Source organism: Eulemur rufifrons, chromosome 1, assembly GCF_041146395.1.
Source record: "Eulemur rufifrons isolate Redbay chromosome 1, OSU_ERuf_1, whole genome shotgun sequence".
In the NCBI taxonomy this organism is placed as follows: domain Eukaryota; kingdom Metazoa; phylum Chordata; class Mammalia; order Primates; family Lemuridae; genus Eulemur; species Eulemur rufifrons.
The window spans coordinates 82,847,201-82,991,379 of NC_090983.1; the positions used below are offsets into that span (position 1 = coordinate 82,847,201).

Consider the following 144,179-nt stretch of genomic DNA (forward strand, 5'->3'; position numbering starts at 1 on the left):
GCTAACCTAGAGTTATCCGTGGAAAAACACACTGGGAAATGTGGGTCCCAGCTTGATGGAGTTACACAGAGCAACCCATCACAGGGGTCACTAGTGAAATGAAGAAATAGAACATACCTCTTTTCTGGTTGAAAACAGCATTCACATAATTAAGACTTAACAAGCTTTGGGAGGATTCCCACTCAGTGTCAGACATTATGTTAGATTTTCTCTTTCCCTCTCTCCCCACTTTCCTACCACACATGCACCTTCTTTTGCAGCACCATACTACATGCTACCTTTTTCATCATTTGTGCAGTCCCAATAAAAGAAAGGAAAAATGAAGAGAAGTTTGGTCAGATCTGGATTGTTACTCACAAGAAGAAAACAGCAATGCAGTTGGAGACAATGCCGTGTAATGTCTAGGAGTGACAGTTCCAGGGTTTCTGGGTCCAAACCCTGGGTCCTGTCATGTGATCTTGGGCAAAATACTTGATGCTTCTATTTTTTAGCTTTGTTATTAGAAATTTCAGCTAATACCTATCTTACAAGATTGCTGTATTGGTTATACATGATAATATAGGTATGGCACCTGAGGTTAAAAAAATTGAAAGCTCAGTTTAGGAAAATAAAAAATAAGCATTAGTGAGATTCCTACTTGCATCTATAAAAATGATTTTCGAAAATATTCCATTGCCAAAGCAGAATGGTTTAAAATTATAGTTATGTATTTTTAATTTTTGTTCTTTCATTTCAAGCAAAATGTTTATATCTAGACTTGTTTAATAACATACTGATAACTGAATAAGTTAAATATATCAAACAGCCCCAGAATCAAGATATTCAATTTTTAAAATTACAATCTGAAATACAATACAACCTGAAGTAGGTACTAAATGGCGTAAATAACTCCAAATAACTGAAGAAGCAATTTGAAATAATTGAGTTAAAGATATAACTTGCATTTTAACAACTTAAAAAATAAGATAGGACACTTCATTTCCCTGTCTATTGTTAAATCTATATGCCCACATTAAATTCCTGTTAACTACAGCGTCTCAATCTAGATTTTTGCCTAAGTTAACATGAATGCATTAGGCCCTTCTCTTCATTACTTCCCAATAATCAATAATGATCTCCTGCCTTTGGCTCTTGCCTTTTAGCTATTTGTCCTAAATGGGGCAACTGTTTATTTTGCTACAGTAAGTAAGATCCTTCTGCTCTTTGACTGTGTCTCCTCTCACTTGGCATTGACTCCCAGTTGCTCACTGTTTTACCTTCCCTGCTGATATACTCTTTTCTGTAAATCAGATTATAGCATAATGTACTTCTCAGGATACTTGGAAAGATCCTGGGGAGAGAATAGGATTTGGTTAGTAAAAATTGAATTAATTCTAACTCATACTGAATATTGTTTATTGTTTGCTTTCAAGTATTCTGACCAATTCTATTATATTGGCATGTACATTTTACTTAGCATTGAGCACAAAATAATTAGAAAAAACTCTTTAAAGTTCTCTGTTCCTCCTTTATGCACATATGAAGACATAGGATTATTGACTGATTGTATAGAGCTAAGCTCATTTGAAATTAACGATTTATTTTTATCCATTCACATTACTCAGCAAAGTGTAAATTAGATTTAAGCTATTTATACTCAACCATTTCAAGGAAGGACAAGCAGGCACCCACTTGCCCATTTCATTTCACTTATAACTTGTGTGACTCCTAAGGAAGGGATTTCTTGATCTTAAAGGCAATGAGCAATCTCAGGAAGTGACATTGTCTGGGATGGCAGGTCCTGAATGTGCTAAGACATAAGGCATACATTCAGCCCCCACACAAAATTATCCTTAAAAAGCCATGACAATTCGCCTGTAGTTCACGCTTTATGAGGCAATGCCACATTTGTCCAGTAGAGAGCACTCAAGATATTCCAATAAATAGAGAAAAAAAATCTTGGTGTGGTTATTACTCTGCCAGGGAAGCGTCACACAAGTTCATTTTAGATCAGCCAAGGAAGAAAGTAGAAGCCCCTGAATGCTAAGAAATTGGGATTATTTATTATTTATTGACTAAATCGTGGTAGGAAAATTAGCCCACTTGTTTCCGAACACAACACTGTTGGAAGGTGGGAAGGAACCATACATTTGACTCAGACTAAAATAAAACCTGAAAGCAGCCCAAGAACGGTAATGCTGAGGTCCACAGGGACCAAGAAACAGAGTATGCCAATTGCATTTCACAAAAAAAAAAATGAAGGAGACTCAAAATGTCACACCCGTAGTACTCACTGATCCTGCTAAAGGGCACAGGTAAAGGTATTTCAGAATGCAACGTTTACATTACTAAGAACCAGGCTGTAAACAAAAAGAGGATCATAATTACCTAAAGCTGGTGGATAGTGTCTTGGTGTTGTTACACCTGCTAGTATGTGCAGCTGCATCTACATTTTGACAAGCGATGACTTCCTTGTTGCATAAGGAGCAACTTCGTGTTCCTTTAGAGCTAAGAAGTAGTGAAAAGAGCTGCTCATGTTGTTATTGAGCCCTTGTCCACATGTCGCAATCTCAGTTGATCTGCTACTGCAAGTATAGGTCGGTATTTAAAACAGTGATGAGTATTAAGGGCCCAGGCAGTTACAGAAAGCAGAGGTGTGAGAGGTTAGGAGATGAGAGTCATTCAGGGGCCCATCAAAGAAAACTTGGCACCTGAGCAAGGAAAGACCATGCGATGGGGGTAAAGGGGTTCAGGCTCTTACCTAAAAATTAGTTTCTAGGAGATAGGTTTTTGTTCTCTGCTCTCCACGGTCTAACTTCAAACTTTCTGCAGCTGCTGCCCCCAGTCTGCTTTCGCGGACTTTACACACTCAGAATGGCTAACCCAGTATCCTGCTCAAGAATTCTTAAATTTAGCCTCAAATTGCCTAAAACTACCTTCAACCGTTGAACTTCCTATTCATGTGAGCTATTAAATTTTCTTCTGTTGTAGTTGTTTGACTTGTCTGAGCTGTGTTTGGACACTTGCAACCAAAAGTGCCTTATTAATATAATTAACATTTGGTGGGGAGTTGGTGCAGGCATGAAGAGGTGACTGGCATTCACTCCAATTTCTTACCGTCCTAGGTCTCTGTCTTTCTTCTCCTAAAAACCCTAAGTATTGCATGCTCAGATTGAGAAATTGACATTCAGTTAGCTAAGGCAGTGTTTTATAAATGTGTTTTCCTGTTGATGTCCTTTTCATAATCGTGGTGGTACAGGCAGGCTGTAGGCTCTCCATGTAGCTACCCCACAGAGTAAGCCTCACAGAGTCAAAAGAGCCACTGACTCTGAGATCGCATCTTGATTTTCCATGACTTGGCTGTGTGACTTTGGGGACATCACTGTTCCTCTCTGGGCCTCAGTTTCTTCATCTATAAACCGAAGGGGCTAAGCAAGATGTTCCAAGTCTAACCCGCTGTGGCTCTGTTCCCTTTGCCTTCTCTCCATATGTGAAGCAACATCTGAAGCAGGTTAAATGATTGCCTCGTAATAAAAGCCATCATATTTGATGTACAAGCAGAAAGGGTAATTATTCAGTTAAATAATCACTCATCCATGGACAACACATGGGAATACACATGGAAAGATAATGACAGGTTTATAAAAATCAGTCTGATTTGGTAGAGATGCGATATTAACACTCAGGAAGAAGCTCTCTGCTGCCTTGTCAGTCTTGAATGATGTTCTCTTGACCCAGTCGCCCTCTCATCACAGGGTCTGCTGGGATCCTGCCTGCCTCTCTTCCCCTCTAGCCTCTCCCCTGAGCTGCTGACAGTTGCATCAAACACCAACACACTCCTGTTACTTCCTCCAGCATCCAAGTGAAGAGATAATGAAGCAGTAGTATTGCAGCCACTAAAGGTGGGGAAAGAAGCAGTTTCACTACAGACAAATGATGTGTTTAAGCCTGGAACAAATGATAAATGTATGCAATGGAACTTTATAAATCCCCCAGGCATGCCAAATATTTACAAAGAAAACGTCCAATTCTCTCTCCTGAGAAGGTCCTACAGAACCAAGAATGTAAATAGGTCCTAATGATATTCTGGTAAAGCCCCAGTGTGTTCCAGCTGCTCGGGCTACAATTCTGTAGTGGAAAGAAGAAAGGCAGGCAGGAAGAAAGGGACGGAGGGCAGAAGGAAGGAGAAAACAAACCCAAGTTTCTGGTAGAGCAGTAGTGCTCCAGCACAGCTATGTGTTCAAATATCCTGGGTGAAAAAATATCAATGCTCAAGCCCACTCTCAGGGATATGTAAAGTCCCCAATGATTCTATTGTCCAATCAGCATTGAGATTCAATATGATACAGCATCATATTCTAGTAAAGAGCAACTCAAGCATGTTCAATTACTCAAGAAAAGTGGTCACTCAAAAGGATTTTAGTTAAGAATTGTTACCAAAAAGCCCACCAGCTCTTCTTACGGCAGAGGTCTAAGAGGCTGGAATGCTCCCTGAGAATTCTCTCTATCCTTAGGGTTCGTGCTGCCGTGTTTTGGAATCCCGAGTCCCACTTCTCTGAGGGCTGCTGCGTAGGCTATGCCATTTCTCTTTCCTTCTCATTCTTCTAAAATGATCGCCAGATCAATGTTTCAATTGTAATATAGTCAAATCTCTTTTCCTAATAACAAGGTAGACACTGTGGCTTTTAGCCTCCACAGATCATTCCCACATCTCTTATTAGCTAGAGGTTCACGTGTTCACTACCTCAAAACTTTTATCACTGCTGGCCAGTTGAAAAACACCTGAGGCAGTGTGATAAGCTGGAAAGAGCAGTGCACCTAGGATCTCAGGGCCTTGAATCAAGTCACAGATTTGCCCATGCCTCTCTGAGTGATCTGAAAGCAAATCACATAACCTTCTGAGCCTCTGTTTCCTTAAATGTAAAGTGAAACAATTGGATAATATCTAATATCCACTGTGACTCTGAAATCTAATATCCACTGTGACTCTGAAATAGTATCCACTGCATACTATTTTCTTACCCACTTTCAGCAATGATGCTAATGAACAGTAACGGATGAGAAAGTTAAGTACAGAGGAGAAGCACAAGAAAGAGCTAATGGTCTGGATGAGCTACAAGTTGACAAATTTGCTCAGAAAGCATTGAATATATCCCTACAAGTTTCCTTTTTAAAAGACTACAATGGAATCGTGTGGCAGTAAAATTTGGAGGGTTACACATTCTGCTACAGGTCTTTGTGAAAAGACCATTCTCATTCCTCTCACACTGTGAAAAGCACCCTTGCAAAATGAGAAAGCAATGATCTGATTCTCTAGTTGTTCAGCTGACACTGAGAGAGAGAAAATGGTGATGTTTAAAAATCAATTCCTCTAATATGCCAGGAAAGTTTTAAAATATTCAAACCCCAAGTTCAGTTCACCGTCCCTTTACAATAGCTCTTGGACCCACCTCTCTCCATTCCTTTCTTTCCAACTCCCATGACCATCTCCTCATGCCACCTCCTCCTCAAGACTATCCTGCATATGACCACTGCTTGTATCTTTATGCCTCTTGATGTATGACTTGTCTACTCCAAAAAAGGTTTAAGACTCCATATTTCCTGCACATTAAGTCTAAATGGCGCTCCCAGATCTCTACACTGTGGCTGTTGACTCATCTTTCTTCTCACTTTTCCCCAACGTGTTTATTCCACCCAGTCTGGTCTGCTGCTTATTGTCCATCTCTCAGTGGTGCCCTGTGAAGGCCTCTGCTCTGCCTTTGTTCATGCAATTCCTCCATGTGCCACATACACTAGTCTTAGCTATTCTTGGGAATCTGAGCCAACTCATATTTCATCTCTTCCAAGAAGCACTCATACTGGCCTATGACGATCTTTTCTTTCTCCAACTGTACTAAGCAGCACTTATATATATTTTCCTGTATTGTCTACTGTGTTTTGTGTATTGCATGTTTTCCAGACTGCATGCTTTTGGAGGACAATGTATTAAATGCTTCTATTTATTTTCCTGCCTCTCACCCTTTTTTCCTCCTCTTCACCCCCTCCCTCTTTCTCTTCCTTCCTTCTTTCCTTCCTCCCTCCTCCCTTCCTTCCTTTCATTTTCCTGTAGTTTACGCAGCAAAATTTGGGGAAATCAGTAAGATTGGTAGTCACTTTATAAATAAACAAAGTGATACCAGTCGGGTCCTTGGTGCTTTTCTTTTACACAGGCTGGTCACTGGGACATGCTAGTTCTCAGGTGTCCCTTAGCTTTTACCTTGGGGTGTTCCTTTGTGAGAATACTTAGTGTTACAAGGGCACATATCCAAGTTTTGGTGCTACTTTGAAACTTTATGTATAAGTTTCTGAAAAGCACAGAAATGACTTAAGAAAGATGAACAAATTGAGGGGAAAAAGTATTTCAGTAATTGAACCACTCAATTTATTTCGACCATGTGTTAAGTCATGCCCTCTTCATTTAGAGAGTTAGTGATAACAAAACTGCAAACCACTAAATGGAGAAGGGATCTCACCTTCAGATTCCATCCTCAGTCTGCTGAGGCCCGGGCAGAGACACTGAGTCTAAATGAAATGCTGCCTCTTGCAAAGCAGTTTGCTTCCTTCCCCTTCCGGCTGCACCTCCTCAGAAAGGGATTCCTCTCCTTCTGCTACACCCTTCCCAGTAAAGTTCTTTTTGTTTCCAAACGGTGTCTGCAAATAAAATGCAACACTATCCAGGGACCCAAAGTTGGGCAAGACGATCAGCCGATAGAGACCCTTTCAATTTATGAAATCCTTTTATTTTTGCTTCTAGGACACAATAATTTTCTAGAAGTTGTAGAACTCTAAGCCTTGGTAAAGAGAGAAAATTTTTTTCTGAGAGGGAAGGGCAGAGAGGGTGAGTTACGGATTTAGATATGCAAATGGTGATTTCGTTTGTTTTTGAGTCCATTGCAAGGCACAGGAAGAGTCTGAAGACAAGCAGAAGTGGGACAGAGCCCGTGCATCCTTCACCACAGAACCCACAGTCAGGCTTGGCAAGGGGCTAGGAGGCCACATGGCCTTGCTTGCCTCTCTGTCTCCCTACATGGAATGGAGTTGCATTGGAGAGAAACCCACCTGCAGCTTTAGGGACAACATACTCTCAAATTCACACTAAGATTCCAGAACACTCTGGAATAACTTCCCTCCTCATCTGCATGATCTTGACACCCAGTGAGAGGAACAGTAGGACTTTGCCCTGCTCAGATCAATGCTCCTGCCTTCGAAACCTAGGACCAAGGCTGCTCTGCTTCAAATGTGGCCCTGGACCACTAAAAGACTTAGCAATCCCCGCCCCGTTCATTTCTATTTTGGGGTAAGGGTGGTAAGAAGAGGAAAAGGAAACTTTTTTGTCCTAAAATTGCAATCCAAACTGCCCTTTTTGTTGTGTTTCATTCTTTAAAGCCTAGAAATCAATTGCAATTCTACTCCCTTGCCTCCACATGTTTTTCTTCTGTAAGAGCTTTGCGTTTCTATAATAGATGTAGGAACTAGCCTTGCCTTTGCCTATTCTGTTGGAGCAGCCGCCTAGCGTCTCATCCTTGGAGAAGTGAATTTACCTCTTTGGACCTTAGGTTTCCCAACTGTTCAATAAAGGGGTTGACGGATGATGCCTAAATTTTCATCCCCCTTAAAGGTAATGCGGGTCTGCGAGCCCCATTGCCTTTGACTTTTGCACTTGAGTGTTCAGGACAAAGATAGCTAAAGGTGAAGGATCAAGGATCTTTCCAATGGAGAGTTAACACGGAGGTCGAGGCTCACGGTGCCAGGTCTGCAGACTCGCCTGGCCTCGAAAATACCCTTCTCTAAGATTTCCGGAGTGGGAGGCTGCAGAAGGGTCTCCTGTCTTTATCCCGCTTCTCTAACACCCGGGCAGAAGGTCCCCGCAGCGCAATTCCGTCGCTCTTCAGGACACCTAGCTGTCTATACCATCCCCAAACCGGAGTAAGCCGGACCTCTACACCTGGTTCCGTTTCTCACAGCCTTGCCGCTGTTCCCTCGAGATCCCCATTCCTTCTCAACCCCAGAAATCCTTCCAGCAGTACCAAGCACACTTTGCACCCCTCGCCCGCGGCTCTGCGAGCTTGGCGCCGCTGCAGAGTAGGGCGCTCTCCCGGGCGTCCTGGGCTCCAGCCACAGCTCCCCTCCCCAGCCTTTCCAGTTCGCAGCCCCCACGCCCCGCCCCAGGACCCTGCCGTAGCCTTCCCCTCTAAACTCCTCTGGGCGCCCTCCGGGCGCACTCCCTGCATCCTCCCAGGGAGAACCCTTCCTCCCCCCGCCCCGCTCCACCCCCAACCTCCCCAGTCTAAGCGAGAGCCAGTCAGTGTGCAGGGCGCCCGGCATCGCCGAGCCGCCCGGACCGGCCCTCTGCTGGGCGGGGGCAGGAAGAGGCACCCGGCCTCGCGGGACTCCGGGGCTCGGCTGGCCAGGCGTGCTCAGATCTGCCAGGCAGCCGCCCGGCGGGATCGGAACCGGAGAGCAGCCTCGCGCGGGAACCCGGCACCGAAGCGCCCGAGCCGCCGCCTCTGGCCCGCGGGCGCCCCCAGCTCTCACCCCAAGTCGCGGCCGGAGTCCGCACTGCGTGCCCGAGCGCGAGCGGCCCCGCACACTCCTTTCCGGCCCCCTCCGAGGAAGGGCGCGCGGGGGCCCGGAGCGGCACCTCCCGTCCGCCCGCCCTCCCCCTTCCCCGCCGCCCACCGGCCGGAGCGGCGCGGCGCTGCCTGCGCTCGGATTCCAGGAGGGAAGCGCCGCGCCGAGTCCCTGGCATCCTCAGTCCTGCCCCCCGAAGTGGAGATGCGCGAGAGGCAGGCGAGGGCGCGCAGCTCGTGAGAAGCCGCGCCAGCCGGCACCATGCATCTGCGGCCGCTGCCCCTCGTGGTGGTCCCCGGCTTGCTGCAGCTGGTGAGTGCCCGGCCCGCCGCGCCGCCCCACGCGCTGGGGACGCGTTTCGGCGGGAAAACCGCGCCGGCGGCCGACTTGGGAGCTGAGCCCGGGGCTGCTTGAGAAGTGGGGCTAGGGGCGCGCGGAGTGGAAGGAGTTTGGAGTTGCCTTAGAGGTTGAAGGGGAAAAATTGAGGAATGGAATAGAGGGACCTAGAGGCGGCGAAGGGCTCAGCAAGGATTGGGACGAGGGGTTGGGCAAAGTGGGCAGAAGGGAGCGGGGAAGAAGGTGCAGGAGAAGGAAGAGGTTTATTGATAAGCGGTCAATGAGAGGATGGGAGTAGATGGATATGATGAGGATAGGCTGAAACACCTTTTTGGTGGTTTTTATTTTTCACGTGGCTGTTTTGCTCAGATGCCCACAAACACTTCTTCCAAAGCAGAGCATCGTGCATCGGCGTTCGCAGGGCTAGGTAGTGGCGCCTTGCTGGGGAAAAACTTAGGCAAACGACCGATTTTAGGGACAGCTTGGCTTTCTCTTCGTTTTCCGTCTGGCGCTGGGGACTGGGATAGGGTTTTCTGCCAGTTGGAGACGCAGGATGTAACTTTCACGCCCACCTCCACGAGGAGACCCCTCCTGGGCAGCTCTGAGCAGTCTTTTCCGGGAGATCTGGACCGCTCGGGGCACGGAGGAGCTTGGAGGGTAGTCAAAGGTGGTTCAGGGTGCCCGCTGTGACTCTCTTAGCTCTCCCTGCGAGGTGCCACGCTCTCCTGCTCTCGGCGTATACCTATAAACCGTATGCATTGCTAGTGAATTATATTCAAGGGAGATCCAAAGTAAGACCTTCAAGAAGAAACTTTTAAAGTAAAATTATAGACGGCGAATGCTTTGGCTTGTCCGTCTCCGTGATGGATTTCTCCTGCTCACTTGGCACCTTTCTTGATGCGGTGCTATTAAGAGGGCTTTCTCCCGATGCCAGGGTTTCTTTGGTCCTCATACTTAAGACTTTGCCCAAGCACTTAGGTAAAAATGACAGTCTCTCTCTGTCTCTCTCTCTCTCTTCCTCTCTCTCCCCCCCCCCTTTCCTACTCTCTTCTATTTAGAGGGAAAATCAAGTAACTTATGAAAGTTTCTCTATGATATGTATGACGTTGTAGAACCTGAGGCACTCTGCAAGTTTTGAGGGTGGAAGAGACTCTAAAAGGTGAAGGAGAGAGGCCGCTGAAGGGCCGGTTGTCCATTCTCGTTACAGCAGAGATTAGCTTCACCTCCACCACGTTAACTCAGAAATTCTTCAATGGCATCAAGAAGAAAATGCAGTGATTTTCTCAAATGTCCTTGAATGAGCTAGCACATACTGGCTACAATATTGCATGTTAAATTTTACATCTTAGACATTATAAATCTAAAATATATACCACATTGATCTTTCGTATCAATTGCTTAAAAAAAAATTTTGGTCTGGATTCTAATCAAAGGTGATCAAACAAAGCGGCATTTATATGGCATGTGAAGAGCCTGGGAAACTCAGGTACTTAGGTAGGGGCTTCAGAATATGTTCATGAATCTTAGTTCATTAATTTTACGTTTAATGATCATGAACTGTGTATCTGCTCCATAAACACTGTTTTAGACTTTTACAGATGAGGAAATATATTTGACATGTGTTGGGTAAAAGTTCTCCTATAAGCTGCTATATTGGAAATGTTAGATTTTTTTCCCCCCACACTACCATAGTCTCTAGGGAATGGGGAATAGGAAATACATCTCGAAGGGATTATACACCCTCCTTAAGAGCTAGATTCTAACATTACAACATGGATTGATTGATTAGTTTTTAAGGAAGCTTATGTCAAATTCTAATCCATTTTTGGATTGTGCTTGGGTTGTAATGTTTTTTTCCTAGAGCACTTTATCATGGTAAGTGAGGTGGGAGCTGCAGCCCTGTGATAAGCTCACATTCCTTACGCTGCCATCCTTTTGGACAATAAAGGGCTGTTTACATTCTCCACATTCTTAGAGCCCTTGCCAGCCTGGTAGCACAAGGGGGGTTAGGATGTGAAAGGAAAACAGAGTGGCTGAGCAGGGTAGATCTAAATTGAAACAGTCCCCAATCCTACCACAAGGCCCCACCCCAGCAGGTATCAAAAAGGACAGATTATAATTTACTCCTTTGGATGGCTCATGGTTTTGTTCTACCTCTTTTTCAACTGATATCGTACTTCTTTGTTAAATTCTAACAGCAAATTGAGAAAATGTTTTCTAGATTTGAAGCTAGCCTTTTGCTTTCCTAGGAACTATATGTACTCAAAAGATCTGCCCTCTGCTGATATAAAGCAAAAAAAAAAAAGTCATTTTTTTTTAAATTTGTTGGGGGTGAGGAGCAGAGTTGCATTATTGTGTTGCAACTGGATTTTACTTTTCCATCGTCACTGCCAACCTGAACAATATGCTTTTTTAAAATGCTAAATATTTTAAATGAGTAGTGGATTCATTTGGGCATATTGAAAATTTAATTGTATGAAAATTGCCTGTTTCATCTGAAAGCAATCATAGGAAGTTTGGCCCAAATAAGTCACTAACCATATGATACTGTCACAATAACTAGAATTTTTTTTTTTTTACTATTTTTGTGATATTTAAACTTTTAAGAAAGTAATAAGCTGAATTGATAAATATTGCAGGTAGCCTATGAAGAACATTTATACGTTACTGGTCCTTGCCCAGTTTTCCTGCCTTGTGCCTAGTGCTTTTAACAGACAGGTTCCTGTACCTAATTAATAGGATTACTAAGCATTTGCAAAATTTAAATATCCATCTTGAAAATAGTTTTTAAAAATCCTTATTCAGCACCATATTCTTTATAAGAATATTAATAGTACATTATTTCTTTTCTGCCATTCTAATGAAGAAAAAATTAGCATTTGAAATGAATATTACAACAAAATGAGTGTTGTTTCACGACATGATACAAGGTAAAGACTTCACCAGATGTCAATTTCTTACAGATTTGCATGATAATTTGTAACTGGTAATAAGTGTGATTTTTGCCTTTAAGTAAAATGCAGATTGTAAAAAGATGAAATTTTAATTTAAATGGATGATTAGCTAGAGTTTAAGATAACATTTAGTGATGATTTAAAAAATGTTTGGGACACATTTCAACTTGTTTTTCTGTGATACGATGCTGAGTTTATAGTATAAAATATAAGCTATAAGTGATGTAAGTTAGCAAATTTTTAGAATCCTATAAAATCAGAATACTTATGATGGAAAATGGTAAAAATTTAAGTTCATCCTTGTTATATAAGATTGTCTCACACAACTTATTAGAGGTATTTATGTTTATCTTAACAAATTAATAATTTTAATGTTTGTTTAGTGTGATGTTCTTATTTGTTTACTATCCTGTATTTACAAGAAGTGATAACTCATGACTGTCTTCCATTCAAAAATCACAATTTCCCTCATACAGCTTAATCAATAAACATCAAAGCAGTGTTTCCCAGTGTAGGATCAATAGTCCTGTGTTGGCTAGATAACAATGCGGAGGAGAAAAAATACCACTATATCATGGTTATGACTTAAAGTTGGCTGAGCTTTAAAATTAACTCCTCATTATGAGCGTCATTATCTTAGACATTTTTAAAAATGAGAATTAGGATTGGACAATTAAGTCCTCTGTTCCAGCCACCCACCTTCCAGTAAAAGTTGTGTTCACTTATCCTATTCTAAGATTATGTTATCTGGTCCAGTTTTAAATGATGACACAGGAAACCGACTTCTCCTGGAAAATTATTTTATTGTTTGATAGATTTCCAAATGGAAAAGAAAAGCTTTCTTAATCTTTGTGCTATATTTTTTATTAATTTTCTTTTTTTTATTGTTTCTGATCAGTGGTCAGAATGCTAAATAAGGCAGAGGCTTTTTTGAAAAACCGTTTGGAGTTTTACATTGTCAGCTTAAAATGTGTAGTTCTTGCAAATCGAATAAATTAAGAAATGTTGATTTTTTTTAATAATACATTGCCCACCTTTTATCTATGAAAGAGCTAATCAATACATCTTGAATGATTTAGTCATTTAGTGGTAGCAATCAAACACAAATATAAACGTGTCACAGGTTCATGATTTTGTAAAAGCTCTAGGACTGTCTCTTTCTGTTTACATATTCAGTGGACTCCTTTACCTGAAGCTTTGCTGGGTAAGATTTGAGAAAAGAATTATAGCTGCACACTCAAGTGCCTACAGTTAAGGCTGTGTCAGCGTTTCTGTAAAGAATCTCATTTCTATCTTAGCCATAAGCATTATTGCCGGTTAGAAGCTGGCATTTAATATCTTGATTTGGGAGTCAATTATTTTAAAGCTGCTTTAAAAAATTTGTCCACATGATTTTGAGCACTCACCCATGTGGGGTTACTTTCTAGGTGTCCTTATAGTAGTATACAGAATGGTGATTTAACAAACTAATTTCTATATTATTGACTTGGTAACTAAACAGGCAAAACCCTATAGTTTTGACTTGTACAGTGGTTATAATTTAAGTCATAATATGTTTCAATTATTTTAGATAATATTTTCCAAATTAACCTATTTTTTTAACTGTCATAAGATTTTGTAACATTATTTCCTCATGAGTATTTTTCATTGTGCCAAATTCAGGTGGCCTAGTCAGTGTTTTTATAAGTCTTTATTTACTAACAAGCTATTTAAATTTTTTATTACTTGTGATATGACCAGTGTTGTTGACAAGGACTTCATTCTTTATTTCCTGCTCAATAAAAAAGGGATTTAAAGCAATTTACAGTATAGATTTTCATATTATAGAAAGAATTCTAAGATATTACTGACTGAAAACTTCCATATTATTTTTAATTTATGAAAATCTAGATAGAATCTCTCAAATATTTGGTTCATTATGCTGTGAGATCAGTATATAATATGGAATTATGTTTCTTTGTAGAACTGTCATTAAAAATGAAAGTTCCATTATTTAAATGCAAATGCTGTAGGAAATATTTTTCTTTTTCCTAGTCTGATAATTCAAGAAGTTCAAATAGTTGTTTTTAAAATGGCCATTCTTGGGCTTACTTTGGCAGCAAATATACTAAAATTGCTATTCTTGTCAATTTTCTCCTCTTAAATGTATGAATCTATGGTAAGAGAGGTGGTTCATTTTATAAGCTTAAATTGCAATGGTCATAATGCTGTCTTTTATTTGCATATACTTACCCATTTTCAAGTTTCTTTTACACAATTTATCACATTCTGTTCTCCCAGTAAGACTAGAAAATAGAGAAGGACATTTTAGATGTTCCCATCCATGTATTGGAAAGAACAATGAATTTGGTGTCAAAAGACTTGGGTTCTATTCCTAAAAAATTGAACATTCAACAGATACTTACTGACCATCTGTTTTGACCCCGACTTTACACTGAGGCTATAACAAGCACGTAGGAAACAGCAGTAAACAAAATAGAACTGGTCAAGCGTGTGAGTGTGAGTGTGTGTGTGTGTGTGTGTGTGTATGTGTGAGTGTATGTATCTTGGACAGGTCATTTAACAGCCTCAGACCCCTCATCTATAAAATGAAGTCATTAATGACAAATTAGATGAAAAATTATTTCTAACATCTCTTTCCTTTTTCCCATGTATTGTAACAGTGATTCTGGATTTTTTCTTTTTATGATTTTCATCTTTAGTTACTGAAAAATTTAAAATATATCTTGCATGCAAACATAATTGTTTTAAATATAAATTTTACATGTGTTTTATGCTGCTAACCATATCACAAATGATACATATACTTAGAGGTAAATTTCTATGAGACTGATTACTGTTATCTCTGCTTATGGAAAAGGAAATTTTAGTGAAACTAGGCACAGGGAATTGATGAGCACTTATTTAACACATATAATCAGCAAAATCAATAAAATTTAAATTAAAATGGTGCATTCAGGGTTTTCCCCCCCTCTGCCATTTTTAAATTGTAAACTACCAACATCTAGCCATTGCTTCAATTTAAATAGAAAACAAATTGATTCTCAGTTAAATTCTAATTATTAAAATAAGCAACATTGCAGCTTAATACTATTCTTCAACCAGAAAACTAGCAAGTGACTTTTGTATGCCCCAATAGAATACAGCCTATTTAAATTAGAAATACTTTTAACTAACTTCAAAGGTTTCAGAAATTCAATGTAAATGTTACAAAAATTTCCAGATAAAACGGACAAAAAACTGGCCTGTGAAACCTATCAAAGATGGATAAAATCACCAATAGTCTTAACCTTAGGAGAAAATCCAAGGGAAACAGACTAACTCATCCTGGGGTGCAGTCCAACCGTAAACACCATAAATGTCTCTACAAATGAAACTTGACTTTGTGACGTTGCTGTTTTTTGGTCAAATTAAGTGATTCTAAGGTCATGAAAACATTTGTGTAAATCTCTTCATGAAAGAATATGCAAGATTATGATGTTCAAGCATTATCACATATAGTGACAATCTTTATATCTCATCAATTTTACCTTAAGTTATATAGCATGTATATTTATTCACTCAAAACAGTAATTTAAGAAATGGTGTAGATTATTCAAAGGGAAAGACCACATGTATAATTTATATGGCTGTTAACTCATGTTGTCTTTCAGCATTCTATTTCTCATCTGTGCGTGTAGGTTTAACTAGGGAAAGTGGTTGACGAGTATGAGAATCTGTATGATCTTTTCAGTGGATAATGTATACAATAAACAAATAGGGACTGTAAGGAACCATTTAACATTTTATAGTAGTGATAATAATATTTATTAATAAAGTTTTGCATTTCGATAGTCTGAACAGGAGACATTTGGATTGGGTTAAGGAATATAGCAATGGAAATGGAAAGGGAGAAGTTTTCAAAGGTGTGTTTTCTGTTGTCTCAAATTCACCTATTTCTCCTGGGTTGATGACTCTCAAATTTGTGTCTCATTTCCTACCCCATTGCCCAGGCTCCAAGCCCGTGTTTCTATAATTTACAGCTTATTATGACTTGGATGTTTTGCTACCAACTCACACTCAACATGTCTAAAGCCACACACGTCTTCCCTAATTGAGTGCCTTCCAGCATTCATAGATTCAGATCTCAAAGTCACCACCTCCCTCTTTTTAATATGTGGAGTCTCTGTGCTAAGACAAGGGACTTGGTGTAAAGCACTACATGGTTTACAAAATTTTCTCACATATGTGATGTCATGGTTCCTCTTCACATCAGCTCTGAAAAGTAAGTAGAGCAATAATTATTGCATCCATTTTACAGGTGAAGCAACAAAAGCACCAAAGACAGATTGTAGATCACACAAATGGTAAAACTTGAATTGTCCACCCAGTTCAGCCCTTAATTCATAGCAGCATTCATTTGTAGAAGATTGTGGGATTGCTCATGAGTACCATCTTTCTAGATACTCATCACTGACACCCAGAATGATGCGCTGGAGGGACATTTCTAGGAAACATCCTGTTCTGCTCAGCTACCACTGACACAGAAACCTCAACTCATTCGTCTTAGACATTTTTAAAATAAGGTTTGCTATAAAGTCAAACAAGTTAAATAGAACAAACGGATTCTTGGAGTGTGTTCCTTAATCTGGAATTCTATTTAGAATTTAACCTCACAGAGTCTAGTTGCCAAGTGTCCCAGCTTTTATGCAGTTTTCAACGCTAAGTTGGTGGCTGAGGAATGTGTCTCCAGTTAGGATCAGTAGAGGTTTTGAGAGCTCTCTCTGATTTCTCAGAATCTCACCTTTATCACTCCAGATGGAAAAGATAAAAAGAAGAGAGAAAGTATGAGTTCAAGAGCTACTTAATCCTATGTTTCTAATGGATAAGTGGGAATATGAGAAGGAGCTGGCAGGCATGGTAGACTAACTAGTAGGTGCCCAGACTTGTACAAAATTTGAGAGCATTAATATATGATTTTGCTTTACTAGTAGCATATTGTCTTGCTCTCTTTCTCTTTCTTAGTGTACATTTTTGATTGTAAAGATCACATATAGTAGTGGATGTTGTTGTTGGTTCTCCACCCAGATCCCTTTTGGAGATGTGCCCTGCCAGAATGCACTCAGAGACACAGGTGTGGTTCACTTCTCCTGCAAAGCTCTTGACTAATGACTGACAGGTGTCAGAGTGGGAAAAGCCCAGCTCCCTTGCCTGCTGTCTGGACAGCTCTGAGGGGTAACAGATACTCTGGGGTGCTCCTGCAGGAACAACCTGAAGCTGCCCTTTGTGGGACTCTGTCTGCAATCACACCCTTCCATGGCTTCCTCCCACTCTCTCACCTGCTGCCCCGCTCTCTTGCCAGACTTCCCTGGAAGCACTTTTGTTATAAATCATTTGCACTCAGATATTAATACTCGTCTCAGTATCTGCTTCCGGGGAACCCAACCTAAGGTTTCTATTTAAATCTCACCTATTTTCTGCCACCTCACACTTGGCTAATCACTATTAATAGTTTAATGTATATCTTTCCAGATAGTATGGATATGTCTGCTTTTATCATAATGATATGATGCATAATATAATGTTCTATAACATGCTTTTTTAATGCAATAAAAAAGCCACTTTTCTGGCCACTTTGATATGATATACAGCAACTGTGTTTTTAAGGATTCATAGTATTTCATGGCATTGATGTGCAATAATATATTTAATCAGTCCTTAATTAATTAATATTTTGAATTCTTTAATACATTTGTAGGTATATCTTTAAAATGAATTCCTAAAATTGAAAATGCTGAGAATGTACAATTTGAATTTTGATAAATATATTTTCCTAAATGATTGCACAAATATATGGTACTACTCACAGTGTATGTACATGCTTGCATTCCTAACTAAATATTGATATTTTTTTAAAAACTTTGCCACTCTATTACAGGAAAACACTTCATTGTTTTTAAAATGTCTTGTACACTGTATTACTTTTGGGGAATGTAAAGTCTGTTTTCATATTTAATAACTATTTATATTTCTTATTTTGTGAATTGCCTTTTTAAATAGTTTCCCATTTTTCAATTGTCTTTTTTTTATAGCCTTTAAATTTTTACAGCTTTTTTATAATATTGTTCTTGCACAATTGTTCTTTAGTTTATTATTCCTGGATATTTTATATATCATGGGGTTGTTATGGATATCTTTTTTATGCCTAATGTTTTAAAATTGTTTTTTGCTAGACTATAAGGAAAGCTATTTAGTTTTGTATATTATGTTTGTATCTGTTCTATTTTTAAGCTGGATTATCAGTTTTAATAATTTTTATTTGATTCTCCTGGATTTTACGTTTAGACAATCATATCATCTTCAAATAATCTTATATCTGACTCTTTATTGAACATTTTATCTCATTAAAATTTATTTATCCTAGTAAACTGGATAGATCCTTCAAAACATTGTTGAATAAAACTGAAATTAAGCATTTTTTGTTTCTAACTTTAGCATAAACTTTATTAACTATAAAGTTTATTATTTTATTTACTACTTATTTACTATTTTCATTTATTTTACATATATCCTTTTATTATTTTATTTAAGAACACTGACTACATTCATAAGTGAAACATGGCTACAGTGAAATATGCCAGGTTTTTGCATCTGGATTATGCTAGGATCACAATTAGAAAGACTTCTAATTTTTTTTCTCTCAATCCTGGGACAAGTTAAAATACTTGACAATTGTTTTTCCCCTGACAGTTTGTTGGGAGCCATTCTAACCAATTTGAGCCTTTTTGCTTTGAGAGAGGAAGTCTTTTTATAAATTTCGTTTATGGCTTCTTACCCATTCAGATTTTTTTCTTCAATGCTTATTGAATCACTTTTATTAATTTTAAAGAAAATTATGCATTGTTGTGTATCTGTAAATTTATTGAACATAAAATTGTATGTATAATTCCATTAATTTTTAAAAACCTCCTCCATACCTGTGAACTTACACCCTATTTTTCGTCCCAAGTTTGTATTATGTTAATTGTTTTTGAAGCAGTGGTTAGCTAGGGGACTGCCTTCCTTCTCTCTGTAGGTCTAGCACTGGGAACAGAAGGCTTCCCTGGCAGATACGTTACTGAGGGATCCACACTGAAAGAAGCCTGGGGGCAAGGGGTGAGCATCCAGAACCCCAACACTTTGTGCTCAGAGGAGGACATTGCAATCTCCTGGGAGCTGCCCTGGAGCCTGCTTCACTCACAGCTCCTGCTGCAAGCCTGGTGGTGAGAAGGAGGTTCACAGGCAGGGGCATAAACCTCAGTTCCTGCTCAGGCGCTGTTCTCCTTTGCCTTCGTTTGGTTACAGACTGTTCAGCACGCTTGGCTTTTCCATCATTCTGATTCACTCTTCTTTGTATCTTCCAGAGATTCTCAGATTTTGTAGACTCTGTGCATTCATTCTTGTTTTCGCATTCCTGGTTCGTTTCATTGGGATTTTGGCAGGGAGGCAAGCACATGCATTCCCTCAGCTTTCCTTCTTGCAACTGGAAATCTTGTAGTCATTTTTGGCTCATCATTCCTCATCCCCTATAATATCCATTCAGTCACAGAATCCTATGAGATTTCCTTCCAAATCCCTCTGTAAACTGTCTCTCTCCATCTCCAGCCATTCCATCACTTCCACAGCCTCCTACTGGTATGTCTCATCCCAGCATGAGCCTTCTCAATGCATTCCCCATATGGCAGAATCATCTTTCTTAAATTCTCCTTTGATTTACTATGCCTCTCCACTATTAAGAATGAGATTGGGTTGCGATTCTCTTTTTCTTAGCACAGTGAGTCTAAATTCCTATTCCTGGCTTTCCCAGCCTTAAATCTCTCATCCAATATTTATCACATACTCCTAACTGCAGCCAGGGCCTGTATCCTTAATGCTCCATGAATACTTCAGAGTGGAGGAAAAAGCATAGGTTTTGGTGTGAGACTGCCTTGGATTCTGGTGCTCTCTCTGGCATCTTGGGTAAGCTAATAAATTTACTAAATTTCAGTTTCTTTCCTCATAAAATAATGGTAAGTATAGCTATCTCAAAGGGTTATGCTGATTACATACAAAAATGTAAAATGCCTGACAGAATTAGCTTAACAAATGCCAATTTTCCTTTCCACCTTGTATCAGCTTAGGTTCTTTGTATGCAAGCAACAGAAATGGACTCTGACTCACTTAAGCAGGGAAGAAATTCATTTTGATAGGCAAGCTCCCAGAAAACCTTAGAGAACCAGTCATGTCTAGAACAAAATCTAGGGTCTAGGTTTCAGGAGATTATTAATTAGCCCAGATGATAAATAAATGCCAATGTTTTTGTTTCGGTTTGTTTTTTGTCCCTCTCCAATACTTGCTTCGCTTCCATTTTCTTCTGTGGTCAGGTTGCACAGTGGCTCTTTGGGATGTTCCACTGAAACAATCTCAGTTTTATAAGCGCTGTAATAAATAGTTTGCTGTGTTTGAAATGGATTTATGCACACAGCACAAATGATTTACATATTGCTTCAGAAGGGAGTGTAATATAATAAATATTGATGAACTAAAATTGTAATAAGAATTTGGAAGTGAAGGGAATACAAGAGGTAAAGGTGGGCAGGCATGCTGAGTTCTTTATCTTACATAGTAAGAAGTTAATATAAGCTGTCTAATGTTAGTAAATTAAGAAATAGACATAAAATCTTGAAAGTTACCAAATATTAGAAGAATTAAAAATTATACAATCAACAAAAATCCAGTATGTAAATTTAATTATTTACTGTGTGCTCTCATTTCTTCTATAGCTTAATTAGATTAGAAAATAGATTTAAAATTAGCTCCTGGAATGGGAAAGCAGAGGCCATCTGTCTATCAGGTTGGGCTGTAGGGCAGGGTTTATCAGCCTCAGCACTGTTGTCATTTTGGGCCAAACAATTACTTGTAAGATGCTGTCCTGTGCATTTTAGGATGTTTAACAGCACATTTGGCTTCTACTCACTAGGTATGGTAAGTAGCACCTTCTCCCACTTGAATAACCCAAAATGACTCTAGACATTGCCAGTGTCCCCTGGGGAGCAAGAGAACCCCATTTAAGAATGCCTGCTGTAGGTGATTTGTGGCTCTGTGAAAGGCTGAACCAAGGACCTCTGGCCTCTCCCAATTAAATGCTTTGTCCTTGAAGTGCTGGGAAGAGGTCAGCATTTTGCATAGACCCGGTTTCTTTCTTAACACTTTTGTTTTTCCAGCTCAGGCAAATTTCCTCCAGTTCAGTTCAATTCAACCAATCTTTTTGAGTGCCAACTCTGTCAGGCACTGTGCCCAGTGCAAACATCTCTATTGGATAAGTTTTCCTTTTTAAGGGAAATAAATGATGAATGATCCCCCGAAATTCTTTGCCTGGACAAGATCTCCCTCCCTACTAGAAATTGTCACACATTTCATTTTGCCTCAGGTACAGATCTTACCAGTTGTTAGGGCTGGCTCAGAAAGTTTTAGTAAAGCCTTCTAATTTCCATATTTTAAAATGCAGTAATGAGAGAAAAATTACTCTGTAGAAGACAGCAAATAAAACTGAAAATGGCAATCATAAATATTGGTCGGTTAATAAAAATGTGTACTAAATCACACTTGACATGCAAATTTGTTACAATTAAAAGATAGTGGGATCATATTCTTCAAAGAGTTTATCACAAGCTTAGATTATATTTTGGATATCAAAACTGACAGCAGTAGTTTTGAGTGTAAAATTTGATTCAGTGTTGTTGAGATTTTTTTAGAAGTAGCTTAGAACTATCAAGTTCAACTCTTAGAAGCTAAATTGCATTTCCTTTTTATTGAAAAATTGCAGATTTTCAAGTTTGCTGAAATGTAAACTATGAAATTACTCTATTTTCATAAATTGTATGAATCACTGTCTTCTACATTGGAATGCATTTTTAATTAAGTTTTTCCTTTAAGGCAATTCTCATTTAAAAAAATATATTCATGAAAGTGTCCTATGAGAGTTGCATCTTAACCTCCAGAGATAAACATGGGTAATAGAAAAGTAGACAGAATCTCTGGTGGTGTTAAAATTTGAAGTATATTTTCATGAAATTATAATTATGCGTAATGCCCTTACTTATTGGGATAAGGTCTGAGAACCACAGTGGACAGCAGCTGGGCTGCTGCTCAAGCCCTTTGTAGACATGGAGAATGAGCCCCCACGTAGCCTCCTGTAACCTTCAGAGTGTGTGTGTCAGGGGCACCTCAGGCAGGCCAGCTCACTCCTGCACCTACCTCTATACATATGCACAGACGTGCACACAGTAACACTCTCCTACCGAACTTCCCCACCACATAAAAGGCTGTATCTTTTCATTGGCAGGAGGATGGCTTGTCCTTACCTTGAAAGTTATAGACCTAGATTACGCTACTGCCATTCTCTGTACAAATCCCTAAACAAGCCAAGACCTTATTTTCTAATCTTTTCTTAGCTTCCATAGATTAATGTAGGAAATGGCCATAGAAAAACATTCATTGGTAATTCTCGTATTCATATTTTTATGTGTTCATTCAATAGTAAACTAAGTGTCTATGGTAGGCATGGTACTTGGCTAAGCTTTTCCTTAGACTGTATTGCTAGGGACAAAAATATTTTTTCGTGATAAATCAGGTTATCTTATTTTAAAGAATGAGAGTCTCAATTTGGTGTTCTGTTTTATAATTTTCCTACTAGGAAGAGCAAAGCTAACTTATAGCTTAGTTGCAACAAGTGCCTTTACTAAACCTAATTTGCTTGAAGTTTTCTCACCTATTATATAGTTTTGGCTTTATATTCTTTTTTACAAATGGTCCACATACCTATTATATATGGATTATATCAGAAGCCTTGGAAATATTGTGTGAAAGTATTTGGGCTAAAAATTCCTTTGCTAAAAGTTTCACCATTGCTGTCCTAATGTGCCTATGACACTGATTTTCTGAAGTCATTTTGATTCTATGGATATGAGTTTCCTCTAAACTTTTCCTTCTGAAAATTGAAGTGGTTGAATTCAGTGATTCCCCAGTGCTGGTCCATGGGCCAGCTGCAAGAGCTATAGCAAGAGAACATTTTCAGAACCTTTAGGCGTGTTACATCAGTATCTCTGGGCTGGGGCCAACGCACCAGGTGATACTGGGGCCTTGCCAGGTTTGGGAACCCCTGGACCAGATTGTCTCTTAGATGTCTTTTGGCTTTATGAATTTATAATGCTTTTGGAGCCCTGGCTCCTGGTGGGTGGGATATAAACCAGCCCCTAGGGAAAGAGCTGTAGAGACACTAATTACACTGCTGGTAATCAGGAAGAGAAATGCCTTAGGTCATGATAGGGTTTTCCAGCTTTTGCAGACCTCTCTCCGAAAGGGCTGTTTCATGCTTCTCTCTGGTCTCCTGAACCTTTATGTGTACCTCCATTCTAGCATTTATCTCATAGCATTGTAATTGTGGGTGCATTTCTTTGTGTGTTCCACTTAACTCAAGTGAAATCTATGAACACAGAGAATGTAGATGTCAATCTCTGTAACACGACAGCCAACCATATATTGAGCATCAGATAAATGCTCGAATGAATGAATGAACTATTGAGAGAAATCACTCGGTAACTCCCCTGATAGGTTATGCTTCAGAGCAATAGAAACCTACCTATGATAGATTATAGAGAAAAAGTCTGGGTGGCGTATTAAATCTAAATCCTTAGTCTGCTGGTTCAATGTCACTGATCACCTTCAAAGTGTGCCTAATGCCTCTTTGTTTTTTAACTCTGAATTTACATAGGCAATATTTCCTATCCTTAATAGTGTGATCATAAGGATCCTTTGAGACAGGACTTCTACACCTAGGTTAAAGTGCTGCCCTAAAACAGGCTGTTATTTGCTCTGCCTGATTCTCTCGAGCCTAACTCTGTTTTTGTCTACAGTGACGAAGAAAGGATATTCTCAGTAGCCAAAGAACTACTCGATCTCATTGTTTGCCCTTTTGGAAGTAAATATAGAGAGCCACAAAATAAAATTTGATGTTCATTCATCAACATCCACATTACAATGCTTTATAATGTCTTCTTATCATTATTGTTGACTCACTTGTTTCTAGTAGAATATGCCTGCAGTTGCCCTTTTTAAGTATATTGATATTTATATAATTAGAGGAATAAATAAATAATATAGAAAAATATTATTTCTAAGTTTAGATTCAATCATTTGATAAAATGTCATGGAAATAAGAGTTTAGCCAGTCAATCATTTTAAATTTATTATCAAGATTTCTGATCTTATGTTTAATTCTGATAGTTTACTGTTTTCTATAATTAGTTTCCTTATTTCATTTATTTATATACTTTTTGGTGAGGTAATAGGTTTAATTTGATGGTATTTATATACTAAGGACACTTTCTTAAGTATAGCTTAATTTCCTATCTTTTAATTCTAATCACCATGTATCAGATTTTTATTTAGTGTTAATTAAAGTGATTATTTCATGATTGAGACTTTGAAAACCTTCAAAAACCAGATATGATTTTAAGTCATCACTTTATCTACTAATAAACACCGTACCTTATTTGTAACAATGGGACATCCCCAAGCTCTTATGTGTATGAATGTAGACAAAATGTAATATAATGATGCATATAAATAGGTGTGACCTGACTCCAGGAGCCAAGCATAGGTGTGTAGGGAGTAGTGCCTCTTCTCATTGTACTAAGCCAGCATGTTTCCAGTAGATAAGGAGTAGATCTACTTTCAGTTGAATAATATCATCTTCAGACAGTTATTCATTAATTGGGACACAGCCTACAACCTCCATTTGATGAAGGCATCCTCTGATCCCCTAACTTGGGCTGTCAGAGAAGTGACTTGCATGCTCATCCAGGAACAACTTTACTTCTGGATTCTGAACAAGAAAAATATTGGGGTATAATCAACTCTTCTAAGATGTTGTTCCACATTTCAGTGAGTTGACCAAAATTGACAGGGTAAAGGCATGTGACCAAGTAATAAAGCAAATTCCTTCCATAATATTTGATTTTGATTTGTTTGTTTTTCTGGGATTTATATTGAGGTGATGTGGAACCAAAGCAACTATATCCAAGATATTATTAAATGAAACGTCTGCAATGGACGAGCAGTATTTTGTTAGTGCCTGCAGTGGGCAAAAGCTGTGACCTTTGAGTACTGGTGAGAGATTTGAAGATTTATATTAAGAATTTGGGGATGTTAGAGGCATTTGAGTAAGGCGTGAACCATGGCTAGTGAAGTGCCAGTATTGATGTGATATCTGGAAATAGGACAAATGTCATAGCTTGTGGAGTCCTAAGATCTCAAGTTGACCCTTGTTGATGATACAATAGAGTGCAGTTCAGGGCTCTCGTCTCCACATATGTCAGAGATAACCTTGAAGGAGTATCATAAAAGAAGCAAAAGCTGTGACTTTTGTCCTCTCACCTCCTCCTTTCTCCTCCCTCACATACACACAGTTCTGAATCGGCTAATGTCCTTGCCAACAGAAATTCCCGCGAAGCTCTTTCTTTCTCTGAGAACCCATGTTGCCCTGCCTACTTCCCAGTTCTGTGTATCTATGATTCTCTAAGCTGGGGGAGAAATTCTGTAAGTTTCAGTTGTGCTTATCCTACTTTGGATTTTAACCAGCCTAATCCAGGGGTTCTGCCTTGACACACCAACCTACTCTCTGAAAGGTGATGGCGTTTTTGTGTGTTTAGCATTACTCCTTTGCCATCCTCTCCGAACACCTATCAGTACTTTAAATGGTTAGCTTCAGACCCCTGCCTTTTCGTTTTCTAAATCTCAGGGCTTCTAGGTTTCTCTTTAGCTAAATCTGCCAACTGTCTCTTTTATCTTCAGATAATACATGTATTTGAATGCAGAAGATGAAATATATTTTGCTTTAGATACCTACTTCAACCAGAATCTTTGAAAGTTAAATATTCTTATATCTGTAAGGGGCCGGAAAATCACTTTCCCAACTTTATTTTAGTGAACTTTGGGGGTGGAAGAAGATGTACTTGGGTACTAAAAATCCCAATCCAGGATCCTCCTTTCTCAGCTTCAAATGACACAGGAAACCCCCTTCGGATTTTCAGCATCCTCTCTCAGAATAGCACTCCTTTCTGTGCAACAGAACATGCTTCAGCTTCTTGCTTGAAACCAACAGGAGGTACAGCAGATGTATTAGTGTATCCAGGAAATTTCAAAACCATAAAGAAATGCAACCAAATGACATTGAAAAGCTCAGATGCATAAATGTGACTAGGAGTGTGTCCTGATCCCTGACCCTTGGGAACCTGGTCAAGGAACTGGGCATCAAGTTTGCCCCATTGTTAGAGCAACCAACAGCCATAGGTGATTGATAAGATCAGCTAATGTGGACCAGTGAATACATTTGGTGTAGGGGTTAGCCGTCGGCAGCCAGAGAATATTTTAGAGAAATCACTGGTGAAAGGATTCATTGAAATTAGACAGAGCCCGGGTAGGGAAGACTGCAGTAGCCTGGATATGTTCAAATGGAGGTGAGGGTTGGGGCAGATGGCAGCAGTAGGTCTGGACAAAAGCTCTAGACTTTTCCAGATCTCTGAGCATCAGGTAGAGCTAGCTCCAGCACTCTGAGAATCTGACCTGCTTAGGATAGACATTTACCTGGCAGGGTTATTAATCAGTTGGAGGATTGTATGGTGCAGAGTCTAGGTCTAGTCAAGGGGCTGTTCTTGCCTGGATATTTGGTTGGCAATGGGAGCTCAGGCGTTTGTTCTGAGCTCAGTTTCTGTTGAGAATTGAAATAATTATTCTCCCACCTGCACTTGGCTTCAGATAGAAGGTCCATGTCCAGTCTGACTGGGAACTCTGCCAGCCTGTCCGTGAGTCTGGTATATTAGTCTAAGAAAGTAGTTCTCAATGTTTAGTACACAGTGACCTGAGATGATTGCTAAAAATGCAGGTTCTTGGGCTGTTGCTTGGGAGATAGATACTGTGGGTTTAAGGTAGAACCCAGGAAAATGAATTTTAAGCAGCATCTAAGGACTTCTAATGCAGGTTTTAGGGATGATACTTTGAGAAAAACTAGCCTAAAGGGAGTTGGGTCTACTTAGTTTTAGAAAATATTCTTCTGGACACATTCTGATTTTTAATGACAGATTCTAAGAGGAGAAGAAATGTGTTTTCTCAGCAAGTGGATTGTGTGAGAATGGAAAGATGGATTTAAGGACACTGACAACATTTCCCCTCCAAAGCAGGGACTTTGTCCAGTGGATAAGATGTGGCTCCCTATAGTCTGTACTTCCCAGGATTTCACCATTGGTGAGCATGTTTCCAACATACAAGCTTTCTTTGTTCGCTTTAAAGGGTCAGAGTGAGAGATCCCAAAACTTAAGCATACATTGAGAATGAGGACAGACTCAGTATGCAACAGGAAATGAAGGAGGTAGTTTACAGATGAGTGTATGATTGCTCAGTAGTAGTTGGGGAGTGGGTACCTATTCATCTCATTGCTTCATCACCTTAGATATATGGATATTTGCCTAATGTAGAGTTGAGTTTGTTAATTTTCCCAGTTCTTTGGGACTCAACAAATTTAATGAGTTTTAACTTTTTGTTAAAAAAAAAAAAAGGTTCTGGAAGTAAGTTTTGAATTTTAAGTCTTATTCAGAATGATTCTTAAACACTTTATAGAAAAATAGTGGCATAGGAGTCTGTGACAGACACTATTGGCTGATTGTCACAATTTCTATCCATTACCTTTTTGTTTTATGTAAAATTCCAGCTCAGGATGGCTTATAAGACACGGATGTTGCCAGTGGCATTCACATGGAAATTTGCTAAGTGCTATTTAAGAAACTTTTTGCTTTTTTTTTTTTTTATTAGAATAAGGGTAAATTTGGCAGGTGTGCCTTTTGTCCTTGGCATTTTGTCCATTTTCCACCTTCCCACCTGGAGTATAGACTTGCAGCTAGGGAGTGCAGCAGCCTTCCTGTGAACATGAGGCAGCAAGCATGGACAGAGAGATACACCTTAAGGTTGGCAGAGAGGAGTGATGGGCGAAGCGTAGGACTTGTTCCTTGAATCCATGCCTCTTTAAGCCACTGTGTTAATTATGCTTTTGCTATTTGAAATCTCATACTGCCTTGATACAGGATACTAAAATATTTTGTGAAATGTGCCACCCTAGTAAAAACACCCACTATCAAAGGTAGTTGTGAACCATTGTGAAAATGACATGTTGGTTAATAAAAAACGAAGAAACAGAAAAAAAAAAAATTAATGTTCTTAAAAACCATGCACCAGAGTTGTACGGGGTTCTAAAGGAGTTACGAAGAGTGTTCAAATGTCAATCTATTCTTCCCCCAGCATTCGTGGCCATAAATTGCTTTATAACTAAGGGTGGGTGGCCACAAAATTGGCTCAGGACTTGGGATGGTAAGTTTTGTGTCTGTCAAGGTATCCAGAGGAAACACTTTCATGACAGAGTGTGTTGTGATACAGAGTGGCTTAGAACCACTTCTGAATGAACTTTTTGCTGGTGTCCTCAGCGAGGTACAACTGGTGTAAGCACAGTCTGATGATTTCAGAATTCTCCAGGCAAGGTAAACCAGTCAGGGGATTAGGTGTGCAAGGCCCCAGTCCCTAATTATGAGTCTTTCCACACTGAGAGCTAGACAGTTGCAATGCAAGCATAGAGCTTGAGAATCCAAGGACATATGATAGTTAGGGCCTGTTTCATCAGGGGTTCCCAGGCCTGGAGCAGGTGGAGACATGAGGCAAGCACAGAAACGCTGGGGATCTCTGGATCGGGGGCAGGAAATTGAACTTTAGTCTTGGTTCTTCCTGTCGATTAGCTGGGTGATTCTGAGCAAGTAAAAATGAGGAGGTAGTATATGAACTTTAAAAATTCTGTAATTCTATAGAATTTTCATAAGGGTAGAGGAATGTGATCCTTGAAGCCAGAGCAGAATTCAAGCAGAGACGTCCTAGGACCCTGGATATACCCTCGGTAATAATATTTGATAACATTATACATAGAGCCCAGGGAATGATATTTAACATCAGTGATCAGCTTTGTCAAAAGAGGTGCATTCTTATTCAATGCTGATTTTTCATTTTTCTGGAGTTTTCTATCTTAAAAGGGTTTTGGCTTCTTTTATGAGATTTAGTCTGTGGGTTTAGGAGATGGTAGAAATTTCCCTAAAACCTTGAGTCTATCTGAGAGTCTTAACAGGTTCATCTTTGGTTCATCCTTGTGCCTCACCATCTCTCATTCACACAGCCTGTTAACAACAGGTGGTTAACAATGGTGCTTCTTGGGCCACCATTCCTGTCACTCAGGAACGTGACTCTGGGAGAACGTGACTCATTGGTCTGTGTTTCAGACAGGGTTCAACCAGGTAAGAGGAACCAGTGGGAAATAGATAGATATAGATACACACACACACACACACACACAGACATATATATACACATACATACACACACATATATAAGACAGTAAGATACTTAACTGTGTGTATGCATAAAATGGGTTTATCATAGGGATTTGGCCTTACTCAATTTGAGGGTGAGTTAATCAGTCTCTGTAAAGCTGTCGTCTCCGTGTCTGGTGCTGTAGCTTGAAGTCCACAGGGCAAGCAGTCAGGAAGGGAGATCACTGGCAAGCTGGAACTGACACGCATGAGCTGGTACCCAAGGAGGGACTGAAACCTATGTAAGCACTTGCTAACTCTGACCGTGGTTACAAGGGTATCTTGCCAAAGCTAAAGCCCTTGTTTAGGGAGTTAAACACACACACCTGACGCAGGTGTCAGAGAAGGTGGAGGAGGATCCAAGGGCAGGTGGAAGAGTTGCAGGCCCAGCTGCTGCTTCATGCGAGTACAGCAGACCCACAGCACCAAGTGTGAGCTACTCAGTGACTGTGTCCTTCCTATGCCTTCCAGATCTCGCAAGAATCTCTCTGATGGCCAATAAAACCCAACACAGAAGAAAGAAAGTTCTGAGAAATGTAGTCCAGCCTAGCCAAACTGACCGATTACACAGCCATCACAGGGGGGAATATGAGGAAATAGAAAGCATATTTCTTGCCCCAGAGAACTTTATAGCTTGCTTAAATTAATGGAGATTTCTGTGTAGAGAGCTCAGTATAATTCTTACAAACTGCCAGTTCCCTTTTCTTGGTGCTCTTGAATTGTAGTAAATTTAAACCCATGTTCGGTCTTTTCTATTATAGTCACATTGCTTCAGATTCTATGGACGGTCACACTTCTACAAAATAAAAAAGAAGACTATATGTTACATGACTTTGCTTAGTGTGGGAGTTTAGTTATTAAAATGAGTGGGTCACATGCCTGCTGAGTGTTGCTTCATTTGTTAATTGGTCCAAAGTTAAGGCTATATCTTAATATAATAAATTACCTCTAAGTCTACTTAACTGGTTTGCCAGTCTAACTAGTGGCTTTTGATGTCCTCTGTCAAACATGCTTCCTAATCCTGTAGAAGGCTGAGAGTTTGAGGCCGTTAGATACTTTTCTGAGAGCTTCTGCTCCTGCCAGTAGAGTTGCTGTTATCACATCAGTTTCCTTTTGTATCTATGCCACTTTTAATTGTTACTTTGATTCTGCAATTCGGTTATTATTGTGAACTGGTAAAAATTGAGTCCAAAGAGATTTTCATTCGCAACAATTCAGTTGAATGTTTTTGAAAGACTAAAGTTTACTTTAAAAAAAATTGCTGGAAAAATATTATGGGCAAGGCAACTGAAAAAAAAAAAGGTAAAAAACTTTCTTAAAATTTTTATCGAATTCTGCACCCAGATTGCTCTGCAAATATGTTCCATTTGAAAGATACTTAAAAGAACTGGCATTGGAAATCTTAAAGAAAATGTGGTTTTTGGAAGAAATATAATACATAACTCCAGTCACCTAGCCCATTCTTAAAGAAGAGGTCTTGGCCTGTCACTGAAAGATAGGCATGTTTGCATGTTTTGATCAAAATTTAAAAAGTTTATATTGGAGTTCTAGCTACTGTAATAAGACAGGAAAAGGAAATAAATGTTGGGCATATTAGACAGGAAGAAATAAAACTGTCTTTATTCACAGATTACATTATTGTATAATTAGAAAATCTCAGCAAATCAACAACAACAAAACTCTTGAAACTAATAAGTGAGTATAGCAAGGTCTCAGGATACAAGGTGAATATACAACAGTCCATTTCTATCCTGTGTAGCAGTAAAGAACGATTGGAATTTGAAATGTATAAAAATACAATTTACAACAGCACTAAAAATAATGAAGTACTTAAGTATAAATCTAACAAAATATGCATGGGATATATATGTGGAAAGCTACAAAATGCTGATGAAAGAAAACAAAGAATATCTACATAAATGGACAGATGGTGCATGTTCATGGATTGGAAACTCAATATTGTTAAGATGTCATTTATTCCTAACTTGATCTACAGATTCAATTCAATACCAATTAAAATTCCAGCAGGCTATTTTGTAGATATTGACAAACTGGTCCTAAAGTTTTTATGTAAAAACAGAGACCTAGAATAACAAACACAATACTGAAGAAAAGAAACAAAATTAGAGGACTCACACTACCCGATTTTAAGAACTACTATTAGGCTGTAGTAGTCAAGATACTGTGGTAGACTTGCACAAATCTAGCCGCTGATCTTTGACAAAGGAGCAAAGTCAAATGAATGAAGAAAGGATAGTCTTTTCAACAAATGACTTTGGAACAATTGGTCATTCATATACAACATATATACCTAGACACAGAGCTTACACCTTTCAAAAAAAATTAACTTCAAATGGATCACAGACATAAATGTAAAATGAAGAGCTATAAAACTTTTAGAAGAAAACAAAGAGAAAATCCAGGTGACTGTGGGTTTAATGATAAATTTTTAGATACAAAACCAAAGGCATAATCTTGAATAAAAAAGTTGATAGCTTGGACTTTATTAAAATTGAAAACTCAGTGAGATCACTATTAAAAGAATAGAAAGATAAGCCATACACTAGGAGAAAAATATATCTGATAAAGGACTTTTATGCAACATATATTATATAAAGAATTCTTAAAACTCAACAATAAAAAAAATTAAAAAATGGGCAAAGGATATGAACAGACACTTCATCATGGAAGATATACAGATCACAAGTAAGCATATGAAAGATACTCAATATGATTTGTCATTAGGGAATTGCAAATTAAAACAATTAGAAGATACCACTACACACATATTAGAATGTGGAAAATCCAAAAAATCTGACAATACCACTTGCTGGTGAGATGCAGAGGAACAGGAATGCTCATTCATTGCTGAAGAGAATACAAAATTGTACAGCCACTTTGAAAGCCAGCCTTCATACAAAGCTAAATATAGTTTTATCATATGATCCAGCAGTTGAACTCCTAGGTATTTACCCAACAGATTTGAAAACTTATTTCTACACAGAAACCTGTATGCAAATGTTTATAGCAGCTTTATTTATAATCATAAAAAACTGGAAGCATATCAGCTGATCTTCAATAGGTAAACAGATAAACAAACCATGATACATCCCTACAATGAAATATTTGTCAGTGATTTAAAAAAAACTGAACTACTAACCCATGAACATATATGAATGATTCTTCAAAGCATATTGCTAAGTGAAAGAAGCCAGTCTAAAAGGCCACACTTTATTCTAATTATGTGACATTTTGGAAAAGGCAAAACTATAGAGATAGTAAAAAAGATCAGTGGTTGTCAAGGGTTCAAGGGAAAGGAGAGGGTTTGAATAGTGAATCACAGGAGATATTTTAGGGCAGTGAAACTATTTCGTATGATACTGTAATGGTGGATACATGACATAATGCCTTTGGTAAAGTCCATACTATTTTGCAGCATGAAGAGTGAATCTTTCTGTATGTAAATTTTTTAAAAAATAATTAAAGAGGTTGGGGGATTTCAGGATGGAATACAGAATATGACAAAATAATCTAACTGTTAAAAAAATACTTAAAACAATAGTCGCAGCTACTCAGGAGGCTGAGTTGGGAGGATCACTTGATTCCAGGAGTTTCAATCCAGCTTGGGCAACGTACAAGACCCGGTCTGTAAAACAAACAAACAAAAAATTGAACCACCTCACTGAAAGGTGAAGAGGAGGGGGTCAGGGGATGATTACTGACCAAAGCAATTTTGTACATGAGTGGAGTTTGTAAAACTAAAGGCAAGAAACTGTATATGAGCACCGTACTCTAGATAATAAAGTTGTTTTCCGTAGGAGTACAGTTTAACAATTCTTTTATCATTATACATGTATACTGTAATAGATCAGTTAAGTAAACATACAGTGCATAGTAGGAGCTATATTTCTCATTTTGATGTTGGAATTTACAGATATCAAGGGGAGGAGGCTAGAATGATCCATTTGGTAATGAATTAGAATTGGAGACATCAGTATGACTCATGTTTAGCTTAATATAGATGGCTGTGTATAGAAATATTTATAGATATATGTGTATATCCAAGTTAGTATACACATACATATTTTCTTGCTCTACCAGCTGAGAAGGCCTAGAAGCAACACCCTGTAGCGATGAGCAGGTTTAGAAACCAGATCTTGGTTTCTAACACCATTTTTCGATAAAAGCAAAGAATCAAGGCTTCTTGGAGAAATGACTCATTCTAGAACCTGGGCACAGAATACACAACAAGAGCCTGGAGAATCTTGTAGTGCCAGAAAGTAAGGAAGTACTTAGAAACAAAATTAAAAAATAAACAAACAAAAAACTAAAACAAACCCTCAATGATAGGATACGTCAAAAGGACACAGGATCCAACTGAAAGAGCTTCCAGGGGTCAAAGCTGGAACAATGTAGCAACAAAATCAATTAGTATTAGATTATAACCCAAAATATAAAATAAATATTCATGAGTCCTTACTGTTATAAATTATTGAATAAACAAATGAGGGAGAATAAACAAATCTCCCATGTAGAAGAATTCCAAATGATTTATATCCATTCTCCACCTTCAGAGAGAGGGAACATAACTTAAGCATGGGCTGTACACAGTGACTTCCTTCCAAAGAATACTGTATGGAAAAGGGAAAATATGAATTTACAGTGGAGAAATCTGGCAGACACTACCTCATCCAGATGATCGAGGTTAAAATTAACAGTGATGTTTTGCTGATTTTTTTTATATCTGTGATGTAATGGGATGAAAATGGCACTTTGTGCAGTATTCTTCCCCCCAAACATAATCCCAGTTTAATTATGAGAAAAACATCAGACAAATTCCACTTGAGGGACATTCTACAAAAACTTGACCAGGAGTCTTCAAAGCTGCTAAGGTCATGAAAAACAAAGACTGTCTGAGAAACCGCCGTAGCCAAGAGGGGCCTACAGAGACGTGACAACCACATGGAATGTGCATCCCAGATGGGGTTCTGGAAGGGAAGAGGGACGTTAGGGAAAAACTAAAGAAATCTGAACAAAGTATGGGCTTTAGTTAATAGTGATGTATCAGTATTGGTTTATTTATAATAACAAATACACCATACTGATGTAAGATGGTAAAAATAAGGGAAATTAGGTGTGGGGGAGACCCTCCTATCGTCACAATTTTCTGTAAAACTGTTCTAAAATAAAAAGTTTATTTATAAATGTATAAGTTGTGTGTATGTGTGTGGGGTGTGTGTGTGTGTGATGTATAATGCTGTACGTCTCAGATATAGATGTCTCTTTGGAACTGGCCACACCAGACCTAATGGCATCAGATAAGAGATGAAATCTCCATCATTAATTCTGTGCCAGGAACTCTACTAGACGCCTGACTTTTATTATCTCATCCAATCCCCACCACGACCCCACAGGGATAGTGTTTTTCTTTCAATCTATGGATAAGGAGTCTGATGCTGAGAGAAAACTGGGGATTTGTCAGAATCCTGTATCTAGTAAATAAGATTTGAGTGTAAAAGAAATCATATGTGGGCTTTTTCTTTTTAGATTTCCTTATCACATTGTTAGATATAGGAGGTCTTTAATACCATGTTGTTAGCTAGAATTAAATCATTTTTATTGCTCTATTTTCAAAATTTATTTTTCATCCCTTCGGGCCTCCATTTCATAGTTCAATGTATCTTTGAAACCAAACTCAAAAGTAATTTAAGTATCTCAGATATTCCTAGGGTTATCTCCCCACAATCTCAGTGATGTCTTTTATTCAGTTTAGTATTGAGTATTTAGTATTGAGTATTACATTTAGGATTTAGTATTACAATTTAAATCCAGTATGATTTACAACCTTTCAAATACAAATTGAAGATACCCTGGAAAGAAAAAATATAATAAAATTGATTTTTAAAAATCTAAACAGAGTTATGAGGGGATAAACAAATACTTTAACCAATAAAGTTGATACAGTTATTATAATTCATCATGAAGGCTGTCACTATTTTAACTAGTGCCACCCCCCCAAAAAAAAACAAAAAAGGAAATATGATGAAATTATATGTCTCCTTTGAGGAGGGAACTTTCCAATTTCCCAGAGAGGCAAAACTTGTCCTTGTTTCAAATTCTGAAAAAATTTATTAGGGTATTTTAAGGAGGTAAAATAAAAGAATTGTTTGCAATAGTTTCACAGCCAATTTGGAAATAAAATTTATATGGTTGTTTCTCATAAAACGTGACTAACAGATTGAAGCCATAATAATAAGAGGCAATTCAATGCACATTGTTATTTGAGATGATATTGTAATGTAGTCCATGTATACTGTAGCACATTCCAAATTTTAATGCACTTTGAGGATATGTTAGACAACTGAGAAAAGTATATAGATAGCCTGTTCCTAAAATTATCTTCTCTAAATATTATCTTTCTCATCTGGGCTTCAGTGGGTTGCTGGATCTCAGAGAGTACAAGGTGTATTCTCTAATATGTTATCTGCACTGCCCACTGATTCCTTGCACAAATATTTTTTTTCCAAGTACTTTCTATGTCCCAAGGTATCCTGGTTTATTTGACAACTGGTTACCTGCTCTCAAGACCATATATTCTAGCAAAGAAACAGAAAATAGCAATAAATCATCAGGTGACTGTTGGTCAGTAAAGGATGCTATGCAGGAAAATATACCAGTAAATGAGAAAGAAACGGGTGTGGAGTTGAGCAGGAGGGCACTGTTTCATAGAGCATGGGAAGAGAAGGCCAGAAGGAAATGAAGAAGCCAGACAGGGAGTATCTGAAGAAAGGTAATCTGTTCCCAGAAGAGAGAACAGAAAACGCAATGATACCATTTATTTCTTATTTGGGTTATTAATAGTTTGAATAACAACATTAAAATAGTAAGATATAAATTTTAAAAGAAAGATGCTAAGGCTCACCCTGGCAATAACATTATCTGGTTCAGCAAGAAGCTTTTTTTTTTGCCTCTTTAGATCATGGTTATGTTATGATAATGCAACTCTTGAAAGAAACTTAAAAAAAAAACAGGGGCCGGGCGCGGTGGCTCACGCCTGTAATCCTAGCACTCTGGGAGGCCGAGGCGGGTGGATCGCTCGAGGTCAGGAGTTCGAGACCAGCCTGAGCAAGAGTGAGACCCCGTCTCTACTAAAAATAGAAAGAAATTATATGGACAACTAAAATATATATATACAAAAAATTAGCCGGGCATGGTGGCACATGCCTGTAGTCCCAGCTACTCGGGAGGCTGAGGCAGTAGGATCGCTTAAGCCCAGGAGTTTGAGGTTGCTGTGAGCTAGACTGACGCCACGGCACTCACTCTAGCCCGGGCAACAGAGTGAGACTCTGTCTCAAAAAAACAAACAAACAAAAAAAAAAAAAACAGGAGACTGTGTCCCTGAAAGATGTAAATAGACTTACATTTTTCTTGGAATTTTTTTTTTAATAAGATGGGAAAGATTTTACTAGGAACAGGTTTGCTTTTTCTAAAAAAATTGGATTGAGAGACATAAACTTGCTGTTTATTAAAAATAAAAATAAAAACTTTCAAAGCAAGGAATAATACTGAAATGCAATATTGGAACAGCTTAGTAAATTCATGGGCCTACCATTGTAAAACAAAATTCACAGTAATTTAAAGTGACAGGGAATCGTCTCTGGAAATCATCAGAGTGAGGTGAGGAAAATAATCTGTGAACAACTAATGGTGGGGTTCAGATGTTAGCCCATAATATTTAGATATCTTTTTTTTTTTTTTGGTTGTCTTAAAGTTACTGGGGCTGTGCACATATCTCTTTTTACTTGTAATTTAATTTTTAAACTCATATGATTGTCCAGTAGATTTGTCATCTTCTACTTACCTGTAAGGCCTTCATAGGTAAGGACTGTCTGATTCACCTTTTTGTCTCTGATACCTAAGCACAGTTCCTGGCCTGTAGCAGCACTCAATAAATATTTGCTGAATGCTTTGGTAAATTAATGAATGACTAGATGAATGAATGAAACTCTGCTCTGCTGGTACACATTTATAACTCTACTTACTGACTAGATCTACAATGTTTGTAACTCTATAATTTCACTCTTTACCAGATAATTTTTTAAATTTTATGAGCTTCTTTTATTTTAATACCCCAAAGTGATAAATTATTTAATCCTTCATTTCATTGCACCACAGAGTATATTTGGACTGTATATTAATGTTTAGAATTAAATTATTAATATTTGCATATATTTTAAGTCATCTTTTAATTCCATGTAAGATAAAATCAGAACACAACTTTTTCATTTACAGAATGCTTCTTTGAGTATAGTAAATGTGAACTATAAAAAGAAGCATTTCAGTCTTCACCATGGAAAAGAATAAAATAAGATGACCTGTATTTTGGAAGCAACAAAAGATTGCATTATTATTTTCATCCTTCAGGAGCCTCATATCACCCTGAACATCACTTTGTGTGCGTTACTTGTGTATTTTCTGTTCAAGACCAAGAGGGAAAAATGTTTAAACTGAAATGCTTCCTAATCAGTAAAATGCCTATCTTCTCCAAGATTTATGGGTAATACTAATATAAGCAAGACACTCCCTGCTATTAGTTTGCTTTAGATACCAGGAAACACTTGCATTGGTCTTACATGAAGCTTGCAGAGAAATATTTGCTCATTTAAATTTGTCCCTTATGAGGAACAAAACTTAGACTGTGATGTTTTCATAAAAGAAATATTTCATGTCAGTGAAATTTATTATTTTATTGTGACACTATAAATTGTGCTCTTAACTATTTGTGATTTAAAATCATCACTTTTTTTCCCTCTGTAGTTCAAGCAATTATCCTCAAAACCTTGAATAGTCCTGCTGTTTTATTTTTAAACTAATAATTCTGCTTGGGAAGAAGACTCAGATGAAAGATAAAGTATAGGGAAAACTTTTTTCTTGAATTTGTGTTAAACTTTGTGTTTTTTAAATAAAGAATTTACTGTTTGATTATTTTGGACATTCAGGATTTAGTATTGGAAAATTTAAGAAATATATTGATAATATGAGATAAAGTATGTGAAAGTAATTTGATAAACATAAAGGAATATATAAGGTATTTTATTAATAATAACTTGACTAATCAAACCTAAAAATTTAGAACTAGATGAACTAAGTCACAAGAAATTGTGGCCTTTTGGTAAGAGAAGTAGTAAAGAAGCAAAAGGTATAAAACTACTTTTCTTTTATTCTTTTTTATTATATAATCACAGAGCATTCCTTAAGCTTGCTAACCACAATGTGTAATTTAAAAAAAGAAAATGCCGTCCTTAGTCTAACTTTGAATGCTCTGCTTTGTATATTGATTCCTCTTATTCTGCTATCTTTGATTTCTGAAAGTTAATCCAAGTCATCAAGTCAGTAATTAAAAGTTTCTTCTTTTGCTATTTAGATATGGCAATTTCTTTAGATTCTTTTTTTTTATTGCAGCATATTATGGGGTACCAATGTTTAGGTTACATATGTTGCTTTTACCCCACAAGAGTCAGAGCTTCAAGCATGTCCATCCCCCAGATAGTATGCACTGCACCCCTTAGGTGTGAATATACCCATCCCCTCTTCCCCCCTCCCACCTGCCCAACACCCGATAAATGTTATTACTATATGTGCCATAAGTATTGATTAGTTAACACCAATTTGATGGTGAGTACATGTGGAGTTTGTTTTTCCATTCTTGTGGTATTTTACTTAGTAGAATGGGTTCCAGCTCCATCCAGGATAATACAAGAAGTACTAGATCACCATTGTTTTTTGTGATTCAGTAGAACTCCATGGTATACATATACCGCATTTTTATTAATCCACTCATGTATTGATGGGCACTTGGGTTGTTTCCATGTCTTTGCAATTGTGAATTGTGCTGCTATGAACACCACAGTGCAGATTTTTTTTTTTTTAATAGAATGTCTTTTTTTCCTTTGGATATATCCCCAGTAGTAGGATTGCTGGATCAAGTGGTAGTTCTACTTTTAGCTCTTTGAGGTATCTCCATATTACTTTCCATAGATGTTGTACTAGTTTGCAGTCCCACCAGCAGGGTATGAGTGTTCCTCTCTTTCCACATTCACGTCAACATTTTTTGTTTTGGGACTTTTTAATAAAAGCCATTCTCACTGGAGTTCAGTGATATCTCATTGTGGTTTTGATTTGCATTTCCCTGATGATTAGAGATGTTGAGCATTGTTTCATATGTTTATTGGCCATTGGTCTGTCTTCTTTTGAAAAGTTTCTGTTCATGTCCTTTGCCCACTTTTTAATGGGGTTTTTTGATTTTTTCTTGTTGATTTTCCTGAGTTCTAAATAGATTCTAGTAATGAGCCCTTTATTGGATGCATAGCATGTGAATATTTTCTCCTGTTCTGTAGATCGTCTGTCTGCTCTCATGATAATTTCCTTGGCTGTGCAGAAGCTTTTTAATTTGATCAGGTCCATGTGTTTGATTTTTATTGCTGTAGTGTATACCACTATATAAATACACCACAAATTATTTGTCCATTATCTTTTTTTGCATTTTCCTATTTCTCTGATTTTTCTGTTACTGGAAAGTATTATAAAAATAACATCTTATATAAGACTTCAAATCCATAAGGAAAGAGGGCAGACAACCCAGTTCAAAAAAAAAAAAAAAAAAAAAAGTCAAAGGGCGTGCATAGGCAATGCATGAAAGTGGAAACTTCAATGGCTATTACCCAATTGATAGCATGCTTTACCTCACTAATGGTCATTAACAATAAGATTCTATTCCATATCCATGTGTGTGTTGGGAGAAGTCAGGCAAGTTGATGCTCTTATGCACTGCTGGTGAGAGTATAAATGAGTAAAACCACTTTTGAAAGCAATTTGTTAGTATCCAGTGCAAACCCTGTGACCTACCTGGTCCCGTTTCCAGGGATGGCTCTTCACTCTGCTTCTCTTTCCCAGCATAAGGCAAGAATCATTATTCATTCAGTTTCCCCAGTAAACTGGGCACCTGGCATGCCCAGCTACGGCTGCAATGAAGACAACAAGCAGGGCAGCCTGAGAGGGCTCCCTGTCAGTCTGGGGGCAGCAGGAGCAGAGCACTGGTGAGAACTGGGCTTCGTGTGTTCATCATCGCAGCAGCTGCAGCTGTTTCCTTCGCTTTGCCAACCACACGTGGAGAGCTGACAGCTGGGCACACATTTTTCACTAAAGGCTGCATGGCTAAAAGTCTTAGACTCTCCAGGAACACGTGACTCTTTCATTGTCCCATGGCATGTGGGCATAGAGATGAAAAGAGTCCCCTGGAGGCAGAGATCCCCCACCCAACCAGGGAAGAAGTGAGCCTGACTCCTAGTCCTCACATGATGGGCCTACAGCCAGGAAGAGCTCTATCCTGCCCACAGTGGGAGAAGCCAGATCTCAAGGACCAGTGCCTGAGACAGAGAGAGAGAGAGAGAGAGAGAGAGACTGGAAAACATGTTCCAGCAGGTCCAGAAAGCAAGGGAGGCTCAAAAAGAGGATGGGGGTCCGGGGCACCTGGAGGAGGGAGACCCAGGGAAGATTACACAAGGAGTAGCAGATTGAAGGCATCAGCAGCTATGGGGAACCTAGGATCAGATGGATGCCTACCCAGCGCCAAATCAAAGAAAAGATTAGTCCAAGAGGTGGCTTTGGGTACTGGTGGAACAGCCTGTTTATACAAGCCTCTAAGGAATAATGTGAAATAGACCCGAACCAAAGATAACAATAAATTACCCTTCTCCTGCACTTGTTCTCTCTGAAAAAGACTTGTCCTTTCTTTTTCACTTTTATTTCTTTTGACAGAAAAGAGATCCATTATGAAGCCAATCATAATTCACATGCTATTCATCTGTACTAGTAAGAGGAAAAATACTGTCACTTGTTTTATTTATGGAGACAAAATTCTTATAAAAGAAAAGTACATTGTAATAGACACAACAAATCCATAACCTACCTACCTGCCGAAATCATATATTTTTTATGATGGCCAAGTCACTCCATAATAATGTTCATAAAGAGAGTAGGATATTTAAAGACACAGTAAAAAAAAAATTAAAATAACAGCATACCTTCAGTCATTTTTTATATCAGTTTCATTGAGATATAATTTACAAACAATTAAAATTCACTCTTTCAAAGTGTATGATTCTTTGGGTTTTATATGTTCACAGAGTTGTGCCATCATCATTGCTGTCAAATCTTAAAACATTTTCGTCACCCCAAGAAGAAATCCCATATGCATTAGCAGTCACTCTCCATCTCTTCCCCCTCCCCCAGCCCGAGGCAACCCCTAATTTGCTTCTCTTTGGATTAGCCTCTTCTGAACATTTTATATAAGTGGAATCATACAATACATGGTTGTTTTCACTGGCTTCTTTCACTTAATCATGATGTTTTCAAGCTTCACCCGTGTTGTGACAGGTATCAGTATTTCATTCCTTTTTGTAACTTGATGTACCACATTTTATTTATCAGTTGGCCAGTTGATAGACATTAGTTTCAGCCTTTTTGCCTAAAGTAGATGCTACCCAGATGACCATGACTTCAAAGAGATACCTGGTGGTACATGTGAGTCCATTTCTCCTTGCATTAAGTAATTTTATTTAATCGGTGCAGGGTAACTGCCTTTCTCACAAGCAATCAAAAGAACTACTTTGACACTGTCATAACTCTCATAACTCTAGAAATACATTTGTGATTGCTTCCTTTTGGCCATTTTCTTGAAATTTGGGTTATAAATGTTTATCAGATGGAATAGTCCTGCACATAAGAAATGATCTCACTAAATTATACTAATACACGTGGATTTAGAAGTAAAAATGTACGATAAAAATATGGTTGCTGTTTGTGGTTGCCATATCCGAGACCAATCAATATTTGCTGTTATTTTTAACCACTACCATGTCTCTATTGTGATGTAATCCATTGTTTTCAAGGTCAGTCTCTAAGCCTCCTGAGTACCCTTGGAACCTGGGTTTCAACAACACTGTTTACTTTGCGAAACTAGAGTCAGGATTTAAATTAGGTCAATATTTCTTTTTTGAGGGGCTCATCAAATAAAGTTGACTTGATCTGGGCCCAACAGCAAAGGCAGATGCCTGCTTGCTGGGTGTGGATACAGTTTCAGCCAAGTTGGAGACTTGCCTTGCTCATCCACTTGCCCTGTGGTATCTTACACACTCTCCTGTCACATTCATACATCGTGGGACCCGCTGCTCTTACTGGACACTCTTGGTGTGTTTGAGAACCTCAGGAAGAAACTTTTAATCTCATCCTATCTGACTCTACGGTCATACTAGGGCTTTTGAAATGAATATTTGGCTGATATAGTAGTGAGAAAATACCTGTCAGAGATATATTCTGATATGTTCTTATGTTCCCATAAGACACAAATTCATCTCTCTTTTTTTTTTTTTTTTTTTTTTTTTTTATCCAAAAGCAACCTATTTTTTCCAATATGCTCTGTCAAAAAACCCTCACTTCACCCCAGGATTCCTCAGTATTTGGACTCCTAGGTTCCAGAATACAACCACACCTCCAGCAGGGCTCCAGCCCCTCCTCACAGTGAAGTGCCTTGAAGATCGAGTTGAGTGTCAGCTCAGAGGCATCTCACATCGGTGAGGCTGTCAGACCCCCGATCTGGAGCTGTTGAGGATCAATAAAACAATCTGTATTCTGAGCCCAAGACTCATCATTCCTGGGATTAAAACCTTGGTAATGAATTCGCTCAATTCGAGCCAAATTTTGTGTTGCTCTCTTTCATTTGGAATGCTGACAGTTGGCTAGAATCATGGGCTCATGATGGCATGGGATTGACTCTGCAAGCCCACTAAATAGAGAGCAATATGCTTGATTTTGTGGAAGGTGTAACCATGAATTAGTAATAGTGCATTTTACCATGCTAACATTCTCCACATTAATGCCCAGATTGAACACGAACGCAACACAGGTCTTTCTCTGCTTTGGGGGGTCCTCTAGTTCTGTCTATTCTGCATCTAATTAATTATGCAAGGGCAGGAAGGAAATAGAAGCCAATGTAGGTGATATGCAGCTATTTCTGGCAGCATCCAGAATAGGATTAGATGTAACCACTACAGAAGGTATGTAATCCACTAAGCACCTTGCCTTCACATCAATTTCTGCTACTTTTCCTGCCTTAATCTAGTTTTTTTTTTTTTTTCTAGTTAAGTTAGAACATTTGTCTCTATGTCATTTCATGTTAAGATTTACGAGTGGAACTACTTCTGCCGACAGGGAAATTAGTTAAATGACACAAAGGGCCATCCACAATTGAGAAATCTGTTTGTGTATCTCTTCCTGCAATCACTGGGATTTTTGGACCAAACAATTTCAGAACTTCATCAGTGAGAAACACAAGGGAAAAATGTGAGAAGTGATTTCTGGTTTTTTAGCATTCTCTGAAGTCATTTCAAAGAGAAGGGAAGCCACAGTAGCTCTCCAGGACTCTGGCCTCACATTCTTCCACCAGCATTTCTGAGCTCACCCTTGTCTGAGTGGCTGAATGAATGAGTGTGTGCGAGGCTGTGCAGTCTCTCTGTCTCTTGGGCAAACAATGCCCACGCTCTTCTAGCACACTCTTCGCCAGAGACGGTAACTGCCTGTGAACATCATTCAGCCATGGACTAACTCCCCTGTCTGCTCTCACATCCCATCTACAAAGCTGAAAAGTCAGCAGCCTTCGTGGAGAAGCTGCCAAGTTGTCAAACAAAGGTGTTTGCCTTGCCTTTCTCAGATCTGTTAAGTGGAATTTCTGTTCTGTTATATTTTAAAATAAGTCATTTTCACCAGGAGTTGATATAGCACCTATGACTTGCCAGGAAAATGTGGAGGGAGACGGGAAGCAAGAGGATTGTCCCAACATGGTTCTCCACTGGAAGGATCTATTTCAAGGCGTATTTTTTCCCCAACCATCCCGCACTCTCATCTCTACTGTATTGGTTGTTCAAAAGTGCAGGAAGAATCCAAGCTTGTTTCCTACACTGCTGTAGCAGACTTTACGGCATGGCTCCATGCACACTGTATTCAGATGTAATGCCTACCCCTCCCCCCGCCCCCCTCCCCCCAGCTCCATTGCAAACTAGTTCTTACTGTGATCTATAAAGCAAGAGACTTTAAACTTTATAACACAATAAGAATTAAAATTTTGGATGCTAAAAGTTATTACACATGAGTGAGTTTGTCTCTCCAAATCAATGAAATAAATTAGATTCCCTGCGTTGTAGCATATGGCATCCTCAGAATTGCCTTCATATAATTATAGCTCTGTTTATTAAAAAGAGTTATGTAACAATATGGTTGATTTATTCTGATGTGATTGGCTTAGTAACTTAATTGGACTAAGCAATATACTCAAGTTAAAATTAATTTAATTAGCTGATTTTTTTCAGGAAGACTAGACCCCCTCATCACGTTTTGATAATCTTCTGAAAAGGTGTGCAAACAAACAAGCAATGTTCAAGAACAGTTGGACACCTGGTGGCATCTTAAGAGAGGAAAGAGATAAAACAGAGCACCATTCCAGAGCACCTCCAGCCAGTAAGTTGAAAAATAATACTTTACCTCATGCTCTGAACTCTTTTTCAAAGGATAGACTAGTGAGTAGTCCCAGAGCCCTCTCTTCCTAGGTTAACTAAGACCCAATTACTAAAATCTGCCCTACCCTCATCCTTTTCTATTTCATCATCGCAGTTGCAATCTCCAGCTGGCCAGGTCCTTGGTGGTTTCAGGGCCCTAATTTTAAGACTTGGGTGTGAGCTTGAGCCCAGTATGGGCCAGTCCGCGTTCTTCTTTCTCGGGATATGGAATGTCACTGTACAAATTTGCACCATTGTGCACAGAAGATTTCAGTGAACAGAGATAGATGGATTGGGCAAAATCACCACAGCTGTCCCAGAAACAACTCCTAGTTTATATATTCAGATAAATCCAGGGTCAAGAACTATATCTTCCAACCTGCTTTCTATCTGATCTCCATGCTTCTTCTTTTTTTTTTTTTCTTTTTTTCTTCTCATTCTAATCCATTGCTTAGAATGCCACTATTTTTTTTTTGTTTGCTTATGTTTGTTTTTTTGTTCTAAATACATACATACAGATCCAACTCATTGCAGTAAGAGGACCTGTGGTAGCTTCACTACTGCTAGGTTAATCATGTGCCACCCCCTTGATCATGGTTATTTCTCTGCCTGAGAGCAGATGGCCTCCCATCAACTGAACTGCAAAGGAAAGGCACACCTCCTCAACCTGGCATCCAGGTCCCTCAGTCACCTGCTCCCGCCATCTTGCCCTGGCCTTGCCTCCCAGCCTTCCACTGTGGGTACCCATGTGGTACAGGGGTAACTTGCCTTTTCCTCCCTTGGCCATTTCCTTCCCTTTCTCCTTTTCTGTGCCTCCCATACCTTAGTTCTTCCATATTCTATTTACAGAGTAGCTCCTCCTCACTGCATTTCATTGCTGCTCTCATATGAAACCTTTCCTGACCATCCAGCCATTAATTATTTCTCCCTCTTCTGAATTTGTGTGTGTGTGTGTGTGTGTGTGTGTGTGTATGTGTATGTGTATAATTTTGGTGTCAAATACTATAGTGTTTATATAAGTCTAATGGTTTCCTTTACTCTGGGGCTGCGGCACTCTTTGTCTCCCCAGTGCCTCTCCCCAATGCCTCTCCAGTAATTTAATTTGAAATTCAGTGATTACTTTTTGGTTGAATGAAAACACACTATTATTACTATGGTGGTGGTGGTGTGGAAGGTTATTGTTGTTGTTATTTTCTTTGTATTACTGATGCAAAACTTTGTAGCTTCTGCCTTCTGGTAATAAAATATTGCCCGTGGAAGCAATAATATACAAACTTACCATCCTACATCCTTTGTGGGCTTTAACCCATTATTTTCAGAAGTTTCACCTCTTAAAAAAACAGACTCTGTTTTCCAGGAGCTTATTAATTTTTGGAGCCAATATGTCTTTCAGGGCTTATTGACTTTCATTGTACTGTCTATTGAGTCTGTGTCAGTAGCAAGCAGACGAGGTCTCTGTGGTGCTGTTATATGTCTGTCCCTCCCCAAAGAAGCTGATGCAAGACAAAGTTCCCAATCACCTGTTTCTGCGCCCTTTGATGCTGCAGCACAGGTGGCAGGCGCGATAACATTTCCACATCCAGCACTAACTGGGCAGAGCAAGGGGAGCGAATTCAGACGGTCCCTCGATTCTCAGTCTTTGTTTCAGTGTAGTTAGATCAGAGTTGCACTGCATCGCATTGAACTTGGGTGCTTTGATTTCCTTTGTTGCAGGAACAAAACTGTAAAAGAGAGAATAGAACAGAGGCACTTCTGTAATGAGCATTGAAGTGATCGAGGAAATCTATATTGGACAAAAGACCCATTTATCAGTGCCATGAAAATCCTTTGAATAACGACAATGTTTTTTTGCTTTAAAATCTTTTATCCTTGTGGGCTGATGTATTAATAGGTATATCTCTAAAGGCTAAATAAAGATTTTTGCACACAATGAGGCAAGATGAAATATGTTTTCTAAAATAAAATTAGAAATAGTAATTACCATTTGGGGTTGAGTCCACCAAGTGCCATGCATTATTCCAAGTGTTTTTCCCTTCATTGTTTTATTTATCACCAGAACAGCCTCATGACCTATGTATCATTCCCATTTTACAGATGAAGAAAATAGATTCAGTAATAAAGTTAGATTTGGAGCCCATATCCTAATCTGAACTCTACTTTCTTTTTACTATACCAGGCTGGGTGTACATATGAAAATGAAGGTGCTCTGTTTAACAAGGCAATGGAAACACTTCTTTGTGTTGACCAATGGGTTATTAATCACAAATAGACTGGCAACATCTTTCAAAGGGTAACACACCACATAGTGACTCAAAAAAGCTCTCCACCTTTTAGTTGCCTAAAAATCATGTAAGTATTTTATAGATACTGATGAGGATACCAGCAATTTCAAGAGCTGGAGGGAACATCTAGTTCTGACTAATCCAAGCACACTGCTCTTGACTTGGGAGAGAATGACCCTGAGAGGCTAAGACAGTCCAGAGACAGACTCACTTTGAAATATGTATTCAAAAGTGTGGGGATTGGAGACACGGAAAAATGAAAATTAGACACAATCACAGGATCCCAACTATAAAGCCTCCTACAAGAATCAACTCAACCTTTACCTCTTTTCATAGTCACAAAATTGTAGGAGGATAATGTCCTCATAATTCATAAAATCCAGGTTCAAGCATCCATTCTCATGGATTCGCCAGAACAGCACATGTCTATGCTTCTTACTTGATAGAACTCCCTTTCTGCTTGATCTCAGACTACTAACTTCACCACACTTTTATTCTTGGACTTCTTAGGTGGTGATATCTTCTTGATCACACCCCAGATTAAGGCTTTATAAACTGATAAGCCTTGAATCTACATCTCTGGCCTTGACCATTTTTCTCATTTATATCTCCTCATTCTACATCTTTATCAAGGTATCTGTGAGCTACTGAAAGCTCAGTTTGCCTGACACTGAATTTTCTGTCTTCTCCTCTTAACCCTGCTTACCACATTTCTTCCATCCACCATCTGAGCATCTGAACAAAAATGTTGGGGAATCATTCTAGGTTCATGCCTCCTACACCTCATCAGCCACCAGGTCCTGTTCATTATACTTCTTCCAGTTCTCCCACCACTGGTATTGACTCCCTCTGGCTTATTGCTGTCACCTTTTTAGCTGGTGTTCGCATCCCTAAGCTCACTCCTATTCCATACTACATCATTCTACAAGGATGTATTCATTTTTTAAGATTTAACTCAAGCACACCCTCCTCCCTTGTGATTTCCCTAGCTTGACTGTTTCTCCTTTTATGCCACCTATCACATTGAATAGTTACTCCCCCTCTAAATTATAACCTGGACAACAGTGATTAAGCCCTATTTATCTTTGTTTTTTTTTTTTTTTTTTTTTTTTTTTTTTTGAGACAGAGTCTCACTCTGTTGCCCGGGCTAGAGTGAGTGCCGTGGCGTCAGTCTAGCTCACAGCAACCTCAAACTCCTGGGCTCAAGCGATCCTCCTGTCTCAGCCTCCCGAGTAGCTGGGACTACAGGCATGCACCACCATGCCCGGCTAATTTTTTCTATATATATATTTTTAGCTGTCCATATAATTCTTTCTATTTTTAGTAGAGATGGGGTCTCGCTCTTGCTCAGGCTGGTCTCGAACTCCTGAGCTCAAACGATCCGCCCACCTCGGCCTCCCAGAGAGCTAGGATTACAGGCATGAGCCACCGCGCCCGGCCATCCTATTTATCTTTGTATTCCTGATGCTCAGACTGTGATAGGTAGTCAAACTTCTATTGAATTGAATATCTCCAACTTGAATTCTTCTTCTCAATGATTTCTGTGCATTCTGGACCTGCTCTTTACAACTATCCAGAACATCTCATTTTTCTTCTACTTGACATTTCTTCTGATATTAACAGAGAGCATTCATATTTTCCCCTAAGTCTTCTCCTTTTCTGACGTATACCTGCAAATCTTTCTTCCTTTTTTAACTTTATTTTCAGGACACTACAAGATGCTGGTCACCATCTTTTACAGACAGGTTATTACTCAATGTGCCTTTTAGAATCAATCCTTAGTATCGAGATATGGTCTGAGCCTTGTGGGTATAGTAGCCTCCATTTATGGTTCTGTATGATCTACACTTACTAGACAGCCAAAGTTGTGAGAGCTTTCTTAGATGTTATATCCCTTCCTAATCACATCCAGAGGACAATTAAACATTCAGATATTTTTTCACTTGAAATGACAATTTCTGAAGAATTGTTTCCAAGTGTAAGTGCAATATTTTATATTTCTCTGTTAGTTTCAACTCTTTCCTTCTTGCTTTTCAAGATATTTTGGATTCTTTGTTATGTCACCTGACATATTAACTTTTTCTCCCAGTTTCGAGTCACCTGAAGATTTGATTAATGGTTACCCTTTAGGTTTATATAGAAATAAAACATCCAGATATCCATTCAACCCTTGTGTAAAGTCAGCTGTTCTTTCTCAATATCTATAACTTCCCATTCTTTCTTTCTAAGTTATCCCCAGTTAAGAAAGTAGACTTCTGTTTATCTTGATTTCTTTAAATACACTTCTCTTTGGATGATTCATTCTAAGGAATATCAGAAATTTTTCAGTCAATGGAAAAAAACATCTTTAAGGGGATTTCTACTTCAAATCACTTCATTATAGACTATGAATATATGGGATGGGTGCACAAGAAAAATCATATAACACAGTTTACTTCAATCAATTCAATTTTTAAGTGTCCCCCCCTCCCCCAACCCCAGAAAAAATGCCATATAAGGTATTTGAGACAGCTACCTTAACAGCTTTCATGGAGCCTGAGGGCAGGCCCACACAACCAAACCCTGCCCAGCCTCACTCCCCACTGGCCTCTGCTATGATGGAGAATAAGGACCCACCTGGAAGTTCGAGGGCCCCACCTACCACCTGGAGCATTTGAGTGCTCCTCCTGAGGGGCTAGAGCTGGTCACAGGTCCCCAAAATAACACTGCACCTTGTTGCCTCCAGCAAGTACCACTTACTGACAGGGAGGTCAATTTGCACAGTGCAGTATAGCATTTACTGACTCAGTCATACAGGGTGTGCTTGATTCTTACCCACAAGCACCACCAACTGGCTCAAAGATTAAACTGGGCACACCTATATAATTCACACTGTTAAGACGACCACAGGACTGGGGAAAGAGAAAGAATTTAAAAGACCTCCATTCTCCCTCATCAAAGAGAGACAGGGCATCTTCCCTCACATATAGCTCACCACTGATATAGCCTACAAACAGCTAGCAACTGAGAGAACCACCACACCAAGGAGATCTATAACCAAGGCATCTATCCAGAAACTAAAGTACCGTTAAATCACCCACTAGCAAAGCAAAATGTTCTTACCCAATATATGTTACAGACACTCCTTTACAAGTTGGGGTGGGGGGAGCTCTATCCAAACAAAAGAAAATCCAAATTTCAGAAGTGACAGCTACCCCAGATGAGAAGATTCCAGCGAAAGAACTCTGGAAGCATGAAAAATCAGAGTGAAATGACACCCTCAGAAGGGAACACCAACTCTCTAGCAATGGATACCAACTAAAATGAAAATATTGAAATGACAAATAAAGAATTCCAAATATGGATTATAAGGAATCTCAATGAAATCCAAGAAAAAATGAAAAACTAACTCAAAGAAACCAGGAAAACAATTCAAGAAATGAATGAAAAATTCACTAAAGAGATTGACATATTAGGAAAAAAACAAATAGAATTTCTGGAAATGAAAAATTTATTTAAGGAAATATAAAACACAGTGGAAAGTCTTAAGACTAGACTGGACAAGGGAGATGAAAGAATCTCAGAGCTTGAAGACAATAACGGACAAGCTGAGAGTCAAATAAAAGACTCGATACCATTCACAATAGCCACAAAGAAAATAAAATATCTAGGAATGTACTTAACCAAGCAGGTGAAAGATCTCTACAAAGAGAACTATGAAACACTGCAGAAAGAAATCGCAGGTGACCCAAACAAATGGAAAAACATATCATGCTCATGGATCAGTAGAATCATCATTGTTAAAATGTCCATACTACCCAAAATGATGTACAGATTTAATACAATCCCATCAAAATACCAACATCATATTTCACAGATCTAGAAAAAATAATTCTACACTTCATTTGGGACCAGAAAAGAGCCCAAATAGCCAAAGCAATCTTAAGCGAAAAGGATAAACCAGGAGGCATCACATTACCAGACTTCAAACTATATCACAAGGCTGTAATAACCAAAACAGCATGGTATGGGCACAAAAAGAGAAACATAGAGCAATGGAACAGGACAGAGAATCCAGATATAAAACCATCCACATACAGCCAACAGATCTTTGACAAAGCAGACAACTGTATACACTGGGGAAAAGAATCCTTATTCAGTAAATAGTGCTTGGAGAATTGAATAGCCACATGCAGAAGAAGGAAACAGGATCCATATCTCTCACCACTCACAAAAATTAATTCAAGATGGATAAAAGACTTAAGTGTAAGTCATGAAACCATAAGAATTCTAGAAGAAAATGTTGGAAAAATTCTTCTAGATATCAACGTAGCCAAAGAAGACTTCAATGGCAATCACAACAGCAACAAAAATAAATAAATGGGACTTGATTAAATAAAAAAGCTTCTGCACAGCTAAGGAAATATTCAATAGAGCAAATAGACAACCTACAGAATACATCCTATACATCCAATAAATGGCTAATAACCAGAATTTACAAAGAACTCAAGCAAATCAGCAAGAAAAAATCAAGAAACCCCATTAAAAAGTGGGCAAAAGGCAGGAACAGAAACTTTTCAAAAAAAGAGAGACAAATGACCAATAAACATATGAAAAAATACTCAATATCACTAATCATCAGGAAATTGCAAAGTAAAATCACAATTAAATATCTGAAATATCACTTTATCCCAGTTAGAATGGCTTTTATTAAAAAGTATAAAAACAACAGATGCTGGTGTGGATGCAGAGAGAAAGGAATGCTATTCACTGTTGGTGGGACTGTAAATTCATACAATCTGTATAGAAAACAGCATGGAGATTCCTGAAAGAACTGAAAATAGACCTACCATTCAATCCAGCAATCCCACTACTGGGTATTCACCCAAAGGACAAGAATTCATTTTATCAAAAAGACACCTGCACTAGAATATTTATTGCAGCACAATTCACAATTGCAAAGTTGTGAAATCAATCCAAGTGCCCATCAATACACAGTGGATTAACAAAATGTGGTATGTGTATATCATGGAGTACTACCTAGCCATGAAGAAGGATGAATTAAGGCCTTTTGTAACAATTTGGATGGAACTGGAAACCATTTTCCTAAGTGAAGTATTGAAAGAATGGAAAAACAAACACCACATGTACTTGCTATTAAATTGGACCTAACTGATGAGCACACATGTGTACAGAGGAAAGTCAAAGTCAGTGGAAATCAAGCAGAGGTAGGGTGGAGGAGGGGATGAGCTAAAACCTACCTAACAGGTACAGTGAACACTATCTGGGTGATGGGCACATTCATAGCCCTGACTCAAGCACAACAAAAGTGATCCATGTCACCGAAAATATTTGTACCCCCATAATATTTGGAAATAATAATAAAAAAGAATTACAAAGAGCCGGTTATTAGGATTTCAGAAGAAAAGGTCAAGGCCACAGCCTAGGAATCAGAATTTTAAAAACAATTTAAAAAGATTCTGGACTCAGAATGAGAAGCTAAAAAGAAAACACAACGTGGCTTGCAAAGCCAAGGTGACACGTCAGGAGAAGAGCAGGGTGGGCTTAGCAAAGCTTGGAGGCAGGTGAATCTGAAGGCTGAGCCAGTGTGCCTGAGAGAGCCCGAGATCTTACCTCCCTCAGAAAGAAGTTCACAGCCTCCAGGCTGAAATTGACAGAATTTGAGAGGAGATCATCTCCTGAAAAGAATCCCCTCCTTCACGATTTCACACATCAGTATTTCTGCTTGTTCTCCCTACCGAATCAAGGTTATTCCTTTTAAAAGGTCCAGCTGCATATTCTACTCTTTTCCAGTGCGGTGTGTATGGCTGGTCACTAGAGGAGCTTCCTGGCATTTTCCTCTTCTCTGTGACTTTCTGTGGGCAAACATTCTCTACAGGACTCTAAAAACATTTCTGATTGCCCAAGATGATTGTTTCCCTAATCACAGAGCTCTTCCTCTGTCACCCTGGCTGTGAGATCAGCGAACTTACAAAGTAATAGAATCCATAGTTTCCTGTTTCCCATTTGACACCCTCTGGATTTAAACTGACATGTCTGGGAGCAATCAGCCAGTTTTTTAACCTACACTGCCACATTAGTCACATTTTTCTTATTTCTGTTTCCTTTTCATCCACGTATCTATTCACACTTGCCCACTCATAGAATGCTATATAGATATCATTTTCAGAATTTGGCAGAGGTTCATGCATCAAAGGTTGAGGCAATGTAGAACTTGTGAATAATGACAGAATTAGCTGGAAACAACAGTACAACTTTTGGGTCCACAAAAAAATATTTCAAAAAGAAGTAACTCTCCAGAATTGTGAAGCTGGACCTGATTAGGACTGTGCTGCTGTCGCCTGCTTGTGGTGATCTGTCTGCTGGCCCTACTGTATACAGGAATGCTGATCTTGGGTGCTGAGTCTCCAGTCCTATCCCAGGGCTCTCTGCCTGTTGACTTCCCACGTTTTTAGCAGATCTATCAAGTTTTCCAAAATCTATAATCTCTAGTGTCCATAGACTTAAGGCTCAGCCTGGTATTTACTGGAGAACTTGGAAACTCAGCCCTACCCACCCAGTGCAGACAGTAATTAGCATTTTTAACCCAATAGTTTCAGCAATTTCTTGTCTTAAATTGTCAAATCCCTGGGGAGACTATGCCAAACAGTACATTATTTGTGAGTTGCCGCAGTGGTGTCCTCTAGAAATTCTATTTATACATTTGGGTTTCCTTGGTCGTCATTGCATTGTTAGTTCCTAGATTAGAGCTGGCAAGAGCAAGAACACGATAAAAGTGTACTGCTTCAATTTGACTGAGCTTCTCCCTAAATCCTATCAGTCTGCTTTCAATGATTTTTTTTTTTTCAGCAAGAACAGAGCATTACTGAACACACAGTCATTTATTTATGGGTTATGATATTCCACAGCATCCTATTATGAGCACAGAAAGCACATCTCTGCAGGGTGAACAAAAGAGAAGTGGTTCTTGCTCTTAAAAAGCAAGCAATACAATGAAGGAGGCAGAAACTGAATAGGTAAATGAAAAGAAACAATTAAATAATGATAAATGTTTGTGGACCCTCTAAAGGAGAATAGGGGCCTATAAGACAATGAAAGGGGACACTTTACATTGGCATTCAGAAGAGGTCTCTCTAAGGAGGTGAAAAAAGACCTGAAGAATGACAACAAAGAATGTAGGAAAAACATGACAGGAAGAGAAAGGAACCTGTGTGAAGACCTCAGTATGGTGTTACAGTCAGCTATTGCTGCATAACAAACTACCCCAGACCTCGTGGCATAAAACAGCAACCAGTATGTTGTGCTTATGGGTTCTGTGGATCAGCAATTTGGACAGAACATAACAGGGGTGGCTTTTCTCAGCTCCACATTTTATGGACCATCAGCTGGGAAGATTCATAACCTCTGTGTAACTTGCAAAGCCATGGGCTGAAATCCTCTAGAGCTATTAGGACTTCACTCACATGTCTGGCTCTTGTGCTAGCATGACCTGAAGGCTAGGCTCAGCTGGGACCATCATCCCAAGAATCTACAAATGGCCTCTCCACTGGCTTGGGCCTCCTCATAGCATGGTGCCCCAGGGTAGTCATAGTTCTTACAGAGTGGCTCAGGGCTTCAAGAGTGAATGACAGATGATGCCTAGCCATTGATAGCCTCACCCAGAAGTGCTGTAGGCTGAATGGTATCCCTAAAATTCATGTGTTGAAGTCCTAACCTCCAGGACCTTAAAATGTGATTGTATTTTGAGACAGGACCTGTAAAGAGGTAATTAAGATTTTTTTTAAAAAAAGAGATCAGATGGATGGGTCCTAATCCAGTATGACTTCTTGTAAGAAGAAGAAATTAGGACATAGACAATATAGCTGAGGGATGAGCATATGAAGACCCAGCAAAAAGATGACCATCTGCAAGTCAAAGAGAAGCTTCTAAAGAAACCAAACCTGCTGACACTTTGGGCTCTGATTTCCAGCCTCCAGACTGTGAGAAAATAAATTTCTGTTGTTTAAGCCACCCCGTCTGTGGTATTTGTTATGGCAGCCAAACACACTAATACATCATGAAACATCACTTCTGATTGCTCTGTTGATCAGAGTGATCACAAACCTACCCAGACTCTAACAGGGGAGACCTAGATGCCAACTCTTCATGAGAGAAGAGTGTCAGAAGATACAGGGCCACTTTTTAAAACTGTAACATGTTGGAGGGAGCTTGGCAATTTGAGGAACTAAAAGGCCAGTGTAGCTCAGACACGGTGTGCTGCCATGGGAAGTGTGTTATTATGGAAGAAATAATGTCACAAGGCAGGCGAGGATCAACTATTTGAGAACAGTTTAGGCCACAGTAAAAAAAAAAAAAAAAACTCAGCTTGTGTTTAAGTGCAGCAGGAAGATTTTAGAAGGTTAAACCGGAGAGTGACAGTTTGATTTCTGTTTTCCAAAAGGCACTAAAGCTGTTGAGGGGAAGGGGACAGTAGGAAGCAGAATGGCTGCCTACAAGGATAACTGAGTGATTCAAGTGCACCAAGCTGTCGGCTCTGATGAAGGTAGTGGCAGTGAAGTCAGAGAGCCACAGATGGGCACAAAATAAGGTCTGAAGGCAGAATTGACAGCACTTGAAGAACTGAATGTGAGTGTGCGTGGAATTGAAGGTAGGAGGTACCACTGCCAGGTCTCCGACTTGAGAAATTATTGGTGTTATTTACCGGGACAGGAAAACCTTGAGGAAATACAGATGGGGCAGGAAGAGGAATGCAGGTCTAAAGATTTATTTTGGATAGGTAAAAATCTTTTGAACTTTCCTCAAATGAAGTTTAGCACATCTCCCCTAAAAAAATAATCCAAAGGTAGAAAAGGCCACATTATTATTAGTCACAGTTCTCCCATTTAGCACAAGGGGAGTAGAAATAAATTATCTGGAGCTATCAACAACAAATGCCAAGAAACTTACCTCCAACACTTCCAGGCCCTCTACTTCCTCTCCTTACTTTAACTTTAAAGGTGTAGTCTTGGTATGCAAGTGTGTACTGACAACTGTGCTTTTAAATGTGAAGAAAGACCTCTTTGATTATCAATCTCATTTTATAAAAGAAGAAATATCACTTCTTTTAAGGAACAAGTAAATTCAATTTGTGTAAAAAAATACTCGGAAAGATATTAGAACTCTATACATCTAGGAAAGGATAGAACTAAAAGAAAAATTCAATAGCAATCTCATTTTTAATAGAGTAAATAACACATTTTACTTTTAAGAACAATGAGAATAACTTGTTCTCTAATGGAATAATTTGCAAAACATAAAGGGAGTTCTGACTAGTTTGGGAGAAGAATGGAGCCATACATAGTAATTTGTGGCTTTCTCCAGAAGATAATCTTGCCTAATAATTGGGGCAATATGTATCAAAAGAAATAGAAGCAAAGTCATAATATTTTTAATCCTAGAAAATTAATTAGATTCATAGGAGACCTTAAGTAAGGTATAAGGAAGTAGTATACCAGCGAGCAGTGTTAAGACATTAGCGAAACTTTGACTATGTCTGTATATTCCCAATATTTAGAGGAAAAGATGAAAACAGAAGTTATTAAAATATTTTGTAAAGCCACATCTGGGTTTTTCACTGTTTTAATTTATAATTAAATTGGTGTCTAGATAATGGCAGATATTTCTATCAGAGAATAAATGTATCTACATTGTTGTTCTGGCAGTATTTTTATATAGGAATTTTTAAATTTATACTCTACATTTATAAGCATTATTTATGCCTTAAGGAAGAATGTGTTTCAGGTAAAAGCCTTCAGTTTGACTGCCAGTAGATTAAGCACCCTCTTATTAAGAAAATAATAGCTAACATTTATTGAGATATTTCTATATGTCAGGTACTATGCCAAGTCCATTTAAATGCCATTCTTTTTAATCCAAATAGTCCTCATCAGATATGTGCTATATTTATACCCAGAAGATGGAAAACCAGTTTTAGAGATGATATTTGTCTTCCAGAGCTGCCATAAAAAATACTACAGACTAAGTGACTTAAGCAACAAAAATTTATTTTCTCAAAGTTCTGGTTGCTGGAAGTCCAAAGTCAAGGTGCCAGCAGGGTTGATTTCTGATGAGGCCTATTTATTTGGCTTGTAAATGGCTGTCTTCCCTGTGTCTCCACATGGTCTTTCCTCTATGTGCTTAAGGGGTGAGCGGGGAGAGCTCTCTGATGTCTCTGCCTTTTCTTATAAGGACACTAGTCCTATTGGATCAGGGCTCTACTCTTAAGACCTCATTTAACCTTAGTTACCTCCGCAGGGACCCTATCTCCAAATACAGCCACATTGGGGATTAGGGCTTCACTATATGAATCTGGGGGAACACAGTGCAGTCCATAGCAGGTATATTATAAAACTTACCCAAGATCACATAGCTAGGAAATATGGGAGCTAGGATTAGAATCTGGGCTGCCTGACATTATTATAACCTTGAGCCTACAACCACTTTATATTTTCATTCACTTGACCTCATACAGTAACATCTGCCTCTGTCTTCTGGACACCTTGGCAAGAGACACAAAAAATAGGAGTAAATAGGGTGGGCAGAAGTTTCTTTAGGTTAAATAATATGAAAAAATGTATCATTAAGCTGGACTTCATTAAAATTAAAAACTTCTGCTCTGCAAAAGGCACTGTCAAGAGAATAAGACAAGCCACAGACTGGGAGAAAATATTTGTAAAAGACCCATATGATAAAGGACTATTATTCAAAGTATACAAAAAATTCATAAAATTCAACAGTAAGAAAACAAACAATTGGATTTAAAAATGGACCAAAGACTTTAACAGACACCTTGCCAAAGAATATACACAGATGACAAAGAAGTATATGAAAAGATGCTCCACACCATATGTCATTGAAAATTGCAAAAATTAAAAAAAAAAAATGAGATACCACTACACACCTATTAGAATGGCCAAAATCCAAAATACTGATACAAAAAGCTTGCAAGGATGTTGAATAACAGGAATTTTTATTTATTGCTGGTAGAAATACAAGATGGTACAGCCACTTTGAAGACAGTTTGGCAATCATGCTTCTTGATATTTTTTCCAAATGAGTTGAAAATGTATGTTCATACACAAACCTCCACATGGATGCAGCTTTATCCATAACTGCCCAAACTTAGAAGCAACCAAAATCTCCTTCAGTAGATGACAGGATAAACAGTGGCACATTTAAACAATGAAATATTATTCAGAGCTAAAAATAAATGAGCTATCAAGTTATGAAAAGACATGGAAGAGGCTCTACTGCATATTACTAAGTGGAAGAGCCAATCTGAAAAGGCTACATACTATATGATTCCAACTATATGACATCTGGAAAAGGCAAGTAAAAAGATCAGTGGTTGTCAGGGATTGGGGGTGAGGCAGGGATGAATAGGTAGAGCACAGAGAATTTTTTTAGAGCAGTGAAACTATTCTGTATGATATTACAATGGTGGTATATGTCATACATTTGTGAAAACCCATAGAACGTACAATACCATACAATACCAAAAGCAAACCCTAATGTTCACTCTAATGAATCCTACAGACTTCAGGTGGTAATGATGTGTCAGTATAGGTTCATTGACTATAACAAATGTACCACTGCAGTGTGTGATGTTGACAATGGGGGAGGCCATGCATTTGTGGGAGAAATCTCTTTATTTGCTGCTTATTTTTGCTATGAACTCAAAATTGCTTTAAAAAATAAAGCTTATTTAAAAAACATCTCATTGACTCAACCAATAAAATTTGATCTTTGGTGTTATGTTAGAAGGGTGTGTGTGTGTGTGTGTGTGTGTGTCTTTGTTTTTCCAAAAAGATACAAATTAAGCAATTTAGTTCACTACAGATTGAATATTTTTAATCTCTAGAAATCCTAAGGAAAATATAGCAGTATAGTAATAGTCCAATTTAGTAACACAATTTCTACATCTTGGTTAATAATCTAAGAGGAAATAAATCAACATTATATCAATTAAACTCTTAAATTGGCCGTACTTTGGGAGGTGTTATGAATGCTGCTAACAAGAAGAAGTCAATATGCAAAAACCTGGAATATCAAGATATAGTCAGGAAATTGCAGCACAGAGACAAATTCATACATCTTGAAACAAGAATATAAATGGAGATAATGTGAATGACAATAAATAGCAGGAGCAAGCATACTGGAACAATGATAATACTTCTTACCTGGGCGTTTGAAAATTCTTTATACACAGTAAATGGGTTTTTTATGGAGGAAAATAAAAAAGCACAGAGAGGCTGTCAAGAAAGCCACTGATCATTGAAGCTGGAAAACAATTCATTGTCTGAGATTATTTTGAAATACAAAGAACAACTATATACATAGTTTGGTAGGACAAATATTAGGTAAACCCAAGAATAAAAAGCAGTGTATCTACAATGCCAAATATTATGCGGCGTAGCCTGTAACATCCTTTTAGCCCAATCTTAAATTAAAACTGTAAGGAGAATGTTTTTGTTCATGAACTTTTCCTAAAACAAAAAGGCAAGATTTTAGTTTCTATTAATTAATTGCCTTCAAGTCAACAACTGTTTACCGACTCAGACACCTGCATCATATGAGAAGTCGGAATTTTGTGGATTCATCTCCTTTCTCCATCCTCCCCCAAGAAGCTCACATCTATCCCAGATGGGGATGGATATGAGTAAAATGCAGCATTAGGGAGGAACTGGGTTCTCTAGATAAATATGTGAGTTGTCTTATGTGTTTTGATATGCTGGCTGTGTGTCCAATTCAACACAAAGCATCAGATGAAACATTTAAACATCAGCCACTTTGTAAATATTTGTAGTGCATTACCTCCAGAACTGCACGTTTTAAAACTTGTGGAGGTTTAAAATCATAGGACAACGTATTCCAGTAATTAAATGATCTTCTAACTCTTTTGCTGTGAAGTAGACACAATCTATGTTTATAATTCAGACTACATTTTTAAAGTAAATATAAATTACGTTTTAATCATACTATGGCTTGGCTTTTCTTTCTCACTGCTCCCGTTTGTTAATGGAGGAAACAGTGAGTTGTCCATAACTGTGGAGCGGCAGACCCAGGGACAGGTCAGTACACAGCAGTCACAGCGCACCGCATATGCTGCTGCTGGTGCAGCCTCTTCCATTCACAGCTTGGTTTTCAACTGTGTGTAACACTATTTATCACGTACAGGTGCCTAGTTTCAAAGAGACATAGCATAATGTATGTGGAACAAGAAGCACTCCATTGCTGTTTGTTTAGTTAAGTCACTAATTAATAACAACATTTCTCTTCCTGAGCTACTAACAGACTACTTTGGACAAGAAAATACACATACACACACACACAGAATTATGAGTAGTGGAGTTGTGCCATTTCACCAACTCTCTCTCTCACATCGAAGCAGGCATAGATTATGAACTACACAGTTTCCCACAACTCTGTGAGGCTGTACTTTTCTTTCCTTTTTATTCTTTCCTTTCTCTTTTCTGAGACAGAGTCTCACTCTGTGTCCCTGGGTAGAGTGCAGTGGCATCATCGTAGCTCTCTACAGTCTCAAACTCTGGTGCTCAAGTGATCCTCCTGCCTCAGCCTCCTGAGTAACTGGGATCACAAGCATGTGCCACCACACCCGGCTAATTCTTCTATTTTCAGTAGAGATGGGCTCTCACTCTTGCTCAGGCTTGCTCTCAAACTCCTGACCTCAAGCAATCCCTACCCTGCCCCAGAGTGCTCGGATTACAGGCGTGAGCCACCTCCTCTGGCCATACCTTTCTTAAAGGTAGAAATAACAATAAATAATTCAAGGGGAAAAATAAAAAGAACAGATACCCAACAGTAAGCAATGATCCGCTAAGCTCTGCCCCAGAAGGCTGCAGGCAGGCCGTATGCAAGTCTGTGAGCGCACACGCATGCGCACCATCACCCCCGTCGCCAGCAGTGGTTTGGTGACGTCAGATCTCACCTGAGTTCGTTACTTTCCGTAGCCTCCTCTCATACTGCAAACTCTGAAGACGTGGCAATGATCGCGGAAACTAGAGTCATGCAAAGTGGATGCAACACTCCCTAAAGTTGATTAAATGTTCCTGATAAAAGAATTAATAAACCATGACATGAATGGTTTGGGAGTAATGGTGAAATAATCCGGGGGGTGAGAGAGTGTAAAATACCGGTCAGTGAAGGAGCACGTGCTGGAGGAAGGCGAGCTGAGGCCGGGGAGGAGAGGCCAGGGCTTCCTCTCAGCTCAGCCACACCCCAGTTGCGCGAGGTGACACCCTGGTGCTGGGGCTAGGGCCCAGCTTCTCCTAGTCCCCAGCACCACCTCCGAGAAGTGGAAGTAATTATAACTAGAGTGGTACTGTGAGAATTAAACTGAGTACCAACGACCTCAGGAGGCGGAAGCCCAATACTCCTCAGTTTCCCTTTTTGGTTTAAAACCTGAGGGCCTGTGTCAATGCCTGACCCTAGGAAAGGGCAAGGACTAACGTTCCATGTGGAGATATAGCTTGGAAAAGTACCATACTCAGAAAAACCAAGGCTGTTCCCCTAACAGTTGGCATAACATGAAAACCCCACTCAGAGAAGAGAGGCCTCATGGCATAATCATTGAAAACTAGATTTTAGGGATGAGTTTGAGCCAAATGGGTTGGGTTTTTTTTTTTTTTTCCCCCTCTCAAATGCCAAGTATTCTGCTAAGTACACTTAACAATGATTCTTCCATCCATTTTCCAGTATTTATAATCTTCAATGAGTTTCTTCTTTTCATTGCTTTCTTCTGAAACTAAATCCTCTGCCAGTGCTGCTTGTTGCTTTTCAAGGCTTCATTAAAGGGACTTGGACGAAGGCTTTGAGCCTTGAGAAGCAGTTAGTTTGCCTGCTTGCTTGTTTATGTCTGTGTTGCTTAGTTTTGCTTTCATGTGAAACCCTACAGTGAATCTCCTCATTCTTCCTTTAGGAAAGAAAAGATCTTGTCTCAAGCAGTTTTTGCCTCTGCTTGCCCTGGTGACAGATATAAAATAATGGGGTGCTTAACCTTTTTGTTTTTGTTCACCCAGAAAAGCAGTAGTCAAGGACACAGGGGGCAGCAGATAATAGTTGAAAAATCACCTGGTGCTACTCTTGGCTATGTTCTGCATACGCTGAGCAGCTGCAGAGGCTACAGAACCTCGAAGGAGGGTGAGGAGGGGCTAATGTTTTCAAGCAATTGTAGGCACTTTATTTACTTTATTTTATTTTGATAAGACTGGCAAAATCCCTGGAGCTAAAGATCACACCTTGGCCATCCATCAGCAGATTCTATCAGCATGACCTTCTAAGTATATCCAGAATAAAACTACTCCACTACATTTCCACCTTCCAGCCTAGACTAGGCCTTCACCGTGTTCAACTGGATCATTGCAGTGTCTCCTAACTACTGGAATGATCTCTTCTCCTGATGCCCCCTAAAGTCTGCTCTCAACACCGCAGCCCTAGTGATGCTCAAGCAGGTCAGATGCTGCTCAGGACAGCTTCCCATCCCTCTAGTCAGAGGAGATGCTGGCCCGAATGCCTACCCATGGTTGCTGGGTGAGTCTCCACGCTGCCTGCACATTCCACTGTGGTCCAGCCTGCACTGCCTCCTGGCACTCACCTCCAACACTTTTCCCGCCCTGCTTCCACTAGGACCACGTTTCCTTGATGTTCCTTCCCCAAAGCCCAGCTTTCTTCTGCCTCAAGACCTTTGCACTAGCTGTTTTCTAGGCCTACAATTCTCTTTTTCCCAAGTATCCTGAAAACTTACTTCCTCACTTTCTGCAAGCAGGTGCTCAAATATGATCTTCTCAAGGGTGCATTCCTTGACCACCTTATAGAAAAAACAGTTCTCAGTTACTCTCTATCTTCTTGCTGCTCACCTGCTGCTTTGCTACAGGTATCATTCTTTCACATGTATTTGTTTAGTGATGTCCTGTCTACTTCCACTATTATGTGAATTTTGTGAAAGAGGCATTAACAGATGAGATTGACTTTCTGAGAGAAATTAATTGACTTACCTATGGTATAAGCAGAGCAGCTAGAATTCAACCCCCAGCCTGGCTGTCTGCAGCCTGTGCTCTTTCTGCTACATCAAGCAGCTGACTTTGAAGCAAAAATAGCCATGCTCCATCCATTGCTATTGTAGGTCTGCAAATTCAATAGAGACAGAATACTCAAAGCACACTGCACTTTCATATCTACCTGCTGCATCTAAATCCTGCAAACTTACAGGCATTATCCCCTGGCTGACAAGGTTACTCGGTCTGGGGAAGTTTCCGCCTTCATCAGTCTTAGGTTTTCTAGGTAGAGAAGAAAGGTAAGAGAGCAAGGCTGAGCCTAACAAGGGAGATTCCTTAACTCCCATAGTTTGTGTCACCTCTGAAGCTATTAAACATACCCTTTTTTAATTAGTTTTTTTTTCTATGCACTTCATATCTCTCCCACTGTGACTTGAAAAAATAAAATAAAATGCTCCTCCTGCCTGCAGTATGACTGCGCAGCCCTACCTCCAAATTCCTCCAGTGCATCCTCTATATTGTTGCCAGGAGGGTCTTTATAAAGCATAGATCTTATTTTTAGTCTCCATTTTAACTGCTGTAATATAAAATGATGATTCCTTGACCTAGCATGCAGGCCCTTTCTAATTGAATTCCTGTGCTCCTCTCAGCCTTCTGCTCAGCCTTCCCCACTCTGGCAACTTTGAATTTCATAATACAAAAGTATTTACTAATGCCCAACATACGTCCTTCAATTTCACATGTAAACACTTCCTTCTACTCCAGACACTCTTAAATACTACCTTCTCTGCCCTGTTTCTGTCTGTTGTACATTTCTGATTGTCATTAACATCTAGCATCTCCTGAGAGCCTCCAATGTGTCGGGCATTGTCTGAGGTGCTTTATGTATGATTTAATGCTCACAACAGCTCTACCCATAAGCATTTTTATCTGTATTTTACAGATAAAGGAGTTGAAGCTCAGAGAGCCCGGGATCTCATAACTAGAAAATGGAACAGCAGGGATATGAACAGCACTTTCTTGCCACAGCGTCAGCGAGTGGCATCTGCCCACTGAGTTGTGCCCACTTAGCTGCCCCTAGTATGACAGCTCCTCCTGAGAGCTGCCAGCTCCTTTTCCTTCTCTTTGTAGCTGCAGAGCCTCCATGACCTGGGCCGTCCATTCTGCAGTTACGTAAATAGTCTTCACGCCACCAGTCCCAGGCCAGTCGGCCCTCACCCTTGACCACGTGGCCCTGCCCCTCACCACCCTTCAGAGCTGCCTAAGAAACACCTGTGCTTCACCGAAGTTCATTTCTTCAGGTTATGAAAGCCCTCGTCACTGAACACAGCCATCCACGGACACACGTGTTTTGTGTGGTCTGCCTGTGAGGACCTTGCAAGCATACTTGTTTTCTCTTCCTGAGCACTGTATGTATGAGATGGGATTCTCTCACGCTCACGGCTCGTGTTCTTCATGCCATTAGCAGGAGACCTGCTTCGCGCTGCCCTTCCAGTGGTGGGAACCGACCTCTGCTCTTCCATCTGTACAGACTCTTTTAGTTTTTCATTTTTATTATTACAGTAACAATGCATGTTTCATCTAATCCCCCCAAATTTTGATAGGTTTATTTTTTGTACTAGACTAAATGATTTGAAAGTTCACATAGAAAATTAAATGCAAGAATTCCCAAGAATATATGTGGGAGAAAGAATAATGAGGTGGCACATGTAATACCAGATATTGGAATTTACTTTAAAGCCAATGTAATAAAAAAATGGTATTTGCACAAGAAAAAACAAATAGAGCAGTGGAATAGAATCAAACCAAGAAACGTATATAAGTACATGTGAGAAGTTACTATATAATGATGAGAGTGTTGGCATTCCATGGGAAATAGTTTATTTAATAAATAACACTGGCATTATTTGTCTATCAAAACAAAAAAGTAAAGTTCTGATTTTAATAATATATTTAAACATTCAAAGTTTTAAATGAAGAAAGCAAACACTATACATCCAAATACTTTTTGTACTTGTTATAACACATTACCTTTGTAATTTAAAAAGGATAGAATTTTCACATGGACATACAGTGGAATATTAGACATTGGAGACTCTGAAGGGTGAGAGGGTGGGAGAGTGGGAGGGGGTGAGGGATGAAAAATTGCTGAATGTGTACAATGTACACTATTCAGGTGACTTCACAACCATGCAGTATCTCCAGGTAACAAAACTGCACTTGTACCCCCTACATTTATATTTTTTTTTAGAAAATATAGAAATTATTTTAAAAGCAATATTTTCATATTGCACATTATATTTACATATTACAAACATTTAAAAATTCAGAAATTTTAGAAGTAAATTCTGAATGACTCCTTCCTTCCCCGCTGCCCTCAGTCTGTAGTTTCGCCTCCTTGGTATTTTTATGTGCGTTTACATATATATCCGCACACAGATATAATGAAGAATTTCTTTTATCTTAATGAGGATGATACTACAGTACGTTGCAAATTCCATTTTTTTACAGTATATTTATAATTGTGGGCAACCTTCCACAAAATCATATAGAAATATATCTCATTTTTTCAAAGGGCTACACAATATTCTATTATGTGATTCTACTTCAGTATATTTAAGTAATCCTTTATTGATAAGAGAGGTCTTTCAACAGATTTTTTTAAAGTCAAATCATATGAAAGATCAAAAATGAAAAGTATAGCTGGGCAACTAAAAATAGAAAAAAAAATAGCTGAGAGTGGTGGCACACACCTGTAGTCCCAGCTGCTTGGGATGCTGAGGCAGGAGGATCGCTTGAGCCCAGGAGTTTGAGGTTGCTGTGAGCTAGACTGATGCTACAGCACTCTAGCCCAGGCAACAGAGTGAGACTCTGCCTCAAAAATAAATAAATAAGTAAAGCTGTTTTTCTTACTATGTATCCAATTTTTTTCACAGGAATAAATACAAAAATGTTTTTGTGTTGTAGTTCTTCTGGGGTTACCATTACAACCTAAATTACATTTTCCTCTTTTTTTCCCCACCAACTTTAGGGATTAGCTATTGACTTCCTGATTTGGAAACTATACAATCTAATGACACTGTCTCCCATCTCCTCTCCTTCCTTTTATCTGGGCTCTGTGACTAGCATTATGTATTCTACATTTAGTCTATAGGTTCATTCAAAGCTTTTGAACCAGCTTTAAAAGGCCTTAACAGGATTATTCTCTTATAAATATTTACTATAAAACCAAGTTATGTTGTTGGATTTATGGAGAAATAAATACAATGTTAAGACACTAATCTCTAGCCACGCAAAGGACAATGCTCCAAGCACAAAGGCCCATTGGTTTCTCTTTTCATTTCCTCTGAGTTTTCTTTTTTTTTGTAAGTCATATTCAACTGCTGCTGTTGTGACTCATATACTCTTTTTATATGTCTTTTTTGTTTGTGCTGCTGGAGAGCCCGGCTGAGTAATGTTTTTGGAGAGCTTGTGAGGGCGATAAACTTTCTGAGAAACTTGTATGATTGAAAATGTTACATAAAATAATAGTTTCAATATGGAATTCTAAATTCATAGTCGTTATCTCAGGAAGTTTTTTTTTTTTTTTTAATAATCTTTGCTTCTCTGAGTATTAGTGTCCACTGTTTCTAAAGGGAAATATGCTGTTTATCTAAGTTCCTTTCCTTTAGAGGTGACCGCATTTTTTTTTTCTCTCTCTCTCTGGAAATTTTTTAACTTGTCTTTTTAGAAATTTCAACAGAACATGTTCAAAAATCTGTCTTTTTTCCATCAACCCCACTTAGTCTTGATGAGGCCTTCAATATGAATGATCTTATTTTCTTCAGTCTAGGATATTTTTATTCCATCATTTTTTTATTATTGTCCCTCTCCCCTTTCTATTTCCTATCTGCTCACATTTCTTGGGACTTTTTTCAGTCAACTATTGAACCTCTTGAATCCATTCTCCGTTGTTTTAAACTTTCTCTTTAATTTCTTGTATCTTTTTTTCTGTTTGTTTGGTTTTGGTTGTTGGAAATTTCTTTGCTTGAGCTTCCAAATCAATGAGTTGGTTTTAACTCTATTATAATATATGATGGTTCATTGACTTTTATTTCAGCAATCGTATTTTAAGCTCCAGAAACTTTCTTCACATTTTTGGAGGTACAGCAGCCTTCCTAAGTTTTCTAAGGATAATATTCAGAAGTTTTAGGGTTATTTTCGGTCCATTTGTTTCCTCATATTTCTGTTGATTGTCTGTTATCTGTTCATATTTGTGAATCTTATAGGTTGCCGTTATGATCCGAATGTTTGTGCCCCCCCCTCCAAAATTCATATGTTGAAATCCTAATCCCCAAACTTAAGAATTTATCTTGTAGGTATAACTGCACATGTGTGAAATGACAGATGGATAGCCTTAGAGGAAAGAATTCCTTGGCCTGCGATTGAAATGACTCAAGTGCTTCAAAGCACTAAGAAAATAGTTAAATAATACTGATCCATCATACAATGAAATGCTATGACACTCCTCTGATGGTACTCAGAGGAGAGGACTTTGGGAAGTGATTAGGACCCTCACAAAAAAGGTTCAGTGCCCTTATAAAAGAGGCCCAAAAGAGACTCTTTCACCCTTTCCACCACGTGAGGAGATAGCAAGAAGGTGCCATTTATGAACCAGGAAGCGAGTCTTCGCCAGACACCAAATCCACCGGCATCTTGATCGTGGACTTCCCAGCCTCCAGAACTGTGGAAAGTGAATGTCTGCCGTCTAAAAGCTACCCAGTTTATGGTATTTTGTGGTAGCAGCCTTAACAGACTAAGACAGTTGCCTTGAAGTGCCATGCCATCGATATGGTTAAAAGCTCTTCAGATGATTCTTATGTGGGCTAAAGACCTAGGAGTGTCACTGCTGGGTCACGGGAGGTGTATGATTATATACATTCTTCTTCACCTTGTCTTTTTCCATCTGATAGTATGTCCTGAAGATTTTTCCTTATCAGTACATAAAAAGCTCCCTCCTTTTTTGCAGTGTCATAGCATTTCATTGTATGACGGATCAGTCTTATTTAACTATTTTCCTAGTGCTTTGAAACACTTGAGTCATTTCAATCGCAGGCCAAGGAATTCTTTCCTCTAAGGCTTATCCATCTGTCATTTCACACATGTGCAGTTATACCTGCAAGATAAATTCTTGAGAGAGGGATTGCTGGCTCGAAAGTTAAGTGTGTTACTAATTTCGATAAATATTAACAAGTTGCCCTTCAATTTTAAACATGAGGAAGCAGCCCCAGAAAGATGAGCTGACTTGGTCATAGTTTCATAACAAGTGTATTTTAGGGTGAGGACTGGAACCATTGCCTCGGCCTCGACACTTTCAGTCTGGTCTTCCTTCCGCTATGTCACAGTGCTTTTCACTGTGCTCTATGAGCAGGAACTAGAGCTGTGTCGGTTAATTTGTTGGAACTGGTCATAAGGGGCTATTCAGGGTAACATGAGTCGGAGTCTAGGGAAGGCCTGCATGCTTGCTGTCTTAGTCATCTCCGGCTGATATAACAAGAATACCACAGCCTGGGTGGCTTAAACAAAAGACACTTAACTTCTCACAGTTCGAGATCAGGGTGCCAGCAGATTTAGTGTCCTGTGAGGGCATTCTTCCTGCTCTGCAGATGGCCATCTTTTTGATGAATCCTCACATGGCAGAGAGTGGGGGCTCTAGTCTTGCTCTTCTTGTAAGGGCACTCATTTCATCATTAGGCTCTACCCTCATGGCCCCATCTAAACCTAATTACCTCCCAATGGCCCCAACTCCTAAAACTGTCCCATTTAGGGGTAGGGTTTAACATAATGAATTTTAGAGGGACACAACCATACAGACCATAACAACACCTACCTCCCATCCCTCATGGTCTCACTGAAATAATAAAAAAGATATATCCATACAAAGACAATGCAACAATAATATTGCTATTTTAAAAAATGGAGTCAACAGTGGGGCCAGAAAGTTTAAGGAAACTTTGGAGAGAGAAACAGGATAGGAAAACTAAAGCCAGAAACATGGGAGATCATAATAGTTTTCTCTCAGTATAGCTTCCAAAGCAACTCCAAAGTCAATAAGGAAAAAGGCAAAAGCAGATCATCAGGAAAACACCAAGATAGTTAAGAACCAACATTAGAACAGCCAGTCGAGCTACTTCCCCAGCCCTCACCCCACCCCATTGTGCAGAGGCTACTGCATAGCTGGTATGGAAAGTTTCTGCCCTGTATAAAGTTCACGACCTGCTCTCTGGTCAATGGGTGGCTGATGAGATTGGAGAGGGGTCCTAGTAACTATACTGGACCTGGGAGAGAAAAGATATGGAGATTTAGGTGACTCTAGACCTCTAGAGGGAGAATATAAAAGAAGCAGCTCAGTCCAGAAGTGGAGACAGGAAAGCCCTCTACCACCAGGATAAGACCATTGTGAGAATTCCCAGCCCGGTCTGCTCCCTCCTTGTAAACCTGTCCATCAACACACTTGACCTCTGACACTGATGCATTCTGCCCTCCAATTCAGCAGAGAATGCATCTGGTAAATAAACCTGCACCGGGGTGTGTTCACTTTATTATAATTCATTCCACTCTTGCAATATGATTCTTGTATTTTATTTAAGAAACTTTTTAAAAATACTGATGTATGGACCCACATCATGACCAACTAAATCTGTAGAGAAAGAGCTTAAGCATTGATAACTTATAAAAATTCCCTAAGTTCATCCTGTTAAGTTGAGCTTTGTTACTTTGTTTCTTTCTTGAGCCATTGTGGTATCTGGCCTTTGACCTTTAGCTTTTGGATGATTTTACATTGGTGAGTGTTTATTGTGCTGATCTGTGTGTAACACTATTTTGAGTACTTCCTGGAGGGCAGGTCTTGTCTTGATGAATTCCCTCAGTCTATGCTTGTCTCAAAAGGTCTTTATTTCTCCTTCGTATAAGAAACTTAGTTTTGCAGGGTACAAAATTCTAGGCTGGGCATTATTCTGTTAGTAATAACATTCACTGGGTGTCGGGCAGATGAGAGTGGGAAGGAGGGGATGGGTATATTCACACCTAATGGGTGCGGTGTGCACCATCTGGGGGATGGACATGCTTGAAGCTCTGATTCAGGTGGGGCAAAGACAATGTATATAACCTAAACATTTGTACCCCCCATAATATGCTGAAATAAAAAAAATTCCTTGCAGTCAGGGTTGAGAAACCTTGCTCTAAACAACTATACATAAATAAATAGTTGTGTATGTCTAGGACAAAATAGCCTCTGCTTTTTAAATGTGGAGTTGAAAGTGAAAAATAAAATTTTAAATCCACTTAATAGATAACAAATTATGTGCCAAAAGAGCAATTAGCTTATAATCAATTATAATAAATATACAGGTACTCAAGCAAAAAAAAAAAAAAAAGCACAACTGTAGTGGATCTACAGTGGAACATAATTCTTTTCAGCGTGTCGGGATGAGTGTATTTAGAGTTGATGGAATAGCAATGTCTCCATCACTGATAAATAACCCATATTTTACTTTAAATTTCACTTTCATATTTTCTCTCCTTTCTCTCTATTCTCTCCTGAGATTCTATTAGACATATGTTAGAACTTTTCATTCACTTTTCATTCACTTCATATTTTTAAACTTTTCTTTCATATTTTTCAACTTTCCTTTCATATTTTTCATCTCCTTGTCTCTTTATGCTGATGGTGTTTTCTTTAGATTTTTCTTTCTGTTCACTAATTCTCTCTTTAGCTATATCCAAATGTGCTTTTGTCTTTTTTTCCAAATGTACTTTTTATTTCTAGAGTTTCTGTTTCATTTTCTTATACATCTACATGGTCATTCCTAATAATTCCTTGTTTCTTGCTTGTCTTTTTGATCTTTTTGATCTTTCTATTGTCTCATTTATCTTTATTATTTCTTCAAATTGGTCACCCATAACTAGGCTGCAATATGTATCCAACAATTCCAGTCTTTACAGTCCTTGAGGATCTAAATCTATCCCTTGTCATTTCCTCTGACTGTCATTGATGAAGCTTGCTTCTTCTTGTGCTGGGTGATTTTTGATTGTGAGCTTTGTGTTTTTCATCTTTGGGGATCCTGAGGTGATGCTTTCCTGAAGAGATTATTCCTGTCTGCTTCTGCTATGAATCAAGGATCTCTACCCACTTGGGACCATTTGGCCCCTTTGAGAGTCACAATTCAACATGGGATTTTCAGGCTCAGCTTGTCTATGCTGTTGTTGACCCATGGCTCAATATCTAATTTCTTGTGCCACTGTAGGCATAAGACATCAGGGCAACCCTCTCCCCTCCCCTGTGTCATTTGCCAACCATTCCCAGTTCTGGACAGCTTATGGTTTGGGTTTTTGTGATTATCAAAAAGCATGCTCTAGGCCTGGCACAGTGGCTCACACCTGTAATCCTAGCACTCTGGGAGGCCAAGGTGGGTGGATCACTCGAGGTCAGGAGTTCCAGACCAGCCTGAGCAAGAGCGAGACCCTGTCTCTACTAAAAAATAGAAAGAAATTACCAGGCCAACTAAAAATATATAGAAAAAATTAGCCAGGCATGGTGGCACATGGCTGTAGTCCTAGCTACTTGGGAGGCTGAGGCAGAAGGATTGCTTGAGCCCAGGAGTTTGAGGTTGCTGTGAGCGAGGCTGACGCTATGGCACTCTAGCCCGGGCAACAGAGTAAGACTCTGTCTCAACAAAAACAACAACAACAACAACAAAAAAAGCATGCTCTAACTAGGATCTTTTCTACAGCAGGTGAGTCCCTCAGAACAACACCTGGTTCACCGTATTGCTGGAAGCAGTTTATCTTTATGAAATATTTTTTAGCAATGTTTTAGGAAGCCATGTATAATTGTATCAAAAATACAAAAACTTGTTTGGTAAATTATGATAAACTGGAATCAGCTAGTTATCATGTTAATATATTGAAAGTAACTCTTTCCTTCCGGTCTCTTTTGTGTTAGTCCAATATCTCTTTACTAGCATCTGAAATTAATTTCTAAATTCATTTTTTGACCACAATGTTTTATAGATTTTCATTAAAAAGTGTGAGAAAAATGTGCTAATAAGCATTTTAACTAACTTTGTAAGTATTAATGAGGTTACTGGATCTATTGCACATATGTAATGCTTTCTCCAATTTTCTGTTTCTCTAGATAAAGAAATCACAGAGTTGATGCTAATTAACGTCAACAATTTTGGGGAAAATGGATTCGTATATATTATATGTATATACCTTTAGATGTTACAACATTTGGCATGAATGCAGGTTGTTTTAGCACCTGGTCTCATTTTTTTTAGGTGCTGAATTTGTTCTTGTGTTCTTTTGCATAAGTTTATTGAAACAAATTAGATAATTTGGTGAGAGGATATAGTGGAAGCAAAGTAATTCAATTGAATTAACACCATTATCCCAGAAGGTGAACTTAGATCTTTAGTACCTCACCTCTTGTTTTCTGATCAGGCCAGTTGCAGAAATGTGCATTATTTTTAATTTATGGGCAAATGAACACAGACTGCTTCCTGCCCCTGTTAGAAGAGTCCAATATTCTCTCCTTGCATATCATCTTCAAAAAAACCTCCTAAAATGATAGAAGTAGGGAATTCCTCTATTTATATGAGAAGCATTGCCCCGTTTCTAGGAATTCAAAGATATTGAGGATATAAGTTCAGCTAAAAGAAGATAATATATCCCAACATCAAGTGGAGTATATGGCAGGCACTTAGTAAGTATTTATTGAATGAATGAAAAATTAATGAATAAATGATTTTTAAAATAAGGACCCAATAATACAAAAATCATACTGTAGTGATCTGATGCTGAGATTTTATCTGCTGTTTTACTTAGTATGCCTTCTGCCCCAGTGTACACACACACACGCACACACACACACAGCAACAGAGAAAAGCAGAGATACAAACTAACTTAATTTATTCCAGTATGAATTTTGAGACCCAAAATAAGCAATAATTATAGTACAAATGAGTGATTTATTGCCTTAGGACATATATTTATGCTCCTACACTTTTATAACAACAAGAAAAAAGAAAGATGTTCTTTTGGCTAATACCTCTGGCCTGTTTTATTCCATCAACTGTAGTGGGGGTTTTTGTCTTTTTTGCTAGTTTTTTTTTTTTTTTTTTTACATAATTTGAGAGTGGTGCACTGAATAAGAATGTGCCAGCAGAAACTAATATTTATCTTGTGAGGAGATAAAAATCAGTATCTGGAGGATTGTTCAGTAATTTACACGGAACACAGAAAGGTTTGATAAGAAACACGTTGGATTCCCCAGGCGGGCACATTGTGACTCGGTGTGAAACAAAAGGCTGGGCAGGCTCCCCTGTGTCCACTGTCCTGCCCCAGTCCTGTCGTCTGGGCCCACAGCGTCATCGCAGAGCACACGTCGTGATGGCAGTCTCTTGGGATCCCGGGCGAATGGAGATTTTGTACACTAATTTTGCAATTTTTAAAAAAGGTTTCTATAATTGATTTTAAGTGCTGTTAAAGCCAGTCTTTGGAAAGGGTTTGATATTTCTCATGTCCTCCTTCCCTATGCCTTCCATGTCCCTCACTGAAATCAGGAGATGAACACTGAGCGTGCAAGATAACCCAGCACCACGCGGCACAGCAGTGAGCGAAGTCACTCGGCTTTTGTTTTGTCTCCTGTTCTCTGGAATGGCCCTCCCAGTGTAGAAGGGCCCCTCTTCAGACCATTTGGGTCAACAAATCCTCCCAGAAAACTCAGCATGCTGTCCTGTGACTGCTGAGGCCTGCTGCTTGAATCAAGGGAGGTCAGACCCAAATATAAAGGGCGGCAGTCAAAGCCCGGTCAGAGCTCCAAGTGAGCAAAGCCACCAGGCAGGGTGGAAGCAGGTCTCCAGTGGCCTCTCGGTCTAGTTTTCTCCCAGAAGGAAGCCCCTTTGGACTTAGCAAGGACTGTTTCTCTACAATTAACTATTTAAGACCTGGGAGCACTGGATAATTAATTTAACTTATTTTTTCATTCAGAATGTTTTCTTGAAAACAACCAACATTTAAAATTATCTCAAGGCAATGACCAATGGTAGACATACCTGAGAGGAGGAAGGACTAGAGGGAATTTATCACAGAGCATTTACTAGTACGGCCTTTGTGTGCTGCTTTTCTCAACAGTCCTGGCTGAGCACCTGCTGCGTGCCAGGCCATGCAGGCTACAGACAGTCATATGAGGTATTGGCCTAGTCTTCGTGGAGTTCTCCATTCACACGTGGAAATGAGAGCCTGGCCCAACCATTTATCATGCAGCAGAGTTTGTGGTCAGTGGCACAGAGCAGCCAGTACGTGGGGGAGCAGTAAAGCATCTCCAAGAACATTGGGTGTGGGGGCAGGGAGCATTGTCTTCTGAGAGGGGAACAAAGAAGGTGCACTTAAACATATGTACAGTGGTTGAACCTGGGGTGAACCAAAGGCACAGTGCTGCTGCAGAATTTGGGCAACACAAAACTCCACTCAAAGGCTCCTCAGTGTTTCAAGGTGGAAGGTAAAGTCGGGGTGATTGGTATTGATGGCCATTCTGAGTAAAACTGTCGATCAGCAGAAGTTGTTCAGCTCAGGGAGGAAGGAACTCCAAAGTCCAGAAGCAGTAAGTGATCTTTGGCCTCAGGTTATGAGCAGTTCAGCCCCTGTGACAGAGAAATCCCCATTTTGGCTCACTGAGCCAGCAGCTTGTTTTGATTCTGCACTCACTAAATATTCTTATTATAAATTGGCTTTTTGTTTAAGTCTACCCACTGGGGAGAGACTCTTCTACTCATGTGACATACATACTTCTCTCCTTGTAGGTTATAGCTGTCATTGTAAATTAATTAATTCAGTGGCATTCTGCAATGTGTGTGTGCACACATGCACACACAGACACACATACATCAGTTGCGTAAGCTGATGTAATGCGAATGTATTCCTGCGAGACAATTTTGCCCAGAAAGTACTGTTCAAAGTCAGGTTCTCTAGCCTACTGAACTGAGGATCATATCCTGGCCTTGGTGAATGCCCCAAGGTGCACTGATATGAGACCATTTAGCAGCCAGCCATCTGCCCTCTTCTAGTGATGCCCCAAACTCCCTGGACACTTTTCTGATCAAGCTAAATGTAAGCCAAATGGTGCAAACTGTGCAGGACCAGCAGAGGATATACATTTCACTTCTAGCTAGAGTGATTATAGAAATGCTGTCTTTAAACAAAAGGCGGAAGTTATTAGGCAAAGGACTGCAGTGAATGAGAACCACAAAGGCCAAGTCATGAGCCAGATGCAAAGGGATATGCCCAGCATGGGCAGACAGGAGCCGGAGGGGAGATGTCTGTAAGGAGTTAGTGGGAGATCCCATGGGAAAGGTGGGTTCAGCCATTGTGAGAGGCAGGAACTGCTTGAATCAGGTTTTTGAATCCTATTGAGTAGGAGCTAAAGAACAATTGATAGGTTTGAGTAAAAGAATCTGCACTGAAAAAGGTACACTATGATTGCAGCCAACAAGATGGATTTTTCCATTTTGACTGAAGTACAATTTAGAGGCAAAGACACAAGTTGGGAAGCTGTTGTCATGAGACAGCTATGGCAGCACATAATCAAGTAGGATGGAGGCAGATAGATGAATGAAAGGAAGGTATAAGTGCTTGGAAAAAAGGAAGGAAATCTCCCTTAAAATCTCCATTAATTAGTCCACCTTCTTTCTCTAGCTAAGATTTCTAAATAGAATTGTGCAGCGATAAGACAGCATTTGGAACATCAGAGTCCAAAGGAGCATCTCACCTCCTTTTCATAATAGGGGAGCCGGCTCTAGGAAGATGGCAGCAAGATAAATATTAACTAAAAAGCAGGGAAGATATCATCAAGAAATGCTGAGTGGCCCACGTAAGGTCAGGCAAAGGCTGAGGAAGTGGGTGGGTGCGGATGCCGACTTGGATAAGTGTTAGGCCTGGTGGCTTGGGGAGTTAGGGAGTCAGAGATGAATTGGGCTGCTTCAGCAGAGTGGGAAACAGAGGATGAGTGGATCAAGGTTATGTTAGTAGGTGAGTTAATGAGGCCCCAGCATAGAAACAGAAGTCTTAAGTGAGGGAAATTCCAGTGGAGAGCTGTAGGTCTGAGGGTGGTAAATTATAATAGCTTATGGTACAATTTATCGTATAGAGTCTGGGGTAGAGTAAAAATGCCAACTAATCAATAGGCCAGGTAACTTCAGTGCAACCCTCGGTTGAGCTAACCACTCTGCTGGAACCTCAAGAGAAGCTGCAAATTGGACCCCTTGTGTGTTGTTGGTGGGAATGTAAAATAGTGCAGTTGCTGCGGAAAAGTTTGGTGGTTTCTCTATAAGCTAAACATAGAATTACCATATGACCCAACAATTCCCCTTCTGAATATATACCCAAAAGAACTGAAAACAGGAACTCAAACAGATACTTGTACACCAATCTTTATTGCAGCATTATTCACAGTTGCCAAAGGTGGGAACAATCCAAACGTCCATCAGCAGATGAATGGATGAACAAAACATGGTGCATGCAGACCATTGGATGTTATTTAGGCATAAAAAAGAATGAAGTTCTGATACATCTACAGCATGGATAAAACCTGAAAGCAGCGTGCTAAGTGACATAAGCCAGGCCAAAAGGACAAATATAGTATGATTTCACTTGTGTGAAATACCAATAATAAGCAAATTCATAGAGACAAAAAGTAGGCTACCCAGGACCAGGGGGAACAAAGTTTGTATGTAGAATGATGGAAAAGTTTGGGAAATAGATAGTGGTGATGGTTACACAACATTGTAAATGCGATTAATGCTGCCGAATTGCATAGTAAAAACGGTTAAAGTTTGTAAACAACCAAGTTGTCCTTCAGCAAATGACTGGACAAATAGACTGCAGTACATCCCAGACGATGGAATATTAGAAATGAGCTATCAAGCCATGGAAAGACATGGAGGAACTTTAAAGGCATATGACCAAGAGAAAGAAGCTAATCTGGAAAGGCTATATACTGTATGATTCCAGCGAGATGACATTCTGGAAAAGGCAAAACTAGGAAGACAGTAAAAGGATCAGTGGTTGTCAGGGGTTAGAGGGTCTGCAGGGATGAACAGGCAGGGCACAGAGGATTTTTAGGGCAGTGAAGCTATTCTGTATGATACTATAGTGGTAGATACATGTCATACATTTGTCAAAACCATAGAATGTACAACTGTAAGAGTGAACCCTAATGGACTTCGGGGGATAATGACGTGTCATTGTAGCCTCCTCGATTGTAACCAGTGTACCACACTGGTGGTGATAATGAGGGGAGACCACCTGTGCGGTGGTGGGGCGCAGTATATGGGAAATCTCTGTGCTTGCTGCTTAATGTTGCCATGAACTCAAAACTGCTCTAAAAAGTAAACTCTATTAAAAATGGTTTAAATGACAAATTTTATGGCATCTATTTTACCACAATAAAAGAAATTTTTAAAAACGTAAACTGCAAAGGCTGCTTGGAAGGTTAAGGGTGAGAGAGAAAATGCAGTCTGAGCCTTCCCGTTGCTGCCTCGGTGTCCTCCTCAAGCAGCTGCCTCTGTTCCCTGAGAGCATGGAAGGGGCTGCTGTCCCGTCACAAGTGGAGCTGCACTGCGAGGTGGCACCCCAGCATCCCCCCAGGGGCTCTTGGCGTCAGTTCTCTGGGACCTAAATAGCTTCCTCGTTGATTGGAATTAGCTCTGCTGCCAGTCCCTGCTGCTAGCGTACATGTGTGGACCAGGGGAATTTTTGAAGCGCTGGTTTCTGAAGCTTTTTGTTTGGTAGAATGCCAGAGAACACAGCTTTTGCTGTCATAATTGGTCTAAATTTAAATGCTCACTTGTTTTTGTTTTAAATTGGTTTGTGTGTGCATGGACACAGCTTCAGTTTGTGGGCATAGAGTATATTTTGTCAACACGGAGAGAGTGAATCAGAGTTTTTTGTTGTCTTAAACAGCCCTTGTTTTCAGTCTTGATGTCCTTATGCTTTGATAAATGTCCTCCAGCCTTTGAGTCAAGGAGAGGTTGGAATCCAACTACTTAATTGGAGGTTTTCCAGTTCACAGTAGTTAACTTTTCTGCAACTTGTCTCCTTAATTTAGAACAACATTCAAAGAATAATAAGCACTATACCTCACATCAGCTTTGGCCTATTTCTAGACTGCTATGTAGAATATTCAGAGCTAAAAGACATTTATTGTCTTTCAAGCGTTTTCAGTAAGATTGTAGAGGAAGAAGAAAAGTTGTCTAGAAATTTATTAGCAATTTTCAGTCAAATTGCTAATAGGCTGGCTTAATATTTTTCAGTGAATGCAGCATTAATTTGCATGTTAAATCACATTACATCTGCTTCCATTAATGAAATTATTTTTAGATTCAGGCAATCAATACAGTCTTTTGCAATATTCAAATCCTGACGTAAGAAAGAGTGCTGATTCAATTGTATGTTCAGATACTTTCCAAAATATCTTAATTCATCTTAGCTCATTCTTTCAAGTTTGAGTTCATGGCTTTGGTGAGAGTTGTGAAGTGGTTGATGTATATGATGGGTGGGGAAGCAATAGCTGTTTTGTTGTTGTTTTCCAGATAGGCCTTCCTCATTGTCCTATGCCAGAAAAACAATGAAAATTCTCTGATTTAAATGTATTTATTACATGCCCTATGTGATAGGCAAAGTGCACTTGTGCATAGGACAGGCACAGTGCTACACGTGAGACTCTTCGAGAGAAGACAGCTCTGGCATCTTGGGACAGTCAGACTTGTGACTGCCATCACAAATTATTACAGTAAGAGAGAAATGGAGCAAGTATCTACAGTAATCAGCTTGACTGTCCAGGGAGTCTTCTGACAAGGTCGGATTTTAAAAGGGCAGACACAAGTCTTACTTATTAAATTAGCTAATGACATGAGGCTCAGAGACAAGAGGGACTATGTTGGCTGACAAGGATTCAAAAGGATCTCAGCAGGCTAGAATGATGGACCAAATCCACAAAGAAGAAAGTTACGAGGGATAATTTTAAGGCCTGGCACTCGGATACAAAAAGAACACCACCACCAGAGGATAAAGGATATATGGTTAGCAAGTATAGAAAAGTTTTAGTTGAAAATAAACTAAAGTTATGAGTCATCAATATGGCGCAAGCTTTCCAAATGTGCATAAGCTTCCCAGAATGCTTATGCAACCCTAGACTATATTAATAGACTGTGGTATTTAGTAAGAGGAAAGTGATAGCATAAAGCATTTGGAGGCAGTACACACAGATGTCAAGCAGATGCTCTTCGGGGTCAGACAACCCTGTTTTAGATCCCGACTCCACCTCTTAGTGTAGTAGCTTTCATCCCCCCAGATCAGGACCATGAGTGATTCATAAAAATATCCAATGTACATGAAACGTTTTAACTTAAACTCTGAAAGTTCATTTCGTCACTAATCTTTTGATGATGGATCAGCCATTTCCTTTGAAGGTGGACCCAGTACACATTGGTATGGCTGGATCTGTGGTTCCTGTCTGGCCTTTGTTCTCCTTTGTTTGGTGTGTGTTCTGATTGGTTACAACAATGTGTGGAATCTCATCCCTCTGAATATGGGTCCCCTAACTAGAGTTTTTTGTTTTTTCATTTAAATAAACCCCATCTTTAATGAATCATCAAAGATTTCTAGCTGTGGCTGCTGCTGCTTCCTTTTTATGATGGAGAAAGTACCTAAAGGCATTTAAATCAGTCCATCTAAATCTTTCTAGATTTTTTGCATTTTTTTCCTTTTTTCCTTTTACAGTTTTCTTGCCCTCACTTATTTCAACAGTGCTTGCTTAAGACTCATCTGCAACAAGTTTTCTCCAAGCATTCCAATTAATATTCATAAAAATGATAACTTCTTTTCTCAGTCATACTGTATCAGCTTGCATAATATTTTATTAAATTACATAATTAAAATGAAAAATATAACTGGCATAAACAGGAGGGGGACAAATAGTTGTCTCACATAAAAACCAAGAGAGGTGGTTGGATTTTAGTGAAGATTCTGGGTACTGTGGCTTCAGCCAGGTCCAGTGGAGAGCATTGGTTAATCTGGTCAGTTGATTAGCAGGTTTAAACAACTTCTTAACTTTTCTACAGCATGTTAATGTAGACTAATGGTCTCCAACATTTTGGCACCAGGTTTCATGGAAGATAACTTTTCCATGGGAGGGGGCTGGGAGAGGGGATGATTCAAGCACATTACATTTACTGTGCAAACCTCTCTGCTAAGGATAATCTATATTTGCAGCCACTCCCCAGCACTAGCATCACTGCCTCAGCTCCACCTCAGATCACCAGGCATTAGAGTCTCATAAAGAGCCTGAAACCTAGATCCCTTGCATGCACGGTTTACAGTAGGGTTCATGCTCCTATGAGAATCTAATGCCACTGCTGATCTGACAGGAGGTGGAGCTCAGGCGGTGATGGAGTGATGGGGAGCGGCTGTAAATACAGATGAAACTTTGCTTGGTCACCCATTGCTCACCTCCCACTGTGTGGCGTGGTTCCTAACTGGCCACAGACCAGTACCAGTCCATAGCTTGGGGATTGAGGACTGCAGATGTAGACTACAGTAGCTCTGCTAGTTTCTAGCCCACACTACCTACTTAGTCCCTTAAGCCTCAATCCCCTCATCTGTAAAATAAAGATAATAGAATAATCATACGTACCTTACAGGGTGGTCGTGAGGTCCAAATGAGGTCACAGGGTCTGTGACATGGAGAAAATTTTCTGTAAATGTGTGTTATTATTATATTAATAGACACAATGTGTTCTGTGATTGTTAAACAGGAGTAGATTGTTTTCCCGTAAACACTCTGATACATAAGCTGTATCCTATAGAGCAGAACTCCTGGTTTTCAACTCTCCATCCTTGCCACACTGCAAGCTTTTAGTAAATGTTCCTGGAATGAATCAATGACATTACTTTTTATGGGGAATATAAAGAAACAGGATCACAATTAGAGTGAAGTCACCAGGACGGTTATTGGAATTGAGGGATGGTTTATGACTGAAGGAAGTAGAGACATTTGGTCTTAAGAGGGGCTGACCCAATAATAAAAATATTTGCAGCTATATAAAGGTTGATTAAGTGGAAGAATCACTGAGCTTGTTCCTTAATACTCCAGAAAGAGAGACAAAGAACACTAGGACCACAGAATAAAGTTATAGGCAGACAGATTTTAGCTCAGTAGAAGTATGAATTTTAATAGAGAATTTAGAGATGAAACAGGCTCCCTTGTGAGGTAGTTAGCTCCCTGCCACAACATGTTCAAAGACAGGCAAGATGACCAACCTGGCAGTGATGGTGTAGAACAAATTCAAGATATTGTGGGGAATTCAATTATCTAATTGAAACTTTTCTCAAATCGTAATGGCAGCACAAGGAAATCAGTTATTGAGGAAACTCTACTAAGACGGAGATAGTCCTTGAGCCTTTAGACTGCCAAAGTAAGGGCAGTGCTAAATGTCATTGGTTTATCTTAACTCTAAGAAAGCAAATTTTTTCTTAAAAATGATTGTTAGAAATATTACTTAAAATGTACATATATATTTAGTATGAGAATTTCACATCTCAAATCAAGAAGAAAGAGACAAAGATCATATTAATATTAGCATTAATACTATAATTTTCTAGAATAGGATTATTTTGCATCTCTACTATATGGAGGTTTGTTACATGAATTTCAAATGATTTACAAATCTAGAAAGAGATATATAAGGTTGATAATGCTTAATAGTGCTTGCCCTGAAAAATATCAAAACTATGTTGATGGGTTGGTCCTCAATTGTTGAATAAAATCACCTTGCTATAGTTGTAGTTCTCAGAGTATAGAAATCTGATAGTGTAGACATCCTTTATTTTCATATGAAGAGACAAGACACAATAACTGCTCACAGTAGTCTTTCACTCTAGATGGCTGTCACCTTTGGAGAGATACAATTTGAGCCCCAGTATATCTTTAATCCTTTCCAGGATAGAGCTACACTCTACTCCATGACCATTGTGTTCACATTTGCACCTCTCCAAATGAGCTCAGACGTCTTCAGTGAGCGAGTCATACTGCTGGGATGCTCTGACAGGCAAGGTGGCCTTCGGCTGATACTGGGATGTGGTAATGATTGATTACCCTGCCTCTGTTCTGATTGGTGGGTGCTGGCCAGCTTGCGTTCTGGTTGGTTAGCACCTGTGCTGAACCAGCTGTTAGATCGACTCAGTGTCACCACATTAGAATCTCCTAAAGGAGCTAAATACCCTGCAGGCTCCCCGTTGTCTCCTGATTTAATTGGTCTGAGGTGGTATCGACTTTCTTGGACAATGTTTTTCAAACCATCTGTGTAAATGGCCAGTTGTTGTTTGTTTGTTTGTTTTAAGTTCCAGACTGGTGCTTTTGTAAAATTCAAAATGACATGATTGGATAGCGTCACAATGTCAAGTTACTATAAAAGTTTCTAAACACAGAAGTATTTCTCTTGGACTGCTGACAGTCTGTAGGTTGTACTTTAAAAAGCACTGATTCTAACACAAGGCCAGAGTGACGAACCATAGGCTTAGAGACTTTTATCAAATATCCTGTAACCCAGGCATTGTCTAAGGGTCCCAGGGATAAAAGGTGACTCAGATCCAGGTTTTGTCCTCAATGGGCTCACATTCAGGCATAGACAAGGGTACTGCAACTAACATGCATTCAAACCATTATGGTGCAATTTAGTAAGTGCCGTGATAAAGTCATGTCCAGGGTGGGGGTGTAGGAAAGCCCTGTGAGTCCCAGGGTTTCCGTAAGTTTGGAATGAGGCTTAACCATTTGTATTTTCAAAAAGGTCCCCCTTAACCCACCTTGTTAAAGGATAAATAGGGTAGATGAGTAGACACATAATGTATTCTCAGTAAGTGCGTGTTTCGCGACTAGGAGGCTGTTTACCATACTTTTTTATAATAGCCATACCACCATGCTAGCATATGTTCACATGTACGTAAAGAATCACTGCCATTATGTTCCATTATATTGGCCCAGTTCACATTTAGTCACATCATGTCTCAAACATTGTAACTAAAGCAGGATCCTTGAGACTCCCTTAAAACAGAGAGGTAAGAGTCAAAGCTCTTCTTCCTTAAAGCTTGGTGTGGGCAGAAGCCCTGCTAGGTTTTAGTAACATACCAGCCACTCAGACACCGACTGGGTTGCTGGATAAGGACCCTCAGGATCCATCTTTCACTTGTACTCAAGTGGCTGGAAATAGTTTACTGTGGCACCTCTGCCTTTAAAAGGCACTGGGGACTTATTATTTTAATCCTTGTACAGCCTGATTTATCCCTTCAAACATCTGTCAGCTGTGCTTTGTCTTGAAATTGGTACTGATGCTGCTGCTGATTTTTCAACAGCAGCTGGGAGACGTTCATTAGACTCTCAGAGGGTGTGTATGGCTGTAATATTTTCTTTTACTAATGATCTCTGAAGCATTAAATATTATGCATCCCATGTCTACAGAAAATCTTGAATTTTTATTTCCCTGCTTCAACACTCAAAGCATTAGGTTTTACTCAATTAGCTAAATTATTAACAGTTCAGTCACTGGGTCCTGGAGATATAAAAGAAAAATGGACTTTAAGTTCCTGGGTTAAATACTTGTTATTTAACACAGGGGAGAGAACATGGCCCATTCTTTCCAGCAGATATAAATAAAAGCCAAAGCACCATTTTTCTTAAGTGACATCCAAATTAATTTGTCAATAGAACATCCCTTGATTGAGCTCTCACTCATTAAGCTTGATTTAGCTCTCACTTGCTTTCTACTCCCACTCGTTTCTACACCTCTTTCTCCACTCAGAATAGAGGAGAGGTTCTTTTACACTTTCTCCTTCCTTAACTTCTCTGTCTTCCCTTTACCTTGGCAATTGTTACAGCTCTTATTAGTTTGCTCAAAGATTTAAAGGTCTTTCCCCTTGATTTTTCTTTGTAGCGTGTGGCAATTTACTTCTCCTAGACGGTGTAGACAAAGGCAACAGCATTTTAGACTGTATATGAAGCATTGAATATTCTCTGTCAAAAAATCGTCTGTCCCTCTGGCCTCATTTGTTGCTATGCTTCTATCATTAATTTTTTTTTCCTTCGGGTTAATTTATTCAGGCTATTTTGCGAGGGAGGGGCGGTTGAGGGTACGATGGTAACTCAAGAAAAAATTCTGAATTTTCTGTAGTTATTCTTGGTAGTGGATGGGTAGGGCTGGGAGCCATGAGGTGATAAGATACTATGGGCCAATTTTAAAATTTTATGTCAGCCAGGACCTGAGTACGGAATCTATTAAAAGATAAAGAAACAATCTAAAAAATGATAAAGTGGCTTTTATGTTGCAGAGACTTCTCCCAGTATTCTTCCACGCTTGCTTTGCCTTCAACCAGAGTACCCGGCTGCTCCTGTGACAGGCAGCCAGCAGGGCCTGCCCCCTCTGAAAGCGGGTGCTGGGGGCGCAACAGGCAGGTAGAAGTGAAACGTTATCTAGTGCATCTCCCCACCTGCCATAAGGCAGGTTCTGTAAGCCGGCCAGACCCTCAGTCGGATGAGATGAGTTTCTATAGCATACAGATGACACAGCTTTATGATTTGTATGCCAGACCTTGAGCTCTTTGAAGGATTTGTGTCGTATTCATCTCTGTATCTTTCTGAAATATGGAAAAGCAGCGTCATGTAATGGAAAAGAGGTAGTGTATGTAATTAGATAACCAGGGTCTCAAACCCAGAACTGGATCCCTCCAAGCCTCAGTTTCTTCATCTGTACCATGCAAATAATGCCACCTCACCCAAAGACCCAAATCATCATGCAGTAAATGGCCCTCGTCTGGAATCTCCCTCCTACAGTACATTGTATGCAGCTGGTGCTCAAAAAATATGGCTGCTCCTCCTCTGGAGGCGGTTTCTTTCCCCTTGCTGTGTTCTTTGTTCCTATTCATCTTTTTATTCCCACTCCCCTTTTTTACCCTTTCTATTTTCCTTTGTTTGCCTTTTTTTTTTTTTCTTTTTGATTTCTCACATATTTACACCTTAAATCTGAGAATTGGACTCAGTTCTTGCAACCAGTGGGCATTCCCTAGGCTGGCTCATGCCACTCCAGGCTAATGATATCATTGACCTTTATCATAAAACAAGGAATAAGCCGCCCCACCCCACTGCCCACCCACTTGGGCCAGCAGATTGCACATTTTCCTGGAATTAGATTAGCTATTGCACAGTTAAAATCCTCCCAACCTGACAGCAGGACTGTTACCTGCATGCCTCCTATTTGATTGCTTTTGCTTTTTTCCCCCAGAAGGTATTATCATGAATAGTTTTACAATGGAGTCTATTTACCATATTTACAATTCTCCCTGCCTGCCTTTGTTGCTTTTCTTAAAACACAGTTCTCTACATCTCTTTCAAACAGCCTCCTTTCCAGCACCACGTCTTGCTTGAGGCTCCAGGGGATGAGAACAGATGTGAAATTCTCCTGCAGTTAGAAGATATCAGCGCCACTGTGGTTCAACCACCGATATGAACCAGCAGATAATTACAGTTTAAAATTAGTATTTTAATGAACCAGTCTTAGCAAATGTAAAGTGAAATCTCCCAGGCATCCAAGAAACAAGCAGGAGGGAAGACATTAACTAAGAAGTCCAACAGACGGATGGTCAGCAGGTGCTAGTCTGATAGAGTTGGATGTTCCCGTTTTTATGTCTTGCGCGAGGGGGAGGGAAGCCCTTATTTAAAGGTGAGCAGAAAGGCCTAAAGAGCCATGTCAAAAATTCTAATCAATCATAGACGAGAGGCCTCAGTCCAAGAACCTCAAATTAATTATCAGTGCAAAATATGGGGAAATAAATTCCTTATCCATTTAAACCTAATGTCAAAGTTCTCTTTTTTCCTTTCAGAAATTAATGGTGGTATTAAATATTTATGTGGCCTGATATCCAGCAGTAATTGTTAACAATACCGTAAAGTGTTTCAGAAAAATAGAAATTTGAGAAACCAGATGTTGGTGAAAGGATTGTTGAACTGTTAAGGTTTATTTTTTAAATGTTTATAGTGCTAAATATGTATTTTACTAAAGGCTTGGTTATTATACAGCTTATACAATTAAAGGAAAACCCACAGGCAGTATTTAAAATGGTTTGAATGCTGGATTAAAATGGACTATTAGATACATCCCTTGTATGGGTAATAAAGGGAGTTTGACTCTGTTTATTTTCCAGGGTTCACTTGCTTAGGGAACCTGGATTAGTTGCTTAAACTCTCTGTGCCCTGATCTCTCAGCTGCAAAATGAGGTTATTACTGTTTGCCTTACATGGCTTACTAGGAAGTAGGGAAACACAATTCGGTGATGCCCACAAACTGCACAGGCCAGCACAAGGGCACATGAACGGAACAACATTATATTACTACATTGAGCGTGCATTGAGGAAGCCCTAACACATAATAACACACAAACCTCCGTTTATATCCTATTATATTTTGGCCTCCTGCAGCATTTTCAATTAAAGATTGCCATTAACAAGAAAATATGCATGAACATGTTTCCACAGCTGGTGCTTTTCTGTGGAGCCTGGCTGGGATCAGGTAAGAAAGTTACTCACCCCAAGCTCTGCCTCAGTTTAACTCTTGCAGAAAACACCATCGTGCTAGCAACTCGGAGGCCTGGCCCAGTAAGGGCTGCCTCCCTCCCACCCCTGAGTCAGGTAGGTCCATTAACCTATTTCTTTACCCCTATTCATCTGGTCTCACTGCTGCTCCCAGGTCACCTCCGCCATCCCCTGCACTGGATGCTGCTTTAACTGGGAGTAGCTTCTAGAAAATGCACAAAGCCAAGAGAGAAATGCCTTGCCTTCTCTTCCCCGGCTCTATTAAGGGTGATTCTTAATGAATTATTCACAAGGCATCAACTGGTAACTCAGGTTGTATCGTTTCTTTACTTTCTCTTTTTTCACAGCGCCTCCCTGGGGCCAGCCATGATTGGATAAGGGGGAAAAAACCCTTTGCTCTTTTCTCCCAGGGCTACAGGACAGCATTTCATTTCAGTAGACATTTGTATTCTTTCTGCCCACGGAAGATTAAGATTTGCACTTTGCTGACAACTGCAAAATGGGTTTGCATTCATTCCAATTTTCTCTACCTGTATTGTTGAAACTTTGTTACATATTGTTGATCAATTAGGGAGATTGCTTTATATCGTGTGTGTATATATTTATGTACATATGCACATTTATTTAATATATACATTTACAGGGATTTTTTTTTTCCATTTATGTTCATTGTAATGAGCATTTACCGATAATCATTTTGCAGATATCGTGCTAGGCATCAGATATACAAATCTAAATTTGTTACCTTCCTAATTGTTTATGTCTTAGACATGGAAGTAGTTTGAGTCCCAAAATTTACCCTTTTCAATTTCACCAGAAACTAGAAGACTAAATTATATCCTACCTTAGATAGCTAGTTACCTGAGTTTGGGCATATTTTAGTTTTAAAATCTTATTTGGGAGAAGTTATTAAATTTATACCTGCTTATTGTTGACTATTTTCAAAATATAGAAATATATTAAAAATAAGGGGACTATTAAAACTTATCAGGGACCTTTCTGCCAAGTTATAACCTATAAGTATTTTAGGATCTTCACTCTAACTTTTCTCCATTCATTTGAATATACAGTTGAAATAATACTTTATATACAATTGAATATACAGTTGAAATAATACTTTATATACAATTTTGTAACTATTTTAACCTAATATTATAAAAATAAGCATTCCCTATGTTATTAAAACTCATATCATCTAAAACTACTGCATAATAAACTTTTAAGTAAATGTATCAAAATCATTTAAGAATTTTCTTCAATTTTTAGAGATTTTGGTTGTTTGTAGTTTATCATAGTATAAATAACATTGTAGTGAACATAATTGTGCATATGTCACAGTTAATATTGTGGAAAATTTCCTAAGGACACTTCAGAAGTGCAATTATTACATCAAAAGGAATGAGGAAGTTTAGGCTTTTGTGCATATTATAAATTGCTTTCTAGAAATGCTTTACTAATTTATACTGCTATAACAAAGTGAGAGAAATAACCTTTCAAGTAGTAAATATTCTCATATAATTCTGAAAAAATATTTGTTGTTTTTGTACATTACATATTTGCTAATTTGTTAGTCACAAAAGCATCTGTTGTTTATGTACTTATTTGATTAGTAGTGAAGTTGAACTTTTTATTAAATGTTAACATTATCCATTTATATTTCTTCTAAAGAGAATTATTTATCTATTAGTTTATTATTTTTGTTTTGTTTTTCTCAAATAGCTTGCATTGTTTATTTTTTCAAATGAAAGAAAATAGTGTAGGTTTAGTGTAGAAAATGAAGCATAGAGATAAGTACAAAGAAGAAATTAGGAAATATCAAGAATCCATTATACTAAGACAACCAGTTAATGCTTTGGTGTATGCCCTGCCAATAATTTTTAGTGTGTATATAAACTATTTTTTTACAAAAGTATATCACTTTTCCCCACTTAACAATATTTTATTTTTCATATTAAATGGTCTTTATTTACATAATTTAATGGATCACTATACAAATTATATTTAATGTTTCCATTAAATGTATATACTGTACATTTTTATCATTATGAATAATGCTATAATTAATATGCTTATACATAAATTGTGGGCATCTTTTCTTTTAAACTTTTAATAAACTTTTAGGAGGTATAATTTATATATAATAGAATTAAACTATTTTAAGAATTAGTTCCCAGAGTTTTGACATATGTATGCAGATGTGTAACCACCACCTGAATCAAAGTTTTTAAAACTTTTCCGTCTTCTCAAAAAATTCTCTTAGTCCCTTTGTAGTCAATACCACCTCCCCCACCCCCCAACCCCCGCTGGAAGGCAGCCACTGAGTTGCCTATAGATGAGTTTTGCCTGTTCTGGAGTTCCATATAAGTGGAATCATACAGTATATACTCTTTTATTTTGTGAGGTCCTTTTGGTATTCATTCATGTCTTTGCATTTTGTCAGTAGTTTGTCCTTTTTTATGCTGAGTACTAGTCAACTGTATGAAATTATCTGTTTATATTTTCTCTATAATTACTTTTTATCTAATAGTTTTATTGTTTTTATTTTTAATTTAATTATCTATTAGTTTCCATTTGATTATTCATTATTTAATAATCTATAGTTGATAGCCCATTATTTGGATTTTTAGATTGTTTTCAGTTTGGGACTATTACGAATAAAACTGCTATAAAATATTTGTGTAAAAGTCTTGGTTTAGACATATATACTCATTTCTCTTGGATAAGTACCAAGGAGTAAAATTGCTTGGTCTTAAGGGAAGTATAGCTTTAACTTTATATGAAACTGCCAGGTTGTTTTCCAAAGTTGCTTTTTGCTTTTACTTTTCCAGCAGCAGTCTACAAGAGTTTTAGTTAATCCACACCTTCCCTACCATTGGATACTGCCAGTCTTTTTAATTTTAGTCAGTATAGTGGGTATGCAGTGCTATCTCGTGTGGTTTTAATTTTTATTTCCTTGATGACTAATGAAGTGGAGCATTTTGTAATGAGCATATTGACCATTTGTATATCTTTAGTGAACCATATCTTCTTTTGTGCAACTGTTTTTTTCCATTTTTTGAAATTAGATTATCATATTATTGAATTGAGTTCTTTATTATATTCTAGATACAAGATAAATGTATTGTGAATAAGTTTTCCCAGTCTTTGACTTGTCTTTCATTTTCTTAACTGCATTTTTTAAAGAGCAGACATCGTAAATTTTGTCAAGTTTTTTTTCTTTCTGGTTTGTTCTTGGTATCCCATGTAAGAAATTTTTGCTTATCCTGAAATCTTGATTATTACTTCTTATTTTTTCTTCTAGAAGTCTTACAGTCTCCACTTTTACATTTGGGTCTATGATCCATTCATCATTGTGTCTGGTATAAGAAGTTCATTTTATTCAATGTGGATATCCAGATGCTTCAACACCATTTGTTAAAACATTACTCTTTGCCCTTTTAATTACTTTGGCAGTTTTATCAAAATTATATTGAAATATGTGGGTCTATTTCTGGGTTCTGTATTCTGTTCCATTAGTCTATGTGTCTTTCCATATGTCAATACATTTGGACATCATTTTTGCCGTAGAGTAAATTCCTAGACATGTAATATTGTGTTCAAGGGTATCATGTTTTTTAAGGTTACTGATTCATATACCTAAATTTCTCTCTGGAAAGACTTTATCTGTTTATTCTTCCGGTCACTTTCCCAACTTTCAGCATTGGTTGTTTCACTTAAAAAAAATCTATGTCAACTTAATTTTTGGAAAATATTGTGTCATTATTTTTAAATGAATACTTATCTGCTTACCACAGTATTCGTTGACTATTTGTGTGTCTTTTCTTGTTAATTGTGTGTTTTATCTTTTGACTGTGTTTCCATTTGGACTTTTGCTTCTTTTCTTAATGATATGTAAAATCTCTTTATATGATAAGGATATGAAGCTTTTTGCTACCACATTTATATCAGATAGCTTATCAGTTTATTGTTTGCATTTTAACTTCATTAGTCAGTAATGGCCAACAAACATATGAAAAAATGCTCAGAATCTCTAATGATCAAGGAAATGCAAATGAAAACCACAATGAGATGTCATTTAACTCCAGTGAGAATGGCTTTTATCAAAAAGTCCCAAAACAACAAATGTTGGCGTGGATGTAGAGAGATAGGAATGCTCATACACTACTGGTGGGACTGCAAACTAGTATAACCTCTATGGAAAGATGTGTGGAGATACCTCAAAGAACTAAAAGTAGAACTACCATTTGATCCAGCAATCCCACTACTGGTATATACGCAAAGGAAAAAAAAAAAAAGACATTCTATAAAAAAGACATCTGCACTCAAATGTTTATAGCAGCACAATTCACAATTGCAAAGATGGGGAAACAACCCAAGTGCCTATCAATCTACGAGTGGATCAATAAAATGTGGTATATGTATAACATGGAGTTCTACTCAGCCATAAAAAAATGGTGAACTAATACCTCTTGTATTATCCTGCATGGAGCTGTAGCCCATTCTTCTAATCAAAGTATCACAAGAATGGAAAAACAAATACCACATGTACTCACCATTAAATTGGTACTAATTGATCAAAACTTATGCACACATATGGAAGTAACATTCATCGGGTGTTGGGTAGATGTGAGGTGGGGTTGGAGGGGATAGGTAAACTCACACCTACTGGGTACAGTGCAGGCTATCTGGGGGATGGGCATGTTTGTAGTTTTGACTCAGGTGGTGCAAAGGCAATTTATGTAACCAAAGTGTTTGTACCCCCATAATACTCTGGAACAAAAAAAAAAAACTTCATTAGTCAGGTTTCTGATATCAAGAGATATTTAATATTTATTCTTTTATTTCTGAATGGACTTTAAAATCATTTTTAATGTTCTGAAAAAAATCCTGTTAGTATTTTTGAATCAAATTACATGTATATACATTTATTTGGATGGAAGTGAACTTCACACTATCTATTCTTCCCAGGCAAGCACATAGTATATCTTCATTTAGTGTAGACTTCCTTTGTTTCTCTTGGCAGAATTCTGTAAGTTTACTCATAAAGGTGCTAAACATTTGTCAAATCTGTTCCTATATATTAAATGTTATATTGCCACCATGAACATCTTTTTCAACTGCATTTTAATGCTGTTAATATTAAAATACAGAAAACTATTTTTGTTCATTGCTCTTTCATCTAACCACTTTGTTGGACTCATATCAATTGGAATTCTTTGCATTTGACATTCTTGGTTTTTTATTGATACAATTTATTTTTCTTAGTAGGTCATGATACAGTCATGCACTGCATAACATTTCAGTCAACAAAGGACTGCATATACATTAGTCCCATAAGATTATAATGCTGTATTTTTACTGCACCTTTTCTATGTTTAGATATGTTCAGATACACAAATACTTAGCATTGTGTTCCAGTTGCCTACCGTGTTCAGTACAGTAACATGCTGTGCAAGTTTGTAGCCTAGAAGCATAGAGCCTAGGTGTGTAGTAGGCTGTGCCATCTAGGTTTGTGTAACTGCACTCTGTAATGTCCACACAATGACAAAATCACCTAACAGTGCATTTCTCAGAACATATCCCTGTAGTTAAGTGATGCATGACTATAATTTAGTTATTTTTTTTGCCGGGAGTTTTTTCAGTTATTTTTCTTTATGCTTTATTGGTTTTTGCTTTTTTTTTTTTTTTTTGCACCAAGTGGAGTCACAGGATCTATATGCTTTATTGAATTTGCCAGAACTTCTGCAACAATTTTAAATAATAATACTAATAGTAGATACATGTTCTTAAAACTTCAAGTTTCATTTACAGACCATATAAAACCATATTAAAAATGAAGGTAATTTGGGATCGGAAGAAATATAGAGATTTCCTAAGTTAACTCTTCTTTTTTTTTTTTTTGAGACAGAGTCTCACTCTGTTGCCCAGGCTAGAGTGCTGTGGCATCAGCCTAACTCACAGCAACCTCAAACTCCTGGGCTCAAGCGATCCTTCTGCCTCAGCCTCCCAAGCAACTGGGACTACAGTCATGTGCCACCATGGCCAGCTAATGTTTTCTATATATATTTTTAGTTGGCCAGATAATTTCTTTCTATTTTTAGTAGAGACGGGGTCTCGCTCTTGCTCAGGCTGGTCTCGAACTCCTGACCTTGAGCGATCCACCAGCCTCGGCCTCCCAGAGTGCTAGGACTACAGGCGTGAGCCATCGCACCCGGCCCTAAGTTAACTCTTAATGGATTTATGAATTTCCCTTAAAATCTCAGATACTCTGCTTTAACATCTTGAGTGATGAGGAAGGAAATTCACTATCTGTATCAGTTTTCTAGGGCCGCCATAATGAAGTACAGGCACTCCTCAACTTATCATGCAGTTAGGTCCTCATAAACCTATGGTATATGGAAAATATTATAAGTTGAAAATGTATTTAATACACCTAACCTACTGGACATGACGAACATCATAGCTTAGCCTAGCCTACCTTAAACATGCTCAATACGCTTACATTAGCCTGCAGTTGTGCAAAATCATCTGGCTACACCGTGTACCGTAGAGTATCAGTTGTTTACCCTCATGAGCACATGGCTGATTGGTTAAATAGCTCATGTAATTTATTGATGTTCTACTGAATGCATATCGCTTTTACATTGTCATAAAGTCAGAAAAATCATAAAATTGTGAATTGAAGCATCGTAAGTCAGGAACTGTCTGCACTACAAACCAGATGCCTTAAAACAACAGAAATATATTTTCTCACAGTCTGCAGGGTGTAAGTTTGAAATCAAGGTGTTGGCGGGGCCATGCTCCTTCCCTGAAACCTCTAGGAAAGGATACTTCCTTGACTCTTTCAGCCGCTGGCAGCCCCTGGTACTCCTTGGCTTGTGGTAGCGTAACTCCAAGCTCTGGCTCCATCTTCAGAGCGTGTGTGCATGCGAGCAGGCGTGGGCACGTGTGTGTGTGTGTGTGTGTGTGTGTGTGCGCGCGCGCGCACGCGCGTGCGTTGCCTTCACATGGTGTTCTACCAGTGTGCTTCTCTCCCCTTCGTGTAAAGACATTTATCAGATGAATATGGAAGTAAGGCAAAGCAATTGTTTCATTGGTTATGGTTATAAAATTACCTTTTTTTGCTTTACGTTGCTAGGCTCTGATCACATAATTGTATGTTATTTGGCTACATTTGATTGGCTGAGGTTAAGTTGTTTTTCTTTATCACAAGCATTTACCAGAAATGACACAAGTTAAGTTTCACTCATGGTTGCAGTTTAAGCAAAATTAAAGCTGCTTTTAAGGCATGCTTGATTTTGTTTGCTCAGTCCTAGTCTTCATTTTAACTTTGCTTTCACAGAGTTTTGGGGGGACACAGCTCAACCCCTAACACTGTTGTCGAGGGAACGGGCTGGAGCAAGCTGTTGTGTTGATGGGCAGTCCTCATGGTTAGAAATTTCATCCCTTTTCCAAGCCACGGTCTGCCTACCTATTATCTCCATACTTAGACACAGGGTGAACCACTACAAATCTCACCTGGCTACTGTTGTTGTAGTTCACTGCTTAGAAGTAGTCACATCATTAATGGAAAAAAAAAAAAGTCAAGAAATGGCCACAATCTAGAACATATAATTTATATGGCAACTTTGTATTGTTAATTCACGGAGGATACTTGAGAAATGCACACAGTGAAGCTAGGCTACAAGGCTTGTGAGTTCTGAATATCCTGTTCCTGATTCTCATAAACTGTCTCAGAAGTTAAACCCTAATTCTGATAATTCACATGGCATCAGAGCATCTGGGTTGATCTTTAGCATACCCAGCCCAGCCTACTCCTAGACATAACTTAACCTTTCAGCCTGACCAAAGGCCAGTAATGCAGAGACTCCCACATTTTGAGTTTTCTCCTGTAGGTGCACAACTGGTGAAGAAATGGGTGATCAGCAGTTACACTGTTTAGCCCCCTTATAATTGACTGTGGTGGCCAGAAGAGATGGCTGCTCCTAAGTGTCTCAGTTATGTTGGGAGACGCAGCCTGAGAAGCACAGTGTGTTCACGGAGCAAACCGTGAAGGCAAATCAGGCAAAAACATTATAAAGAAGATAATATGGAAAAGAGGAAAGCATGGTGTTAGAGGTTAATAATCCATTAATTCCTTGTTTGAAGCTTATTTTTTAAAAAGAATATGCAGAATATGCATGAAATGGAAATATAACTTGGATGCAGTGTAGAAAAATGGAAAAAAGTTAAATTTATTTGAAAAAAGGCTTTCTTGAAGCTCTGACAACTGACTTAAGAAACAAAGCCTATTCCAACTACTTTTTTGTCTGCTATCCTATACTATTTATGTGGTTCCTTTATAAATATTACAAGTATCTATCCTGCGGCACATACTTTTTAGAATTAGATTATAACCAGATGAGAAATGAGATCTATCTAAAGACCAAATATGCTATGTACAAAAATAATATCTATTGTGAGCATATTAAATATATTATTGATTACTTGGCATTTGAGGATATTTTTAAAACTTCTTTTATACCTATATTGTCTATCATTGAAATATATAAATTGACCAAAACCCTATAGTGGCTGATGACAGATGAGCACAAAAATGGCCTTAGTCTCTTGTGAAATTCATGCCAGCAGTTGGGTGACAGTGCTCAGGAAAAGCCAGGGATTGGGGTCTGGACTTTTCAAGAACCTGACTCAGCAAGGACCATGAGATCTTGGAGGCAGAGTTTAAGCAGACCCTAGGGTTTTTGTGGGCTCCATAAATCAGAATGACTTGGGACTGAACTATGCAAACTAATTCTGTAGGCCACATTTAGACAATCTCATCGACAGGGCAAAACTCTGATCATCTGGTTAGCATCTGCACACTGTGACTACTACTCTATCACCTCACGTAATAGAGTTACACATCCCCTCTATATTTTGATTACAGACGGCATAAAAAACTACCCCTAAAATTTAAAGCCTTAAAGCAGCAACAATTTTATCATAGCTCATGATGTTATAGGTCAGAATTTTGGACAGGGCTTTGTTGGCTGGTTCTTCTGCTCCTTGGGGCATTGACGGGGATCGCCCAGTAGTACTCAGGTGGCAGCTGAACTGATCTGGAGGGATCAAGATAGTTTCATTCACATGCCCAAGCCTTGGAAGGGAGAGCTGGCAGTTCAGACTCAGCTGGGCCCTTTCCATCTTCATGTAACTTCAGGGTCTCTACACATGGTCTTTCCAGCAGAGTGATTAAACTTCTTACCTCACTTCTTACCTCACAGGATCCAAGAGTGTATGTATTAGAGAATTATAACGTGGTCCCAAGAGTGAGGAATAACTGCCCTGATGTAGAAAACACAAGGAGGTAATTAGGCAAAAGGATGTTAGGGAAGAAGCAGCATTCAGGCACAGAGCAGTATTTGCCTTTGGAATGAAGACACACTCAGGAAAACAATCAGGAGCATTCACACTTTCTGATAAAAGACTATCAATATCCGTCATTCACATTCAGTTTGTGCATGACAGAAGCTGTACCATCCATCATCTGCACATGCTGTGCACTCACATCTCACCTCTGCGTCCGTGTCTTCATTCATACTTACCAGTCTACAGTAATACTAGAAAGAGCACTCGACTGAGAATGCAGAGACCTCAGTTCTAGACTTTTCTCTTAATTTTAAGGGTCTCAGTTTCATAACTTGTATAACTTTGCAGTTGGGATACATGGAAATTCTGGAAACTCAGCAAATATTTATTAAACACCTCCTACAAGTGAGATACTCAACTTCATGTCCAAATGCTGTGCCCTAGATGTCTAAAGTTCACTCTGGATGTCCTGTGGGGAGAGATTGAAAGGGCGAGATTGGACACGAGTGTTTTTCAAGGCATCCAGGAGAGAGGTCATGTTGACAATGGAGGAGACAGAGGTAGATGGATTTAAAATGGATTGGAACAGAATATAAGAATTAGTGATGAATTCCGTGTGGGAGGGTGAGAACAAGAGAGGTCTCAAGAAGAACTCAAGGTTCTGGGCTGAGCCAGTGGTGAGTGAAGAAGCACTCAATGGGAAAGTGCCAAGGGAGGAGAAGATGTTTGTGAGAGGGAAGCCAAAAGGGAAATAAGCACAAAGGACTCTGTCATCGCACAGGGACACAAGAAATGGACATTCTTAAGGAGAAGTTCACATTTCAAGACTGCTTCTGAGTGGCTGGATAACCTTGTTTTCTGGTTACTTCTTCCCTCTGCCAAGTACCCGTCCCTGAGCTACTCCCTGCATGCCCAGCTTCATCCATTCCATTGCACGTTCTTCCTGTTGCCAGGTGTCACCAATGTGGCTGGTACATCACAGTCACTGTGAGCACCAAAATGAACTGAGTTTCATTAGCAAGTGGATTAGCTTGTGTCTTAATATTTCTCTGTACATAAAGACCTAGTGAATCACTGGTTGCTCCTCCCTGCCCAATAACACACTGGGGAGGTTTCCACTAGATATTAAGTATTCTGGCTTATTTAATAGACTGTTAAATTTGTCTACAAAAGCCAAATGCAGTACAGTGAGAAATGGAGCGTTTACCTTTGTAATTTAGGTCCAGAAAACTTTTAGTCTGAAATAATCACATCTCCCTACAATATACTGTGACTTATCTGGAAAAGTCCTGCCTTAGTCCTTTGCCTTGGCATGGACACTCCTCGATACACTTACCCCCTTCTTGGCCAGTCAGTGGATGCTGTACTAATTCTCCCCTGGGCACGGAGGATACTGCTCATCGTAATCTTTCTCTCCTACCCTGTTTCATGGGGGGGAGCCACAGCCTCCCTTCTCCAGGACTCTTCCTGAATCTGACCAAGCCCCTCAGTCAAGCCCAGAGGATGGGATCATGTTTAAGTTTTTAAGGGCCAGAGCTACCAGGACCCCATCAGCAATTGCTTGCAGCATCTCACTTTGTTCCGTCCTCGAGCATGGCTCTTCTCTCCAGTTGCCCTATGAAAACCACATTCTATTAAGCCTCATTTCGGTGCTTTAGTCATTTGGGTGTGTGCAAAGAATGATTTTCTGATATATAAAAGCTCAAGGGAACTCTCTGGAGAAAAGACAATAAATACATAAAATCTCAGGGCAAAATTTAACCACTGAATCATTAAATTAATATTGAAATGACATTGGAGCTTCACAAGGAGGGTTACACATTTTCAGCAACATATGTTGCTGTTTATTAAACACATGTATGTTATTGTGCAGGCCTTGGAAATAAAAAAAGAATAAGAAAATGTCCCTATCTTCAAGGAGTTCAGCCTAATGAAGGGACACGAACCAATTCAGGTGCTATAATATGAGTATAAGGGTAGGGTCACAAGAGGTGATGGGCGACCAGGTCTATCAAGGCGTCAAGAGACACTTTGTGGAAGAGATGCTGCCATGAGCTATTTGGAGGCTGATCTGACTGTGACTATCATCTGTAACCTCTGATTTCCAGTGTGGTGTTTGTAACAAGATCCTTATCTCTCTCATTCATGAAGCTTATGATAACAATTGTTACACATTTGAACTCATATATAATTGTGCATTAATAACTGGCATTTGTATTTTTCGTATACATTGGGATTCTGCAAAAGCTTACTTTATCGGGGGAAAAGGGTTGAATTGCTCTGTGTGAAAACACTGTCTCAGGTAATAGGGAGCAATTTAAGGACCTTAAACAGGGAAGTCTCACAATCAGACTTACAGTTTAGAAAACTCACTGGGCCAGATGCCCAATGGGTGTACCTTGGCATGAAATGCTGGCAAGACAGAGCCTGTGCCCCTGCCTGTGGTTCTGAACCATCTCCTAATTCCAGGACTGTCCGGTTGGACCTTTCCCATGACTTCTGAACCAGGTGTGGGAGGAGGCATTGTTGGGTGGGAAGGGAGGGAAGGCTGCTAGAGATTGCCGGAGGGACAGGAGAGACTGATTTTGATATTGTTTGCGAATAATTGCAGATGCCAAGAAAGAAGCCCCAACTGATCTCAGCCAAATATCAGATGATTGCAAGAGAGCTCCCAGCATGAATACCTTAGCTGTGTGAGTTGTCAGCAAGGTTCGTGAGGCTGTGCAAGCAGAATGTCCGCTCAGGAGAGATTGTATGAGGAAGTGTTGCAGTCACCCGGGTTATAACAAAGGGCTCACAGTCCTCTCTCTCCATTTTTAAAAATTTCCGTCCTCATTTTTAATTACTACTTATACTATCATAGAGGAACTTTGTTATGTTTTACAAAGTGTGAAACTGATTGTGTATTTTCATGGTTCAATTAAAGTGCACCTGTCTATTAGCAAGCTAGATATATAAAATAGAGCTTAAACTCTGGATGAAGTGTGAACTAAAAATAGAGAACTGTGAGTTAACATTGGCCTATGGGTGGTGGATGATTATCCCTTGAAAGTAATAGAATTCGTTATTTTTTATACACTCTGTAAATTAATCCTTTTAATAGTTATTACCAATCTTTTCCAATATTATGAAAAAATGTTTTGATTTAGGTTTCATTATTCTATTAAATTATCATTACTTATTATTCTGTTCCATTCTCCCAAACTTCTAACTCCTCACCCCCCATTTCCATTACTTTTCCTACTTGACTGCTTTATCGACTAAATTTTAATTAGGATTTAAAACATTTCCCCAAGCGGTCTAAGAGTAAAGTCTAAGGAAATAAGAATTGTGAAAGGTCCAGAGAGTTACCCACTGCCAGTCAGATTTATTTTTTCAGTTTTTTATTGGGTAGATACTTTTTATGCATCAGACACTGTGAGAGGGGTTAGGGACCCACGACGGATAAGTAAAGGAGCTGCCTTCAAGAACTTGACAAGAGGAACAGTCAAGTAAAAAAAAACTGATAATAATAAAAAGTGTGGCAAGTACAATGACTGTACTTTCATGGTTTATTGTGAGAGCAACATGGAGAGACACTTGACCCTGAATCTAAACCTGTGATTAAGTCACCATCAAGCACTCCTATACAGACAGTCCCCGACTTACTATTGTTTGACTTAACATTTTTCAACTTTACACTAATGTGAAAGCAATTCACATTTGGTAGAACATCAATGAATTATGTAAGATATTCAATACTTTATTATAAAATAGGCTTTGCCTTAGATGATCTCGTCCAACTGTGAGCTAATGTAAGTTTTCTGAGCACATTTAAGATAGGCTAGGCTAAGCTTTGATGTTCAGTAGGTTAGGTGTATTAAATGCATTTCCAATTTATATTTTCAACTTCTGATGGGTTTATCAGACTATAACCCCATCATAAGTCGAGGAACGTCTCTTACTAGGTTCTGTAGAGGATACAAGAACTCAAGAGGCATAACTGCGTCATGAAAATAAGATGTTCACACATGAGCATAATTATTTAAATCAAGAGTGCTCCAGAGATACAGAACCGGTAGGATAGAAAGAGAGACGTCTAAAGAGCTGTATTTCAAGGAATCGGCTCACGTGATTATAGAGGTTGGCAAGTCTACAATCCATAGGCAGTTCAGCTGATTGGAAACTCCCAGGCAGGAGCTGATGCTGCAATCTTGGGGCAGAATTTCATCTTTCTCAGGGAAGCCTCAGTTTTGCTTTAAGGCATTCCAACTGTTTGGGAGAGGCCCACCCCTATATCAAGAATAATCTCCTTTACTTAAGGTCAACTGATTGCTCTGTAAAAAACACCAAAAGCATGACTGGGAAACTTTTGCCAATATATGGATCTAATTTGCCACCTCAGCAGAATCCTGCAATGGAGATACGGTTATCCAGAAAAGACATGTGGAGGACCCTCTTGTCTATGGCGTGGATTCCCGTGAATCTCATGGGAGACTGACAACATTTTTAGAATTCTATACCACCAGCATTGTTGCCAGCCTGGACTGAAAGGGACAGAGAAGGAAAGAAATGAAGGAAGCATGACCGGGCGCCATGGCTCACCTAGCTACTTGGGAGACTGAGACTGGAGGATCACTTGAAGTCAAGGGTTTGAGACCAGCCTAGGCAACATAGTGAGACCCTGTCTCTAAAATAAATAAATTGTGATGCGCACTGTCTAGGGGATGGACACGTCTGATTCTGGGGGGGGGGAGGGGCAAGGGCAACATACGTAACCTAAACTTTTGTACCCCCACAATATGCTGAAATAAGAACACAAAAAGTATGACTCTGAGGGCAGGGAGGATCACTTGAGGTCAGGAGTTTGACACCAGCCTAGGCAACATAGTAAGACCCTGTCTCTAAAATAAATAAATGAAATATTTTTTTACAAAAAGCAGGACTCTGAGGGCAGAGCCATGGACGCAGAGACCTGGGCTGATGGGAACTCCTTGTGCTGACAGGGCAGGGCTGCTAGCCCAGCAGGCCCAGAAGACAGTGAGCTTGCTCCTGCCCAGAACAGTGCAAGATCCTTCTGATTTGGACTTTGATGACAAATACTAGAACAGGAAAGTGCCATTGCAGATTTAGGGGGAAGTCTAGAGAAAATTGACCCTGGTTTGGATTTATAGTTTACTTGTAGTGATGGTAAGATTTTTTTCTTCCAGAGCATTTAAACTATTACACAACTGAAAACAATAAATTTTCCTTAAAAATAAAGATAATATGTAAAATATGTATTATTTATGCAACTGAATGCAATATATCTTCCTGAAAAATAATTAAAGATAATATATAAAATATATATTATCTATATTACACAGAGAGAAAATATGAATTAAATATTAAAATATTGACAGCTGTTATCAGACTTTAATTTTTCCCAATTTTCTTAGTTTTATTTTCTAGGATAAACTTTTTACTGTATGAGAAAAAATATTTTTATTTATAAGGCAAATATATCGTATTAATTAAGTTTTTTAAGTTTGTTTTTGGTGTCAGGTCCATTAGAGTATTCGTGTGGAAAGAGCAATGACCTTATACAAAGACCTGATTTCTAGATTTATCGTCGCCTCTCAATACTTGGACGTTGGACAAGCCACTTAACCTCTCTAAGGCTATTTCCTGCCCTACATTACCTCCCCAAAGTAGGTGTAAGAATCAAATGAGGTTATATATGAAGGCTCTGCAATTCCCAGAATAAATGTCAGCCATGATTGTTGCAAAAATAATTTTAACACAATTATCCATTTCATATGCACAAGTAAGATGCATTTATATTTTTTATTAAATAAATATTTTATAGTTTGTAAACTGTCACTGATCTTACAAAACATATTTCTATTGGATCATAGTAAAGTAGCACATTTATGGAAGAGCCTGTAAAAATCCTCAACACACTATGAATATTTAGATTTAAGTGAACTATTACACTATGTGTCTAAGACGGTTTGAAAATTTATTTTAAATTAACCAATGTCATGTTTGGTAAAAGAATGTAACCAATAAATGCTAACATGGTGAACAACAACAACAAAAAGGCAAATGCTTGTAGATATTAATCACATCTGCAAAATCCCTTCCCAGTAACACCTAGACTAGAGTTTGGATACTATAGCCTAGCCAAGTGGACACATAAAACTGACCAGCACAGCTAGTGTGTGCTAATTTCCAAATTGGTACCTGAAAATTGAAATATCACATGGTTTTGATGGTAACATACAAAGCCATACCCAGATGCACTTCTAACCTGCACCTCCTATGGCCTCTCCCCTTTTCCCCTCATAAATTTCCTCATCCCTCATTGAAACCCTGCCTAAACTGACATGGAAATAGAATCATCTGGCATGTACCCTCCTCATTTGACTGTTCTTCTCTCTGTTGCAGTGTTCCTTTTAAAATGCCAACTTTTAGCGGTCAAGACACAGATTCATGTTGTCTCTCCCAGGCCATCATATTTCAGAAGCATTTTTGTGTTCTTACCATGTGAAGCTCATCTCTCTCATTGAAAACTTGGATGGGGTTTGTAAGTAGTGAAACACATGGATGAAAGTAGAAGTGCTACTTACCATGCTGAGTCATTTACTCCTTAGCAACGAAAGGACTGTTTCAATCTGTTAAATTATCAAAAGAATACCTTGTTTGACTTTGCAAAACTTGCATTAAATGAGACAGCAAATTGACCCTATTTTACTCAGGAAATATGACCATATCATATTTAGCAGCCCTTTACAACAAGGCATCTTTAATATTTGCTTCCAGCCTGTTCATAACCTGCTAAAGAGCTCTTTTAATTAAGCTTTCTAATACAAAATATGATCTAAGTTTTCTTTGACACCATTTCCTTAAATATTTACAGAGAACTATGGTATGTGCGTGCACACATGATATTTCTGTGTGTCTAGATTGTGTGTGCACATGTATATTTTTACTAATTTTTTTGCAGAAGCTTGTGTCACTGATTCTTCAGATTACTGTCATCAAGATAAAATAAGAATTGCCATATTTAACCTTAGCAATAAAACTACTGCCAAGCATTGCAATCTAGTTTTTTTGGCTCTTAGTGTTAAGATTTCTGTCTTCACATTTATGTTTCCTGTTAGTTCCTGTATCAATTTAGAAAAATGTAAAGGGTAGCTATTAAAAGATATCTGGAAGGTAAAATGAATTTGCCACTCTCAGCAGAAAGGATGTCCACTTTTTAGCTTTCTTCTCCTAAGCAATCATTTGTTTTTCAACTTGCAAAATGAATTTTGACACAATGCCACATTATGCCACAAAATATTAATAGGTACAATTAACACATTGATGTATGTTTGATTCTATTATTCTTCATTCCTTTTTTTGTCATTCTTCTTTTAATCTGCTGTGACAGTTCAGTAATGGAGCACCAGAAATATGACTCTTGGGCAAGCCACACTACTAATCATCAATATAGCATTGTATGTTGTCCAGCAGATACGTGCTCCTGTTTTGTCAGCAGTGATGATATTGTGTAGAATTTCTACTCAGAGTAAATGCTTTCCAAGATTCGTTTGCAAGCAAAAACTTAATGGTATGTTGAGTTTGAGCATGACAAGGTTTTTAGGGGTTTTTTGTTTGTTTGATTTTTCTGCCGAGAAGGTTGCGGTTTTAGTTTTAATTGCAAGTTACAGGATAGAATTGTTAAAGCAATCTAATTATACAAGTTATATGTAAGCAACAAAAATGAGGCTTTGGGCCACCTTTCATTATTGGTTCTGTAATTCTTTAGCTGTAAAGGGATCTACAAGCCACCTTTAGATTGTAGAACAGTGGTCACTTTGGGGTTCTTGGCTTTTACTAATAACCCCAGTGAAATAATTAATGACCAGCTGTATAGATTCCATCAATAACAACACTATAAACAAATCTACTAATCAAAACAGTTATTCTTCTAAACTGGCACTTAGTGATAGTCATCATTCTGAAAGAACAATAATAAATGCTTTTAGGATACCCATGAGGGACGAGCTAGCTGCTTTTAAAAAATATTTGTACAGATTTGTATCAATTTATCTCTTGGAGCATATGCCAGTCTTGTTATCAAGGAAAAGCCAACTCTCTCACCTGGTTTTAAATCCACACGTTTGGAGCGTTCAGTTCATTCTGCCTAAGTCAGGAAAGTCAAATTTTTCTTCTTTGTCAGGTAGAGGGCTACATATTTGATGTACTGTATGATAGTCATGATCTTCCTTCTTAATGGTAGGTGATCTATGCAGTCTATACATTGTGTATTGTATATGTTACAGCAAGTGTTTTCACAGTAAACCAGTATAGACTGTGAATATTTTATATTCAGCATAAACACAGAAAACTGAAAACATTCTCTTTAAGTATAATGCCTCTCCAATATTATGATTATGGGGGAAATTTGGGCTATTTTGCTTTGCCTTTTATGTAGAACATTCATCAATCCTCATGAAAGTCATGGACGTTAGCTAGATTTGTTGTCTGTTAACATATTTTTAGCATCCCTATAAACATAAAGACAAACCCATATTATTTCAGAATATTCTTATCTATCCAGAACATACTTAGGTAATTACCAAGTGGCATTAATATATATCATATTAATTATGTAGAGTTATAGAAGAGGGTTATACCATAATCATGACAAAGGGCCCTGGACCCCAAGAGTATATATCATAAACCTTCGACAGCTCTTTGGAGGTAAAAGGGTGAAAAACAAGGTCTGCGGAGGCTGTCACTTCCGAGCACTGTGGCTGCAAGGCAGGAACTCAGCACAGACTGAACATCAGAAGCTATTTATGGTTTTGAAAAAGTCACCAAATTATCCTTCACTAGAAAAAAATATAACTATTGTCTTATAATGTTATCACACTCCCATTAGTAATTATAAACAAATTGATACACAATTTGGAACAAGAGATAAAAGAATATAAATACAAAGATTGATTCGTTTTCTTGTCACAAATTCAGTCTTTATCAACTATCAACCGGTAAATCTTGGATTTCATTTCTCTCACCTGAATAAAGATATTAATTGCTCAATTCTGTTCACTCCCCGCCCTATTGCTTACCTTGTTCCCTTAATTAGGATTAGCACTTCCCACCTCCTGATATACTAAAATTATATACATATATATCACACATATATATGAATATAGAGAGAGACAGAGGCCCTTACGACAACTACAAATAAGTGAATTATAATTTATGTATGATTATTTCTCCAATGTTTCTTTTCATTGCTCTTATGAAAATTGCATGAAGATAGGAACTGTGTCTGATCTGTTCAGCAGTGTACTCCCGATGCGATGCCTGGAGTACAGATGTGGACCCCTGGAATACATTTAAAAGTGTGTGTTGAATAAATAATTTAAAAATGAATGAATGCATTTGTGAGCATGGTTGAGGGTCCCCTCACTTCTCTGCACTGCAAGATTCACCTCCTTACAAGGGTCCCTGCCTATAGACCAGCCTCACTCTAATTAGCCTCACTCCATGTCACAGCCTCCGTCATCTCTTTGATGTGCAACCCTACCTTGGGCCTTTTACCATTTTACTGTTAGGATAAGCGGGCTCAGAGAGAGGACGTGGATCGCCCAGAATGCTGGAATGGTTAAGTTACAGTGCCAAATTTCCACGTCTATGTTCCTGATTCCAAGTCCTTCATCAAAGCACTACTACTCCTGCTCCTTGCTTTTCCCTGCTTTGGTCTTACTTGTCCTGACTGAGTTCATTGCCACTGCTTTTTTCATTCATTCTATTGCTCTTGGCAACAATTTTTCTGATGGGGTAAATTCAGCCACTGGAGAATGTGGCACCAGATTCTTTTCTGCAAGACTTGGTTGGGACACTCTACTTTTTCTCCCAGTCCAGTGATTTGCAAGTGCAATATGGGAGTAGAATAGCATTCCTGTGATTGAAAGTATAGGCAAAAGTCAGTGAAGCAATAGAGCAATAAACTTGATCCTGCAAAAATAAAATAATATTTTTATGGAAATATTTCTAAACTGTTTTAGACTTCTCACTTTCTTAAACAGGATGTGCTACTGTCATCTAATCTGTTCTTGCTAAATCGGGAGAGATGTATTTTGAGGCAACAGGGTTAAGCCCTTTAGAGGGCTCAGCTTCAATTACTTGGGAAATTCAGGCCCCTCCCACTCCCCTGGTGCCATGTAAGTGAAGAGTCAGTATGTGCTAAATAAATGCCTCTGTTAGGATTGTTAGATACTCTCCTGGGACAGCAAGGAAGGTAGCAATATCTCTTCCCTTGGTGTCTCTTCAAGTAAGAAAAATACTACCTGTTAGGACTGTTCTGATAATGGCATGATATATATATGGAATGGAATTTGAACCCTAGAAGCTTAATTTTAAAATGCTTTTCAATTCCTTTTTATTCACTAAGTGTTGAGAAATCTTTTCCCCTCGCAGTTTAGGACCCAGCCGGACCAGATATGTAGTTCCAGAGAAGCAGCAAAGCTATCACAGTGATGAACATATAGAAAAAAGATATCCTTTCTATATATTATGGCAAAGATTTGACTGTCATAGAACCCAAAGGAAACCAAGTAGCATTCATTTCCCTGCACCACCAGAGCACTAGAAGTATAGAACAGTCCTTTGTGAAGGTTTCTTTCATTAGGTCCATTGCCTTTGGTAAGCAGGTATAACTAGAAAGAACGCTCCACTTAAAGGCTGATACTTTCTCATTGGATGTGTACAATCAAGTACAATGGACTGGCTCCTAAACTGAAAAGGTCCATTTGATCTAAAGTAGTCAGCAAGTAATTCCAAAGCTATAAAAGATATTCATGGAATAAGCTCTTCTTTGTTGAGCTATCAATTATCAAAGTGGGCCAAATGTTTAAAGAATGAGTATAAAATAAATTAGCAATCCTAATGATAATGATGACAAACATATTAATAGCTTATAAAATTGCCAGAATAATTTAGAAATAGCCTGTGAGTTCCTAACCAACTCTAAGTTTATTTTAGATAATTTAGTGATGCTAATAGAGTTATAAATTGAAATATTTGAAAGTTTCTGACGTTAAAAAAGTCAATCCTAAACCAAACAATACTGAATTAAAGGGAAATTAAACTAAGGTTATGATAGCAAAAGTTTACAACCCTTCATAACAAAAGCTTACAAGCCTTAAGAGAATTCTAAAAGCAAAACTTTAAAAGGAAAAAATCTTCTTTACCTAAGCCAAGAGATCTAGATTAACATCACAGTGACAAGTTTCTTAGCACGTACCCTTTAGAGGAAAGAACGAAAGAGGCACTTTACCTCTGTGTTCTTTCTTTCCAAATCCCATAACCCAACTGTAATCACGAGAAAAACATCAGACAAACCCACACTGAGGTACATTCTACAAAATATCTGACCAGTACTGCATTCAAAGTCATCCAAAACAAGGAAAGTCTGAGAAACTGTTGCAGCCAAGACTAAAAGTTTCACGTTGATCAAATGTAATGTGGGATCCTGGAACAGATAAAGGACATTAAGGAAAAGCTGAAGACATCTGTGTAAAGTTTGGACTTTAGCTAATAACAAGGTAGCAGTATTGGTTCTTTAATTTTGACAAGTATACCGTAGTGTTAGATGTTAACAATAGAAAATACTGGGTTCAGGGTGTGTGGAAACTCCTTGTACTATACAACTTTTCTATAAACTAAAATTATTCCAAAATAAAATGTTTATTAAAAAATACATAGCAGATACAGCTGAAAGAAAAGACTCTTCTGATACAATGTTTGCAGAGGAAGATGCTTTTTAGTTTATAAATTATTTCCATAACTCCTGACAGTTCTCACATCTGCTACTATAAAATTCATTGCAGCTTCTCTGCCTCCTGGGAAAAAATGCATTTAATTATCAGTGAAATTCAACTTTAGCTTGCTATGATGAATGATTTGAACCTGTCAGCTTCCCCCCGCCCTAAAAAACAAAAGAACTGAAATGAAATACAGTCTTATTTCTCTACTCCCCTCCTTCTACCTGCTCCATTTAATTGATGGAGGTTTGAGCTTTTATTAATCTTTTTGAGCTCTTCTGTAAGATGCAGAAAAGAGCTAATATGATATCATTGTATCTAGCTAATGTGTGTGCTTTGTGAAATTGATACACCCTGCCAAGACATAAATTACTTAAGCTTTGATAAATGTGTTGAAAACAGGGAATGTTCAAACAGATAAAACACAGCAATTCCTCTTTCTTCCCCTTTTTAAAGCTCCATTTTGTGCTTGAGGTTAACTGTTTTTGCATTGCTATTGTAATATGATGGGACCAAAGACAGCAGTGATTCTGAAATTAGCATGAAGAGCCCCAGCAAGTACAAAAGTAACCAGGGGGATACAGCCATGGGTTTTATAGATAACATCTAACAGTCTTGCCTTGGACAGAGTGGTTTGCCAACAGGTTCAAAACCACCTACAGTCTTCTCCCAGCATGTCGTATCACAGAAGTGATCTGTTCGGGAATGAGGGAACCTGCCAGACACTTTATACGCTCAGCTCCCTTTGCTGACTCATGTGGTAGGTTGGAATCAAAGATCCACAAACACATTTTGTTGGCAAAGAGAGCTCACCTGTGCCTGTGATCTGGAGGCAATTTGGATGCCAGTGAGACTGGGAACATAGGGAAATATTTGATTGATGTTCTGGGGTTGAGAGGGTTGATTTCTACTTGGTCATTAATTTATCACAGGTCACTGAACAAGTTGCTCAATTAACCATTAATCAGTTTCCTGGAGGTCTGAGAATTCATATAACCCTTTGGAGACACTTCTGAGTAGAAAGCACGAGACTATCCATTGGACCATGGAGGAGCCATCAGTCATTGAACGCTTTTTGCCAAGGATTAGGCTCAGTAATTTCCATCCATTCTTTCAGTTAGTCCTTACAGCCAACCAGCAGAGGAAATATAGTTGAGAAAACTGGGGTTCAGGTCATACACTTAAGCAAGGAGTGATGATGTCATCAGGTATCAAATGCTGAGCCCTTTTCGCCATATCATGCTGCTTCCCTATTGGGAGTATTTGGATAGGTGGGGCGGGAGGCAGGGCAGGAATTGCTTATCAGCCCCCAGTCTTCCCTGATTAGGTCTTCTGAGGTTAAGCATGAGCCTTGGGGACTTAGGTCATACAACCTTCTATGTAGACCTGGTATAGGACAAGTTGCCCTCTCAGCAGTGATGTTATGAAGTGATGATTTATAACAAGAGGAAGGCTGAACAAGTTACACTAAAGGGAGAGAGAAATTGGGAGAGGAGACACAATTGTCATCTTATTAAAGACACAGAGAAATATATTTACCCTTTTAATTATACTCCTCTACCAGTACATCATTATCTGATAGATTTTTGAGATTTGGGCTTAGATTTGGAAATCAGCACTGGTGAGAACTGTCCATGTACTTTAAAGCAATAAACAGATGACGTTGTACAGTTTCCCAGTTTGGTTAATGTTGTCAAAACAAATTAGAAATATGATGGTCTAAGGAAAGCAACAAAATTTTTTAAAATATAAAAATATATATGCTTTTATATATATTTATACATAACATTTGTATTATATAAATATATGAAATATTTCATACATATTATTTCATGTATATTTATATATACAAATGTTATGTATAAATATATATCTCTACATTTTGTCTAAGGTACTGCCAATGAGTTTTGTCACTGGAAAAGAGAAACATTATAGACCTGTACTATTAGCTAAATTTTATTATTTTTATATAGACCAATCTCAAAATCAAGGACTTTTTGAGTAGGTTTAGGCCTCAAAATTAGTGTGTTAGAATGAATTTTTTAGAACTCAAGTTTCAATTTACATTCTCACATGGAGAATCTTTTCTGAAGATTTAAAGGACCTTTGTAAAAGCAAATAATCACACCTAATTTACCTGTTTGAAAAGCTTAGGGTTTTTTTTACACTCTTATTTCTTAGGTGAGTTACATATGTTTGAGTCAACTTTTGTTACAACATAAATTACTACCAGGAAAATCTTCAGATCTTTAAAAAGTCTCAGTAAATGGCCATTTATTATTATCATTGAGCAATCTCAGAACTATCACAACAGAAGTCCTAGAGATAAGAGAAGAACCTCATAAGGTGTTGGTGTCTATCATGTATTCTAAAATGCACCATGATCAGCTAAGACGCTGTATGACTGCAAAACTAAATGATGGGCTCAATGTTTGTAGTTTTTCAATAATGAAAAAGTGAGGAGAAAATTGGGCAAAGCGCTAAATGAAGGAAAATTATTCAGTTAGAAAAAAATTCAGGAAAATGTGTGATTTAAAACAAACACCTCAAGAAAAAAAAAGAGCATATTGCTGCTGGCAGGAGAGACTGTCTTTGTGCTTGGGGTGGAAAAACATTTTTGCATGGAAAATGTATTTTAGTTCTGCCAATACAAAATTTATTTGTAGCTTGGTACATAAAAGTAAGAATCAAGATTTTTTTTAAAAAAAAAATCAAGTTTAAAGAGGAAAATGTCAGAAGGAATATGCCCCATGAAAGAAAGAAAGGAAAGTGGGAGTGAGCTGTACCGGATCAGACAGCAGAGGATGAGGAAAAGAAGGAGCATTTCTTTTACACCAGATGTTCAGCAAATGGTAGGTGTGTCTGTCAGCATTTGCCAAGCAAGGTGAATCTCATAAAATCCTGGAAACAGGTGAAAACTAGGTAATAGACTGGGGGCAACAAGAATCATGATCCTAGAGAAGAGAAATTGGACCTTGATAAGCAAGAGGCTCCTTTTCTGTCCCTGTGTCCTTGGCCCTCTCTCTGGAGAGAGGGCCGGGACACGGCCCTTGGACCACTCTGCCTCCATTCTCAGGACACTGAAGTCAAAAGGGGAGGCAGGGTACTGAACTCCATGTGCTGTGACTAGTTGATTAGAATGAAGTTTGTGTACCTTATAATTAAGAGTGTTCAAAATCAGAAAACTGTAGTTACAGTACCAGAAATATTTTGAGCCAGAAATCCAAAGTAATGATCCCTCTCACTCTGGGGAATATGCCTGCTGTTCAATACCAGGAGAGAGAAAGAAGTATCAGTTCAGGATGTATAAGACCCTAAGAAGAGGTAATACAGATTTAAGTTCTCAAAAAAGTAAGAATGTGCATCTTATCAATTTGCCTTTCTACTAACCTCAATAAGTGAAGAGAAAATGATTTTTAAAAACTCCAGAAATGAGGAAGAAAAGCCTTCAGGAAATTAATCAAAGGAAGAAATATATTATGTAACTCCCACCAAAAAAAAAAAAAAAAAAAAAACACCACAACCAAAAAAAAAAAAAAAAACCTCCTACTCAACATTTTGAGTCCTTGGATTCCTACTCTAAAGTGATCTTGGAACTAGATATAAGTGAAAACACTTTTCACAAAGCTCTGTTAGGACTTAAACTTGTAAACATTTAAGAACATACAAAAGATAACTTCATGTTATCAAACTAGACCATAGAGTTGAATAATATTTATAATCCAGGTTATGTCTTTTTCTTTTTCAAAATTGGATTAAAAGCAATAATTTTTGGAACAATCCAAGACTAGTTTTACCAAGTGCTTTGCCAAGTTTGAACGGTGGAGAAACCATACATAAACATAGCCTCACTTCTCTCCTTGTCCTTTTCATCATGCTGACAGTTTCTCGTAGAATCGTAGAATCGTTACAGGAGTGGTTTGTGCCATTAGAGATAAGAGGCTATCTGTGTTCCTACTGGAAACCTCTATTTCCCAGACTTTATAACTCATCCATAAATATTCACTCCAGGCAACAGTTTCATACATAATGATTCTGTCCCTCAACATCCATATTGACTTAACTAAATGATTTTTAGAAATCATGGGAAGTCTCATACTATAAAAAGAATAAAAAGGAAAGCCAAATACAAAGAAAGTCTTATGTTTCAGTGGCTTTGATTTGAACCAAAATATTGTGGAACACATGTGCATAACACTTTCTTAGCAATTCTAGCTTTCAGGATATAATTCAGTTATAATAAAATTTATTAAATCATATATAGCCTATTAATTAATTCAAAATATGCTTTCCCACATTATTTCTGTTTCTATAAAGGCAGCTAAATTTGTACTTATATTTTTTCAACTAAAACTTTTTGTAGAACTTCCTACTACTAATCACATGCCTTTTTTGTTATAGAGTTTGAGATGGAATTACATCAAAAGTTATGAAATTATATGTTATGAGCCTTTGAACGTATTAATACCCTTAATATTTCCAAACTATATTTAAGAGAATTATTAATGTCATAGTCAGATGGTTTCTAGCTTCTTGGGTAGAAACCTTCAGCATTCTAGAGTTGCCTTCTACCTGAAAGAAAAGACTTTAACAAATTTAATGGTTTTATCAAATGAAAGTCCAAAATATTCTACTTCTCCCAATCTGAAAAATAGAATTGTGAAGATTAGGAAAAAGAGACTAAAAACACATCAGACCATTAAAATGAAATACTTAGTTCTTAATCTCACCAGTTTAATTTTTATCACAGTTTTGCATCATTTAAATTCAATATTCATCTTGTTACACTGTTGAGTTCGGCCGTGTGTGTGAAATGTTATTTAGCAAGAATCTAAATAATATTGAATGAATTTCCCTTGTGCTTTAACCTGGGTCTGTGTGCAGCTCAAAGCCTACCCTAAAGTTTATTTCTCTTTCTTCTTTCCAAACAGCTGTTCTGTGACGGTAAAGAAGCGGTGCATGCCACGGAGGGGCTGGATTGGGAAGACAAAGATGCTCCGGGGACACTGGTGGGCAACGTGGTGCACTCAAGGATCATCAGTCCTCTGCGCCTGTTTGTTAAACAGTCTCCAGTGCCCAAGCCGGGTCCCATGGCATACGCGGACCCCATGGAAAACTTTTGGGATTGGCTGGCCAACATCACGGAGGTTCAGGAGCCACTGACAAGAACTAAACGGCGGCCAATCGTAAAAACGGGGAAATTTAAGAAAATGTTTGGATGGGGTGACTTTCATTCCAACATTAAAACTGTCAAACTCAACCTCCTCATCACAGGGAAAATTGTCGACCATGGAAATGGAACCTTCAGTGTTTATTTCCGACATAATTCAACGGGTCTGGGCAACGTTTCGGTGAGCTTGGTACCCCCCTCCAAGGTGGTGGAATTTGAAGTTTCCCCCCAGTCTACCTTGGAGACCAAGGAATCCAAATCTTTCAATTGTCGCATTGAGTATGAAAAAACAGACCGGGCAAAGAAGACTGCCCTGTGCAACTTTGACCCGTCCAAGATCTGCTACCAGGAGCAGACTCAGAGCCATGTGTCTTGGCTGTGCTCCAAGCCCTTCAAGGTCATTTGCATTTACATCGCCTTTTACAGTGTCGATTATAAACTTGTGCAAAAGGTCTGTCCTGACTACAACTACCATAGTGAGACCCCATACTTATCTTCTGGCTGATCTTTCCCTGGTGACAGAAATGAGGGATGGAGAGATATATATATGTGTGTATATTTAATTATAATGACCAAGAAACAAGCCCAGCTCTTCATGGTAAAGGATCCCTTTTGTTTCTGGCAGTGAACTGTAGTTCCCTATCAGGTTCTCAAAAAAAAGAAAAAGAAAAAGAAACATCTTTAAAGGTAAAATGTGTTTGTTTTGATCATAAGTCCCTTTATCTAAAGAGTCAAACTGTTTATGAAACCATCACTTTCATGTAAGGTGGTTAAGTTCTAGAAATATTACTGTTGCTCTAGAAGAAACATCAGTGGTAGCCAAGTGTGACAAGAAGGAACTGGAGTATGCACGTAGTAAACATTGCCCTTGAAATGAGCCTACCTTTGAAATATGTTTTGGAAGATTATCTTAAAAATAGCAGATCCAATAAAGGAACTGAGAAGATTGTATTTGATAGATGAATTGTTTCTGATGTTGGAATCTTTTTTTTATTACTGTCTCTTTCCCCACATCTGTGCCGTTATTGATATGAGAGATGAAAGGGTAAAATTTGTTTCAAAGCTTGTGTGTGAAGTTTCAGTGTCACCATGGAACCGAGTACATACCATCTGAGCTAGAGTTGAGTGGAATGTGACTTAAGCACTTAGCCCTGTGTTGGCCACCATCTTTATAACTCTCATCTGAGTCATAGTACTGGTGCATTGGAAAAACAAATCTGTGTATAAGTCAGTTTAACAACAATGAAGATCAGGATATTTTTAGACTCTTGCCAAATTGGATGCTGTGAGATTATCAGAAATGATGTAAAATTTGTATCCACCCTATAGTTTAGAACCTAATCCCAGTCATTTGATAGCGTGATTTTATAACATGTGTAGAGTAACTCTGAAATTCTTTCCTAGGCTAGAATGGGGAAGAAAACTGGAAGTGGAGGGAGGAAATTCCAGGATTATGGATTCATTATTTCAAGCCTCCAGATTAAGGTCTTGAATTTAGTTAATTACTTGAATGAAAAATCAAACTCTCTGTGGAAATTAAGAGTTACATCTGAACATTTCTAATTATTAAGTTCTGACAACCAAGATACCTGCCTTGCCAGGCTTTTGAGATTACTTCCAAATTAATGTCACTTCACAATCAGTGCCCTTGTCATCTTCTCGGAGGGGTGAACAGCAGTCCTGTGTGATGGAACGGGACGATCATTGAATTAGCACAAAGGAGGGTCTAGTTGGCCAGAAAAAGGCTTCTGGAACTCGGGACACTTGTGGAATGGTCACTTTTTTTTACAATAGATGTTAACTTCTTTCCCCCTTCTTATCTGTAAAATATCAACTAAAGTAAAACATTAAATTGAGGACTAAAGGAAGTTAAGTCCTGAGCAACAAAAATGCTTTTACCACACTGTTCAAAAGCCAATAGCTCTATTCTCTATTTTACGTCTCCATTCCTTTTGTTTGTTTGTTTTACTGGTAATACCTGCACAGTGTTCAATTTTGTCTTTTGTAAAAATTGTACTAGGCTTAGTGTGTGGTAGTACAGGCTTGAAGTGTTTGCTCTGAGTTCATCAGGTGCTTTTGTAACTTTGTGGTTGGTGAGTAATATTTTGAGACATCTTTTTATTTTCATCTAGAAACAAGAGTAAAATATTATTTATTGTAAAATACGTGAGAACCATATATGTATATAAACTTAGAATTTTCTGTGTACAGAGAAAGTATGTGTACACACTTCTATGTAAATAAAAAGAATTTGCTAGATCTGTCACATGACTTCAGGGTGGTTATTTTTTAGACTCTGTTCTCCTTGATTCTTTTCCTCACAAGGGTTTGTTCTGTGTGTGTGTGTTTAGTGTGTTTAATACCAATTGAGCATTAAGGTTTTCCTTACATACATATTAAATGGGGCAGCCTGGCTGTGGAGATTTAGAGTAAAAGGATAATTCACATAAAGCATTTGGGAATAGCCTGGGATCCAGTAAGAACTCTATAAATGGGAGCTGCCATTGTGGTTGTTATTATCATTATTACAACATGAAATGAGATTTAAAACTGTCTGCTGTTCAGAAGTTGAGAGATATGAACATTACTTCTATGCAAAGGAATAAACCCTGTAAATTGATTCGTGCAACTCTTAGATTTTAGTAGGGTTTGTGGAATTTTTTTTTAAAGTTTTCCATAAGCACACTTTTAAATTGGGGTGGAACATATGCCACATATATTTCTAAATCATAATTTCATTTCAAAGCCTACATAATTGTCAGTAATGGTACTTGGCACAATATAAATCAGACCCCAGTTTAACGAGCAAATATGCACATTTCTAGAAAGCCATTTTTGCCTTTTAGTCCTGCAGTTGAGGAAAAGGACATTCATGTAAGCTAATTTTGCACCCAATCACAAATTGTTCAAAAATTAAAAGACGAGGACTTTTTAAAATTTAAAATTACATAGGCAGACTGATAATCGAATAAAGAAAACCGATCAGCCCAATATTAGAGTATACAACAGTGGCATTTCAAATGCAGTGCAACCTACATTATCGTCTCCATTCCCCTCATTTGACAGACAAGTAAACCCAAGACTCTATGAAGGCAAAGGATGTGCCCAGCAGTAAGTGGCAAACCCAACTGAAATGCATTTCTCCTGACTCCTAGTCCCAGGTCTTGTATTATATAAGAAAGGTAAATTGAAGCAGGTATTTTGAGACAACAGAAATAATTGCCAAAAGCCAAAACTAAACAGGAAAATGTGTGGAAATGCTCTCCCTCAAAAATACTCAGCATAGTAATTTATCTATGAATTCCATAAACTCTACCCATTTAAAAATTAAAACTGTAGAAAAATAAAGTCAGGATAGAGCCTTTACATCCAAAGAGTCCTGGAATACATTAAACATATGACTGGCTAAGAATTTATTGCATTAGAACACTACATTTGGCAAAGTTTTCAAGTGGTTATAGCACCTGAGAATATATTTTCATAGAAACGGTAAATTGTGTGGAATACCTTGATTGCCTCAAGGTGTGAGTTTTACCTCATAAAGAATCTTAAATTAACTAGCCTGTAAAATAAAGGATGAAGTCATGCATTTTTACTTGCAATAAAACTATAGTTAACCCAAAGTTAATTAATCAGAACTTTAATTGAGTGGCAATTAATATTGCCAATTGCAAAAGACAAATCACAGGAAAACAAGCTCCTATTAGAGATTTTTTTTTTCCCTTGAGAAAAATCTTGTAAAAAATATTCAAAGGTCATTTAATATTCACCCCAATCTCCTACCCTGTATTTTGAGATCTGGAGCTCTGGAAACATAGCTCATTCAGTTTGATTTTTAATCTTTCCTTTTCTTCATTCAACTCAGCTGTCGCATAAATGCAAACAGTCTCCTACTTACAATGGTTTGACTTAATGATTTCTCCAATTTACGATGGTGTGGGCAAGTGATACACACTTGGTAGAAATTGTACTTCGAGTACCCATACAGCCATTCTGTTTTTCACTTTCAGAACGGTAGTCAATAAATTGCATGAGATATTCAACACTTTATTATAAAATAGGCTTTGTGTTAGATGATCTTGCCCCACTGTAGGCTAATGTAAGTGTTCTGAGCATGTTTAAGGTAGGCTAGGCCAAGCTATGATGATCAGTGGGTTGCGTGTATTAAATGCATTTCAACTTACTCTATTTTCAATTTATAATGGGTTTATCAGGACCTAGCCCCATCATAGGTTAAGGAGCATCTGCAGTACGCTATCTATTCTCTAAAAGAATGAGTTAACTTCTTTGTGTCCTTCACAATACCTGGTAGAGTGTCCTGTATGTAATAGTATGTTAGTCAGGGTTCTCCAGAAAAACAGAGCCTATACAATATATTAATATATAAATATATAAGGAGATTTATTATGGGACTTGGCTCACACTATTATGGAGGCCAAGAAACCTCATGATTGGCTATCTGCAAGCATGTCAACTGGAAGAGCTGGTGGTGTAATTTAGTCCAAGTCCAAACGCCTGAGAAATAGGAGCTCTGATGTCCAAGGGCAGGAGAACATGGATGTCCCAGCTCAGAAAGAGAAAGTGAGAAAGTGCATTTGCCATTCCTTGGCCTTTGTGTTCTATGCAGGCCCTTAATGGGTAGGATGATGCCCTACTGGTGAGGGTGGATCTTCCTAGTCTGTTTATTCAAATGCTAATCTCTTCCTGAAACACCCTCACAGACACACCCAGAAATAACGTGTTACCAGCTATGTATCACTTATACAGTAAAGTCACATAAAATTAAATGCCACAGGTAGATACTTGGTCAATATTTGTCACTTCATTTTTTTTTAAATCTCCAGTGCAATCCAGTGATTATTCAAGACTCACTCTACCCACATAATGTAAGAGTTATCTTGCACCATTTCCAACGTGAACACCTTCCTCCAGCTGAATACAACACCTGCTGAATGTGAGCTTCCAGAACCACCGAGATTTAAAAGATAGAAACAATGTTAGGAATCACCTAGAGGAAGTTTTGTTTATCAGCTTAAGAAATGGAGGCCTGATGAGGTTTAACAGCCTAGTTATTACTTGTTGTTCTTCCTGCCTGGGTAAAGCCATTCTTTCTGGTCTTTCATCCTCCAAATCGTTGATGCTCCGTATCTGTGATAGATGCTCTCAGCTGCCCACCAAAATGCATTTCACTTCTCCCATTGCAATGGAAGGGTCAAGTATGTGACTGGACAACTAGATTGCATGCCCCTGCCTCTCACATGATGAGGTGTGGCCTCCTTGCTGAGCTGCAGTTAATGGAGTGTGAAAAGAAAGAATGGGTACACTTTGAGGAGTGGACTCACATACGAGTACACACAGGCTTCTCTGTGCTTTTTTTCCTACCACCAGCTGGGATAGTTGCCCTGAGGGACACATTGGAAGAGGCAAAGCAACTGCCAGTCTGAGTGCTTTTCTGATCATGGAAGAGAGTCACTCAACTAACCCCAAGCCCACCTTTGACTGCTATATAAGAGATACATAACATTGTTCTTTAAGTCATTGAATTATTAGGGATTTGTTACTGCAGCTTAGCATGAGCTAACTAATACAAACATTGCATAAAATATCCTCTATGTACTCTAGACCACTCTGATATTTGTCTGTTTGAATTGTTTCTTTCAGTCTATGCTAGGATTTGCAGTAATAATTTCATATGGACAACTTTGAGCTTGCCTTATTACTTATACTTCTTCATATGTTCTATCATCCAATAAAAAATAGGTTCTCCAAAGCCAGAGCTCACATTTTATACTTTTTTGAATGTTCCACAATGCCCATATAAAGCTGTTGCCTTTTAAATGATATATATGTGGTGTTAAATTGCATAGGAAGTTACTTACTTAAAAACATTTGTTTTACAAGTGGCTCATATAAAATAGAGGCCGAGTGTTCTTAAAAGGTTTAAAAAAAAAAAAAAACTCAAGAATCCTGCTAATTCTACTTCACCTACTGAGGCAAGGAAGAAGGGTATACATTTTCTTTTCTGTCTTTATTATTTGTTGGGAATGCACTTACATGGATTTATAATCCAAACGGTGCCAACATGGTGTACAGTGGAAGACCCTCCCACTCCTTTTCTGTAGCTACCTCGTGTCCTTTTCCAGAGACAAATCAGAGTATAAATTTTATGTGTGTCCTGGCAGAGATAAATTAGTCTGATTTTTAAGTATTTTAGATGATTGAGAATGTTTCCTTCAGTTCTTCAGGATGTCACATTTTGTGTGCATTCTGAGTAGCTAAACATTATGATGCATTCGTTAATTGTTCCCTTTTTAAATTTAATTCACCACTTTTAAATGTTAAAAAAATAAAATCTTAATTAAAAATACTACCCATAATCCCATCAGTAGCAAATTAAATATATTTATAATACTACCCATAATCCCATCAGTAGCAAATTAAATATATTTATTCTATGTTTTCCTTCTCATTTTTATACATATATTATAATCTAACATATAGATGAATGTATATATGCACATATATGTTTGCATATATAGTTTGTGTGGAGTTGCAATCGTGTACAGTATGATAATGTAAGAAATACACCATTATATCTGATATATAAAACTTTCGACTGTAAGAAAAAGACAATAAGAACATTTCCTGAGCAACCCATGTGGAAAATAGCACATGGCTGGATATGAAGTTATGAATGGAATATCCCCAGGGTTATGTGAGTAATGGGACGCCCTCTACTTTCTCTCTTTCTTGTCATTTACCCCATGACAAACAGAGGTTAGATAAAATTATTCTGGTCCCTGAAATATAAAATAATTTTGCAGAACTTGGTTGGTCAAAGCAGAAATTACAAATCCTATTTAAGAGGATTAAGCTCAGCTCCTACTCCCAATAGAATCGTGGAGGCCAACTCATTCTCAGAGCCCCTGTGGCATCCATTGTGGCAAATGGAGCCTGTCATTATCGTAATCCCACTCCATTCACTTTAGGAAAGAACCATGTAAATCATAGCACTACAGAAGTGAAAGAGCCTTTGCAGGGAAAAGAAGCTGATGTTTATTGATGCCTACTCTGGTTGCCACCATCCTAGATACCTTACAAATGAGCATAGACTTTGGAGTTAGTCCAACCTGGATTTATGTCTTGAGTCTGCCATTTAATAGAAGTGTGACCTTAAGCCAGTTGCTCAACTTCTCTGAGCTTCAGTTTACTTATCTGCAAAATACAGTTACAATACCTGCCTCATACTGTTGTTTAGGTGAAAGTAAATATGTGGATTATAAGCAGTAAGAGATGACAAGAACATTAAAGTACAATACTTTTATTATTTTTGCTGCCAATAATTTTATACAATGTGGACATACCAAGTCTGGTGTAAATAATTAGACTTCATTGTTTTTCTTCAAAATGTTTCCCTCCAAAATTCCCTGGTATATCATTGAAAATATCTTTATTACTAGTCTCAAAGCTATATATGCAGGTAGACAGATAATTGGACTTCTCACATATCTTCAGAAAGATGTCTACTTAAAATGTTTTCTTTCTACCTGTTTTGGGGAGAAATTGAAAATTTAGACATAACATCTTGCATAGAAAAAAAATTAATGACTTAAAAAACAAGGGACTAAGCCGAGCATAGTGGCCTACGGCTGTAATCCCAGCTACCATGCAGCTGAGATGGGAAGATTGCTTGAACCCAGGAGTTTGAATCCAGTCTGGGGAAAGTAGCAAGACTCTGTTTCTCAAAAATAAAAATAGATAAATAAAATGTATAAGGGACTTCATATTATAAAAACTAGATTTCTTTTAAGTAGAAAATAAATATCACACTAAACAAAAAAAGTAAAACAAAGAACACTAATTTTACTGAGTTAATAAATGCTATTTAACAAAGTAACCATCATCAAAGGAAAACCCATGATGAAAATGACGTCCAGGTGTGTGGGCAATTAGTGGATGGTCTTGCCCTTTCCTGTTAATTCTACATTGGCATAATTGATGTAGTTACTTTTCTGGGTCCCAGCAGTGGCTCTGTGCAGTGTGACCTTGCCCATTTGCCCACTGTGCTCTGTCTATAGCACCAGAAATGAGCATCTCACCCCCACAGGCCCATCAGAAACCCTCTCTGAGAATTTAGAGTTAGGAAAAACAGACAGTTTATCTAGGAACATTATACTTTGGAGTTGTTGGCCACGATGTTTTCCAATATGTAAGTAACAGAAGCAAGTGAAACTGTCCTACCAAAAGAGAAAGAGGGAAGCAAACAGAAAGAAACAGAGATGACAAAAGGCAAGTCCTGAAAGTACTCAGGTCTCTCATTCTGGCTCATTCCCGAGGATGGGCAGCAATCTCCACCCTTCAGCAAGCAGCTTCATATATCACTGTAATAAGCTTTCCATTTTACAAACATTTTTCCTATAGATAACTGTATTAGTCAGAGTCCTAGCAGGAAACAGAGATCACCTAGATGGACTGATAATCCTGTGGGATGGGTATGTGTCCCCACTTGTTTGACTTTGGGTTTGACCAAGTTACATGGTTTAGCCCCGTGTATGTGAGTAGACTTGACGTTTGCCCTATCCAAGCAGAAGCTTCACATGTAATTGTGCAGTTTGAGTTGGGCTTGCTCATGAGTTTCTACCTGGTGTCATGAGAACATCATATCCTTTCAGCCTGGGATCCAAAATGAGAAGACACATAGGACCTGAGCTCTCATGTTTCATGAGAAAAATACAAATGTCTGTTGATATAAGTTACTGAGAATTTGGAGTGTTTGTTGTCATAGTAACAGCTGACAAATACAGTGATGAGCCCATAGATTAGCAACAGCTGGAAGCCATTGCCATCCTTAGGCCAAAGATAAGGGAAGGAAACAGTATTCTGAGAGCCAGTGAGAGCTGAAGTAGTGAAGAAAGGGCTGTGTAGCCTAGTGGGAGCTGTAGTTCAGGGCAATGAAGCTACTACTTAAATGAGAGCAGAGGGAAGAAGGAAATAAATGACTAGACCTCTTTCTCCTCTTGCTCTCGTATTTGGCAGTGTCTCCCATTGCCAAGCCCAAGCAGAGGTCAACCGACATGGTAGCCCAAGAGAATGGGTCCACAGGGCTCAGCATCCCAGGGCATAGAGCAACACAGTGGCAGACACTAGCCAAGATGGCAGAGAATGGATGGAGACTATGGAAAGAAGGGTAAATGGAGAATAACCAAAAAAATATTCCAAATTGGCTTACGTTATATGCAACCAACTGAGAGATCTCCTAATATGAAAGATAAATTAGACTTACACAAAGAATGAGTGAGAGAAACAATTTGAGAAAAATCAACATAGAGATCATATACAAGAAGCTACAAGCTTCTTGACTGGGGATGCAGGGGGGCTCAATGAGAAGAGAAATCATGTTTCACTCAACACACTTAGGATACCCAGCACTGCTGCACGTATTTGTAAGTTACATTCAGTACTTATCAGGATAATGATGATGATGAAAGATGTGCATCTCTTTTAACATCCATTTGGGTAGTTACATTTCTACTTTCCCAATAATACAATGTAGAAAAAAACTTTCTGCTATAGTTCTCAAAGATTTTAGGTAAAGAAAAAACAGAGAGTGTTATTTTGCAAAAGACAATCCTGAGTTGTTGGATTCTACAAGTGATTTATTCTGCTACGTCACGGGAAAATAAATGCCCTTTCCAACTGACTGAGACTCTTTTCATTTGTCAACTATTGATCCCCTCCCACAACCTCTCTTCTTAGCTCCATGATTCTTCTGGAGGTTAAACCAATGAAGCCCAGTCCCATTTATTTCTTCCTACTTTATGCTGCGGTATGACCATCGATAACATCAGAGCAGCCAGCCACTCATCTTCAGTTAGCAGCAAAGTGGCAGACTAGAGGGATGCTTTTAGAGGGTGTCCAGGCATTTCCTTTCAGGGCTCAATAATATAAAGTAAGCCTTGAAAGCACCTATGCAATACATATTTTCAAAAATTATTTCTTTTCAATTTTATGTGCAGCTATACCTGCAGTGCCCCTTTGTCACTCTAAGCAGAGAACAAGAAGAAGTCATAACAGGCAACAGCATATTGGATGTTAAATAGGAGATGAGTAGATTACAAAAGGGAGAATGAAGGGAATGGGCCAAGTTGAAGGTCAAGGGAAAACCTACATCACCCCCAAATGCCATGCTCTTGATAATTTACTTCCGGAGTCCACTATTGATGTTCCCCTTACTTTTAGGGTTAGAGTTAGGGTTCGGGTTCTTCAAATCCAAATGAAGAACATTTGTTGCCTAAAGATCTGCACAAATGTTTCTAATTCATGAATAATTACTGCTTGTATCTGAGCTATTGTGCAGAGAAACTCATCTCCTCCTTAAGCCCTTCCAGTTAAATTGACATGGTTCTGCAAACCACAGGCATCTATCCTCCACAAACACTTAGAGTACCCAAACACTGCCCTGTACTGTGGAACCGAGAGGACAAAAGAAAGCATGTATGCGTCTGTCTACATAATTGTTATCGATTCCTTTAGGTGGATCGGTGATTTTTGTCATTTGAAAGTTATCATCATTTGAATTGCACTTTCTCTTTAGACTAGAAGCTACACAATTAAAGAAAATGTTTCCTCTCAGCTTCTTTTCTAGTATGTGAAATATTAATAGCAGCTTGTCTGCCCTCAGTGGTACTTCACCAATATTGTTAAAGGTAACAGTAGATCATTCCATTTGTCTGTTTCTTGTCCAAGAAAGCAATTAAGGTGGCTTGTGGGCATAGATTTGTAGCCTCCGTGCATGCTTGCTAAGGATGAGCGGCACGATCAATTAGCAATGCCTGCCGAGAGTATGGGGGTGGGGAACAGTGAATATGTCATGCTAGTTTGTTAATGTAAAAAATGAAACCAAGTTTTTAAGGAAAATATAAGTGAATAATCATGTACTGTAAAAGGTCTTTCCAAATGTGACACTAAGGCATAAGACATAAAACAAAAGACTGATAAATTTGATAATTAAATTTTTAAAATATCAAAACAGACCACACAAAAACACACAAAAAGGAAAGTGTTTGACAGCACTCATTAAATAAAATGTTTCATACCCTTTAAGTCTAAAGACTCCTTCTCCATCAATAACCAAAATACGGTCTCCACAATTAACTACCAGCTCCACCTAATAGAAAACCCAACTTAGAATGACTTATGCAAGTAAAAGTTTTGTTTTTCATGTAAAATAACTCTGGAGGTAAGCTGTCTGGGGGATTATGGCAGCATCGTGATATAATCTTGCCAACAGGAACCAGGTTTTCTCTGCTGAGCCATTCTTAGCAGGTGGCTCTCATCCCTTTCTCACCTGCAGCCCATAGCCCGTCCATCAGGCGGTCACCCGCACCTCTCCCTCGCCACTCGCCACGTGTGATCCAACCGTCTCCCACCCCTGGGTGCAGGGACATAGGCCCTACGTGTCTGCCTCATTCCCTCCTGACCCTCTGCTTGAATTTATTCTCCACTTTACAGCCAGAGTAATCTTTCTCTTTCTCTTTCAAACTGTAAATGAGATCCTCCCTCCACATCCTCCCAGTATTGGGTCCCCCAACTCCCTAGTTCTTTACTGACCTGCCACTGCTTAGACTGAAAACACCTCTCCTTAACTGACATAAAAGACAGCAGCTGCCTGATGTGACCCTCCCAATTTCCCAGCCCCACTTGTCCCCACCCTGCCTTTGTTCTGCCCCTTCAGCCACCACAGGTGTCCCTGAGTCCCTTATAATCATCAGGCCCCTTCCTGCCAGAGGCCTTCCTCACGCCCCCTCCATCCAATCTCAAGCTCTGTCCTTTGCACCCCTTCCTCAACTCTTACTAAATCTTCCCACTTCAGCGCAATTGTCACCTCCCCTCTTATTTGACTTTTGAAAACGTTTTGAGGAATATATTATGGACAACAGTAGGGAACTAACTGTGTGTGTTTCTAGTTTCTTTTACTGCTATTTACTGCTATTGTCACTTGATTGTATCAGGTAAGACGTTTTTCATATGTAAGTAACCAAAATTCCAAATCACACTGGCTTAAGCCATCAAACAAATCTCTTAATTCATAGGATAGAAAGTTCCAAAAATAGAGCTTTTTCTGGAATCCACCTCCCTCTCTCTGCAGTTCTGTCACCTCTGCCCTTCCCATGGGTTGATGTCATTCTCAGCCTCCCTTCATTATTTGTAGCAGCAAAAGTAGCTGTGTTAATTGCAGGTTTGGTACCTATCTATGTGCCACTCCCTCCAGAAAGGCACCAAGAGAAGACCTCCCTGAATCATGCACCGGAAGCCCTTGGTTTCATCCTCATGGCCCCAGTGAGGTGAGTGTCCCTCCCTAGTGAGGAAGTGGGCGAGCTGTTGGGCTGAACCCAGTCAGAGCCCATCCTAGGGCTGGTGGATGGGGAATGGGGAGGGGTGTATTCTTCCCAGACTCCATGGCTGCTTCACCAAGGGAGGAATCGCATTTCTGAAGTGGAAGATAGGGCTACTTTGGCAGAAGGAGCAGAGACTTGGATGCTGGGAGAGCAACCGACTGTGCACTACAATAATAAAATGTGAACATTTCCCATTTTATTTAATCATGTGTTAAAACACTACATTTAAAGTCTTTGTAGTCACTATGGTGTAATGTTCCACCCCATGAATACGCCATCCTAATTTTATTAGTTAGGCAAAGAAGTTATCTTCAATGTTTTGCTATTATAAGTAATATTGAGATACACAGTTGTGTGCATACACTTTGTTTTCTACCCCACTGACTAGTGTCTTAGCATAAATTGTAAAAGTAAAATGAATGGGTCAAAGGCCAAGATTATTGAAACATAAATTGCCCTCCAGAAGGATTGTACCAATTTGTACTGTACAGGCGACCCTCGGTGTATGACTCTGCTGGTTTCTTGACATTCTTGCTAGTTGACACAAGCCTCCTCTCCAAGTGTCCAAGTTTTTGTCCTCTCCACGCCTTTGTTTCCATTGTACACTCAGCCTGGCCAATTCCTGCTCCTCTTCCAATGCTCATGAGCTTGTCCTGAAAGCATTTCCTCACCAGCTCTGCCAGTTTCCCTTTGTTCTGTTTTCATCACACCTCTGGCATCCCACTAAATATAACACATTGCAAGCATTTGTTCATTTGTGTCTCTTATGGTGGGCAGAGAGTTATTGGAGGAAAGAAACTACTTAGTATTTTTATGATTAAGATTATTAATATTCAACCCTATAACTTTACCACTTAGCACTGTGTCTAAAACACAGAAAGTACTCAGAACTGTGCTTTACATGAAAGAGACATGGAAGCTGACCACCCCCACGGTGTGATCCAACTGATCCCATCAGTCCCCACAGCTTTGTTGTCCCGTTCAGCCGGGTTCCGCGTGAGTCACTGTGGCTGGCACAGCTCTGGAGCTCCCAAGGGCATTGCTGGTTATGGAAGGTGACCCAATCTACTAGGTTTTTTTTTTTTTTTTTTATCTTGCAGTTCTGGAGGTCAGAACTTCAAAATCAGTTGTATTTTTTTTATTTCAAAATATTAAAGGGGCACAAGTGTTTTTGTTACATGGTCACATTGTATCATACTGAAGTCAGGACTTTTACAGTGCAGGTCACCAGAATAGTGTTCATTGTCCCTGATAGGTAAGTTTTATCCCTCACCCCCTCCCACGCTCCACCCTTCCTGGTTTCCAATGTCTTTTATGTCTCTTTGTGCCCATGTGTGCCCATCATTTAGCTCCCACTTATTAGTGAGAACATGTGGTGTTTGTTTTTCCATTCCTGAGATGCTTCACTTAGGATAATGGTCTCCAGTTCCATCCAAGTTGCTGCAGAAGATATTATTTTATTCCCTTTTATGGCTGAGTGAAAAGGTGTCACTAGAGGCAGCAAAAGATCATCGGGTTAGGGAGGTGGAGACCTGGGCTTGGCTGAGCCCTAGGCCACACTTCCCTCCTCCCTCCTTCCTGCAGGACCTGCTGACAGCCATCAGTGTGCTTGGCAGGGCACTGCTTTGTTATTCAGGGACAAGGGGGAGGGGGACAGGAAACCCTGAGGGGGGCGCTGAGAGAATAGGAGCAGAGCGACATCACTCCTCACCCACCCAATAAACTAGGTTTGAGTCTCTGACTAGAAACGCAAGAGCCAGAAACGGTTGGAACTGTTTTTGCCAGTGTGTTTGTTATTTAATGAAAGTAGTGGAGACATCAGGACAAGGCGAGAGCCTGAAGCTGATGGAAGCTGCACCTCTGAGCTTAGGCTGAGCGGTCTTGGAGAGAGGGACAGAAGGAGAAGGAGAATTGTCCATGAGGCGCCCTGCCCCTTGGCTGCAGGGTCGCTGAGCGGCACTGGCTCCTGAGAGCAAAGCTGTGTTCATCCCGTGGCTGTTCTAACAGCGAGGACTCAGCAAGTGGCTTTGCAGGCCATGGAAGTGGACAATAGAGGAGGAACCAGAGAGGACAAGCAGGACAGATGTAGCTGGCAACACATGTGAGAAACCCCCTGAAATAATAGGGGTGTCCTCCTTCTGCTCTTTCCCCTTCATTGGGTCCAAGCTTTTGGCTCAGTGGGGCTGGGGTTGTGATGAGAGGCACTGGAGTGTTCAGTGGCGTATTTTCAGCTGGTGTGGCCAGGAGATTGAGCGAATGAATAAACACTTTGTGAATAATGGGAGTCAGGTATTTCACTGTCAGATAAGGGAGTTATAATCAAGGCAAATGGAATGCTAATAAACTTCATAGTGCCGGATGGAATTGGCTTGTGATAGATAAATACATAGATACAGATATAGGTGTATATGTGTGCAGCTTAGATTTTCTAGGACTGCCCAAGAAGAGACTCTGGAAGCAACAACACTCTGGCGGTCAGATCTTTGTTTTCTTAATATCATGCCTCATTAAGAGGAACCAAGGCTTCTTGAGAAACGGTACTCCCCAAGGCTAGGGCAAGAAAATTCATAATGAGATTAAAACTTTTTTGTGCCAAAGAGTAATGAAGGCTTAAAAATGATGGGGACATCAAAGGGGCATAGGAACCAGCTTAAAGGGGCTCCCACTGGCAAAGCCCAGGACAATTAGAAGATAAAAATAAATAATAACATATTGTAACCCTTGAGTGGAGTAGGAACTCATGAGTATGTGCTGATGTAAATGAATAAATAAGTGGAGAGGGGAGCGAGGAAGAAAGCTCCACTCTGCAAGAGATTGCCAATTAATAAATGCAGGAGGAAGGATAGAATTAAAAAATCATTTGTCATTGCCTGGTTCAACCATTGCACCAACCAGAGAGAGCAGATGGGAATAATTTCCCTCTCTGCCCTGGCAAGGTTCATCTTTCTCTTTCCTACGTGCATTTTATTTATCCTTCTGAATATTTTCCTGGCATGCTGTTGATTTTCTCACTACCTATAGTCATTTTTCAGTCCTGGAATTTGGCCTCCTCCCAGTTTTGTTAGGCAGGACCTAAACCACCTTTTTCACCTCCTTCATTCCTTCCATCCTGTCTCTGCCCGGCCTCGCCTTCCCTCAGCCCCAACCACACCCCAAATCTAGAGCCCTCAGACAAAAGCCAACACAGAGTAACTTCTGGTTTATGATATGAGGACAGTTCATGAAGTTTTCCCTTGTTTTTCTTTCAAAGACTCATTGTATTCTCCCATATTTAGTCTGAAATGTGCTTCCTGTAATACTCCTGCAGTATTGGCTGCTGTTCAGCACTCTCGCAGGCCCCTCATAGTTGAAATATGACAAAGCTCGTTGGAGACCCCACGCTTCACATAGTGTGTGCTCTGTACCAAGCACAAGGATGGAGAGCAGATGCGGAGGGTAGTTTGTTCCCCTCTCTTTTTCCTTCATCCCACTGACCTCCTCTCTTATCCTTCACCCCAGGGATTATCACTTTGATTACAAGACAGATGAAGAAGCAGGAGACAAGTAGCCCAAAGATTTGGATTATTGCCTGATTCTGCCAGCACAAATTATGTGACCTTGCCGTGAGCAATTTAACCATTTGGGTTTTACCTTATCTCCACCCTTATCTGCACCTTAATTCCCTTATCTGCACCTTCTCTAGTCTTTACCAGGCTTATTAGCATTCCGTTGTCATTAATTATAATGACCACTTAGTTTCTTTACTGAAAAAATGAGAGCTTGGACCTGACAACTAACCGCTTAGAGCTTTCTTATTTCTGGGTCCCTGGGTCTATGATTTGAGCTGTAAACAGTGAGATACTCCTGGGCATGGTCCTCAAGGTTCTTCTCTACTGACAGTAGGTGACCTCAGGAAGTCTCTTGGTTTCGTATCCCAACACACTGGTAACTATACATTTTATATCTCCAGCCCAATCTCTCCTTCCATTGCAAGCTCCCTGTCTCCAGTTGCCCACTTGATATCCTGTGCTGGCTACTGCATAGGCTTCACACACCAACATCTAGAAGAGAATCCTTCATGTCTGCCCCTGCGCCTTCTCCAGTCTTCACCAGGCCGATTAGCTTTCCACTGACATTAATTATAATTCCCTTATCCGACACATTGAAACTAGGTAAATGACACAGCCATTGACTTAGTGTCTCACACAAAAAAATCTAGCAAACTTCATTGATTCCAGAACTTCATTGATTCCTCTCTTTCCTTCACTCTCCACATCTAATTTAACAGAAACTCCTATTGACTTTTCCTCCAAAAATGTCTTCTAAGTCAGACCACATCTCAACACTTCACCACAGCCGGGACCTACTCCAGGCTGTCCTTTCTCCCATGAGTTATTACTATAGCCTTTCTTGTCCCTACTGTGCAGTATCCAGAGAACTCTCAAGTTGGTTTTAAAATATTTATTTAATTAATTAATTTATTTATTTTTTAGAAACAGGGTCTCACTTTGTTGCCCAGGCTGAATTTGAATTTCTGGGCTTAAGCAATCCTTCTGCCTCAGCCTCCCGAGGAGCTAGAACTACAGGCACATGCCACTAAGCTCATGTTTTTAAAGTATTTAAATCCAGGCACACCACTCCTCTGTTTGAAATCCTACAGTAGCATCCCAATTTACTCAGGAAAATAATGCAAAATCCCTGCTATGACCTAAAGGCCTTACCTATCCTGGCACTTGCCCACCTCTAAAATTCATCGGGCCTTCTGCACAGTCTTTACATATGCTGGGAGCTTGCCTAGCTGTTTATCAAACCTGGATCCTCCACCTCCTGAGCACACCGCCGGGTTGCATTTTGCAGCCTCCCTTGCCTGGCGTGTAGCCGGGCTCTGGCCAATGGAATAAGAAAATGACACATGCCATTTGCAGACCTCATGGGTAGAAACTTCCTCCATGACTCATTTCTCTCATCTGCCAATGGGATGCAGAGGATCTGGCAGAGGACTCAGGACGCCAGAGGGTTTTGGAGCACCAGAGGGAGGGGACCTAGATGCCTGAAGCAATACGTGGAAGCACATCCACTAAACCATACTAGTCTGTGCTATGAGCAAGAGAGAAACTTCTCTTGTATTAAGTTGCAGAGTTTTGGTGGTGGGGTGGGCTGTATTTGTTAAAGCATTTAGCCTCTCCTAACTAAAGCACGAACCAAACTCCTTTCTCTGTCACTGAACCCCTCTGCTTGAAACCTTTCTGTCTTCACAGGGCCTGCTTCATCTGATCTTTGCCTAAATGTCACCTCCTCAAGTGGCCTTCTCTGATGACTCATCTAAAATAACCTCGCTTTACTTCGATACCCCTCATCTATTTTTCTTCAAAGTATTTATCATCACCTAATGTTGTTACATATTTAATTATTATTTGTTTATTGTCTGTCTCACACTATTACATAAGATCCATGAGGACAGTGCCAGATCTTTCTTACTTTCTTTTTTCTTTTTTTCTCCTTGTTGTACATTTCATGCTAGATCCCGTGCCTAGTACGTAGTAGTTCTATCAACACGTGAATGAATGAATGAATGAATGGTGACTTTCGGCTGTTCTTGCGCAGACTGGGCTGTTTCAGCTGCCACCATCAGCAATCCAGTGTCCTCTCGCCCACCTCATTTCAGATGTACAGCAGCATCAGTCTTGCCAATTAAGCTTTTACTTCCCTTATCTTAACAGCTCCAAATGAGGCAGCATGCCTCCTGAAAGGTGATACTCTGTCACAGCTTCAAAAGTTGAGAGAAGTGAAAAAACAACAGTGAACTTCAACAATGAGAATCTAAACCAGTCGAGGAGCTGGGCGGTGAGGGGAGAACAAAGCACCACCATTAGCCTGGGCTGACACTGGCCCCACAGGCCTGGCTTTCAGACAGGACCTAGCAGGCTGCCAGAACTTCCATGCTCCACTTCTGTCTAGCCCTTTGGCAGGCTGTTGAGGTGGGTACCTCTGGAAAGGGCCTTGATGTTGTAAAGATCCAGACAGCTTTGGTTTCAAAGCCAGAGTCTCAACCCATTGGGTCCACCATTCAAAATAGGGTCACCTTCATTACTTCAACACTATTTACCAAGTGCTTTCTTTGTGTGACACTGTACTAAGTGGTAGAAAAGCATCCTTAAGACAAATGTAGAAGATGCTTCCTCAAGAAGCTTGTAGTCTAGTAGGAGAGACAGGCATAATTTCATAATTCCTTGGTTACAGTTGTGATAAATTTTCTGAAGTCGAAGCCACTTGTTCCATAATGGTTCACATCAGTCTAGTCTGTGGGGTCAGGAAACATTTTCAAAACATAATTGGAATAAAACTTAAAGGATGAGAAATTAACTAACAAAGCTGGACAGCAAGAGAGGTGAGCAATGAGAGTGTGCAGGCTGCACTACAGAGGTGTCCGGAGTATTTAGAAACAAGGCACAAGGCCAGTGTGGCCGGTACACAGTGAGCAGAGTGGAAATTGCTAGAAAGGAGGCAAGGGCGAGATGGGCCAGAGCCTGGCAGGCCACAGTTAAGGACCTTGGTATTATGCCTAGAACAACAGGAAATCATTGAAATATTTAAGCAAGAGAGGAGGGCAGGGCATAATCAGTTCTGCATTTTGTAATGATTGCTCAGGTTCCTGTGAAAAGAATGGATTATTAGAGGGGCAATCATGGTAAAAAGGAGTCAATTAGGAAGCTATTGCAAGATCCAAGAGAACAATAATGATGTCTTGGACTAGAATGTTAACCACAAAAATGGAGAGAAGCAGATGGACTTGAGAGTTATCTAGGAGGCCAAACCAGTAAGACTTCGTGGTGGATTGGACACCAGCAGTGAGGGAGGGGAGTGCACACGGGCAGATGCCTCGGTTTCTGGTGTGGGTACCTGGGAAGACGCTGCTGCGGTTCGCTGCGTTAGGCTACACTGGAAGCAGGGCAGGTGGAAGGGGAAGAGCATGGCTGTGGTTTTGGACATTTGCACCTTGCATGGAAGGAAGCTACTTATTTTCTGTGAGTCTTGAACCCATGTGTGTGGTGGTGAGAACGTGACTACCCTACCGAGTGGTTATGAAGCCTGACGCATCACCCAGGGAACAGTAAATGCTCAGCAATGCCAGCGCCCTTTCCCTTCCCACCCCTTGTCCTCACTCACTAATTCATTCAGCACATATGCACGGACGTCTTATCAAGTACTCTCCTAAATACCTGAGTGAACCCACAAGTCCTTGCTCTCATGGAGCTTACTTTTTAACAGGGGTGGACAGGTAATAAAACAAGCAGTCATATGCTCTGGCTAAGTGCTGGGAAGGTAAATTGAGCAGCCTGCGGCGGTGAGAGAGTGCAGCAGAGATGGTGTGTCAAGGAAGGCCTCCCTGTGGAGGTGGTGCGGGCCTGAGTGCAGCGAGGAAGCCAGCCCTCAGGATGGGGGTGAGGAAGAGTAGTCTGGGCTGAGGGAGCTGAAAATTGTAAAGCCCCTGAGGTGCGTTTGCTCTGGGAATGGCACAAAGGCCTGGGAGGCTGGAACCCACTGAGCCAGGGGAACGAGGTAGAGTTGATGAAGTAGGTAGGGCTGGGTCATGCATGGACTGAGTGGGGACTCGGCTTTTCTCCACATGAGACAGATGCCACTCGAGGATTGAGGCCGGGAGTGACAAGAGCCATATCTAAAGCACAGAATGTTTTAGTCTATGCCTGAAGCCGGAAGCCTTAAACGACAGAACCAACTCTCTCTAATGCTCTCGTTCTCTTCTATTTCTATCTCAACTCAACAAGTGAATATACAACAGCTGTAGAATCAAATTAATTTTTTTAAATGCCATTTATAGAGCATTTACTATGAGTCTCTGCCAGGCCCTTTCCCGTGTCACAGTTGATTCCCATAGCAGCCTTTGCTGGAGATCAGCCCCGGTGTTAGCATATTTGTACATTATTTCACTTAGTGTTCACCACAACCTAGGAAGGGGGGTTCACTACCTCCAGTTTACAGATGAGGAAACTGAGGCTCAGAGAAGTTAAGTAACTTGCTCAAAGTCACACAGCCGATGAGTGGCAGAGTCAGGATTCACCAGATGTGCCCAGGGCTTCCAGACTCCAAGTCCGTATTTTTCCATGACTCCACGCCGAGTTGTCCTACTGACACCTGAGTCTCCCCCTGAGCTTGTTTTGTATTGAAAGGAATGGATCTGAAAACAAGCAGGCAAATGACCAGCATATGAGCATACTCACATTTTAAAGAGGATGCTTGTTCACTGCCCCTCCGAAAAAAGTGCCTCACTAACAGTGAGTGGAGGGCTGGGGATTGAGGGTAGACATCTCTTCTGGCAGGATTCCTTCATCTTGCATGGGTTACCATCCGTGTGCTAGGCCAGCAGAGGTTGCTTTTCAGAGTCCTGCAACATAAGTCCAAATGGGATGACAATGACTATAGCAGCTACTGCCTAATGTGAATCAACCGTGTGTCTGATGTACTCGTCACTTTTTATACATCGACCCTAACCTTTACATAACTCAACTGTTTTGGTTTTCGTTTTTACAAATAAATAAAGCAAGACACATGCCCAAACAAACCCTAAATAACTTTCCAAAGGTCACTTTGCTATTCTCACTCCAGTCTGTCTGATACCCTTTCCATCATCCTGTACTGTTTCTGACATCACACAGATGAATAGTTTAAAAGTAGAGATTTTGAGAGCCTAGAAGAATAAACACCCAGAATGGACTTTATGGAGTAAGCCTTGTGATGTTTGAGGGTAGGACAAATTTGGAGACTTGAGTTGCAAAGACCCCTTGCCTACTGGGCTGATTCCCCACATCTTTTTTCTTTTGGTTTGGTGTTTTCTTTCTTTATTTATTTATTTTGAGATAGGGTTTCACTCTGTTGCCGAGGCTGGGGTGCAATGGCACAATCATAGTTTACCGTAACCTTGAACTCCTGGGCTCAAGTGATCCTCCTGCTTCAGCCACCTAAGTAGCTAGTACTACAGGTGTGCGCCACCACACTCAACTGATTGTCTTTTTATTTTTTGCAGAGACAGGGTCTCATTATGTTGCCCAGGCTGGTCTGGAACATCCGGCCTCAAGCGGTCCTCCTGCCTCAGCCTCCCAAATTGCTGGTATTACAGGCATAAGCCACCAGGCCAGGCCCTCCACACTTTTGAATTGGTCTGCAACTCCCCCTTTCTGAAGCTTAATTGTTAATCACACTCCTCTATGGGTAGCTAATTCAGAGAAGTCTCCTTAATGAGATAGTTTCTTGCAGCCAGATCCATTTGTTTTGCATCCTGATACAATTTCCCAGGATTAGGGAGAAACTTGGACTCTATCAAGCAAGCATCTTCCTTCAGTGTGTGATGGAAATCAACCCATAGACAGAGATGCACCCAAGTTGACTTTACACGGCAATGGATATATGGCAAGGGTGGGACAAGGCTCTGGCTCCTCCAAGGACTCCAGAACACTTACATGAGAAATCTAGTCCATTCCTTGCTTTCAGCCATAACTCAGTCTAGAAGAACAACCCTCAGAAAAGGTGACATCTCCTCTCTCTTCAGTCACTAATTCTCACTTATAAATCCTACCTCATTTGCCATCTCCATATAACAAATTATGCAAATCAAGTGCATTACCCAAGCTTTGCTCTTAGGAAGAGGACATCTGGGCCTATTTAGAATGAAAAGCTTTGGCCAGGGTGGTCATGAGCATTGCAAGCATACAGATGAAGGAGTTATTGGTGGTCACAACCACCTTTGCTGACCCTTCAAAGCACACCACAAGCTAACCCAGCTTCTTTGGGGATTTGAGTGTCAGCCAAAGGAAGATACAATTGGGAGACTGAAGAAACAGCATCCTGAGTGAAGAAAGCATAGATTAGGAGCCAGACACCTGAGTTTAAGTCCACGTTCTACCATATAATTGCAGTTAAATGTTCTAAGATTGTTACTACAATAATGATAGTAATACCTACCTTGCAAAATTACTATAAAATGAAATGATTTAATCATTCATTCAACAAATATTTATTGACTCCTTGTTATGGAATGGGATCTACTATTTTAGGCACAGCTGAATTGGTCATAAGTGCTAAGAAGAAATATAAAGCGTAGAAGAGGCATAGGGAGTCCCAGAGTCAGGCGGAGGATGCTGCAGTTTTAAATAGGGTGGGGGTCAGGGAAGGCCTCACTGAGAAGGTGACATGTGAGCTGAGATCTTAAGGAGCTGAGGGAATGTGCCACGTGGCTCTCTGGGGAAAGAACCTTCCAAGCAGAAAGAACAGCAGAGGGAAATACTTGTTTTATTTTTGTTTTATTCAATGTTTAAAATTTTCTTTATTATTATTATGATTTTTAGAGACAGGGCTTGCTCTGTTGCCCAGGCTGGAGAATACTGATGTGATTTAAGCTCCCTGTACCCTCAAACTCCTGACCTCAAGTGATCCTCCCACCTTGGCCTCCCAAAATGCTAGCATTATAAGTGTGGGCCACTGTGCCTGGCCCAAATCTTAATTTTTTTTTTTTTTGAGACAGAGTCTTACTCTGTTGCCCGGGCTAGAGTGAGTGCCGTGGCGTCAGCCTAGCTCACAGCAACCTCAAACTCCTGGGCTCAAGGGATCCTACTGCCTCAGCCTCCCAAGTAGCTGGGACTGCAGGCATGCACCACCATGCCTGGCTAATTTTTTCTATATATATTTTTTAGTTGGCCAGATAATTTCTTTCTATTTTTAGTAGAGACGGGGGTCTCGCTCTTGCTCAGGCTGGTCTCGAACTCCTGACCTCGAGCAATCCACCCGCCTCGGCCTCCCAGAGTGCTAGGAATACAGGCATGAGCCACCTCGCCCGGCCCAAATCTTAATCATTTTAAGTGCCTTATTCAGTGGTATTAAATACATCCATAATGTTGCACAACCATCACTGCCTTTCCATATCCATAACTCTTTTCATTTTGTAAAACTGAAAACTCTGTACCCAATAAACAAAAACTTCCCATTCCTTTTTGTACCCAGCCCCTGGAAACCAGCATTCTGCTTTCTGTCTCTATGATTTTGATGATTCTAGTTCCCTCATGTAAGTGGAATTCTACAGGATTTGTCATTGTATGACTAGTTTATTTCAGTTAGCATCATGTCCTTAGGTTTCATCCATGTTGTAGCATGTATTGGAATTTCCTTCTTTTTTAAGGCTGAATAATATTCCTACACATGCTGTTAACAAACCCATTACGGTGATTTCCCAACCCACCTGAAGGTTAGACTCACCTAAGAACGTGTGTGTGTCTGTGTGTGTACTCTGACGTCACTTAAGATCAATTAAATAAACATGTTTTAAAAGACCCCAGGTCGATTCAAATACGCAGCCAGAATTGAAACTGCTGGGTTGTACATTGGTTGTCAAACTTTATTGTCCATATCCCCGGCCTCCTCCTCCTTTGTCGGTTCACCTGTGGGTGCCCAGGAATCTGCACATTTAGGAGCAACCCAGGTGACTGTAAGGCTAGCGGTGCAGGGAGTGTGCTGTGAGAAGCATGGTGCTCACAATTCAGTCGATGGTGATAACAATCATATTTGCCAGAGGCAGCGGTCTGGCCTATGGGCAGGAAAAAAGTAGAAGGCAGTACAGGTGTTTAAAAAGATGCCAAAAGTTAACCTGTGTAGGAAAAGACATGAATCAGCAGAGTTCACCCAGAACTTCAGTGGCCTTCTGACTTCTAATCTACCCAGTCTGAAAAATAAATAAGTAAATAAATAAAGGAATATCTAGTACTACAAATAAGAAATACCAAGTTCATAGAATTTCAAACATTTTCAGAAAAAAAGTACTGCCTCTTTTCAGAATTTCCATTTTCCAAGTGGTTTCTAAGCGTTTTTAACATGGAGGGCGATAACTCGGGCTTTTTTTTATAGTGCTCAGCTAATTACCAGAAGTAGCCGTACTGCAAGCATTTAATGCCAACATAAAACATGGGGCCATAATGAAGATAATTGAAAGTATGACTTTCATCAATATTTAATTAGCATTTGATGCTAACTCATTATTTCGGTACAATTAATTTGACATCTTGCTGTATGTCCTGAACAGATTTCAATCCAGAGGGCTGTTTTATTGGCGAGACATGTGTAACATCACACGTGCCCCTGCCCAGAGGAAACTATATGAAATATGGGGGAGATGATTGACAACTTAATCTAGTTCTGAATAGCAAAGCCTAATATATTAAAACCAAATAAGCATGTTTACTTAGCAAGGCAAAGCCGGTACTAATGAAAATCCTGGCCTTGTCCAGGAGAGTCAGGGATGGAACCCCCACTGTTTCAGTACAACTTTGTGGGGTGTTGGCTGTTGTATTGGTATCAGAAAACATTGAGAATAAGAGGCACATTGACAGTCACTTGCAATCAAAAATTTTAACCACTCACACATCTATACAGTCTGAGAAGCTCAATGTATTTACTATCCTGCAAGGCAAGGGATTTAGCAGCAGGAGGAGAGTAGAGAACTCCAGACCAGGAGTCCATGGACCTGGGTTTTATTCAGGTCCTATGTTGTAACCACTTGTCAGCCTGCGGGCAGGTCACTGCATGGCCCTGTGGCTCAGTTTATCTACACTTGAAAATAGTAAATTTAGCCCCATTGAACCAGTTTCTCTCAAACTACCTGGGTGAAGGACCATGTTTGTGTTTCACTTTTTAAAAAATTTCAATTAGTTGTTCATTGATACTTTCTTAAAATATAATAAAAAATGAACAGAAACTACTGGACTATGTTCCCAACACCATCCTGGGCCCTGATATGATGATACAGCAAATAAAAATATAAACACATTTCCTGAGTCCCTGACCCTTGTAATCTAGTGGGAAGAAAAAAAAATAGTAGAGAAGTAAACAAACAAAGGAAAAGATAATTTGGGGTAGGGATGAGAGATATGAGGAAGATAAATCAAGTGATGGGCCAGAGAGTGGTGGGGACTGGTGAGCTGCTTTTGAACTGGGTGGTCCCGGAAGCAGTCTCTGAGGCCAGGACTGTGACGGCTGAGATGATCCAGGCACGCCAAATCCTGGGGAGGGGGCTCCAGGGGTGGGTATCCGGTGCCGACTGCACACCTGGCGCTTGTGTACATACCAGGGCTGCAAAGATTGGTAGGGCACAGCCCTGCTGTTGGGAAGGTCATTTTCTAATTAATAATCATAAAAAATTGGAACATTTTAGCATAAGAAATTCTGAGTTATTCTATTGCCCTCTTGATTTGACTAATTGTTTTAAAAATTTATTAACTAATTTTGAGCATCTACTACATTCCAGGTCCTCTTCTAAGCAACTTTCATATGCTCATGGAAACCCTATAAGACAAGTTTGATAATTATTATTATATTATTATTATTTAAAAGGTTCTAAAAACGCACAGAGTAGAGAGTTTCCCAAAATCACAGTTAGCAAGTGGGAGAGGCAGAAATTAAACCCCAATAGTCAGAATCAGCACTCTTTGACCTTTTGTATTATACTGAAACTACTCCTTTCTGTGTTAGTAAATATCCTTCCTATATGGTTTATGTGTGTGTGTGTGAGAGAGAGAGAGAAAGAGACAGAGAGAAAGGGAGAGAGATGATCTTTTCATTTTGGAGCAATAAACACTTTTCTATTCTAATTTTCAGTTTAATTATCCTGCAAAATGGAAAGTAATATACTCCTTATTAAAGTAATTTGTAACTATTATGGAAAAAGAATAGAAATAATAAAATAAAAGGGACACAAAAAATAAATATATTAGATTTACTATGTGTAAAATTGCTCTTTTGAATTCCTATAACAATTTTTATACCCCTATTCTCAATTTTTGCATTTACCTTGTTGTGGATTGATAAATGTCTGTGGACCACACTTGACAGGCACTGCTTTAGACTCCCTCAGGTTATGAGAACCAATGAATTTCATAGATTTTAAAAGAATGTGAAGAAAAAGTGAAAAGCATTATATAAACATGTTACTTCTGAGAGAAGAAGGCGACGGTAGCACTCAGACACAGGGGAGAGATTCTGACTTTTCTTTTGATTCAAATGAGAGATGACAGTGATCCCCAGTTTTGAATTAGTCATCTCTCTGGGACACATATGGGAGAATAACATAGTTTGTGTTTAGTCCTGCTATAAATGGAAGGAGAATGAACTAAATGAACTAATTGGAATGCTAATAGTATGTACGTATGATATAACAAAACCTTTAAAAAGCAGACAGAAGTCTGCTTTAAAATATTCTTTGATAGATGCTGTCTTTTTTGTTTATTTAAACAATTTGGTTGAGGTTTAATTGTCATAAAATAAACTATGTATGTTTAAAGTGAACAATATGATAACTTTTGGCACATGTATACACTGGTGAAACCAGCCTCACAACTGAGGTAATGAACATACCAGAAGCACCGGCTTATAGGGTCTAGGTTATGGGTTCAAATTTTCACTCCCCCACTTACACATGTAAATTTAGAGGAAAAATAATTCCTCCCATCCTCACTTTCTACATCTAAAAAATGGGAAGAATAATTGTACTTCTTTTGTAAGGTTATTGTGAGAATTATATGGCATAATGGATATACAGTACCAATAACAATGCCTGATACATATGGGAAATTAGAAATCATTCTGAGTTCATTTTAATGTTATTATGTACACTTAACATTGTATTTCATGTGCCTAATACAGTTTATGCCGCATTTTGTGTGTATGTACTCAGTAAATGTTGCCATATGACTGGGGAGAGGGAATGAACACACTCATCACCCCCCCGATAGCTCCTAATTCCTTCTTTAATCCCTCCTCCCTCCATTCCCTGTCCTCCCTCTCTAACCCCTAACCCCACGTAAGCATGGTTTTGCCTTCAATCCTATAGATTAGTATGCATTTTCTAGAAGTATTAATATACGTAATTGGATTCAAAAGTATTTTTTTATCTGGCTTCTTTCACTTATCATAATTATTAATATTTTGAGATTTATCTGTGTTATTGTATATATTGACAGTTTATTCCTTTTCATTACTGAGTAATATTCTATCATATAGATATGAAACAAGTTGTTTATCCATTCACCTGTTGATGGACATTTAGATTATTTCCAGATTTTGGCTATTCCAAGTAAACCCACCATGAACATTTGCGTACAAATCTGTATGGACATACTCTTTCTTTTCCCTTGAGTAAAAATCTGGGAATGGAATCAGTGAGTCATATAGTAGGTGAATGTGTAACTTTTTAAGAAACTGCTAAATTTTCCAAAGTGGTTGTACCATTTTACATTTCTACCAGCCTTATGCAAGAGTTCTGCTTTTTTCCACATCCTCACCAATACTTGGTGTGGTCAATCTCTTCTTTTCTTTAACTGAAATAAAGTTCCCAGGAAATAAAATTAACCATGTTAAAGTGTACAATTCAGTGGCATTTACTACATTCACAATGTTGTGCAACTACCACCGCTATTAAATTCCAAAACATTTTTATTACCTCCGAAGGAAACACCATGCCCATGAGGCAGCCACTCCACATTGTCCCCCTGCCTCCAGGCCCTGGCAACCACCTGGTTTTTGTCTCGATGGATTTACCTACCCTAGATATTTGATATAAATGGAATTATACAATATGTGATCCTTTGTGTCTGGCTTTCTATCACGTAGCATGTTTTTGAGGTTCATCCACTTTAGAGCATGTAATGGTGCTTCATTCCTTTTTATGGTTTAATAATATTCCATTATATGGATATATCACATTTTGTTTATCCATCCATTAGTGGACATTTGGATAGTAAGAATAGTGCTGGTATGTGCATTCATGTACAATTATCTCTTTGAATATCTGTTTTCAATCTTTTTGGGTATATACATAGGAGTGGAATTGTTGAATCATGTGGTAATTCTATGTTTGAATTTTTGGAACTGTCAAACTGTTTTATACAGTGGGGGAATCATTTTACATTCCCACCAGCAATGTACTAGGGTTGGAATGCCTCGTCATCCTTGCCAACACTTATTTTCCATTTAAAAAAGTATAGCCATTCTAGTGATTGTGAAGTGTTATCTTGTGACTTTGATTTGTATTTTCTGATGAACAATGGTGTTGAGCCTCTTTTCATACGCTTGTTAGCCACTTGTATAACTTCTTTGTAGAAATGTCTATTAAACTCATTAGGCCTTTATTTTTTTAGTTGTTCTTTATTTTGTGGTTGAGTTGTAATGGTTCTTGTATATTGTAGATACTAGTCAAATGTATGATTTGCAAATTTGTCTCCTGTTCTGTAGGTTGTCTTTTTACTTTCTTGAAGATATTGTCCTATAATCCTAGCACTTTGGGAGGCTGAGGCGAGAGGATCACTTTAGGTCAGGAGTTCAAGACCAGCCTCAGCAAGAGCAAGACCATCTTTACTAAAGATAGAAAAAAAATTGCTGGGCATGGTGGTGTGCACCTGTAGTCCCAGCTACTCGGGAGGCTGAGGCAGGAGGATTGTTTGAGCCCAGGAGTGTGAGGTTGCCATGAGCTAGGCTAATTGCTATTGCACTCTAGCCCAGACAACAGAGCAAGACTGTGTCTCAAAAAACAAAAAACAAAACAAACAAACAAAAAAAGATATTGTCAGTCTTTTTTAATTTTAACTATTCTAATACATGTGTAGTGATATAAATTTATGGTTTCAACTTACATTTCCCTAATGACTAATGTTAAACAACTGTGTGTTTATTTGCCATCCATATATATTCTTTAGTGAAGTGTTTGTTCAAACATTTTCTTGCCTTTTTTTAAGTTAGTTGTTTTCCTATTCTTGAATATAAATGTATGTGTCTCATTATTCAAGGATTCTGCATTTGCAAATTTGCCTACTTGCTAAGATGTATTTATAATTCCAAAATCAATACTTATGGTACTTTCACGATCATGTATGGACATGCACAGAGTGGTAAAAAATTTGAGTGGCTGACACCCACATTCCTTCACAGCTGAGGTTGAACAAGGCAATGTTCTGCCTTCTTGATTAAGCTCTCATATTCTAAATAAGCGTTTTTCTCACAGACTACTTAGCACTAGGGCTTTTGCATTTTTGTGCTTTTTGTTAGTGTTGTCATTGTTTAAAATAGCCTCCAAGCCTGGTGATGAAGCCCTTTCTAGTGTTCTGAAGAACAAGAAGGCTGTGAATTGCCTTATGGAGAAAACACATGTGTTCCATAAGCATCATTCAGGCATGGGTTCCAGTGATGTTGGCACTGAGTTCAATGTTAATGAATCAACAATGTATATTAAATAGAAATATATGTTTAAACAGAAACACATGTAAAACAAAGTTACATTTTGTATCATTAATGAAAATACTGTGACCAGAGGCTTGCAGGAACATAACCATGTATTTCCCCTAGGAGCAATGATTCTTTCTTTACTAACTCAGGGCTTGGGGTGACTTTACAGAACATAACTATCATGAATAACGACAATCAACTATATCTATATCTGAACACAAGTTTTTTTTTTTTTAATCACATATATACTTTTCAAATGCAAATATTTTCTCCCAGTCTGTAGGTTTGGCTTTTCATTCTCTTAATAGTATCTTCCAAAGATTAAAAATTTTAAATTTTGAAGAATTTTAACTTATTTTTTACTTTCTGAATTGTTCTTTTAGTGGTGTACCTAAGAAATTTTTTTTCTGACTCAAAGTCACAGAGATTTTCCCCTATGTTTTCTTTTAGAAATTTTATACTGTAGGTTCTACATTTTGGTCTGTGATCCATTTTAAGTCAATTTTTATAGATAGTATGAGGTCTGCATGAGAGCTCATATTTTTTGCATATGAATATCTAATTGTTCCAGCACCATTTGTTAAATAGAATATCTTTTCCCCTGAATTATCTTTGACATTTATCAAAATTCGGTTGACCATGTGTGTGAATCTATTTCTTTACTCTCTATTTTGTTCCATTGATTAATTTGTCTGTCATGGTGCCAATAGCACACACTGTCTCAAGTACCATAGCTTTAGGGTATGTAGTCACAAAGTTTCAGTTCTCAAACTTTGTTCTTCCTTTTAAATTCTTTTGGCCATTCTAGGTCCTTTGCATTTCAATGTGAACTTTAGAATCAGCTTTTAAATTTCTATAAATGAGCTTGCTGGAATTTTAAGAGGTATTGTGTTGACTCTATAGATCAAATTTGGTGAGAACTGACTTCTCAACAATAATGGGTCTTCCGATCCATAAATACAGCATGCATCTCCGTGTATTTCAGTCTTCTTTACTTTCTCTGAGCAACATTTAGTTTTCAGTGTATTGGTCTCTGTATCTTATGTTACAGTTATCCCTAAAGATTTCATATTTCTCCATTTTACTTTGAGTGGTATTTTTTTAATTTAAGTTCTGATTGTTGACAGCTAGCATAGAGAAATACTATTGATTTTTAAAATATCTTCACTTATCATACATTTAAGAAAATTATAGGGAGTTCCCCAGGGATGAAAAATCTTAGGAAATATAATTGCCTTTCAGAAAGAGGATGGTTAGTGTGCTACATACT

General features: G+C 38.9%; 1 protein-coding gene across 1 annotated transcript; it reads left to right on the forward strand.

Annotated features, from left to right (window-relative positions):
- Positions 1-8,703: 8,703 nt before the first annotated feature.
- On the forward strand, positions 8,704-115,527 carry NXPH2 (neurexophilin 2). The gene is made up of 2 exons (XM_069473084.1): positions 8,704-8,901; positions 113,020-115,527. The coding sequence occupies exons 1-2, from the start codon at positions 8,851-8,853 to the stop codon at positions 113,761-113,763; spliced, it is 795 nt and encodes a 264-aa protein (XP_069329185.1). The 5' UTR covers positions 8,704-8,850; the 3' UTR covers positions 113,764-115,527.
- Positions 115,528-144,179: the final 28,652 nt, after the last annotated feature.

Bases quoted from the DNA above. Each gene is read 5' to 3' on its own strand.
- NXPH2 (XM_069473084.1), top strand. From the start codon at position 8,851: ATGCATCTGCGGCCGCTGCCCCTCGTGGTGGTCCCCGGCTTGCTGCAG. The intron at 8,902-113,019 runs GTGAGTGCCCGG...CTTTCCAAACAG, and splicing joins TCCCCGGCTTGCTGCAGCTG to CTGTTCTGTGACGGTAAAGA.